Source organism: Podarcis melisellensis (genome assembly GCF_964234715.1).
Source record: "Podarcis melisellensis genome assembly, chromosome: 4".
In the NCBI taxonomy this organism is placed as follows: Eukaryota; Metazoa; Chordata; class Lepidosauria; order Squamata; family Lacertidae; genus Podarcis; species Podarcis melisellensis.
Genome location: NC_138531.1, coordinates 4,888,960 through 5,033,138, shown reverse-complemented (window position 1 = coordinate 5,033,138; position 144,179 = coordinate 4,888,960). Strand labels below are relative to the sequence as shown.

The 144,179-nt window shown below is 42.2% G+C and overlaps 4 long non-coding RNA genes across 5 annotated transcripts; 3 read left to right on the top strand and 1 right to left on the bottom strand.

Moving 5' to 3' along the window:
- Positions 1 to 24,269: 24,269 nt before the first annotated feature.
- On the top strand, positions 24,270 to 30,496 carry LOC309367763. Of its 2 annotated transcripts, none has more exons than XR_014167332.1 (4): positions 24,270 to 24,328; positions 25,723 to 25,818; positions 28,061 to 28,146; positions 29,982 to 30,496. It is a non-coding gene; the product is annotated as an uncharacterized lncRNA (long non-coding RNA). The 2 variants fall into 2 exon arrangements; XR_014167333.1 differs by lacking the exon at positions 24,270 to 24,328 and adding an exon at positions 25,260 to 25,334.
- Positions 30,497 to 43,324: 12,828 nt separating this feature from the next.
- On the top strand, positions 43,325 to 45,883 carry LOC309367705. The gene is made up of 3 exons (XR_014167297.1): positions 43,325 to 43,442; positions 44,493 to 44,633; positions 45,746 to 45,883. It is a non-coding gene; the product is annotated as an uncharacterized lncRNA (long non-coding RNA).
- Positions 45,884 to 46,041: 158 nt separating this feature from the next.
- On the top strand, positions 46,042 to 47,700 carry LOC309368906. Its single transcript, XR_014167961.1, has 3 exons — positions 46,042 to 46,531; positions 46,705 to 46,956; positions 47,427 to 47,700. It is a non-coding gene; the product is annotated as an uncharacterized lncRNA (long non-coding RNA).
- Positions 47,701 to 55,803: 8,103 nt separating this feature from the next.
- Positions 55,804 to 84,554, bottom strand: LOC309367774. The gene is made up of 4 exons (XR_014167347.1): positions 84,392 to 84,554; positions 73,596 to 73,722; positions 60,079 to 60,215; positions 55,804 to 56,806 (listed from the first exon to the last, which is right to left on the bottom strand). It is a non-coding gene; the product is annotated as an uncharacterized lncRNA (long non-coding RNA).
- Between the last annotated feature and the right edge of the window lie 59,625 nt (positions 84,555 to 144,179).

The window sequence follows — 144,179 nt, the reverse complement described above, 5'->3', positions numbered from 1 at the left end:
AGACAGCTTCATTAGGAGACCAGGAAAGTGGAAATCTGCCCAAAAACCTGCTCCGACCATAACGCTGTCAAGATGGAGATGAAACTAATATCAACTGGTTCCTTCAGATGGAGGATGAATGACACCTTATTTAGAGATGAAGAAGTTTTAAAGAAGGTCCAAAAAACCTTGAGAGACTATTTTGAGATAAATATGAACACCGATGTGGAAAAAAGAGTAATATGGGATGCCAGCAAGGCGGTTATGAGAGGGTTCTTGATACAACAGAATGCATTAAAAAAGAGAATCCAGAATGAGAAGAAGGACAAAATTTTGGAGAAAATAAAGGAAGGCGAAAAAAAATTGAGAGCAAAACCCAAGTCGCAGGAGATTTTGAGAGAAATAAAGTTATACCAAGTGCAACTTATGAAAATGATGAACCAAGAGATTGAGTGGAAAATTAAACAAATGTGCTACAACAGCGGCAAGGATACTTATTGCTAAGAACTGGAAAACCCAAGATCTACCCACACTGGAAGAATGGCAGATGCAGCTGATGGACTATATGCAATTAGCCGAGATGACGGGCAGAATCCGTGACCTGGGAGAGGAGAGGGTTGAAGAAGACTGGAAGAAATTTAAGATTTATTTACAAAAGTATTGTAATTTGGTTGAATCTTAACAAGGAAGTCAGAGTAGAAATAACTGTCTACCATTAAATTACAATTTCATATCTGAGTTTAACCTAAATATTGGATTTAAGATCATAAACAAGATGATAATTTGCTTGGAAAAATCTGTTTGTAATGATGAAAGTGGAAGCGGGAGACGTGAGGGAGTCCACAAATAGAATGAAGGGATGTTATGAAATTTATTTTGTCTGTTAAATATGCATTTGTATGAAAAAAACTTAATAAAATATTATAAAAAAAAAGAAAATTAAACAAATGAGACAAAAGACATTTGAGTCAGCTAACAAATGTGGGAAACTGTTGGCTTGGCAAATGAAAAAAAGACAAAAACTAAATACAATCACAAATTTAGAAGTGGAAGGAAGGAATATACAGAACCCAGCTGAGATCAGAAACTGTTTCCAGAGGTATTTTAAACAATTATATACACAAGGGCCACAGAGAGAAATCGACATAGACTGATTCTTGAAGGAAAATGGATTACAAAAAATCTCTCAAGAAAATAAATTAATGTTGAGTTATAAAATAACTGAACAGGAGATAGAAGGTGCCATCCAGAATATGCAATTGGGTAAATCTCCAGGACCGGATGGACTGACTTCTAGATACTACAGATCCTTAAGGGAATGGTTAGTACAACCTTTGAAAGAAGTCTGTAATGAAATAATGGAGGGGAAGATGGGACCAGAGTCATGGAAGGAAGCATATATTACACTTGTACCGAAAACAGAGACTGAAAAGACGCAGCTTAAGAACTACCGTCCCATATCTCTGCTTAATGTGGATTACAAAATTTTTGCAGATATTTTAGCTAAAAGACTAAAAAGAGTGTTAGTGGAAGAGATACATAAAGACCAAGCAGGTTTTCTCCCAGGAAGACATCTTTCTGATAATGTGAGAAACATAATTAATATCATAGAGAAATTGCAAGAGAATATAAATACTAAGGCAGTTTTGATATTTGTGGATGCGGAGAAAGCCTTTGACAACATTTCTTGGACTTTTATGAAAAAGAACTTACAGGGTATGGGGGTAGGCCAAGGTTTTGAAAATGGTATAAATGCAATATATTCAGAACAAAAGGCAAAATTAATTGTAAACAATGTGGTGACGGAAGAATTTAAAATAGAAAAAGGGACACGACAGCAGCAAGAATACTTATTGCAAAATATTGGAAGACACAAGATTTACCCACTCTGGAAGAATGGCAGATGAAGATGATGGATTACATGGAATTGGCGGAAATGACTGGCAGGATCCGAGATCAGGAAGAAGAGTCAGTGGAAGAAGACTGGAAGAAATTCCTTCCTGAAACTACCAATTGGAAACAACACCCGTGAGTAAGAATAATAAATAAAGGGAACGGGACTTTAAAATTTAAGAAGATTTGGCTGAAAACGGGAGAGGCAAAAAATAAGGAAGTCTGCCCCCCGGAGCTACATGATTGAGCAACGAAAAGAGCAAGCTGTGTTTAAAGGGGACGTTTTTAAGCTTTTTAAATTGGTTAAACTTGACATCGGAAGAGGACCTCCCCCCCCCCAACGAGCAGGAGAGGGGGGGGGAGAAATTTGACTTAATTTTATCTGCTCAAGAAAGGAGATTTAAATGGGAAACCTTCCACTGCCGATACCTCTGGCCAGGCTGCCGGGGCAATGAGCGCCTGAAGTGAGCTGTCAAACTTGACTGAGGATACAAAGTAAGATTTGTCTGATATAAAATAACGGGACTTTAGCGGATATAAACTGTAACATTTTAAACTGCAAAAAAGTAGGGTTTTTATTTGGACTTTCGCTTTTGGAACTTTGCATGGCTATTTCTCTCCCTGTTTCTTTGTTTGGATACAATGTACTCCCTCTAGAGGCTTAAAAGAGAGACTGTTGCATTGAGATATAAACAGTGGGATTTTCCAACTGCAACTGTTCCTGTGGGAACGACCTTGAGATATGAGCGGCCCACTGGATGAAATATCAACAAGATCCAAGGCAAAACAGGCTCAGGCTCAAAAGAAAAGAGGCTCCTTGACAGGAGCAACAGCAACACAGGAAAGAACAACAACGGTATCAATGGATTCCATGACACAGGCTCTACTCAGGATAAATGAATCTTTAGAATCGCTTACTAGGCAATCTACAGAGAACTCCAAGAAACTGACTGAACTGACAACAAGATTGGATTTGAACACGACAATTATATCGACTAATACAGATTCTATAAATCTTTTAATTCAGGAAAGTGCAGAGACGAGGAAAATAGCTGAAAACGCGAGGACCACGGCCGAGGAAACCAAAGGGAAATTTGTTCCTATCGCAAAGAAGGTACATGAGCATGATGAAGCCCTGGCCCTTATGGAACTCGAGAGAAAAGGCAAGAACTTGAAATTGAGACTGGTGCCTGAGGAGGAGGAGGACAAGCTTGGGGAATTTCTTACAGATAAATTCCAAGAATTTTGGAGTGAAGAGTTGGGAGAAGAGGAAGAGGAATTTACAATAACTACAGCCTTTCGGATTGGAAGAAAGCAAGGCAAGAAGCCAAGGGATTGTTTAATAACTTTTAGATCCAAGGAAGAGAGAGATAAAATATTGAACCTACATTTCCAGAGGGCATTGGTTATCAAAAATTCCCAAATACAGATCTTCAAAGATATTCCCAGATACTTTTTGGAGGTGAGAACACAATTTAAAGACCTAGTCGACATATTAAAACAAAACAACATTCAATTCAGGTGGGAATTCCCACAAGGACTGTCCTTTAACTTCAAAGGGAAGAAAACCAAAATAAAAACAATTCAAGATAAAGAACACTTTTTGGAGAGAAACTTGGAGGACTTTCAGAAAGGAACTGCAGAGGGGGGAATACTGGACATTACCAACCTATCGTTTGGATTGAACCAAGCACCGACTGACGAGGAACAAGAACTTGGAGCAGTGGGTGGGAAAAATACCCAATAACAAAAATGTCCCTGCAACTTCTGTTGGTTTAGACTGTAATGGTCTAAACCATCCCCGAAAAAGAGATCAAGTTTTTCACATATTAAAGAAAGAACAGCTAGATATAATCTGTTTGCAAGAAACCCATATTGCCAGGATACACAGGAAACTTTTGATAAATAAGAGACTAGGACTGGAATTTGTTTCCTCAGACAAAGTTAAGAAAAGAGGGGTGGTGATTTATGCCAAGGAAAAATGGGAACCAAAATTGATCTTTAAAGATGATGAAGGAAGATACCTGGCAGTAGAAACTCAAATTCAAGGAGAAAAGATCTTAATTGTTGGAGTTTATGCACCTAATGAGGGGAAGGCAGAGTTCTTCAAGAAGTTGCATGAGACTTTAATGGACTTTATGGACTTTAAAATCATAATGATGGGAGATTTCAACGGAGTTGTCTCCACAAACATGGACAAGGCACAAAGACAAGTAATATCTAAGGACGGGAGACTACCAAAGACCTTCTTTGAACTCACTGACACCATGGACTTGATTGACATTTGGAGAACTAGGAACCCTCTGGAAAGAGAGGGAACCTTCTTCTCGGAAGCAAAAATGACCTGGACTAGAATTGATCAAATTTGGATTTCTAGCAGTCTGGCACCAAGAGTGAAAAAAACAGAAATCTGCACAAAAACCTGCTCCGACCATAATGCAGTCAAGATGGAAATGAAATTAACAACGGCTGGAACCTTCAGATGGAGAATGAATGACACCCTATTTAGAGATGAAGAAATTTATCAAAAGGCCCAAAAAATATTGAAGGATTATTTTGAGATAAATTTGAGAACGGAGGTGGAAAAAAGAACAGTATGGGACGCAAGTAAGGCCGTGATGCGTGGATTCCTAATTCAGCAAAATTCTATAAAAAGGAAGAAACAAAATGAGAGGAAGGAAAATATTTTGAACCAGATAAAGGAAGGAGAAAAGAAACTGAGATCTAAACCGAAGTCTCATGAGATCTTAAGAGAAATAAAATATCATCAGACGCAATATATGGAATTGATGAATCAAGAAATAGAATGGAAGATAAAGCAAATGAGACAAAAGACATTTGAATCGGCAGATAAATGTGGGAAACTGCTGTCATGGCAACTGAAAAAGAGGCAAAAGTTAAACACTGTGACATCCCTGGAAATAGATGGGAAAATTATCAACAAACCAAATGAAATAAGTAATTGTTTTCAAAGCTTTTTCAAAAAACTTTATGCACAAGGGCCAACAAACGAACAAGAAATAGAGGAATTTGTTAAAAAATATGGACTATCAAAGATCTCAGAACAAAATAAAAGGACTTTGAATGAAAAAATTACAGAACAAGAAATAGAGGGTGCCATCCAGAATATGAAATTGGGGAAATCACCAGGACCAGATGGTTTGACTGCGAAATACTACAAAGATCTTAAAGAATGGCTAATACAGCCATTGAAGGAAGTATGCAATCAGATATTAGAGGGGGAAAAGGCTCCCGAATCGTGGAAAGAAGCATTTATCTCACTTATACCGAAGACAGAAACTGAGAAACATCAAGTTAAAAACTACCGCCCTATATCACTCTTGAATGTGGATTATAAAATTTTTGCAGACGTTTTGGCAAAAAGATTTAAGAGAGTTTTGGTGGAGGAGATTCATAAGAACCAAACAGGCTTTCTCCCAGGGAGATATATGTCAGAGAATGTGAGGAACATTATAGACATTTTGGAGATGCTAGAGGTAGACATTAATAGGAAGGCAGTTCTGATCTTTGTGGACGCGGAGAAGGCCTTTGACAACATTTCTTGGAAATTTATGAAGAAGAATCTCCATGGGATGGGGGTAGGCCAAGGGTTTGAAAACGGTATAGGTGCAATATATTCTGAACAAAGAGCGAAACTAATTGTGAACAATGTGGTAATGGATGAAATATCAATAGAGAAAGGTACACGACAGGGATGCCCTATATCCCCTTTACTGTTTATATCTGTCCTGGAGGTTTTATTAAACATGATTAGGAAGGACCAGCTGGTAAAAGGAATACAGGTCGGATCCAAACAATATAAGTTAAGGGCATTTGCAGATGACTTAGTGCTAACTCTGCAACAGCCAGAAGCTAGTACCAAAAGAGTTTTAGAATTAATGGAGATATTCGGCCAGGTCGCAGGATTTAAACTGAACAAACAGAAAACAAAGGTGCTGGAAAAAAATCTAACAAAAGAGGAGAAAGATAGGTTTCAAAGTGAAACTGGGTTGGAAATAGGAAAAAAGGTTAAGTACCTGGGGGTAAATCTGACATCAAAAAATGTGAATCTATTTAAGGATAACTATGAAAAATGCTGGACAGAAGTTAAAAAAGATCTAGACATATGGTCTAGGCTGAAACTCTCCTTGTTAGGCCGAATTGCTGTTATCAAGATGAATGTATTGCCAAGAATGTTGTTTTTATTTCAGACGTTGCAGATTCTAGACAAAATGGACTGTTTCAAGAAGTGGCAGAAAGACATATCTAAATTTGTCTGGCAGGGCAAAAAGCCCAGAATAAAATTTAAGATCTTAACTGATGCAAAAGATAGAGGGGGCTTTGCCCTGCTGGACTTAAGACTTTATTATGAATCAGCAGCCTTTTGCTGGTTGAAGCAATGGCTACTTCTTGAAGACACAGACATTCTTGATCTGGAAGGATATGACAATAGCTTTGGTTGGCATGCATATCTGTGGTATGACAAGGTAAAGATTTATAAAAGTTTTAAAAACCATATTGTCAGGAAAGCATTGTACAATGTTTGGAATAGATATAAGGATTTACTGGAAAGTAGAACCCCTAGGTGGTTGTCACCAATGGAAGCGAAAGCAGTGAAAAAAATTAACATGGACTCTAATTGGCCTAAGTATTGTGAAATTTTAGAATATGATGGCGAAAAACTGAAGCTACAAAGTTTCGAGAAGCTAAAGCATAAAGTTCGAGATTGGTTACACTACCGTCAGATAAATGAGATGTTTAAGCAGGACAGGAAACTTGGTTTTCAGAAGGAGAGGTCAAAGTTAGAAACAGAATTGTTAGAATCCAATACTAAAAATCTATCTAAAATGTATAATTTGCTGCTGAAATGGAATACACAGGATGAAACAGTGAAATCAGCTATGATTAAATGGGCACAGGATATTGGTCATGACATTATGTTTGACGACTGGGAACAGTTATGGACCACCGGTGTTAAATTTACGGCATGTAATGCCTTGAAAGAGAATATAATGAAAATGATCTATAGGTGGTACATGACCCCAGTCAAACTTGCAAAGATCTATCACCTGCCCAATAACAAATGTTGGAAATGTAACGAGGCTGAAGGTACTTTTTACCATCTTTGGTGGACCTGCCCAAAGATTAAGGCCTACTGGGAAATGATCTATAATGAAATTAAGAAAGTCCTTAAGTGGACATTTGTTAAGAAACCGGAGGCTTTTCTCTTGGGCATGGTCGGCCAATTGGTATCAAAGAAGGATAAGACATTCTTTATGTATGCAACCACAGCAGCAAGAATCTTGTTGGCAAAGTATTGGAAGATGCAAGAATTACCTACTCTGGAAGAATGGCAATCGAAGGTGATGGAATATATGGGATTGGCAGAGATGACCGGCAGAATCCGTGACCAGAGGAAAGAGACAGTGGAAGAGGACTGGGGGAAATTTAAAACATATCTAAAAAACTACTGTAAAATTGTGGACTGATAAGATGTTAAGGGGTAGGAAACAAAGAATTACAGCTGTAAATCTTAAACTTTAAGAAAACTCAAAAGGGACTTGACTAAAGACTGATCGATGAGTTGCTCAAAAAAATGGTAAAACAAGGATGTGGCGAAGGGAAGGCATGGGGAAGTCAATTTTTGTTGTTTGTTTTTAATGTTTGTGTTTGTTTTGTTTGTTCTTATTATGTGAAAAAACCAATAAAAACTTTAAAAAAAAAAAAGACTGGAAGAAATTTAAAGACTATCTATAGAGACATTGTAAAATTAATGAATCTTAGAATGATGTTGGATTGAAATTAAGTGGTTTCTAGCTGTAATGGTATAAAAGAATATGAAAAAATGATTTTCTATAAGTAAAAATTCAAGGTTATAATAATTTAAGATTAAAGATCTGGGTAGAATAAAGAGGGAAAGAAACTGCTGAGCTAATAAATTGAATTGGAATACAAAAAAGGGAGGTCCGAGGAGGTCCGAGAAACAAGTAAATGAAAAATAACGTGATGAAAAGATTGATTGTTTTTAACAATTTTTATTTTGTATTTTTTTTTCTATTTTGTAATGTAAAAATCTTAATAAAAATTTTATAAAAAAAGACAGCTTCATTAGGACCATGACATTGGGAGAGCAGAGTCTTCCCACACACCAGGGTCTAAATACCAAATCACTCTCTGCAGCACCTGCAGAGGGTGCATATTGCAAAATCAAGCCGAGTGTGGTATGTTCAACTTAGATGGGGACCAGCGTGTTGAGATTCCTTCATTGCAGGGGGTTGTACTAGATGATCCTCGGGATCCCTTCCAACTCTATTCTTCTATTATCTTATGTTTACATTTTAAAAGAGAGGTGTGTTAATTGCATTCACTGGGTTAACTTTATGTCTAGTTTGCTCCTGAGCCAAGTTGGCAAATCCCCTTCTTCCCTTTGTTTGTCCTAGTTTGTGAAGTCACTGTTTTCCTGTTCTTGCAGCCTTCCCTCTGCATTCCTCTATTGCAACCAACAACTGTAAAAGAATTTGGGACACTTAGCTGCAAGATTCGCATAAAAGTAATATGACATATAACCATATGGAAATCAGTCAAGATCCTAAAGATCTTGTGTTGTTCAGCAAGTCCATCCAATTACACCAGTCGATGTATTTGAAACTATACATGAATCTGTCATCTTTTTAGATCCAATAGTTGAAATGCTCTGGAGAACTAACATGCCTGTTAGTTCTATTTTCTTCTTCTTTGAAATCCCTTAAGGAAACAAAATAAACTCTCCTCTGACTTTTTCATTATTTCTGCCATCTGATGAAGAATTTAATACCTTGATTTTCCACCAGCATTTTATTTCTTTATCATTTCATGTTAGCTTGGCAGTAAAAACACATATATTTTATATATAGTCAGGTTAAATTGAAAAATGTAAAGTGCTAGCAGTTATGTAAATAGATGGTTTGATGATGGAGTTTGCTTTCTCGGGCCCTCAGGCCAATGCAATTCCCCCCTTCTTCTTTTTTAAAGAACACGTTAAAACTACATGCAGAGAGAATACCTATTTATGTACTTCTCTTCATGGCTCCTAGATTAGCAAAGCAAAATAACAGGCAATCAGGCTAGACAGCAGGAAACTCACACCTAAAATGCATCTTAGGATGGATAAGGCACCCTGGGAAGAAATTGCCTGTCAATAGTCAACAGCAAGGAAAGATTTATTTGTTCCCCCAAAACCAACAATGACATCAAGATAACTAATGAAAATCATAAAGGCAGGATGAGATCAGCCCAATGGGTACTACAGGCAGCTGCCAAAGGGAGAAAAACCCCAGGGGCTCCTAGCTAATTAGGAAAATTTTCAAACTAAATGCCATTTTCTTTCCTCCTGGCCCAGACTCATGGGAGAACATGGGTTGAAGTGCATGGGGATTGTGCCCTCCCAGTTTTCCCAGTTGCAGTTATCTTGCATGTCTTTGGACATATCTGATCTCCCACCAGAGGGCCATCATAACCATGAAATTATTACTTATAAAAGTAAGGAAGCCTTTATCTGCTTCTTACAATTCTCTAGCTACATAAAACACATATACAAAACATTTCAGTGACTATGAAAGAGAAGTCACTGTAATAAGATGCAGAGTAATCACATTTTTCATTTTCCTGTAGCTTTTCCACATCCCGTTTGAAAGGGAACATGGAAATGCAGAATAAAATGGTATCCTTTTGCTGTGACACACATGATGTTTAAAGGGAAAGAGACACAAGGCTGTTGCTGCTGTTTCTTTCAGTTGCCATATGCTCTCTGAGATACAAAATTTCAGCCTTTACCGTTTTCCCCCTTTCCCTCTCACTTGGGGCCCAAAGAGGCCTGGGCGTGGTGCAAAGCGCTACCTTCATCATCACATTTGTATCCCAGTCTCCCTCCATTGATGTCAAGACGTCATATGCAGCTTGTGCTCAAAAGAACACTGTGAGGGAGGTTGAGCTGAGAGATAGCAACTAGACAAAGTTTAGGCACCAGCAGATTTACAAAATCTGCACTGCCGTTCAAAGGGGAAACTGCATGCACTTCAAGCCAGGATGACAAGGAAAGAAATGTGTTAGCTTACCTAAGTAAGCCAGTGTGGCGTAATGATAAGGCGTTGGACTAGGAAACCCAGGTTCAGATCTCCACTCAGACATGAAACTTCCTTGGGTGTCCTTGGGTCAGTCACTATATGTCAGCCTAAGTTATCTCAAAGTGTGATGGTGAGGATCGGGGGAGATCCATTTGCACCACTTTGAGTTCTTGGAGGAAAGATGGGCTATGCATGAAATAAAATAAGATAAGGTCAAAGAATATCACAAAACAAAAACATGTTATTCCAGTAATCTAGGCACAGGGGAGAATAATAATTGTAATAAAGTGCAATCCTATTCTTATGTCATCATATGTATAATTAACATCATGCTGGATATTGTATATTAGCCAACACTCACTTTCCAGTTCTGCTGTTCCGTATGCCTAACTTGCCTGGAACATGGCTTAGTTCTTTACCCTGTGTAACTGGGAACATGTTATTAATAATAAACCAATTATGTCTACTTTGCAGGGGGTTAATATAGGAACTTGAAGAAGTCTGCCAACAGTCCAATGCAGAATCACTGTAAATGCACTTACACCCTCTGAATTCATCTGTCCATTGAGAGTATATTTTTATTTCCGAGTAAGCATCTGGGCTTATCGACAATTCCATCAGCTCAGCGCCCAGTGCGAAGGAACCAGTCGCACGGTCCTAAATCCACCTCTGCTCCAGTAGTCAAATATTCTCTGAATATTGGGTATCTGTATTTGATATCCATTGTAAGGTAAAGGGAAAAGGGACCCCTGACCATTAGTTCCAGTCGCAGACAACTCTGGGGTTGCGGCGCTCATCTCGCTTTATTGGCCGAGGGAGCCGGTGTACAGCTTCTGGGTCATGTGGCCAGCAGGACTAAGCCGCTTCTGGCGAATCAGAGCAGCGCACAGAAACGCCGTTTACCTTCCCGCCGGAGCAGTACCTATTTATCTACTTGCACTTTTGATGTGCTTTCGAACTGCTAGGTTGGCAGGAGCTGGGACCGAGCAACGGGAGCTCACCCCATCACGGGGATTCGAACCGCCGACCTTCTGATTGGCAAGCCCTAGGCTCTGTGGTTTAGACCACAGCACCACCCACGTCCCTCATATCCATTGTAATATGAATTAAATATTTGACATTTCATTGATAGCTGACAAGTACTTGGTGTGCCGATTTAATATTTGACATGGTTCATAACCAATGTTTTCAGAGTTTCAAAACTTTTAATACTGAAGTTTGTCTTTACTTCATAGAAATAAAGGGGTGCACAATATGCATGAGCATAGCCCGGGGAGGGGGCAAATAAACTTCAACAACTTTGTTTTCCTAAAAAAAACTTCAGCAACTTTGGCTGCCCCCCCCCAACGAAAAATCCTGGCTACACCCATGTCAATAGGTTGCTATAGTACAGTGTTGGAGCCTCACCTTCCTCAACAGTGGCCTGAGAGAAGATCCTACCCCCCCCCCCCAATATTTCTCTTGTCAGGCATTTCAGGGACAGATCAGCAGCAATGGGTAAAGGTATTGCTAATTATTCTAATCAAAGCTTCCAAAGAATCTGTTCTTCCTGGGAAATGGTCTGAAAACCAAACACACTCAATATTATTTATTTAAGCATTTTACTCCCCACTCACCCACCCTTCAGCTCAAAAGTCTCCTAGAGGAAGAAAGCAAACCTAAGCAGCAGTTCTTAAAAATTTCAAAAGTTCTGATAAAGACTAGCTGGGATGGAATCTGATGGGTCCTTTCCCAAGGTCAGCATGTATAGGTTTACATCTTAAATTATGTAGACACTTAAATTCACAAAATAATTTGCAGAAACATGCATTGAAGTTTTGTTCCCAGATGTGCTAAGTTGGGCCATCCTGCTCATTCTGCTGAATGGGACCTAGATTTCTGCCCCAAAGCCTTGTCCTGATGGTGCTGCTGGCTGCTACAGGAAACAGAAGCCCCTTTTCTACCCCCCCCCCCGCTCAATATGGTTTAGTTCACCCTACCTCGTCCTCTGGTGTCCTTACAAAAGGTTTCCAATTTCCTTGGCCAGAATCATCTTACCCATAGAGGCTAGTGGCGCAGGGCACCACGGCGCCAAGTTCTGGAGGGCGCCAGGGAAGAGGTGGAGGCTAGATGTGGCATCTCCCGGCATCAGCTCGCTGCCCTCGCCTGCCTCCGCTATGCTGCGCCAAACCAGGGGCATCCGTCTGCTGTGGCCACCGTGGCACGAAGCGGACAGCTGAGCCAGGAGGCTTCATCCAGCCTCCTCCTCTTCCCCACGAGAGGAACCACCCTCCAGCCACTGCCCGCCTCCTCCAGCCCTGCAGTGCCGGATATGCTTAAGATGGCCCTGTCCTTGGCAGTGGGAGGGGACAACTGGATCAGGTCCTGCCATGGCCCTTGCCTTCCTCTGCCTGCCTTGCTCTGGGCAGGGGGTGTTGAGAACCACCCAATATGCAGCAGGCCCTTGGTGATGCATTTCCTTATAGTGTTCCTGTTTCCTGTAGCAATTTCATTTTTTATTTTTAAACAGTAATGTCTTTTTCTGCTCTGACTCACTGCTTTTGATTTTCCCTTATTCAATTAAAATCCGAACCAAACTACAAATATGTTTTAAGTTTTGTGAAATTACGTAAAGGAAAAGATAGGTGAACTCCAGAGTAATCACGCTTACCATCAAAAACAGGATCGTTTAACTGCATTCTTAAAAATTAAAAATCTCTCCCTCAAAGACATGAGACGACAGTTTTTATTTGCTCTACATTTCTATATATGAATTCTGAAATGTTGAATGGCAGCCCTGCTTTATGTATTCAAAAACAGAATGTTCTAAGCTTTGCATAAAATTATCTCTAAACTTGACATCTTCCAACCTGAAAACAAAATATCCCAACTGAAACCACTTATAGGACCTTCCCAATTCTAAGTAGAATTTGCCATAATGAATTGCTAACAATCAGAATGAGGAAGTTAAAATGAAATTAATCTTGCAACCATACATATAGCATCGACTTATTCCCCACAAGCAGAAATGAATTAAAAATAACTCTAGCAGAAAATAAAATAATAAAAAATTGTCGGCAAGTGTTAAATGAGTTGAAGAAGAATGATGCATAACAACTTTGTAAACCTTAAAGCAATAATAGATTTCTCTCTAAAGCTGTCTAGGTTTGTCCAGGGACCTATAAAAACAAAAGATATGTGGCCACTATAAGAAGGTACAGGTGTGAAAGAACTCCCATGTTATTAGCTGCTGGTGGGAAAAAGACACAGTGTAATAAGATTGGTGCAGGATGTACGTTGTGCTGACATCCGTTCCACAGTAGGCACCAGTCACGGTTTGTCCAGGGTCAACCCTCAACAGTCCTCCAGGTCCAAAGGAGTATTGGCTCTTCATCTGTGGGAGCTGGAGATAACACAGTCGGGAGTAGGCAAAATTCCAACACCAGCAGCCAAAGCTCACGCAGCAGCCGAAATCAGGTAGTGTAACCAAGGCAACTCAAGTCTAAAAGTTACCATCATATGCACAACCTGTACTATACATACCATTTTAAACAGTCATGGCTTTCCTCAAAGACCCCTGGGAACTTTAGTTTGTTAAGGGTGCTGAGAGTTGTCAGGAGTCTATTATTATTATTATTATTATTATTACTACTACTATTATTATTATTACTATTATTATTTACCCCACCCTTTTCCCTGATGAGACTGAATGTGGGTTACAGTTAAAAATAAGAACTGCTAAAAATATCAAAAAAACAATCATAGAAAACAATTAAAACTGTATACCTGTATGAAATATATTTAAAGCCATACAAATAATTACAATAAAAACAGCATGGCACCAGCCCTTGCATTAAAAGCCAAAATCTCAAAAAAAGGAAGTTTTTGAGTTATTTTTAAGGAAATTCACAGGCATAACTCCTCTTACCCCTCCTGAATCCCTCTTTCCAGAAAACTGAGAATTATAGGTCTGTAAGGGGAAGGGTCTCCTTACAGCTCTCAGCACCCTTAACAAACTACAGTTCCCAGGAGTCTTTGGAGGAAGCCTGGCTGTTTAAAGTAGGATGATACTGTTTTAAATGCAAAGCGCAATGGGGTCTTACAGAAACAGTGTTTTGTCCCTCTCAATCCAGTATTTACAGTGAAATAAGATGGCTGCATGGAGATGGGGAGGGGGCCATAACTGAAATACACAAATTACAGCTGAATATTTCTTTTTCTCAAGTTGACCTTTATCAGCTTTGTAATTTGATTCATTTCCATTACAAATATTAACACAGAAGATCACACAATCATCTTTTTTGCAGAACATGGTTTGTGTGATTTCTGTTCACCCGATGGTAAAATATGCACCTATTAATCACTCATCATAAACTCCCCTTCCAGAAAACAATTGTTAAGCTCAAAGGAGATCAAAACAGAAAGCTCCTCATTTTCTAATGGTCTTTGTCTTGTATTTTCTTTCCAGGTTTCTTTTATCATAAGAAAATCAACACCTGGGACAAAGCATTCTGGTAAAATGACAGAGAGGGGGAGAGAATATGCCTAGGAGCGAAAACAAAACCACTTGCATAGCAAATGTGAAGTTTACAACTTGCAGGTTCAGTACTCAAACCTTGAGGCTTCTTGGCAAGGACATTGTATCTACAAGACCAGTGATTTTCAAATTGTCAACCTCCAGGAAATCTTTACTGCACGAACTTGCCTGTTGCTGAGGTATCCTCACACACCTGCCATGGATAGGGCCCAAATATCATTTCTTTAGGACCAGTGCAAGCGTGTAACCGGAGTCCTGTCCTCTGCTCCCAATGGGCCTTGTCTGGGGTTTGTTTTTGTTTTTTAATGGAGGATTGATTGGTACCTTTAGCTTCCTTAGGGAACTGTTTTATGCCATGTTTCTGCCTGTCTGATTTGTATTTCTACACAAAATGCCCTTCATACAGTGTTCCCTGTCCCTGGGGCCATTGAATGTGTCTGTGTGTGTGTGTGCCAATCAAATTCACACACACACACACTTTATAGAGACCAAAGCACAGGGCCTTGGTTCTTAAGGCATGGATGAAGTGTCTTCCTTCTATGCCCTATCCCCTGCTGGGGCAATGGCCTGAAATCTCTGAGTATTCCAGAGAATTTGGGGAAGTGTTATAGCTTGAACATTCACCATGAGACTCACTTTTGTGGTCTCTTTATTAAAAAACACCCCAGAAGACATCAAATACATCATAAGAGGAGACTGATGATAGCTGAATTTCAGGGAAGTTTAAGTTTCAGGAAACCTGTCAAGAAGCCCAAGGATTATTTAATTATTAAAATATTTTGTATACTCCTGTTATATGTGGTTACTAATGTCTGGCTCACACATGCTTATTCAGGTAAAAAAGCATTCCTTATAAGAGCATGCAGTATATTAACTTTTCTTTAAATTGTTTGTTGTGAATTAATAACTAGACTGCAGCGTCACTCATCTTCTTTCCATGCCTGGCAGTTCACCCCTTTTCTCTAAATCTGGAGGAAAGGTCCCCCAAAGCAGACAAATCTAGCCTTCCTTTGTTTTGTTACTGTTATTCTTCTAAGCCTTCATAATTTGATTGGCATACACAAACAAAGTGGTCAAAGTGGTCTGTGACTTTTTGAAAACCATCCCACAGGGATTAAAAGAAGGGTCTCCAGCTTTCATAACAATAAAAACATTTATGCTTCTGTTGATGGGCAGTAAGAACTGCTGTGATTCCCTTTTTTAGACGATGCTCTCATGGGTATCCTGGGGGGCACAAATCCAGGTTTCTTAATGCAAGGACAATGCAAGATTGCTTTCAAAGCTTTTAAACCTGTTCTACACTTCTCATATTATCTGTATTTCAGGGACATCTTAAACCCCCTTGAGACATTTTTCACTGATCATGTAGATTCTAAATAAATAGTTTCTCTCTTCCTTTGCAAAATACATATTTATCTAATACGGTCTGCCACCTGTCCATATAAATATACGTGAAGGCAGATTTTGGTGGATTGAGCATACGAGACCAACAGTGGTTCCAACAGTTAAGAAGGTGGTTTCTGCATGTGCTGTAGAGGGAAGTGAGGGGCAGATGGGCTCATCAACCTGGGAAGGTGGCCAATCCAGGAAAAGGAAAATTCTGATCCTAAGCCTCTGCTACCTTGTGGGATATCGTTGGGAGAATAAATGGCTAAGAAATAAACCCTGCTTAAATCGAGAGTGGAGTCCCTTAGAGGGTTGGATGGGGCCTTGTACTCCTCCTTCTGGCAACACCTGCCGCCCAGCTGGTGCACAAGGTATTTCTCTGATTTCTCTGATTTTCTTTGGACCACATCGGCAAGGCCGAGAGGGGACTTATCATCTGGGCAGCCCAGGACCCCCATACACACTGCCCACACTTGCGCACCATGGAAGGTCACTCTGGTGCTGCTAACACAGCAGTTTGACTTTACCCCCAGAGGCGCACTCCATTGTCTCTTGAGACAGACGGATGCCAAAACACACTCACACACATGTATAAATACACGCACACAGCCCTTCAAATAGGCAGAACAGCTATTGCCAATTTAGTGGAAGAAATGCATTTAAACAATACATTGTTGTGCTTTTAGTTAATGTCAGGGGCTCAGGAGCAGAGGCACAGGAGAGGGAGGAAATGGAGAGCGAGGGGGAGGAATCCGAGGGCAGTGTAGGGGGTGACAGTGGCCCGAGGGATTCCTGGAGTCTGTCCAGCGAATCGGAAGACTTGCAGAAGGGAGTGCCGATGGCCAGGGCAAGGGGGGTGCCAAGGGGGACACCCCAGAAGGAAGGGGCCAGCGGGGACTCCCAGAGCAGCAGTTGGAAATCAGGACCAGCTTCCCCACCAGAGCGCAGTGGGGGGGAGGAGTCCCAGGCATTGGGACCAGTGTTCCCACCACCAGCGAGCGGAGATGAGTCAGGATTGACCACGCCTCCATCGGAGAGCGGGGAAACGGTCGAGAGGAAGGTTGCCGCCTGGGTGCGCGCGCCAAGTTCAAATGTACAGGCGAGCGGCACAGCAGATAGCCCGGATAGGGAACCAGGTCCTAAAGCCCGCCGAAAGAAGGGGCAAGAATCAGGGGGGTCAGCGTCAGAAGAGTCCAGAAAGGAGGAAACCCCAGGGGGCAGAAGGACCCAGAGGAGGAAAGAGCAACGGAAGAGGTGGAGTAAGGCTAGAGTCTTAAACTGGTGTACAGGGGGCGGAGACTCAGATGGAGCTTCGCTGGTCTAGCTTCTAGACGTAGAGCTGCACGCTGCGGTTTGGAAATGGAAACTAATTGTCAATAAAGACTTTTGTACGTTACTACTGACTAGCATTGGTCCTCTGTGAGCTGGGACCTAGAGGCAGCCCTGACAGTTAGGTATGGCCTTATAGTTTTTTCTAAGTAATTTCTTGCTTCTCGAATTTCTCTGAAATCAAAATACTTTCTGTAATCAAACACTTTATGTTTATCTGCTGCATCAATCACGCAGACAACCACAGTGCACCCCACTGTGTTATATCACTAGTATAATAATACCATAAATCAGCTGGAACATCTGTCAGCAAATACCCACAAAAAATCCAGTGCAAACAGAAGGTAGGATTGAATTTTAGAATAGTTGCTTATTTTGGGCCCAATCTTTGCACAGTGGCACAACTGTCAGCAGGAACTACTGGCCAGCAATCAAGGCAAGTGGCCATGTAAGAGCATTTACTTACTGAGACTCTATACCAAGATGGAAGGAAACCAGTATGCCAGTCTACTATTTTCCAAAGAACTAGTGGTAGACTATTCATTGTTCCTCATTAACATGCTTGCCTCTGTCGTGCTGCAATGTAAGTAAACAAGGTTCCCCTTTTTCTTGGCATCCATCGGTCTCAAGAAACAGAGCACCTCTGGGAGGGTGGGGGTAGAGGTTCTGGGCTGCCCAGATGACAAGCATTCTCCTCTTGGCCTCACTGATGTGGTCCAAAGAAAAGCAGAGCAATATGTTTGGCTACAGGAGTTGCCGGAAGGAGGCGTACAAGGTGCCATCCAACCATCTTAGGACTCCACTCTGGATTTGTGTAGGGTTTATTATTCAGCCTTTTCTTCTCCTGAAGATGCCCCTCAAGGCAGTGGGTAGTGTTTCCCTACCCCTCCTTCTTCACAGATCAGATTTGGGAGCTTACAGGCACACACAGCTTGACAGTTCAGAGTATCAGGCTTTCATCAGCTGAATCAGGGGAGGGTAGCCAATTGGCCTCAAACCTTTGGTGGGTTAGGGACTTCCCTTCATGTGAAGATAGGATCTGGCAGGTTGAGCAGATGAGACCAATAGTGGGTCCTACAGTCAATAAGGCAGTTTCTGCACATGCAAACCATCTAGGAGAAGGAAATCTCGGATCCTTAACCTCTGCTGCCTAGCGGGAGGGAAGGAGTAAACCCTACACAAATCCAGAGTCCCTAAAACAGTTATACACCTCCTTCGGGCAACCACTGCAGCCAAGCTGGTGCCAAATGTATTGCTCTGGTTACCTTTGGACCACAGCAGTGAAGCCAAGAAGTGGGTCTTGTTGTCTGGGCAGGCCAGGACCTCCAGACACACTGCCTAGGCTTGCACTCTGGGGAAGTCACTTCAGTGCTGCTAATTCAGCAGTTTGAGTTCACCCCCATAGGCACACTCCATTGTCTCTCAAGACAAACGTTTACCAACTACAATGAAGAGGTGTCTGTAAATGCAGAATATAATAAAACCTGTGAGTGAGTATTACAGTCTTCTTGGAGTGGCAATTCTATATATTTAAAAAACCACCCTCAATTCTATTTGGCATATAGGAGATGGGGATGCACGAGGGAGGCTACTGTGCCCATGAGGCGTGTGTTGGTTATCTGGAGATTTGAATCATTTAATTAACATAATAATTCTCCAACTTACGCTCCTGCAGTGGATCTTCCTCCTCTTCTCCTCTGCAGTCTCCCAACTAGAGGGTCCCCCAAACCTCCACAGTAGTTTTTGAGTTCAGGTGGGGGGGCCTCAGGGAGGAGCAAAGGAAGAGGAAATCCTGTTATATGAACAGAAATCTGTTTGCGCAATGTTGGATTTCATCCAATAAAAATAAAATGTAAACATGTTTTTTTAAAAAAGAAAAGAACACCTATGTGGTTTTGATACAATGTTTAAATGTTTACTTTGATGAAGAGCAATATTTTGTTTTACAAATAATACCCCAAAACAGCTGCATTAACCAGGGATTACAACAGGAACTGGAGATTCCTCTCCCTTTATAGAAAGATTGAGAGAAGAATTTATCATTCTGTTCCCCATGCTGTTTGTACTTGTACAGTCTGTCATGGAAGGCTTGGAGAATATACTAGTCAGTAAGCTTCTTGACATTAATTTGATTGTCTCTCTTCGTTAAGAGCAAGACAGCAACAAGAAGCTCCTGACTCCACCCAGATACAACTAGGTTCAGTGCCAGGAAGTGACTAAGTTAGAATATGCACATGGAATTCTTTTGAAATAAGGATTGTGGAGAGTAAACAATCTTTTAACATCCCTGCAGCTTGGTCAAAGCACTTCAAATCTTTTATCTGGTTGTAATCCACTTTTGCATCTGAAGAGGTTGGTGTGATAACCTATTGTATACTAATAAATAATAGAAGCACATGATGTATTGAAAATTATTTGGTCTGAAAAGGTGCTGCTGGATTTATATGGAATCTATACAGCATCTGAACATATTAAAATAGTTACTGTATGTGCAATGGCCATGAATTGACTTAAATTCAAGTGCAGCAGTATAACAAGACTGCATGCCTGAAAGAAACCCTCAATTTAGTCGCATTTACATAATTATTAGGGACACGGGTGGCGCTGTGGGTTAAACTACAGAGCCTAGGACTTGCCGATCAGAAGGTCGGTGGTTCGAATCCCTGCGATGGGGTGAGCTCCCGTTGCTCGGTCCCTGCTCCTGCCAACCCAGCAGTTTGAAAGCATGTCAAAGCGCAAGTAGATAAATAGGTACTGCTCCAGCGGGAAGGTAAACGGCATTTCCGTGTGCTGCTGTGGTTTGCCAGAAGGGGCTTAGTCCTGCTGGCCACATGATCCAGAAGCTGTACGCCGGCTCCCTCGGCCAATAAAGCGAGATGAGCACCGCAACCCCAGAGTCGATCACGACTGGACCTAATGGTCAGGGGTCCCTTTTCCCTTTACATAATTATTATTGATTCAAATTGAATTTACATTTGTGTATGTAAGTAGTAATTGTAGCAAAAATGCTAAGAAGTTATAACTGGATCTCAAAAAGGAAAATTAGCAATCATTTCAACCGGCTGTGTTAGCAATATATATTACATATCGTGTACCACATAAGGAAAATTGGTTCTATTAGAATGAACTTTATTATTATTATTATTTGTTTAATTTCTATACCACCCTATACCTGAAGGTTTCAGGGCGGTTCACATAAAATAGAAACAACAGAAACTATTGCATACTGTTTTCAAAAGATAATGAATTCCCCCCCCCCAAACACCCCTAGTGAAATGTGTCAGGATTGAAAAAGGTAAACCTCAGCAATGTATAAAAGCAAAGACTTTAACTTGTTTCTCTACTTTAGTGTTTGTAGCATGGATTGTTAATTTTTAAGGTCACCATATCAGTCAAGTTTAAAAGTTTTCTTGTGGGCATGTTGTCAGATATTTGTCTGTAAAATTCCCCCCAGCATTAAATTAAATAGAGCTGCAATCCAAACTCCACTTACCTTGGAGTAAGCTCTATTGAATGCTGCTTGCCTTGTTGTTGTTGTTTAGTCGTTTAGTCGTGTCCGACTCTTCGTGACCCCATGGACCAGAGAACGCCAGGCACCTCTGTCCTCCACTGCCTCCCGCAGTTTGGTCAAACTCATGCTGGTAACCTCGAAAACACTATCCAGCCATCTCCTCCTCTGTCGCCCCCTTCTCCTTGTGCCCTCCATCTTTCCCAACATCAGGGTCTTCTCCAGGGAGTCTTCTCTTCTCATGAGGTGGCCAAAGTACTGGAGCCTCAGCTTCACAATCTGTCCTTCCAGTGAGCACTCAGGGCTGATTTCCTTCAGTATGGAGAGGTTTGATCTTCTTGCAGTCCATGGGACTCTCAAGAGTCTCCTCCAGCACCATAATTCAAAAGCATCAATTCTTCGGCGATCAGCCTTCTTTATGGTCCAGCTCTCACTTCCATACATCACTACTGGGAAAACCATAGCTTTAACTATATGAACCTTTGTTGGCAAGGTGATGTCTCTACTTCTCAATATGCTGTCTAGGCCTGTCATTGCCCTTCTCCCAAGAAGCAGGCGTCTTTTAATTTCGTGGCTGCTGTCACCATCTGCAGTGATCATTGAGCCCAAGAAGGTGAAATCTCTCACTACCTCCATTTCTTCCCCTTCTATTTGCCAGGAGGTGATGGGACCAGTGGCCATGATCTTCGTTTTTTTGATGTTGAGCTTCAGACCATATTTTGCACTCTCCTCTTTCACCCTCATTAAAAGGTTCTTTAATTCCTCCTCACTTTCTGCCATCAAGGTTGTGTCATCTGCATATCTGAGGTTGTTGATATTTCTTCCGGCAATCTTAATTCCGGCTTCAGATTCATCCAGCCCAGCCTTTCGCATGATGAATTCTGCATATAAGTTAAATAAGCAGGGAGACAAAATACAGCCTTGTCGTACTCCTTTCCCAATTTTGAACCAATCAGTTGTTCCATATCCAGTTCTAACTGTAGCTTCTTGTCCCACATAGAGATTTCTCAGGAGACAGATGAGGTGATCTGGCACTCCCATTTCTTTAAGAACTTGCCATAGGTTGCCGTGGTCGACACAGTCAAAGGCTTTTGCATAGTCAATGAAGCAGAAGTAGATGTCTTTCTGGAACTCTCTAGCTTTCTCCATAATCCAGCGCATGTTTGCAATTTGGTCTCTGGTTCCTCTGCCTCTTCTAAATCCAGCTTGCACTTCTGGGAGTTCTCGGTCCACATACTGCTTGAGCCTTCCTTGTAGAATTTTAAGCATAACCTTGCTAGCGTGTGAAATGAGTGCAATTGTGCGGTAGTTGGAGCATTCTTTGGCACTGCCCTTCTTTGGGATTGGGATGTAGACTGATCTTCTCCAATCTTCTGGCCACTGCTGAGTTTTCCAAACTTGCTGGCATATTGAGTGTAGCACCTTAACAGCATCATCTTTTAAAATTTTAAATAGTTCAGCTGGGATACCATCACTTCCACTGGCCTTGTTATTTGCAGTGCTTTCTAAGGCCCATTTGACTTCACTTTCCAGGATGTCTGGCTCAAGGTCAGCAACCACACTACCTGGGGTGTATGAGACATCCATTTCTTTCTGGTATAATTCCTCTGTGTATTCTTGCCACCTCTTCTTGATGTCTTCTGCTTCTGTTAGGTCCTTTCCACTTTTGTCCTTTATTATGGAAATCTTTGTACGAAAAGTTCCTTTCATATCTCCAATTTTCTTGAACAGATCTCTGGTTCTTCCCATTCTATTGCTTTCCTCTATTTCTTTGCATTGCTCATTTAAGAAGGCCTTCTTGTCTCTCCTTGCTATTCTTTGGAAATCTGCATTCAATTTCCTGTATCTTTCGCTATCTCCCTCGCATTTTGCTTGCCTTCTCTCCCCCGCTATTTGTAAGGCCTCGTTGGACAGCCACTTTGCTTTCTTGCATTTGCTTTTCATTGGGATGGTTTTAGTTGCTGCTTCCTGTATAATGTTGCGAGCCTCCATCCATAGTTCTTCAGGCACTCTGTCCAGCAAATCTAAATCCTTAAACCTGTTCCTCACTTCCACTGTGTATTCATAAGGGATTTGACTTAGATTGTATCTTACCGGCCCAGTGGTTTTTCCTACTTTCTTCAGTTTAAGCTTGAATTTTGCTATAAGAAGCTGATGATCTGAGCCACAGTCAGCTCCAGGTCTTGTTTTTGCTGACTGTATAGAGCTTCTCCATCTTTGGCTGCAGAGAATATAATCAATCTGATTTCGATGCTGCCCATCTGGTGATGTCCATGTGTAGAGTCGTCTCTTGTGTTGTTGGAAAAGCGTGTTTGTGATGACCAGCTTGTTCTCTTGACAGAACTCTATTAGCCTTTGCCCTGCTTCGTTTTGATCTCCAAGGCCAAACTTGCCAGTTGTTCCTTTTATCTCTTGACTCCCTACTTTGGCATTCCAATCCCCTATGATAAGAAGAACATCCTTCTTTGGTGCCACTTCTATAAGGTGTTGTAAGTCTTCATAGAATTGGTCAATTTCAGTTTCTTCAGCACCAGTAGTTGGTGCATAAACTTGGATTACTGTGATGTTAAAAGGTCTGCCTTGGATTCGTATCGAGATCATTCTATCATTTTTGAGATTGCATCCCAGTACAGCCTTCGCCACTCTTTTGTTGACTATGAGGGCCACTCCATTTCTTTTACGGGTTTCTTGCCCACAGTAGTAGATATGATGGTCATCCGAACTGAATTCACCCATTCCCGTCCATTTTAGTTCACTGATGCCCAGGATGTCAATATTTATTCTTGCCATCTCATTTTTGACCACCTCCAACTTACCCAGGTTCATGGTTCTTACATTCCAGGTTCCTATGCAATATTTTTCTTTACAGCATTGGACTTTCCTTTCGCTTCCAGGCATATCCGCAACTGAGCGTCCTTTCGGCTTTGGCCCAGCCGCTTCATCAGCTCTGGATCTACTTGTACTTGCCCTCCGCTCTTCCCCAGTAGCATGTTGGACGCCTTCCGACCTGAGGGGCTCATCTTCCAGCGTCATAACTTTTATATGCCTGTTGTCTTTGTCCATGGAGTTTTCTTGGCAGGGATACTGGAGTGGCTTGCCGGTTCCTCCTCCAGGTGGATCACGTTTGGTCAAAACTCTCCACTATGACCTGTTCATCTTGGGTGCCCTGCTCGGCATAGTTCATAGCTTCTCTGAGTTCTTCAAGCCCCTTCGCCACGGCAAGGCAGTGATCCATGAAGGGGGCTGCTTGCCTTACTTCTTAGTTAACATTGGCGCTTTTTTCCAGCCAGAGCTCACTGGAGCTCAGCTCCAGCAACTCTCAGTTGGGCACCACTTCCACCTCTTTTTCTAGAGAAATAGCAGTGGTTAACGTGGTTAGGATTGAGCTGTAATTCTTTAATGCCAATGAGATTCCTGAACTGAGCTCTCCATTCAACTGACCAACCAATGCATTCAGAATCCAGGGTTATACTGGGGACTGTGAGGAGAATCTTTGAATTTGGTTTATGTGGTAAAGAAACAGCAACAATAGTAACAGCCTTTATATAACACTTTTAGATGTAAAAACATTTCACATGCATCTTCCAACTGCAACATTTACCACAACCCTGTAAGGTAAGTTAGGACTGTTATTCCCCCATATTGCAGATTGGGGGGCTGGGGCTGCGGGTGGAGTGAGGAGAGAAACTGAGGCTGAAAGAGACAAACCTGCCTTAGCTCATTAGTCCCTTGGCCATTATAGCTCTCTCTCCTAGACATCTGTACACTAAAGCCTATATTTTCCAGACAAATTCCATTTTGATTCTGGTCAGATGGGACAAGAGCATAAGATTATTGTACTTCAAGACAGAAGCCTCTCTTTGTACTTTGGCACAAAAAAGTACAAAGTAGCTTGTCTTTGTCAATGCTAGAAATATTTTCTATGCATTTTCCCCACATCCCTCTGGCTGTGCTGCAAACCTGTATCTATTCCTCTCACAGAGCTACAATTCCCAGTTTCCTGGGACGAGGGATTGACTGTTAAACTACTCTGAGAGTTATAACACTGTGAGAATAGGGTATCCTAACAACACCCAGGCCCTTTAACAAAGTTCCCAGGAATCTTTGGTGGGAAGCTGTGACTGCTTAAAGTGGTATGACACCACTTTAAGCATATGGCACTTGTTTCTAGTTTCATCCTGAGCCGTTTCTTGGTCATGCTAAATCATGCAAAACCTGTGGCTCTCCAAATGTTCAGCTCCCATCAGCTTCAGACAACTTGACCAATGGCCACAGATGATGGGAGATGTAACCCTAACAAAACAACAACAAAACAACCTATGGAATAGATACCATCACACGGATGGACCTTATGCATGAACTGACTATAGAATGATCTGATCCACTGGGTTATGAATTACTTCTGTGGAAATTTACAATTTGATACTATGAATAGTACACCTTATTTATCTTATAACACAGCCGGTTAAATCTCATGTGTTTATTTAGGGAAATGTAACCCAGCAACAGCTGGAGAGGCACAGGCAGGGCTTTTTTTTAGCTAGAACTCTCTGGAACTCAGTTCCAGCACCTCTCAAGTGGGCACCATTGCCATGATAAGAGAACGAGGGAGGCATTCAGGGTGAGTTCCAGCGCCTCTTTTTCTAGAAAAATAGCACTGGATAGGTTCCCTTTCCCTGTGCTAAAGTGTTTGAGAACTGTAGGTAGATAGATGAGTTTGCCTTACATTGACTGGTATTGGATGGCCACATTTGTTTAGAAGTTCATATACAATAGCTGATCTGTCATACGAGTTTCACATAAAAGCTCATAAAACAGGTACATTTATGGCATGTGGAACATGATCATACAAATTATCCTTGCCTCCTTCTGATGTATATTAGGTCTGCTTAAGTCACTGTGGCCCAACTCTCATCTCACCTCCATCGAAGTACTTTGGAAAACTATGTTATGGACTAGTTGCTCTCTGTCAAAAATACCAGCATTTTCATATTGATTAATCTTTTCAGACAGTCTGGCAATCTATGTGTCACAAGCCACAAGTGTGGTCAAAGAATTTCAAGGTTGTATATATAGCCATTTTCTCTTTACAACAACCCTGAAAGGTAAGAGAGACCTCTCTTAGATATAGTGACTGGCCCAACATACATCCACTGGGCCACATGGCTGACTGTCTCAGTAATTTAAGAGACTACTTAGAAAATAGAAAAATAGAAAATGCAAAAATATTTTAATTTATTTTTTTTTAAAAAAAAAAAAGCTGGCAACATGGGTCATGAAAATCCTTGTCTAGTCTTCATGGATTTGCCCTATGCAGGGCTTATGTTAGCCAATCTTTGTGTGCCTCTCCAAAGTAGCAATGCAGTTGTACTTTCATAAATGCTGCATCAGCACAACCATTAAAATAAAAATATTAATCAATAGGCTCTTCATCTCATGAGCTATAATATACATTAATACGAGAATGGTGGTTTCCAATACTTACCTAAATGCATTGCCAGGAATTGCAGAGCCAAGGTATTGATTGATCTGTGTGACTCATGTTTTCATAATGATTTCACAATTATAGGCCTCAGGGCAAACCAGCACCGGATTAACCACTTCAGTAAGTATGCTATGGAAGAAGAGTCCCAGCTATTAAACAGGGGGCCCCACTGTTTTTTTACTAGCTTGCATTCTCATCAATGTAACGGGCTGGCTTAAAATACTCACAACTAAAGGAAATACATTGTGGACCACACAATCCAAATAGCCTACAATATGAGGATGTAATGCACAATCATTGCTCTGTGGATTCATTATTAGAGTCCAGATCACCAAACTTGGTTTGGAGGGCAGAGGCAAAGGTCAGGATTCTGGTGCTAAGGCAAACAACATGAAACATGTCCCTAAGCCAATTCCATATGTATTTTATGACATAGAAAATTATGAACAATTGGAATAAAATGACAAGTATGTTTCCAAATTTGGATGAGACTCCATTATTCAATATTTATGGGTTATTTTCAGGAGTTCTAAACTTGTTGCCAACTTAGAGAATTGACAATGCCTAGTACCTGAAGTCTTAAATTTCTGATGAAATTTCTGCAGGATTTAACTCATTTTGTATTTTAGCACCAAATCCCATAATCTCATCTAGCACATTATTAAAATAAATGTTATTTATGTAAATAATGTATATGACATGATTTTGGTGAACCCCCCCCCCTTGAATCAGGAATCTTGAATCAGGTCAAGGGCTCCTCTCTCCCCACCCTAGTTCTGGTCCAACTGGAGGGAGTTCCCATGTGGCTATACATCCAGCAGACTTTTCAGCATGGAGATAAGACTTACAGTGCTTTTCACTGTGCACCTAACATAGTAAATGTGGGATCATAGGGCCACAAGTGGAATGACTGTCTACATGGATGCAGAGAAGAGAACAAACCATATAGATCAGAAAGTTACATTTGAAACAGCCTGAAGATGTTTGTGGACCATTTCTCAACACACATGTGTGAGATGTGAATTGCTATGTATCCCAAAGGTAAGCATTATCTGGTAATTTTCCCTGCGTACATCAAAGGTCCGGTAAATGCTGCATTACCTAAGCACTATTGGTGTGACTACCCCATGCCTCATCCTGACCAATGTATGAGATGAAGATGCTTGGGAGAGACAGATGATGTAGAAAATTTGTGCAGAAGTGCTGCTGCCTCCAAGAGTAGCACAGGGACTTTCCACATGTCATACTACCCTGGTTTAGAAATCTGGTTGTAAGGAGATGTTGCAGGAGATGTGAGGTAAATCCTCTCACAACTATCTTCTCACATCATATTTCAACCTAGAAGAAAGGAAATGTTTTACTGCCCCAACATATTTTGTTTGAGTTAGAATTCTTCAGGGAAAATGTGTTACATTTTATAATAAAATCAAAACACCTTTCAGATGGCAGTGGTGGTAGGGACAATAAAGTATCACTTGGTCCTTTGAGGACACAGATTCTAGCCTGGCTCCTCATTCTGAAGAATGTGCATTTAGGAAGAAGAGTAAGTTGCTTCCAGATGCTGCTCACTACCTCCAGTGCTTCCCCACTTTCTGGCTGCTTTTCTTAGAGATGACCTTTCTGCCTGGCTGTGCCTCCACTCCAGTCTCTCAGATCTTACACAGGGCTCTGAAAGCCATATAAAGACTTACCAAATTATAGCTCATGTCGTATCTGAAACAGCTCTGAAACTCAAAGTTAACAGCTACTGAAAGCAACCTGAAGTAAACCCCAGATTCCAAAGCTCCTGCCTTAGATTCATTGCTCTGGAAGCTTCAGAGGAATGAGAGAGGTCTTTGATTTCTTTTTGCATTTTGTTAAAGATAGCTGGTGAGAGAAAGATATCGATCCTTCCATCTTGAAGATGTCCTGAGCTTATACTTGGCAACTTCAACTTCAAAACATAAAGGCAAGTTTCTTAGGCACTGCTACAGAATGGGATATTCTGGCCATTGGCACTGTTCATTCATTTGTCTTGTTCATTTCATAAAACATATACTTGCTGTTTTATAGGTGACTGCATCTCATAATTAACTTGTTTTTCTTAGCTTTCCTAGAGAAAGCTCAGGGTCTTTCCAAATATCTAAGGCAGGCTTCCTCAACCTCGGCCCTCCAGATGTTTTTGGCCTACAACTCCCATGACTCCTAGCTAGCAGGACCAGTGGTCAAGGATGATGGGAACTGTAGTCTCAAAACATCTGGAGTGCCAAGGTTGAGGAAGCCTGGTCTAAGGGTTTTGAAAATAAACATGGCACGGGGAAAACAAACCTAAGAGAGCTTCCAGCAGCCTTTTCTGCTTGAGGGTTTGATTGGTTGGAAAAGAGGCATCATAGATCTCATATATAGAATCCCTGGGACATAGGGGGAAACCAGTTTTCAATGCATCCTATGTCAATCAATTGCAGTGTTGGCCCTTTGGGTCTCAAATTTCAGCTGTGCACTGTGTGATGCCAAAATCCCCTCCCCCTGCCTCTCACCTTCCATTCTACATCAAAGTTGTGCCGCGCACACCCACAGCTCCACCCCTAAACTTGCCTCTGTCAACTGGCATGCTCAAGTGGTGGTGATCTCATGGGCTCAGCTCAAAATCTGATAATGGGAACTCTTGTGTCTGTCATCATAAGACACATCTTCCATTACTATATGTAACAATGGTGTGGTAAACTCTGGCATGCCTGTACTTCACTTGTTGTTTTCCATGGAAGGTTGCTGGTTTCCAGACATGTATAACTGGAGTGGGAGACTCTGTCAATTTTGGTTTCTCCGACTTTCTTTCTTTCTTTCTTTCTTTCTTTCTTTCTTTCTTTCTTTCTTTCTTTCTTTCTTTCTTTCTTTGCTTACTTGCTTTGGGAAAGAGGCAAGTGTGTCCTGGAAGAGATGCTGTGGGCCTGATCTCTGTGGTGGCACTGCTACAGATGCCCAGAGCTGCTGACACAGCAAGGATCAAGTGACAGCAGGGCACAGTTTTAGGGCCAATTCTGTAAGGCACACTTGCCTCGTTCCCATGCTCACACTCTCAGTGCTGCTTCCACCACTCCTACACATTGTCCCTTCTCTGTAGCCCCTCTTGGCTCCCTTTTGGTTTCCCTCTATGGCTCACCATACACCACTGCGTATGTAGATCCAGCCTGAAACTCTCTAGAATTCTAACCAAAGTTCTCTTGTGGAAGCAATGCCATCAAACAATTGTGCATGCAGAGCTGCAGCAGTAAATCAAACAGGCTCCCCCCAAAACAACAGGTATTCCTTCCAGTACCAAGATGTGCTTCAGTCAATTTAACACCCTTTATTGATTTTATCAACTTTTTCCTTTAGCAGCAGATAACAATTTTAACACCCCCCTCCCATGCAGATTAGATTTAGGAACAGAATTAATTTGATTGCACAAGGGAAAGGTGTCAATTTAGCCAGTGTGAACATGAGATTTTAAAGGTCTTTTTCTTTCTTGACTAAAGGTACAGCATTAAATTCCATCTGTAATCTGAAGACGTAACCCCCATACAAAGGGTATCCAGTGTTTTCTCTTATAAAAGGAAGCTAGACACAAGCCTAAAGTGATGAAATATTGATCTCTGGGGGTTCAACCACAGAGCCCTCCAATCACTGGATAATATGATTGAATTGAAATTGAATTTTCTCTCAGATTGAAACTGAATGGCACCTCTACCTACCCCAGAGTAGTTTGAATTAATCTCTGGGTCACCTAACATGATATCCCTTTTGTTTGTTTGTTTTTTTCCTTAGCTGTTCTGTGAACAACTAGCAACTGAGCTAGTGGCTTTGAGACATGGAGCAACACGGAAAGCAAGGAGCAATAAGCAGTATATTTAAGTAGGTGGGAAATGCTTACCTACATATGGATAAAATCAGCTCGTTTCATCACAGTTTAGATGGTCTAGGAAACATCAAATTTTCAATGGTTTTCATTGGCTTCTTTCTGGAAGGACCCCTGTGCTTTTAACACGTGCATTCTGTCTACTAAGAAAAATGTCACCTGATGGATTTCTGCCCTCCATATAGCTGCTAGAGACACAAGAATGGAGGTGCTTTGGAATTTTGTTTGGCCTGCATTTGTAAGCAAATTGGCCAGATTTAAGCTGTCCAGAGTAATATGCAGATTGGAACACAATTACCATTCAGTTTTCACACTTCTCTGAATTTTGCATCTCAAAAAAGTGTCAAAATGCATTTGAAATGCAGGTTTTAAATTACAAATTTAAAGTACAAATATGTGTTTTTTAGGGTTCAACATGTGCACAAATGCATATGCTCCCAAAATCTACCCCTCCACAGACAACCTGAAAATTGCTGAGAGTCTTAATTTTTCTGCCTCTTTTAGCAAGTGTAACGTGTTGAACCAGATGCTATATGATTCTTAATTACATTTTTGCAGACGCACTATGGACCACATGAATGGAACTTGCAGACCTCTGCTGGTCCACAAAACACAGTTTGGGAACCCCTGTGTTGGAGTAAATTGTTTAATGCAATTCATTTTTTTGATTCCATAATGATATGGAAACAGGACAGAATGGATCTGTGATTGAACAGATGTGAAAGAGGCACAGCCTGAAAATTGTCTCATCCATCTCTATTAAAGAATCGTGTCAATAAAAACTGCACCTGTGGTGCTGCCTTATTTCTTTGTGTGCCCCCCCCCCCGCAAAAACCCTCTGCTCAAAACCCACCCTTTGTGTGTGTTTATGGCTTAGTCCTCATCTTTTATTGAAAGAAATCCTTAGCACACGCAGCTGAATTTTCCTCAGATTTATCCCTGGTTTCTTTTGTCTCTCCTCTGCCTTCTCCTCTGCCCCTGTCAAAGCAAATCTTGCAATAGGGGTGTGCGCACACCCCTGACACAGATCCAGCCCTGAGCCATTTGTGGGGATGCGACTGGTGGTTGTGGAGGAGCAGCCACTCCTTTATCACAGCAGGTTGGGGGAGCGACACTTGGTGTCACTCCTGAGCCTACTCACCTCCTGCTAAAATAAGGCTCATCCACATCTTTCTTTGCCCTGCCACTTTCCCCCAGGAAAACCTGCAGCTTAGAGCTGAAGCAGAACAAACGGCAATCGAGTTTTCCTCAGATCATTGTTTGTTCCAAAAAGCAATGACAAACCTAGACAGCATCTTAAAAAGCAGAGTCATCACCTTGCCAACTAAGGTCCGTATAGTTAAAGCTATGGTTTTCCCAGTAGTGATGTATGGAAGTGAGAGCTGGACCATAAAGAAGGCTGATCACCGTAGAATTGATGCTTTTGAATTATGGTGTTGGAGGAGACTCTTGACAGTCCCATGGATTGCAAGAAGATCAAACGTATCCATTCTGAAGGAATCAGCCCTGAGTGCTCACTGGAAGGACAGATCCTGAAGCTGAGGCTCCAGTACTTTGGCCACCTCATGAGAAGAGAAGGCTCCCTGGAAAAGATCCTGATGTTGGGAACGGAGAAGGAGATGGCAGAGGATGAGATGGTTGGACAGTGTTCTCAAAGCTACCAGTATGAGTCTGACCAAACTGCGGGAGGCAGTGGAAGACAGGAATGCCTGGCGTGCTCTGGTCCATGGGGTCACGAAGAGTCAGACATGACTAAACGACTAAACAACAACAAGTCCTAAAGAGCAGGTTTTCTAGGGGAAAGTGACAGTGCAAGGGCAAAACCTCTCAGACCCATCCCTAAAAAAACATGGAACAAGCAGAGAACTGCTTGGACCCATGTTTTCTAGTAATGGAATAAGCGGAAGCATGGATGGGCTGTAAGTTTTGCGCATGGCCAGAGCTTCCTCCCCACCAGTGTCAGATTTACATATGAGCTAAACAAGCTATAGCTTAGGGCCCCACTCTCTTGGGGGACCCCCAAAAAATTAAAGGAAAAAAACCTGGATGTACATTTCCAAAATATAAGATAAAAAACCAAATAAAATTAAACCTACATACAGCAGCACCATTTAGGTCCATAAGTTACCATATAGTATATATTCAACACAAAAAAAAAACAGTGCCAATTTGTTGTTGACAAAAAAAAAACAGTGCCAATTTGTTGTTGACAAAGGACAGCTGGACATATAAAGGGCCCCATTACCTCCAGTAGCTTAGGGCCTCATTGAACTAAATCCGGCCCTGTCCCCACCCCCATCATATTAAACACATTGAACATTTTCTTGTTTCAAAAGCATGGCCAGGAGTGGGGCAGAAGAAGGAGATGCTGTGCTGCCTTCCACTTCTCCTAACCACAAGGAGCAGGAGGCTTTCAGAGCACTTACCAGGTTGCAAAACACAAGCACCCTGTATTAATCATTTCAAAGGTTTCATTGACTATTTACTACTGCGCTGCTCCATATCACTAACATATGCCTGCTGTGGCCTTAGCATGTAGAAATTTTGCAATTGATCAGCACAAAACAATCAATATTGCAAAAAATGATAGTTTATAAGGAAAAAGCAGGAATAATTATAGATAATGTCAATCATTCCAGAGCTATTTTATTCTTTAATTGTTTAGATAACAGATACCTTTTCCCCCAAGTGCAAAAAAAGACCATTGCATTTCAGGAATGTTGTCTTATTACCACATTTTTTAAGCATCTCGAATGACCTATTCAAATTGAAGGAGAAAAAAACAAAACGGCATCAGTAAGGAGACAGACATGTATCATCCCACCTCTTCAACATCCAGGGTATACTAATAAAAAGAAATTATGAAAAGGGCAATAGTAGCAGAAACCTACTTGAAAGCTGTGTCATCTGCTTGCTAGTTCAGACCAGGAGTGACTTCAAACAATCAAGGATCCCGGTGGCATTGCTGCCCTCTTTGTTTTCCCCGAGGGAATCCTTTGCCATATATTAACCAAATAGCTGAAACATTTTCCCACCACGCACAGATCTACTCCTTCAGTGACTCCTCCTCACAAGGTGAGGGTGGTCATGATTTTCTTCTTTGGTTCCTTCTTTGGTCCATTTCACGTGATGGAATGTGAGGTCTTTGTCCCTCTCAGGTATAGAAAATTAAAGTGATGGTTGTGCTAAGTCTTTGTGCTAAGACTTTATTGTTTCGCTGTATTCTACTGTCATGCTGTTTTACTGGGCAAAAGTGTAAGTGTCAGAAACTCACTAAGCAGTGGCATAAATGTCAAAGAACTACCCATAAACGACACCACTAAGTCTGACTTTTACTACAAAATACATTGTGCCCAAGAGTTAGGTAACTACGAAGCTGTAATAAAAGAACCAACTTTATGAGAAAAACATTCTACGATGTGGCCAAGGAAGATCCATCAAGGGATACCCACATGCTTATATTAATGTTCACTGTGCTCCTCACTTCCTCTCCTGACCTTCAGGTAGCAAAAAATGGGGTTTTAATATTACTCTCACTTTGCTCACACTGTGCATAATTTTCTACACCTCTATCACATCCTTCCTTATACTGTATTTGTTTCTGGGTTGTTGTTTTTTAATAAACTAAAATGTCACAAATGTTGTAGCTCCAGCCCCTTGATCATTCTGCTTTTCAATTGTTATCCCATGCTCTGCTCTGCCATGGGCATAGTCCACGAAGTTGGACTAGACTTGCTCTCCTGAGATTATTGATCCTCCTTTTTGTTCTTTTTTATATGAACATTGAATAGGGGAATCTGTAGAGGGTGGAATACTGGGAGCACCAAGAGCTAGTTTGGCCTTTGGGAAGGTCCAGGAAGGGACTGGGGAGTCATTTTAGGTGTTAACAAGTATCTCTGAACCTCTATGCCCTACACACTCTGTGCATAGAAATTAATAAAGTGACATTTTGTGGGCTCATAGCGAAAATGGAGCTAACATGGGATTCATTAAACTAGATTTAAAAATTAATTATATCAGCCTTTAAAAAGAGAATGTAAATGTAAAATTACTGTAATTTAAAGCTGTAATCTTAGGAAACCTTAGGGTTCCAATCCTAATTGCACTTGCTAAGAAGTAAGCTGCAGTGAACACATTGATACTTATTTAAAAGTGAACATGCATACGGTTGCACACACTGAACTCAGTGAAATTTGTTTCTGAGTAAACTTGTTTGGAATTAACCTATAACTGCCTATTTTTTACATGAAAGCAGAAAATAGGAAATCAGAGGTGAAAAGGGAGTTACCTATAGTACTATGAAAATATGTTGTTCCATAGCAATGTTTGGTTAATGCCAATCTCTTAAAATATCTATCAATTTTTGAAATATAAATATAAACCACCACTGGGAAGGTCCTATGGTTATATATATATATTTAAAAGTACATGGCTTTCTTTCTGGCAATGTGGTTTTAAAAACATCAATCACTAAGAAACTTGTTGAGTGAGGAGAGAAATACAATAAATCACTCACGAGCAGATATGATAAAGCTAAAATCTTTCATAGCTGCTGTTCACAGAAAACTGATGGAGAAGAAAACTGCATGACTGCTCCAGCTGTCAAAATGGTGGCTTCCGTAGGCATAGCACTCTTACACCTCTGCTTAGGGCAGGGATGGGATGAAGCGCCTCTACCCCACCAGCTGAATGTGGTCACCTGTGCCTCTCTACCCGGGCTTTGGGACTCTCCCTTGGCTCTGCTGCTCACCTTCCCTGAGCCAGTCTGTCTTTCAGTAATTGTGCCAGGCTGGAATGTGTCACTGCATTGTGATAATGTTTCTGGCTTTTCTGTATGGAGGGGTGTATGTGTGTAAATATCTGGCTTTTGCATGACAAGAACACAGTCTGCTGTTTAAAGGTAATAGTTAAATCCATTATGCCATTGACTTTTGCTTTTTCCTCCCCTCACCAGTGGGATGTGATGCCCAGAAGGTGGTCCAAGAGAATGTGGCCCTCAGGATGAAAAAGATTCTCCCCACTAGACTGTTGGAGGTATGGAGGACACTTTTAAATGAAGAGGATGGCTGGTGCCATCTTTCAAGCAGTTGGTCTGCAATTCATGCCATTATCCTTAGCTCCCCTCTCCCCCCGCAGTCCTCCAAATTTAGCAATACTCCCTACACAACCATGCATCTGGGAGTCCTTGGAGCCCTCCCACCTCTTTCATGCAGCCTTGCATGCATGTATTCCTTATCTATGCATCTCCCATACCTCCTATACCTATTCCCTCTCCACTACTGTGCTTCATACCAAAAGCTTCCATATACATTATTGGACTCAATAAATAAAAACAACATGCTAAAGAAAATCCCAAAGACTACATGGTCTTATAGTGGTCTATTGCAACAATTGGCTTATATAGTTGCTCCACACATTACCTGTTTAATTGAAACATACAGAGACCGTTAGCATGTAAACCATATGGCACCATAAAATCAGGTCCTAGCAAACCGAGGTTCCATCAAATTCAAGAGATATACACACTATGTGGATCTACGTTGTTGCATCCTCCACGTGGACCAACTGTTGGCACACAAAATATTTCCCAGCAGATTCTACATAGCTAATAGAACATGTAAACATACTGTCAAAGATGAAAAGGAAGTAAAAGAGCATGCTTTTTTTTAAAAAAATGAGAACAGTATCATAACCTGACACCCATCATACACATTTCAACATCATGACCTAGTCCTTTTTTAAAAAAGGACAAAGAGAAAACAAGACATTCACTTAAAATCCTTGAGCTACAATAATAGTCCTAAATTGTGCTTTGGGAAAGGGCACCCTCTCTGCAAGCTATTCTTTTTAATACTTCTAAGATGCCTGAGAGGTGTTCCTTGAAACAAGACTGAGATCTGGGCTGCAGGCCAAAGTGGGATTGTCCGCTGAGAAAGAGCTAGAAGCACCATACTGGGAATGAAACTTACACGGAACATCGACCATGTAGAAAAGCTTATCCGGTTCAAAACCACCCAAGTTTGCTATCACAGCAAGCTTTAGCACACGATCATGGTTTAATAATTTCATATCCATGACATAACCCTTTATTTCTTGTCACAACTGAACCTTAAATACACACACCTCCATTCACTCTCATTCTTTTCTAGTCCCTCTGTTGACTTGGTTAAGGGAAGGTTACAGTTCACGGATGTTATGCTTTCAATGTGTCAGATTCCTTTGTTTCAGGGCCCTCCCATTCTCTTGCTTGGCCCAAATTTTGATCAGCTTTTGCACCTATTCGTTCCCTCGTTTCTGAAAGCTTCTCACATTGTTCTGTGGCTGTGCCATAAGTTTCTTGTGAAAATCCAATCTTGCCAGTTGCATGGAAAATGTGAAGAGAAAGGTGGTTGTCACGGATGGAAGCGAAGGCTCAGAAAAAGCTCAATATGGAAGCCAAATGGCCGAAATATTGGGAGATTTTGGAACAAGAAGGAGATAGACTGAAATTGCAGAGCTTTGAGAAACTAAAAGACAAAGTGTGAGATCGGCTTCATTATTATCAAATAAGGGAGGCTTACAATCTGGACAAGAAAATTGGCTTCCAGGTGGAAAAATCAAAATTGGAAACAGAACTGTTAGATCCCAAAACTAAGATATTATCAAGAATGTATAACTTGCTGTTGAAATGGAATACTCAGGATGAAACGGTGAAATCTGCTATGATAAAATGGGCACAAGATGTTGGACATAATATTACGTTGGCTGACTGGGAACAGTTATGGACCACAGGTATGAAATTTACGGCATGTAATGCCTTAAGAGAGAATATTATGAAAATGATATACAGGTGGTACATGACACCAGTCAAGCTTGCAAAAATCTATCATTTGCCAGACAATAAATGTTGGAAATGTAAAGAAAATGAAGGTACATTCTTTCACCTTTGGTGGACGTGCCCAAGGATTAAGGCTTTCTGGGAGATGATCTATAATGAAATGAAAAAGGTATTTAAATATACCTTCCTGAAGAAACCAGAGGCCTTTCTCCTGGGCATGGTCAGCCAATTGGTGCCAAAGAAGGATAGAACTTTCTTTATGTATGCAACAACAGCAGCAAGAATACTCATTGCAAAGTATTGGAAGACACAAGATCTACCCACCTTGGAAGAATGGCAGATGAAGTTGATGGACTACATGGAACTGGTGGAAATGACTGGCAGAATCTGAAACCAGGGAGAAGAGTCGGTAGAAGAAGATTGGAAGAAATTTAAAGACTATTTACAGAAACACTGTAAAATTAAGGAATGTTAGAAGGTTGCTGGAATGAAGTTATGTGGTTTTAGCAATAATGTTATAAAGGGGTATGTAAAAATGGATTGTTAACAGGTGAAAATGTAAAGTTACAATATATTAAGATAAAATATAAAGATAAAAGCAAAAAGGGTAAGGACTTGCTGAAACAACTACTGAACTAGAATACAAAAAAGGGAGGTGTGAGGAGGTCATGGAAACAAGCAAATGAAAGACAAGACATGGAAAGACTGGTTTGTTTTTAATTGTTTCTTATTTTTCTGTATTTTGTACTTTTTGTTTTTTCCCCCTTTTTTCTTCTTTTCATTTTTGTAACTTCTTTGAAACTTTAATAACTATTATTTTTTTAAAAAGGAAAATGTGAAGAGAGTTTTGGTCCACTTGGCAAACTGATTTTGGAAGGCCTCATGAACAGCTTTCTTTGAATTTTTCACAGATCCACAGGCATGCTCCCACCTCCTCCCTTCCTTTCCTCACTCCCCTCCCCCCCCATGGTCACTTTTTCATTAGAGTCAGTTACATTCAGAAAAAAATGGACTAAGCACAACCCAAAAGTAAACAAAGAAGCACAAGTTTGCTGAAGAGGTTCCAGGGCAAAAATAAAAAGTGTACAAGCAGGGAACCACTGAAGAACAAAAGCCAGGTTCAGCCCTTAGTTTCCTGTGCTGAATTCCCTATTAGAGGTTCATGATTTCAAGTAATGCGGAAGACAGAGTAATACCCCTGCCAGGTATTGTGAAGAAGTGATGCCAATCAGGGCTGGTCTAAGACATTTTTCTGCCTTAGGTGCAGCAAGAAATGGTGCCCCCTTTCAAGACAAGGTGCATAGTATCCAAAGCCAGCCAAGTTAAATTGGAGCAGAAAAACTCACAGGAATAAAAATACAGCAATGATAGTCACCACACCTGATCTCATATTGGATTGTGGGAAAATACTTTGCATTCTGGGATTGAAGCCCCAGCCGCCACCTTCCCATTGGGCAAATGGGTGCCTCATACACAGTGGCTGCAAACTCTTCCACCCACTTTCCTCTTTTGAGGGGTTGCACCTACCCACTCTTCGTGTTTCATAGTGTGGCTACCTTGGTTGCCTTTTGGGCCAAGTAGGAATTTCTAGCCAGCCAGGTAACACCTGGAAGACTGGTCCTTTTAGCTGCTCCACACTTCATGGGACAGAATGATGGTTTGTTAAATAGGTTGAATGGTTTAAATGGTCACTTAGGCAGTTAGATCTTGTTATTGAGGGTTATAAGATCTGTGGCAGGATTTGGGCCGCTATTGGGGGGCACATCCACTCAGAGCTTTGCCACATCCACTTAGAGCTTTGAGGCCCTGGGAAGTAATGAAGCAGGAAAGCCTCTCTACTCACCTTCAGGGTGAAGTTGGAGTTGCGGGCAAGAGGACTTGCCTCCCCTTATCCCAGTAGAGGCAGCTCATATCCCAATAGAAACCCCACAGCTGCAGGCATTTTCCTGAAATTTGTTTATTTATCTCCTGCACTGATAGCTTTCCCTCTGCAGATTCTGTTTGTGTTTGAATTTAATAATAATGCGGCCTACAGTTCAACTGGAGTCAGAGTTTTTATTTTAGCCCTTGGCTACAAATTCAGTAATGAACACTTTCTTGCTCTTCCATGACACCCAAATTATCTGAGTGATATGGCCGCCTTATTCTGCCGGTCAGAGCTGTGGGCTAGATAAGGGGCCAATAGAGTATAAGGCAGCTGACTATGTTTACATGCTCCCACCCTGTCAAAGTCCACAAGGGGGGAATTTGGGGCTGGAAATATGTATGCAGCAACCGATCAGGTCAGGGAAACTGGATTGCTGAACAGTCAAAAAGTAAGGACTACTTACAAATTGAAAATTCTCAGACTATAACATTAGAAGACTGCCATCTGTCTTATTCTCCCTTTAAATTTCTGTTAAGCTGACCTTTTGGGATGCAATAATTAGAAATCTTCTTGTATCTCTTGTGCTTTTAGTGCTAAGCTAGTTGTAGTTTCTTAGGAAGTGCTTTCCTGAAATTATCTTTTCTCAAAGCCACAGATCAAGAAGAAAATGCTCCCAGAGGGGAAAAAACAACGAACTGTCTCCAAGATGTATTGTTCTCTTTCTATTAATGGAAATTGCACAGCCCCCTTTTCCCCACCCGCAACTCTTCCACAATTGATAGGTTATTTCAGAAAGGCTGTGGAACTGGAATAAGACAAATCAAGCAGAGCTGAACATGTCCTTTCTTTTACATGGTCAAATTTTTGCATAGTAGCAAGCACAGAAAAGAGCTTCTGATTTTAAAGGCACTCCTGAGAATTTGAGCAGAAAAAGAAATGCCATACAAGACCTGAAGGTTCAGGCATGCATTTCATGTGAAATTAAGGATAACAAAAACTGTGCACATCCATGAGCTGTTGAGCAAAAAACACTCCTCCTTTGCAAAAGCGCTGATGTCAGTACTACAATGTATGTGCCTGATATTGATATAGTCCTACATACAGAGGAGAAGAGTAATAACTTTTTAATTTCATTTTATCCCATCCTCTGAGGCATTTCAGGAAAACAAGAATAGCTGGGGTGGAGCTGTAGCCTTTCCAAAACATGTGCTAAGGCTGTATTTGTATTCCTTTTTTAAGGAATAATTGTATTTTTAAAACCAGTAAATGAAAATGGTGTATCACTTAAACTTCAATATAGGCAGCTTAAAATATTAAAGTCTTCCACAGTAAATTTCCCCTACAGAAGCATATAGTGATGCCCAAACAGAGAGGACATTTTAGACTTTGGGCTAGGATGAAGGGGGAGAAGTCATTTCAGTTTGTGGCCAAGGTTCTCAGCACATCTTGAAGGCCCACAGCTAGGTATGTTCAAGAGTATTTTAAGAGCAATTGTTATGGGTTGTTTTTGTTTGTTTTTTTGGTTTCTCAGCATAATGCATCTTAGAAATACTTATGATAACTAGTTTGGTAGAGCATGAGACTCTTAATTCCAGAGTCAAGGGTTTGAGCCCCACATTGGGTTAAAAATTCTTGCATTGCAAGGGCTTCAACTAGATGACCCTCATGGCCCCTTCCAACTCTACATTTCTACAATTCTATGAGGAATAATCACGTCACTTATAATAATAATAATAATAATAATAATTTATTATTTATACCCCGCCCATCTGGCTGGGCCTCCCCAGCCACCCTGGGCGGCTTCCATAAAAACCAAAAATACAGTAAAATCACACGTTAAAAACTTCCCTGAACAGGGCTGCCTTAAGATGTCTTCTGAATGTCAGGTAGTTGTTTATCGCTTTGACATCTGCTGGAAGGGCGTTCCACAGGGTGGGCGCCACTACCGAGAAGGCCCTCTGCCTGGTTCCCTGTAGCTTTGCTTCTCGCAATGAGGGAACCGCCAGAAGGCCCTCGGTGCTGGACCTCAGCGTCCGGGCAGAATGATGGGGGTGGAGACGCTCCTTCAGGTATACTGGACCGAGGCCATTTAGGGCTTTAAAGGTCAGCACCAACACTTTGAATTGTGCTCGGAAACATACTGGGAGCCAATGTAGGTCTTTCAAGACCGGTGTTATATGGTCTTGGCGGCCGCTCCCAGTCACCAGTCTAGCTGCCGCATTCTGGATTAGTTGTAGTTTCCGAGTCACCTTCAAAGGTAGCCCCACGTAGAGTGCATTGCAGTAGTCCAAGCGGGAGATAACCAGAGCATGCACCACTCTGGCGAGACAGTCTGCAGGCAGATAGGGTTTCAGCCTACGTACCAGATGGAGCTGGTAAACAGCTGCCCTGGACACAGATTTGACCTGTGCCTCCATGGACAGCTGTGAGTCCAAAATGACTCCCAGGCTGCGCACCTGGTCCTTCAGGGGCACAGTTACCCCATTCAGGACCAGGGAATCCTCCACACCTGCCCGCCTCCTGTCCCCCAGAAACAGTACTTCTGTCTTGTCAGGATTCAACCTCAATCTGTTAGCCGCCATCCATCCTCCAACCGCCTCCAGACACTCACACAGGACCTTCACTGCCCTCACTGGTTCTGATTTAAAAGAGAGGTAGAGCTGGTGCCCATTATTGAAGGAAATATGAGAACTTTATCAGTTGAATAACAGATGCAACTCATTGAGGAAGGCCATATTGAACAATATCTTTACCAGTCTGTACAGGAACACCACACAAGAACCAAACCAGACTAACACACCTAGCTAATGAGAGAGATTCTATGGATCCTGAATCCACCGTCATTCAATCATTCCCCACTTTGTTTCTACAGTCGTCTCCAGTTTAAGGGCCAAAGTACCAATTACAAAAGACCAAAGCTGACTCCAAACCAAATCAGTATCCTAATGAATTCAACCCAAACCTTGTAACTAAAGTCTTAACAATTGCCAAGCACTTTCTTTTTTCTTTTAGCAGTGCAGAAAATTTTGACTGCTCAAAATCAATGGCTCACCCCATACCCTCCAACGTTTCTCTGATGCAAATAGGGATGTCCCATTCCAGAATGATAATTTATCTTCTGGCAAGCTGATATTCCCATTGTTTCATGCATTTATATAGGGACAGCAATAAAGCACAAGTAATGAGCATAAAAAGCCTTATTGTTTCATTTTCTTCAACTATAAAACTGGAAGTTTTGAGGAGGTGGACATTTACTTCACAAGACATCTTGTGATGGCGATTCAACAATTGTACATTTCTCTCTTCTCTTTATCTTACACTTTCTGTGAGCATGCCATATAAAAGGTCAAAAGGGAGACATGCAGCAAAATGTCTCATTGTTCCTGCACCCTGTTGCAGTCAGTCAGCCACACCTTCCTCCAGAATCTTCCACTCCATTCCCCTTTCCAACCATTTCAATACCATACCCCCAAAGCCAGCCAGCATTTGATAGTTGCTGAGCACCAGATGATGAGCTGTTTTGGGGTTCCCTCCCCTTGGATTTTTCATACTTCTGCAGTCTTGGGGTTCCCTCAAGCCCACTGATACCTTCCTCTGGTGTGTGAACGGCAGTGCCATTTTTGCTCTATGAGCAATGATACCATTGAACACTGGAAGTAGAGGGGATAACTGATCTTTATTTGGGACAATTGCAGTTGGCTTTTGCTAGGATTCTGGTGTTCAGTTGTTTCGTGAATAAGCACATTGTGCTTCCTAGATATTGCACTTTCAATGTACTAAATTTATTTATTTAAAAAATATTTTTCATTCTTGCATTTTACAATGTTTTAACAACAAAAATCTAAACAAATTCAACCTCCATTTTCTTAAAATTCGAACCCCCCCTCCCCCTGTGGTTCCTTATTTTATGTCATATTCTTACTGCATAACCAATTCAAAATTATTTACAAATTTCTTCTTTATGTTCCCTTTTAATTATTTCTTACTGCTCGTGTTTATGTCAATCCTGCTAACATTTTCAATTATTTACAAGTTGTCTTCATATATCCAATAAATTTTCTCCATTCTGTTAAAAAAAAGTCTCTCTTCCGGTAAGTTTTGCAATTTTTTATGTTTTCTGCTTTATTTCAATGAGTTCTGCCAGTAAAAGTTTGGATATTTTTATGGGTGTGGACAATGCGGAGCCGTTTGTTCTGCTTCATATCTGCAAGACGTTGAGTGCTCGCCCAGAAAGGTTCAGACCCTCCAGTGCTAGGCTCGCGAGGCGCTTTCCTTCTCGGTGCTTAGGACTTCGGAGCAGCGCGGGAAGCGCCACTAAAGCCCCTTCAGGGCCCGCTTCCCCGCCCTCGCCGGCCTCCTGGGCCTCCTGCAGCCCGCCCAAAGGCGCGCCAATGCCGGGCGAGGCGCCGCTCCTGCACCCGGCGGCCTTTTCCGCGGGGCTTCTAGCGGCAAGCGAGTGTGCGCGCAGAAGGCGGCGCCTTGCTCCCCGGCCCCGTTTCTGGGCCGCCTCCTCGGAGCCACAGGGCGGCCTCCTGTGCCCGGACGGGATTGGGGAAGCACCTGCAGCGCTTGAAGCGTCGCAAGAAGCCTGGGCTGGGCAGCTGTGCTTCCTCTTTCCATCTCTGGGCCTATACCATTCATGCAGCCAGGACAGCATACAGAAATAGGGGTTTTCATGTTCTTTAGGTATCTTTCCACCAATTAGACTTAAAAGGAAAGCTGTTTTTTTTAAAAACAAATGTTATTTTCAACATTTCCCCCCCCCCAACTCATTATAAACCATTTCCAAGACTTTTGCTATCTTAAACAACCACTACATGTGAAAAAAGGCATCTCCCTTTTCTTTACATTTCCAGCGCATATTTGATTCCACCTTGTACATTTTAGCTAGCTTACTAGGGTTCAAATACCATCTATACATCATTTCATATGATTTTCTTTTTAACACATAACACTGTGAATTTGAAGTCCACATTCCACAATCTTTCCCATGCTGCCATTTCAATATTATGTCCTATATCCATTGCCCAATGTATCATCAATTATTTGACCTGTTAGTACCGGTAGTTTGTTTGCCATTCTAATAATACTTTATACATTTTAGACATTACTTTTTGATCATTCTTTAGCAGGTCTTTTTCGAAATGAGAGGTTTGATTTGTAAAACCATTCCTTTTATTAACTTAAATAGCTAATTAAGTTGATAATATTGTAACCAGCTTGTTACTATCGCTGTTATTTCTTCAAACCTCTAATTTAACCTCCACCTCTATTAACAAATCTCTATACTGTAGGTTAAAGCCACATTGGTCTTTTATTTCCCAGCAAGTTTTTTATATTTATCCCATTCTCATTTACTAAATTTATTTTTGCAAGTACAGCAGAAGATGTGAAAATTCAACCCAATATTGCTTTGTAAAAAGAAGCCAGAACAACAAACGCACAGAGTGACCAGAGTGAAACAGCCTGCCAAGTGAAATTTCCACACATCGGAGCTGATCTACAGTCATGTTAAATATTGTTAATGGGAGTGTGTTTTTTAAGATTGCTTATAGTGAGGAGTCACATATTTGAATGTTCCCCCATGTAAAAAAAAAAAATGTGCCCAGGAAACCAATTACCTCAGGGGAAGATATCTAGTAGCGTAGCTTTCCTTTTTATTCATCCAAAAGTTATCTTCCATCTGCAGTCTGTAACCAATACAGTTTTGAAATGAATTATTCATTTTATTTCTAGAACTTCAATGTGGTGTCAGACCCACCCACTCCACTCCCTGGTGTCCTGGCCTCAGTCCAAAGTGGGTCCCCCTGTGACTTCCTTTTCATGAAGAAAGAAGATGACAGGTGTTTAATACAGCGAGTGCATACACCATGTCTGGTTTGACCCTTCTCTCATTTCAATAATTTACTGAATTTAAAACTTATTTTAAAAATCCATCATTGCTCTAAATATTTACCGGCATTAAAATTGTATGATTTGTTTCTTAAATGAGTTTTTTAAAGCATAAACTTGGTTTGCATTAAGAATAAACCTAATTATATTCATCACAATATTCCCACTCTATAGAACTGGAGTAAGTGCAGTGGTGTTTTTTTTCAGGGGGTATTCAAGGGTACACAGTACTGACACCTCTTTTTTGTTGTTAAAAAGTGTGGCACTTACTGTGACAACTTCATGGTGAATACCAGCACCTATTTTTCTAGAGAAAAACACCGAGTTAGTGTATATGAAGATGTCCCCAATGACTCATTCATTCCCATGTTTTCCGCTTCAACAGCACTAAGATAAGAAGAGAATAAGTGGATGTATTCGTTACATTTATGGAATTTCTTTTGTCTCAGCAAGCTCCTGCAGCTTCTTAGACCTCAGTGCAAACCCTTCTGCCCTGTGGGGCTTTACAAAATGGCAGGGTGGCCCCCACATCCACAGCCTTGCCACGCAGAACATGAACAATGAGAAGTTCACTGTGCCAGCCAAAAGGTTCTCCAGCAGCTGGGCCCACCCGGGGCCTGAGGATGTTGTACAATGGCAGTTGGCTCAGCTCAGACTCCAACCCCCTGGGATCCCCTTCCCCACCTCCAAAATGACCTGTTTCAAGGCCACCTGCCAATGAATGCTTGCACGGATCCCACCCACCCCCATGTGTTTGGAAAGGGGGGGTGACACACCAATGGAGCAGTGCTTGTCCACAATAGTTCCCTTGAGTGCTGGGAAAGAGGGACAGCTCTGTCCAACCCCACACCCAAGCAAGGGAGGGTTGATGTTTTGCAATGCCAAAGCTGGCAGTACCAACTATTTATTCAGTCAATGATTTTATGATCACGATAAAAGAAACTATCAGAGTGCCAGGCATGACAGAATTGAAATCAATGGGCTTCAGTGTGATTTATTCTGATGTGAACCAGGTGCTGGATGCTGCTGTGGTTTTTGTGGTTTTTTTTTACAAAGTACTGCGTCGTCTTATTTATTTTTCTCATTTGGACTTACAGATCCCACATGCATCCCAGTCCAGTAAGGTCACTATTCTAACATGCCCCAACCCTGCTACTGAGCCAATCAAAGCAAGTTTGACTAAAAACAGCTTATGCTGCTTCAAGAAGATGTTTCTAGGCAAAGAGGATCTGAACACTGAGGTGCAGCCACTGAGAAAGTCTCCCTGGGTATTTCTCGTCTTTGCCAAATGAACCACATTTAGCAGGTCAATCCATGGGCAGATCCCTAATTCCATACTCAGACTGCCCTTGTAATAACAAGATAAATACATTAATAAATAGAAAGGCTGGAACAAGATTTTCTGTACTCTTCATTTTAGTTAATTTTTAAAAACAGAATAAATGCTGCACTTAGATGCCCTTTCTTGGGCATAAACTCAGGGGAACATACTTGTGAATAAACATGTATAAGGATTCCAGTATCTTTCAGATGATTGCTAAGTTACACAGTTAGTTGTGCAACATCCAGCATGCCATGGGCTATAAAAAATAAATGTACTATTATTGTGTGCTGCTGAAATTACTATTCTAGTGCCTGTGGTTAAAAATGATTAAACAATAATAAGCAAAATTAATTTAGATCATGATCTCAGAGTTGTGGGGATTCTTACATATGCCTTCACTCCTCCTCCTAAATTTCCTACACTTAATTGTCAGGGCAGGAAAACTTTCAAATGGTAAGCATTCTTTTTATGCAGTGTTTCGAAGCCTGATCAGCAAGTACTGTATATTTATGAAAGAGCTCCACTGATGGGCCAGATCCTGTTATCCGAAAATGGACCTGTAAGCAAGTCTCAATAACAAATTCCATCCTATTACTGGCTGCCAGCTGAGATGACAGTTAGACATACTCCGGGCAGGGGCACATTTGGGCTGGGCTTCTAACATTCATTAGTTATTTAAAACAACAGATATCTGTCTATCTTTACATTTATAGCCCTGTGTTAGAGACACAGCACAATGCCTGGCCAGGGAGCAACAGAGCAAAGGGAATCAACTGGCACATTCCAAGCCCCAGCACATCATGGAAGGCGAGAGATTGGCCTTTGGATCCAGCAAATCTAAAGCCTCTGGCACAACCCCTTCCTCTCCCCTCTCCCAAACACCCTGTTTTGAGAATTTCAACTGCATTCTACTGGTGGGATAAATGCTGACAGTAGGAGCCTCCAGCTATTCACTCCCACTATGCCCCAGCCATCAATATTGGGGTAGGACTGCAAATTAGTTTTATTTATTTATTTGGCACATATTATTGCATCTAGTGCATAATATTGCTTAGTGAATGTTGATATTTACTGGTAAAGGTTAGTTAATTCATTTTTTAAAAACTAGCATGGTACATTTTCTTTTTCTTTCACTGAAAAGGCATGAAAAGGTAGGGTGACATTTGGCAGCATACTGTGACGACACTGCATTGACTTTGAAATTTACTGGTCACTGTGTCAGAAGGTTCTACTTCCTGTTTCTTAAGCAGTCACTGATTCACAAGAGTGCCTCTCATCTTACTCTATGACTTGCTAAACTAGCTCAGGAGTCCTCGTAGAGATACATTATCAAAGCTTTTCAGAAGTCTAAATACTCAGTGTGAAATGGATAGCATTGCAAATCCTTGTTTACACTCTCAAATAACTCTAAAAGGTTAATGACAAAAGCCACGATTTCCACTTGTTTTTTCCAGAGCATGCATTAAGCTATGTGACCTGTCATCTCCAAGATCCCTCTTGATGTTCCTGTTAGAATTCCTGGCTCCGTGATTGCAGTCCTGGTGTTGTCTTTCATGTGACGGTATATGTTTTGACTCCACAGAGTGGGAAGTGACAGAGACAGGATATTTGTGTTACTGTGTTCTGCGAAGTGGAACTATTGTCCTTTGTTCTTTTTCTCTTTCCTGTCTGATGCTAGAGAGAGAGGGAGCCATGTTGCAGTGCTCTGTGTGTGTTTATATGTAAATAAAGTAGATTAGCCAAAATGCAGAGTTGCTGAGGTCTGTTACACAAACTGCGAACACTCTGCAGATCTCTAAGTGTGCCGGTGTCGGTTGGCATTGGTCACTGTGATGTTCGGGCAGAAGAAAGCTTTTGAAGCTCCCAATTGACCAGGAGGGAGAGCATGCCAGTCGGGCATGTGTCTCTACCAGGGTCCTACTCGAGTGTAGGCTGAACTCCTGACAGTTCCATGGGACCAGTAGTCCTCAGCTACGGAAGCTGGCCTTAGGGATAAGTTACATATTTTTGATAGAAAAGTAGCCGTTTCTCATTTGAGTTGGTATCCAGCAAGCCTGGTAAGTTAATGCAAAAGCTATGTACACAACAAAAATGAAGGTGATGCACATCAACTGTACTAATGTTTAAACCAAGAGGCATCCATGTCTTTCTGAAATTTGATTATTAGGTTTTACTAATCCTATACATATTTACTAAGAAGTAAATCCCATTTCAATAAAATGGAATTCCTATAGCACAGGATTCTTGGTTATTTTTATGCACAAGTTTAATATTGTTTTGTAAAACAAATGCCACAACAGCACTGCATGTTGGAGCAAATAATAATTTGTATTTATGTGCTGACATTATGCTATTTTTATTTTGCAAAGCTAACTGATTGAAAGGAAATATAAGTAGGATCTATTATACTCACAGCAGCAATATGCATGCAGCTATTTTAATTTTCTCTTTTTATATTTGTAGCATTTCTTGAAGTGAATTGTTCAAATTAAAATAATCATGTAACTCAAAGCAAGGCAATATAATCAGAGAATTAATAGCAAAATCATGAAAACAAAAATATGCAGCTTGACCTGCCTCCCATTACCTTGACAAACTATTCATTGTCTGTTGGGAAATCATGTTTGACAAGGATGAACCGGCAAAGATAAAATATTATAGAAAATATGTCTTCAGGGCTACAGTATGATGAAGCTGACCTAATATTTGACAATGATGCAAGTGGCGTCCCTGAGCTACATGGATGAACAATATGTTAATTTATGCTAAGGAATTTTTCTACATAATAATGGTCCAACAGAGGATGAGGCTGGCATGTTTAGCAAGCTGTTAAAAGAATATGCATCTCCCAAGCACATCCTGCATCTAATCTTAAATGACTGGCCTGGATATGTTTCCAAAGACAATACATACCACCTGCACTGACACTCTTTGTTCCTGCAAATATACAACCTGAGATTATATTGCCAAAATGTTAATGCATAAGAAGAAGGTATGGCTGAAGTGACCCAAGAAAGCATGGCTCAAGCAGTCTTCTCCCCACAGCCCAGAATCTATTCTAAGTGACCTTCTAGAGGGGGTCCACGGTTCACTGCTATTTTAGATGTACCCAACTGAACTTGCACTTAAAATAAATTTGAAATCTATCTATCTTCCATCGTTTCCTAGCTCACACTGTCTACCATCTAAATTTCTTCTATATTTCAAAGTCCATTTTCATGAGAGGTTTGGAGACAGCTTTGGACGGCCACTGTGTGAACAGAATGCTGGACCAGGTGGGCCATCGGCCTGATCCGGCAGGATCTCTTGGTGTTCTTGTCTTCTTCAGTGCAGAGGCACCATTTAGGCATCACTCAGGACAGCTCCTCCCGCAGGTAAAGCCTGCCGCCCAGGGCACATCACACCAACTTCTGAGTGAAAATAAACAAGGCATTATAATAAATGCTTTATTAGAAAATTAAAGATAATGAACATGATGGAGATGAAAATGTAATACAGTAAATAGCATTGTTATCAGTGAACATGACTCCAAAGTCAAATTAATGAAAAGCCAAAAGGTTAACAAGTATCCTTGAATTAAAACGACTTTTAACAAATCTGCAATCAACAAAGCTGCAAAAATGGTTACAGATAGTGAAGCAAATATAGCAAAGAATAAAAATAAAATTTAAGAATTTTTTTCCTTATCCTGCTGTTAAATAAAGTCATGCTTCTGATGTAACTCAATAGCTTCTTGACTGAGGCTGTCCTTTTGCACCTGTTTGCCTCTATTCTAGTACAGTCAGACCTCGGGTTACAGATGCTTCAGGTTCCACGTTTTCGGATTGCGCACTGCGCCAAACCCGGAAGTACCAAAATGGGTTACTTATGGGTTTCGGCACTCACGCATGCGCAAAAAGCACCGAATCGTGACCTGCATGTGTGCAGACGCGGCGTTGCGGGTTGCAAACGCTGCGGGTTGTGAACGTGCCTCCCACATGGGTCCCATTTGCAAGCCGAGCGTCCACTGTATGTTGCTTCATAAGCCCCTTGATTCCAAAGGTTTCCATTTTGTCTGGAAATGAAGGCTGGAGACAACGGAGTAGTCCCACCCACATCCTGTATTTTGTGGGATCTTCTGAAATAGTTAATGCTTAATCTTCTTCCATTCCTAATCTATTCAAAGCACCACCTTATTAACTTTTGGTGGGCTATGGAGGGTCCTGAGATATTGAATGTCCTTAAAATAAGTCTCCTTTGTTCTCTTATAATGGCAATGGTGCCTACCTGAGAGGTGCTAGAACTTAGTTGTGGTGAGTTCCGGCTGAAAAAAAGCCCTGGCGACACCTCTTATTGAATCACCATGAGTTCACTGGTTTAGAGGTGCAAGAATGGGTATACAATCTGGAGTTTAAGAGCCAGGCTGACTGAGCTTGAGCGATGTTGAGTCCTGGAAGAACTTTGGAAAATCAGGGAATCTAAGAGAGTTAGAGCTCCTGATTACAATGATTCCCCAAAAAAGTAGGGTGCTCCTGGAATGGTGATTTCGAGGTGAAGAAAATAAAGGAGTGGTCTTGTTCCTGAAGGACAAAGCAGTGGCACCTTTAGGTGGAAGGTAGACTATAGTCATGGTGAGTTCTAGAAAAATAGCACTGGGTGTTGCTGGGATAAAGTCTTGTCTGGCTGACCCTGGACTCCCAATATTGAAAGGGCTCTTCCCCTGTTTCCAGTAGAAGCAAAACAGAGCTGTGGCTGGTTGATAATATTATTATTTTTAATTTCTCTCCAAACAGAGCATACCACCTTATACTGTTTTGACAGGAAGGAAGGAAGGAAGGAAGGAAGGAAGGAAGGAAGGAAGGAAGGAAGGAAGGAAGGAAGAAAGAAAGAAAGAAAGAAAGAAAGAAAGAAAGAAAGAAAGAAAGAAAGAAAGAAAGAAAGAAAGAAAGAAAGAAAGAAAGTTTTCACCATAACTCTCTGCTTCGTTACACCCTGAGGCTGAGCAGCCTCTTTAGTATTGTTTTTCATGCACCTCCCCTCTCTGGGAAATTATTACATCATCATTTAGTCATATTTTCTCAAACATTTTCTGCAAAAGCTCTTCTTGCATCGCTGATCTCATCTACAGTACAAGACCACTCTGCTGTTCAGAAGGGTGTGTCACCTAGTGCCTGCTGGTTGCTGGAATGAGTGCTAGATCCCTTGTTCTGATCCAGCAGAGCCATACTTCTGTTACCAAGTAAAATTTCAGAATCAGGGTTAACACATATTGTGTCTTAACTCTCAAAAGGTCTTGAATTTGAGGTTTCAACTGTTCCAGTGGAAGTTGGGGAACTTACTGAATACATCCCTGATTTTGCTCAGGCCTCACATGCAACAGTCCTACACCTGATATTCAAAACAAAAAAAAATTCCTTCCAGTAGCACCTTAAAGACCAACTAAGTTAGTTCTTGGTATGAGCTTTTGTGTGCATGCACACTTCTTCAGTGTCCTTCAGTTCTCTATATTGGACAAACAGGCCAAACTTTACGCCAAAGAATAAACGGACATAAATCTGACATCAGGAATCACAAGACAGAGAAACCAGTAGGAGAACACTTCAATCTCCCAGGACATTCTATACAAGATCTCAAAGTAGCTGTTTTACTACAAAGGAATTTCAGAAATAGACTGGAAAGAGAAGCTGCTGAATTGCAACTTATTACCAAACTTAAAACCATGGAGAGACCTGGTCTGAACAAAGACATTGGATTCTTATCTCATTATACATGACAAAGCCATTTTTCACCTTCTCACCCCTTGCTTTTTCCTGTAAGACCTATTGCAGTCGGTAAGAGTCGTCAACAGGCTCATCACAGCTATCTGCCAATCACCCATTCCCACCACCCTTCCGAGTAATACCCCTCCCCACCTTCTCACTATATAGAAGGGTCTGGTGACTTCTGTTTCAGTGTATCTGAAGAAGTGTGCATGCACACGAAAGCTCATACCAAGAACTAACTTAGTTGGTCTTTAAGGTGCTACTGGAAGGAATTTTTTTTTGTTTTGACTATGGCAGACCAACACGGCTACCTATCTGTAACTACACCTAATATTGTATATGATGTCAAGTGTGGGGCAGGTAAAGATGCAGCTGGGGTGAAAGTGAGGTTTGTAGGCACTGCCAATCAGCTGATCAGTGGTGCCTGCAAAGTCCTGTGCCTTTGCAAGTGAGTGCCACCGTGATCAATGCTTACAAAGGGCAATTGGCTGAGCATTGGCACCATTTAGATAATCCCAGAAATAAACAGGCTCCTTGCATAGAACAGCACTGTTATTTCTGGTGGAATAATACCAGACCATTACAGCTGACTGAAAGGAATTGTGACAACCCCTGAACAAGTCAAGGTGGGGGTTGTTTGTTTGTTGGTTCTCAAATACCCCAAATTTATAGCTAACTTTTAAATAACTATTCTCAAAGCAGGACACATATGGTACCAAATTATGACAACAATTAAACATTACACAACAAATGTATTGACATGTCATTTACTGAAGGCTGCTGCTGGAGCTACCCAGCTCAGACTAGAAATTTGTGTGCTTGTGATAAATGTTGGCATAGCAGAGACATTCCCGTATTTTTTACCATCCCTTTCATTTCATTTCTCAGGCACCCTAAGAATCTGCCATAGTAGTCCCATGTATTGCAGAGGATGTGTTCTGGAAAGTACATTCCCTACACACACGACACTGGCCAAATTTGTTCTTCGTGTGATAAGCAGTCTTTCTTTCAGGGAAGCTTGTCTAGCATGCTTGACCTTTAACTGAGGGACTCCTGATAAGGAACTTCAGGGTTTCAAAGCAACTGCATCAACCACAGTCCATCCCAGATCCATCTTTCAAGTTCCATGGGTAAGGGAAAGGAAGTTCTCTACTTGCAATATAATTTCAACGCACATATTTAAATTGCATGGTGAAATTGTACTATGCAAACCATTAAAAATGTGTGTGTGAAATTATGGCTTGTTCTTTTCCCTCTGAATCCTTTAAAAAGGCATGTTACATAACTTAAATGAAGAAGAGATTTCTGGAATAAGCTGTAATATAAAGGACTAAAAATGGAACTTTAGCTTTGATGGCACTCTAAAAGCTCTAATGATTAAATTGTTGGCTCTTCAGGTTTAACACTAGAATGAGAAAAAATGTATATAGAAATGTATCAACGGCAGAATAATTTTACAGTTTCTTATGATTCCACTCATTCATTTACAGAATGAAAATGATGGTATGTTGTGTAAAGCAACTGCAACAGAATCTAATTTGACATTACAAGATGAAATGTACTGTTGCAAATATTATATATAATGTATTATTTGCTGAAGTTATCTTGCATGCTCTTTTAAACCAAAAAAAAGAAGAAAAAAGAAAAGAAATGTCTGGGACAAGAGCATAGGGCTGTTTAACATAGTGCGTCCGACATTATTAACACAACCTTGATTAGGATGCTGCATTCTGATCATCAACAGAAGCTGGTTCCAAATGCAAATTTAATCTCTCTTAGTATTCAACATACACTAACAATCATACCTTTGATACCACTGTGGGTTTGTGGTGCTTCCCAATCTCACATCCTAATTATCTTCTCCTAGTATTTAATAGTTTCTTCACAGAAGCCATCAGGTGCATTAGGAACTGCTTATTTATGGACAGCCAATAATGTCCTTATACACTCCTCCAAGTGAAATATCATTTTAATTAACAACTCACAAGCCGATGCAGGTGAACGATGTATAGTTAAAATATGCTTAATATTATTAATGGTAATGAACCAGGCTGGATATATTGGCAGAGGAATGAATTATTTTTGTTAGCAGGCATGTATCCATTACTTAGCCCCCTGGCATTCCAGGTTCCTTGAGGCCGTAGTCCTGTGCACACTCTGCAAATTTTCTGGAGAGAATACAGAGCACTTTCTCAAAGGGATGAAGTGTGATTCTTTTTCCCACTCTGCATCTGCCGTTTCTGTGTCCACTGGGCCTCTGCAGTACCAGGCAGCTGTGATGCAGCTGGCCTCTCACTTCAAGTCTACCCCTCATTTAAGCCTTTGGCAGCCCCCTTCTCCCCATGGCCCATGCTCTCCAGGATAATCTCAGGATATTCAGTTGCCAAGCACTTTATGTTGCTTCAATAGTGCTCATCCAGGACCACAGAGAGCAGAACACTCTGTGCAGGCACACTGTATTTATCTCAATATTTAAAAAGCAATCTTAAGGAAAACACCTTAAGATTATTACACAAGTGTATTGCACTCCCTTGCAAATGTTAAGAATGTTTTCTTCCATTATCACCTAATTGTTGGAGGGATCGCAATAAACTTGGTATGTATTATCATTTATGGTGGGAAATGTCGGTTGGTGCAAGATTTTTTGAAACTAACTTTGACTGAAATGATAAATATTACTATTGTTTGCTGTCCAAATTAAGTTATTGACCATTTTCTTCATGATACCAAGGTAAATATATTGTCAAAAGAATTGGTCTCATATATGACTGTGGCAGCATAGATAGTAATTGCAAGTCAATGCACCAGACCAAATCTACAATGGTCAAAATTCCTTCTAGTCAGCATCCCTGGGGTCTGGCACTTGCACTACCCAGAAAGGATGCCCTAATCCTTCTTGCCGCTAGTGCAAATAGTGCAAGTCAATGGAAAACAACCCAATATCTTACACTGGATGCTTAGTATTGCTAATGGCCTAATTTGAGATTTTGACAAGGACTAGAAGTTCCAGGCACCTTTTAGATGATTTGGCATTCTTTTATGACGTGTACAGAAGAACCATCATTTTCAAGATAACCTTCATCACAAGCCTGACAAATCTGGAACTTGGACTTTATTATTTTAACTCATGTGCAACTAACTACTCATTCTATGGGCCTATTTTATAGTTTTGTTTTTCAACTTTTAATTTTTGTCTGTTGTTATAAATGTTCTCTCTGTTTTATATACATTATAAAATAAAATAATAAAAATTGCAAAAATATTTTAAAAGCCACAGTAAATAGAGAAAAATATTTTTTATATATATTGTTTGTGTGTGTGTGTGTGTGTGTGTGTATCCTGTCACAAATATATTAAATGCTTGCAATCACATGCAGTGAAGCTACACAGGAAAGTCAGAATATCTCAGGATATATCTACATCACAGAATTTAAGCATCACTTTATTTCTTCAGGAAGCCCTGTAGGTGGAACAACTGGGATAATGTAATATGCTTGAATTAGTTTGGACTGGTGAAAGTTTGAGGGAGCAAACAAAAGTAGAGCTGCATAATAGTAAAATCTATTATTAGTTTTGCACACCATAATCACTGTTTACAATACAGTAGTTAAGTTGCATATTATTTCTCTCTGTAAAGTTTGCAAGTTATATTGCACATTCATATTCCATTTTGTTTTCTATATGATCAAAGTTTGCACATGCTGTTCATTATATATTTCCCTTCCTCCTGCCCCCAGATGCATTCATGTATAAATTGTTGGTGATTTCTCTTTGATATTGTTACATTCATATCTCTTATAAGTTGCAATATGCTTACTGGCCTTCTGATGTGCTGTTTAAAATGCATCCTTTCTAATGTATTTTAGCTTTTCAAGCCCTGTCCAGCTCACATCCTCTTGCCTGTTAGGGGAATTTAAGAAATTCATGTTCAGGGAGCATTTCTGAAATGAACTTTTGACATTCTCTGAGCCAAACTGGAATACAGAGCAAAATCACTTGGGGGGGGGATAGACCTAGCCTAGATCAACTAATGTACATTTATTTGGTTTTTTAAAAAATGTCTAGTAAGTAAAGCTATATTCAAATTAAGACACAAATCCACAGAAGCAATGGAGATAGTTACAGGCACATGGCAAATTTGCTTTTCAGTAGGTTTCATTTGCATCCATTATCAGCAGACATTGAGCAACCTTAATGGTGGATCTAATATACAGTATAACAAGCTGCCTTATCACTCTTCTGAAGCCTTTTCAAATTAGTAAATTGCCTGGGTCCTCACAGATACTAATTTTTCTCCTATTTAAACATTTTCTCCATAAAATGCTGTCCACAAAGTATCTGTTGCATGAATATGCTAGCAAATAATTTTCATATTTATATTATTAAAAACTCTACATCCATTAGATAAAGTGAAGCTTGCCTTGAATATTTAATTCCAAATGTACAATATGGAGTGAGAAATATGAGCAAAACTCGACAATGGCTATGTGATCAGCAGTGCCATATACTGTCTTCAGTTCCTTCTCTCATTATTACTGAAATTATTATAATTAAACGTTCTTTAAAAGAAAATCCCTGTACAGAAAAAGTAAGTTAACTAGTTTTCTAGTGTACCCATGCACAAAAGCTATTGTTTTAATTGTTGTATTTCCAACAGAAGATATGATCAAGTAGACACTTGAAAGAATAATATGCTTCTAATGTTTGCCTTCAGGCTAAAAAAAACTGTACAGAGTTATTACTGCCTTCTAAATGCAGTTATATTATTATTAATGCTTTACCTAATTTCCCATGCAGTCACCTATTCTGAAATTTTCTTCCCCCAAACAAAATCAACTATAAAGTGAAGATACAAAGTGGTATAAGTGCTATGGAGGTGGAAAATGGAATAAAAACAGTTACTAGTAGATCCTAATTACATTGCTCAAGTATAAAATACTAATAGGCATATTTTTTTAATTAGCTCAGCCAACAAGATCAAGCCAGAGACATTACAGATCAGGCAGATGTCCAACTTTGTTAGTGCTGTGGTTCATAGGCAAGTTCCATGGGACTCAGAGGAAGAGTTGATGCAATATGTTCTGTTTAGAAGCCTGGAAAATGAGAAGTAAAATTTGATTAATGTCACATATGTTTTTCAAACTGTTTACATTTGACATCAGTGGCCAGTAGGGAAAAACAATGAATTTACAGGATAGGTTGGGGATGTGTTTGGATTTATTTTTTTTAACGGAATCATATGACTGTCTCCAGTGCTGGGAGATCTCAATATATTGGATTTTGGGATGGGCTTGTGCTGGGCGCTCATTTTAGGATTCATACAGAAGGTTCTAGTATCCTGATTGCATGGAGCTCAGAAGCACAGGGAGTTCCCACAAGTAGAAGAGGCTGTCCACTTCATAGATTTGCCCTTTAACTCCTGAAGGATGACTAGAATGGTGGTGTGATACAAGCACTGACCTGACCCCGCAAAAACTCATCCCCTGATGAGGACTCAGATCTCTTAAAGTCAGGATGGGCAAGGATCTGATGAGCAGGTGGTTGGGTGCATCACTGCAAGTATCCTGCCGACAGCATTAGGCTGCATTATCACACAACACTGGGCTTGGCAGTGCGGTAGACACTTCAATTGGCACTGGCACAATTTGTTGTTGTTTAGTCGTTTAGTCATGTTTGACTCTTCATGACCCCATGGACCAGAGCACGCCAGGCACTCCTGTCTTCCACGGCCTCCCGCAGCTTGGTCATCTTGTCCTCCTTCATTCCCTTCTCCTTGTGCCCTCCATATTTCCCAACATCAGGGTCTTTTCCAGGGAGTCTTCTCTTATCATGAGGTGGCCAAAGTATTAGAGCCTCAGCTTCAGGATCTGTCCTTCCAGTGACCACTCAGGGCTGATTTCCTTAAGAATGGATAGGTTTGTTCTTCTTGCAGTGCATGGGACTCTCAAGAGTCTCCTCCACCACCATAATTCAAAAGCATCAATTCTTCGACAGTCAGCCTTCTTTGTGGTTCAGCTCTCACTTCCAAACATCACTACTGGGAAAACCATAGCTTTAACAATAAGGACCTTTGTCGGCAAGGTGATGTCTCTGCTTTTTAAGATGCTGTCTGGGTTTGTCATTGCTTTTCTCCCAAGAATCAGGCGTATTTTAATTTTGTGACTGCTGTCACCATCATGGAGCCCAAGAAAGTAAAATCTCTCACTGCCTTCATTTCTCCCCCTTCATTTCAGACCATATTTTGCGCTCTCCTCTTTCACCCTCATTAAAAGGTTCTTTAATTCCTTCTCACTTTCTGCCATCAAGGTTGTGTCATCTGCATATCTGAGGTTGTTGATATTTCTTCCGGCAATCTTAATTCCAGCTAGGGATTCATCCAGCCCAGCCTTTCGCATGATGAATTCTACATATAAGTTAAATAAGCAGGGAGACAATATACAGCCTTGTACTCCTTTCCCAATTTTGAACCAATCAGTTGTTCCATATCCAGTTCTAACTGTAGCTTCTTGTCCCACATAGAGATTTCTCAGGAGACAGATGAGGTGATCTGGCACTCCCATTTCTTTAAGAACTTACCATGGTTTGCTGTGGTCGACACAGTCAAAGGCTTTTGCGTAGTCAATGAAGCAGAAGTAGATGTCTTTCTGGAACTCTAGCTTTCTCCATTATCCAGCGCATGTTTGCAATTTGGTCTCTGGTTCCTCTGCCCCTTCAAAATCCAGCTTGCACTTGTGGGAGTTCTCGGTCCACATATTGCTTAAGCCTGCCTTGTAGAATTTTAAGCACTGCACTGACACAATGGCAGTCTCTAAATCACTGTAGAGCTCAGCAACTTTATCCTCAAAGTGTTTAGTTATTCAGTTACAGTTAGTCAATGTGTGCTCCAGAGATGTGCCTTCTTGGTCAGGATTAACCAACCTCTGGACCAAGTCTGCTGGTCTTTCCTCCAGACATAAACCCACGAGCCAATTTCAGGGGGCATGTGGGTGTGCTGGGGGGTGAGGACAGCAGGGAAAACCCCATTTTGCAAGCAGAATGACTTTTGCAGGCTTCCACTGATAGGACACATAGAGCCAGTGTGGTGGATTGGTTAGAGTGTTGGACTGAGATCTGAGAGACCAGGATTCAAATCCCACTCAGTAATGAAGCTCACTGGATGACCGTGGGCCAGTCACTATCTCTCATTCTAACCTACCTTGTATGGTTGTTGTGAGGTTAAAATGGGGACAGGGAAAACCAAACATGCCACCTTGAGATCACTGAAGGAAAGGTGGGCTATAAATGCAATAAATAGATATATAAGTTGAATCCTGCCTTTTACGTTTTCTTTTTTTAAAAAAATAAGTTGATGGTCGGCCATTGTATGTTTCAACTTCCTCAAATCCATCCCTATCTTCAACCTTACAATTGCAAAGTGCAGACTTCCTTCCACATTTCTTCTCAAGGCTGTGATGAAATATAGTGTCACCCATGCTTCCAGAACCAGCCAGTTTCCCCCTCCCCACACCACAAAGCTTGGACAGTATAACATTTCCCTTGGACTGATAAAGGCAGTGCCCTGGTGTGGACTGTGGAGCTGGAAAAGCTACCTCTGCTTTTTGGTTTTTTTCTGTTGCTTAGGCTTTCAGAACACCCAAAAGCAGTGTGAGCAAATTACTGTTCTATCACCTCTCAGCAAATGTGGGTCCAGAGTTAGTGTGCATTTTTTATTTATTTATTACTGCTTGTCATCTTCTAGCCATCTATGTTGAAAAACCACCATCTAAAAAGAATGGCTCCAAAAGAGAAGGATCAGAAATGGCACAAATATAATACATCTGCCGACACTTTCTTGCAAGGGGCGCGTCTCCTGTCTATACATGCGGGCATTTGCATTCAAAGTCACTTCCCAGCTTGTAAGGAGGTAACAAGGGAGGAGATACATAATCACCCAAATTATTTAACAGAAGGATAACATGTTGTTCATGTCCAGAAGCAGTTATTGTAATAATAACGCTCCTCCATAATTGCCTCAGTGCTTGAGTCAGAGACAATTATGTTCACTTATCTCCATTTCCCTGATGTTATTTAATTTTTCAACCATTTTCATGAATGCCTAATAATTAGTGTTACTGGGCATTTTTGTCCAGTTTTATTTTATCTTATTCTAAGCATTTTTTGTCTAGCTGCTGAGATGCAGAGTTGATGCGGCTGATGAAATGGCTTTTGTCAGTACATGCAAGCCATCATTGTTACAAAGTCCCTCCCCTCTTCTGTGACAAAAGAACATTGCATTTGAGGCTTCTCACAGGTGCACCAACAACACATCTCTCCAAAATTTCATAGGCTTTTAATTTTTGATAATACTGGTAAATGTAATTTGCACCTGGCATGCATGAATACAGGTCCGGCCTACACTCAAGAGCCCATCAGGGCTAGTTTAACTGTGTCAAGGAGCAACAGAATTCTCAGAAGCCATATGTCCTTCTCTCTGAAGTAGACCACCTAGGTTTCAGCTGTTTGCTGTAAAAAATAATAATTAAAAAAAATCAATCAATCAATCAATCAATCAATCAATCTTTATTACGGTCCAGAGACCCAACAAATTGTTACAAAGCAATGCACAATTCAGACAGCTTACCTCCAGGTTAAACAAGCATTTTGTTCAGATTTAAAGATAGGGATCATTGGTTCTTGCAACCACCGATAAAAACTTGGCCACTGCTAATGTTCTAACATTTGTCCGGTCTTCCAATAGGAACCTGATATAGTGAGCCTCTGATTTTCCCAGGAAGGGTACCAGCAAGGGTAATATCAGTTCAGCCCTGGCTTGCTCATATTTCGCACAGTGCAGCAAAATATGTTTTATGGAATCAATGTCTTGAGCACACGAGCAAAGTCTGTCCTGGTAGGGAACTCCTCTCCACCTTCATAACCCAAGTAATAAAGTTTTTTTTTGGGGGGGGGAGTGACAGGCCAATAGAGGTGGCTTTTCTCGCCATGGTTTTCTGCCATTTGCTGACAAACTCCTCATTGGTCAGGTGTTGATACAAACCCTTCCCTAGATTAAACACTGAAATCCTGAGCCAATGTTTTAGGGCAGCCCACCATGCTTTAGTTGAAATTGGGCATTCACCAGCTTCTAACAGATGTTAGAAGGGGACACAGTTGGGTACCTGCAGCAGAGATCGTAGAAATTTTGCCTGGAACAGAGGTAGCTATTCAGTCACAAACAGTAGGCATATGGCCTATAAAATGCAGGGCTTTTCAGCCTTCCTTCATGTTCCTTCACTGACTTGGTGATCTTTGCTTTATCCAGCAGGATGCATACATCACATTCATTTTAATGAGGCCATTGCAGGGTTGCTTCTCAGTGGATTTTGTGGTCATCTGAGTTGTTCCTTTCATACAAATTTGTGTGACCTCTTTAGTGCTGCTTATGGCATTTCCCTCTGTTCCACCTACTGCTTCACCAGACTGAACCAGTTCAAAAGGAGGCCACAGTATCACACCAGGATAATTCCCCAAACAATGCTCAAATAGTTATTGTATATTAAGAGGAATACAGACTGGTAATTGTGGAAATATTTATGCAGAAGTTGCTGTGCAGAGTTGGGTAGTGGGAAAGAAACTTGGGGGAAATGATTAACTAGTTTTCCCATGGAGTCAGTTTCTCTTTTTTTTTTAATAAATATTTATTCAAGATTTTCTTAATACAATAAAGAAAAAACAAACAAAATAACATAGACTTTAACAATAATCATACTTTCTTCACTTCTTTGGACTTCCTCACATCTCTTGTTCCTGCGTTCCAAATTTTCAAACTTTACTCAGCAATTTATCACCTTATTTCAATTCTTATCTTATAATTTTCCGATATTGTATCCCTAATTTTGGATAATTTAACCCAAACCTTAAAACCTTCATTTTAACATAAAATTTTTCCAAAATTTAACTTTTCTCATATTTACATTTATCTTCATCTTCCTTTTAACTAGCTTATTGGTGCCCTATTGTTAATAATAATAATAATAATAATAATAATAATAATAATAATAATAATAATAAATTTTATTTATATCCCGCCCTCCCCAGCCGAAGCCGGGCTCAGGGCGGCTAACAACACCAAAATAGTGCGACATTATAAAAGCATTATAAAAATTAATTAAAATCAAGATTGATGGCAGCCATAAAGTTTTGTAAAGGTTGCCAAAGGAGGGAGTCAGGCTGCGCCCTAACCAAAGGCCTGGCGGAACAGCTCTGTCTTGCAGGCCCTACGGAAAGATGTCAAGTCCTGCAGGGCCCTTGTCTCTTGTGACAGAGCATTCCACCAGGTTGGAGCCGCAGCCGAAAAGGCCCTGGCTCTAGTTGAGGCCAGCCTAACCTCTCTGTGGCCTGGGACCTTCAAGGTGTTTTTGTTTGAAGACCGTAAGTTCCTCTGTGGGGCATACCAGGAGAGGCGGTCCCGTAGGTACGAGGGTCCTAGGCCGTATAGGGCTTTGAAGGTTAAAACCAGCACCTTAAACCTGATCCTGTACTCCACCGGGAGCCAGTGCAGCTGGTATAGCACTGGATGAATGTGATCTCTAAGCGAAGACTCCGTAAGGAGTCTCGCTGCGGCATTCTGCACCCGCTGGAGTTTTTGGGTCAGTCTCAAGGGCAGCCCCACGTAGAGCGAGTTACAATAATCCAGTCTGGAGGTGACCGTCGCGTGGATCACAGTAGCTAGGTCAGGGCGAGAGAGGTAAGGAGCCAACTGCTTAGCTTGGCGGAGATGAAAAAATGCCGCCTTTGTAATAGCTGCAATCTGCGCCTCCATGGAGAGGGAGGTATCGAAGATTACACCCAAACTCTTAACGGACGGTGCTGGCACTAATTGCACCCCCGCAAGAGATGGGAGTTGCCCCCTCAGTCCCATATCATCCCGTCCCAGCCAGAGGACCTCTGTCTTCGAAGGATTTAACTTCAACCGGCTCCCACGTAACCATCCAGCCACAGCTTCCAAGCATCTGATCAGTGTGTCTGGGGCCGAGTCAGGATGGCCATCCATCAACAAATAGAGTTGGGTGTCATCAGCATACTGATGGCAGCCCAGCCCAAAACTCCGGACAAGCTGGGCGAGGGGGCGCATAAAGATGTTAATCTTTACATCCTTGCATCCTTAATCTTTACATCCTTACATCCAGTATCCTTGCTGCTGTTGTTGCATATTCCCATGGAGTCAGTTTCTCATTGGAAACTGCATGCTGGGCTGTGCGGCAAAAGCTGCACACAACTGCTTTGTGTGATCACAAAACTGAATTCATGTGTGCCTGCATTCAGCCTATATGCCCAACCTACCACTTTGGCCTGGCGTGACCATGGGGTCACGAAGAGTCGGACACAACTAAACGACTAAACAACAACAACAACCACTTTGGCTGAATGGTTCAGACCTCGGAAACACAGAGGCTCTAAGGGAGTGAGTGTTGTGGTAGAGATGATGGACATGGAGCTTTGTTTTGTGTGGTAGAAGACATTTGCATTCACTCCAGGCCAGATCCATGTCAGAACATAAGCACTTGGTTTGATCAGACCCAACACCCCTCTGGTTCAGCATTCTGTTTCCAATTCTGTGAGTTCCTAGCCAGAATGAAATAGGGGCATGGAGGCAGCAAAATCCCCATTTAACACAGGTAATTCACAGTACATGTTAAAGTGTCCTTGCTGGTATATCAGCTATATGTGATCCTCCAACACTGCAAAATCTGAAGATGTTTCTTCTTCAGTGAAGTGAAGTTTTTATTTATTTATTGCCATTTAATTCTACCTGTCATATTTGTATATGCAGTCCTTTCTCCAAGGCACTCAGGATAATGTACAGTGGTACCTTGAGTTACAAACGCCTCAGGTTACAAATGCTTCAGGTTACAAATTCTGCTAATCTGGAAGAGTTACCTCGAGTTGAGAACTTTGCCCTGGGATGAGAACGGAAACCGTGTGCCGGTGGCGCAGCAGCAGCAAGAGGTCCCATTAGCAAAAGTATGCCTCTAGTTAAGAACAGTTTCAGGTTAAGAACAGACCTCTGGAACGAATTAAGTTCGTAACTAGAGGTACCACTGTATATGGGATGATGACACCATCTTCTCCAGGGCCGGCCAGGACAGTTTGCCACCCTTGCTTCATGGGTGGGTTGGCCCATATCTTCACAACAACCCTGAATGGTAGGTTACACTGAAACATAATGGGGAAAAGAGCCCCGTCAGCCACGAGCATCATGATTGAACTGCAGTATGAACTTTGGCCTCCTAGGTGTAAGTGGCAATGGAGGTAGGCGAAATATGAAGAGGGCGAAAGTCTTTCATCCTAGGAATTATGGTAAAATTTGTGCATTTCCCAGTACCCTGTCAAAATCAGAGCATTAGTAGTTTCGATTCTATCACTTTAGCATTGAATCTAGCAATGCATGCCTCAATTATAATTACAGATGCAATGATTTAATTAAAAACAAAGAAAACCTTAAGAACAAGTTGTTTACAAGTTGGTTCTTTCCTATTGAGCTTCTTACATTATTTGATAGTCATGTGCTGTGCAATAGCATTGTTACTGCAGAAATGAAAAATAATGCTACCGGTTTTTGTGGGGGGTGGGGCTGGGTTCAGCCTTGTAAATTGACAATGATCTGTGTCAACTGATGTTCTGTAATTTTTCAATTAGGCTCTCCTGTGTCCTACCCTGCTTGTGGAATGATGTATGCACAATACTTTACATCGTTGTTTCATTGAAAGCTTTGACATAATTGGGATAATTTCCATTTCCCTCAATTAAATGAGGTATAATTAATTTCCCGACTGTCACCAAAACATATTTGATCTTAAGGAAAAGAACAATTAATCATTTCTAGGGAGAATAGCAGACATTTCCCATTTGGTGAAGCTTCGTAATGGCATTTCACACAGCAAACCAAAACTATGAACCTCCAAAGCTCCCCTCTTTCCTTCCTTGTCTATGACTAAGAGAGAGCACAAAACAGATAATGGAGCTGTACAAGCAAGGTACCCATTCAGGGCTGCAAAATTTTAAGTAAATATTAAGAATCAGCTTGGAGGGAGAGATGGAAACCCTGTTTTCCAAAATCCTGTCTGCATGGTACACTCAGATACTTTCTCTTCATATGCTCACAACTACATCTGTTACTGCCACTATTTCACATATTCCAGAACTGATCCCTTGTGTTGAAACAGGTTCTGTAGCTTTGCCTTCAGAGGATCTGCCTCAGATTAAGGTAGGAGCTGGGACTGGAGGTGTAAGAGGAGATGGCATATCATGGAATCACAGAATTGTAGTGTCAGAAGTGACTCCAAGGATCCTCTAGCCCAACCACCTGCACTTGTAGGTATCCCAACTAAAGCATCCATGATAGAAGGCCATCCAACCTCTGCTTAAAAACCTCCAAGGAAGCAGAGTCCACCACCTTCCAAGGAGTCCATTCCACTGTTGAATAGCTCTTACTGTCAGAAAGTTATTCCTGATGTTTATTCAGCATCTCCTTTCTTGGAATTTGAAGCCATTGGTTCAGGTCCTACCTTCCAGAGCAGGAGAAAACAAGCTTGCTCCGTCTCCAAGTGACAGTCCTTGAGTTATTTGAAGATATATCTCCTCATATACTTTCTTCTTTCCTCACATGATAGGGTCAAATGTTAATAATAATAATAATAATAATAATAATAATAATAATAATAATAATAATATTTTTTATTTGTACCCCACCCATCTCACAGGGTTGCCCCAGTCACTCAGAGTGGCTTCCAGCATATATAAAAACATAACAAAACATTAAACCTTAAAAAGCTTCTATATACAGTGCTGCCTTCATATGTTTTCTAAATGTTATATAAATACTCCTCTCCTTAACATCTGATGGGAGGGCATTCCACAGGATGGGTGCCACTACTGAGAAGGCCCTCTGCCTGGTTCCCTGTAGCTTAACTTCTTGCAGTGTGGAAACCACCAAAAGGCCCTCAGTGCTGGATCTCTGTGTCTGGGCTGAATGAGTGGGGAAGAGACGCTCCTTCAAGTATACTGGGCCAAAGCCATTTAGGCCTTTAAAGATCAGCACCAACATGTTTTTCTTGCCTAGGGAGTACACTGGAATGTTAGGATTTCATGTTGCAGAAGTAGCACTTTGGAGAAGCCCATTCATAATGCTGACTTTACTGACATCAACATGCCACATCACATGCACATCGTTGGGACGAGCATGAGCCCAGCATTGCGCATGTGACATCACACACGTGGCACATACATGGCATCCCAACTCAGTGCCTCTGTTTGCATGGGTTTTCCACACAGCAAAGTTGATATTGCCAGTCTTCATGCCATGTTTGCAGACACCTTTGTAACACAGAATAGGTCTGCCAGTGGGCCTGGTATGTGAAGCCAGCTCCCCATAAAGCACTTCTTTGGGATCCTGCCATCTTTTATTCTGTGGACATGAATGTAGTGTAGCTGGAAATGTAGGCTTGGGAGAGCGCACCCTTGTTTGGGACTGTCCTGCCACATGATGCCCAAAAGCTTCCTGACACAGCACATGTGCAATATGTTGAGGCGTCGATCTTGGTAACTGTAAGTTACCCACAACTCATTTCCATAAAGCAGCATGCTCCACATGCAAGCCTGGTAGATCTTCATCTTGGTATTGGCCATTAGCATCACATTCTCCCATCCCCTTTTGGAGGGGCGAGTCATTGACACAGCTACCTTGTGAATATGCTTGTCCAGCTCAGTGTTGATGGAGAGGTTGCTGGTTATGGTGGAACCCAGGTAGACAACATCATCTACCACCTCAAGCACATGGTCACCCATGCTACATGGAGTGCTGGCGATGTCCTGACCCACATATCATGAGTGTACAGCACATATGGTTAACTGCTTTTACACGTTCCAAGTGCAGTTCCAAGTACAAGAAAATAAAATAAAAGTGAAGCTCATATATGCCATTTTGCATGTTAAATGTTTACGTAAAAAAGGTAAAGGTAAAGGACCCTTGGATGGTTACGTCCAGTCAAAGGCAACTATGGGGAGTGGTGCTCATCTCGCTTCAGGCCGAGGGAGCCAAAGTTTGTCCACAGACAGCTTATACATACAGATATATATACAGGAGTATATAATGGGTTATATACATGCATCAGTATCTATAGAAATGTATATAATCTGTTTTCAATTACGTTAAGCTCTCTGCCTTGCTGATAACTTACAATGATGACAGGTTGTTTTAAAATATACTTTATGGGGATAGATAACAGATACAGGTTTCCTGATGCTCAATTACCTTGCACCTGTATGTGTTCTGCTTGTAAAATGCTTAAGCTTGAAATTCTAAATTGCCTTCTTTGGAAGAATTCCTGCTTTCTCTGTCCTTATTCTTATTTCCCTTTTAGGACTCCAAAGTAAACTACAGTGGTGCCTCGCAAGACAAAATTAATTCGTTCCGCAAGTCTTTTCGTCTTGCGAGTTTTTCGTCTTGCGAAGCACGGTTTCCCATAGGAATGCATTAAAAATCAATTAATGTGTTCCTATGGAAACCGCCTTCAGACCAGGTCCGGGGACAGTCTGTCCCCCGACCTCTTCTGAAGGCCGGCGGGGGGCGAAAGTCTTTGCTCCCCCCTGCCTGCCTTCCCGGGAGAGCAGAAAACGCAACGCTGCCTTCCCGCTCCCCCGGGAAGGCAGGCAGGGGGGACAAAGACTTTTGCCCCCCACCTGCCTTCGGAAGAGGTCTTCCGAAGGCGGGCGGGGGGCAAAAGTCTTTGTCCCCCCTGCCTGTCTTCCCGGGGGCTTTTAAATCGCCCCGGGACTGTCCGGGGCGATTTAAAAGCCCCCGGACGGCTATTGAAGGCAGGCGGGGGGGAGCAAAGACTTTTGCCCCCCACCTGCCTTCAGAAGAGGTCCTGGACCTCTTCCGAAGGCAGGCGGGGGGCAAAAGTCTTTGTCCCCCCTGCCTGCCTTCCGCGGAAAGCGGGAAGGGAGCGCTGTGTTTTCCGCTCTCCCGGGAAGGCAGGCAGGGGGGAGCAGGACCTCTTCTGAAGGCTGGCGGGGGGCAAAAGTCTTTGCTCCCCCCGCCTGCCTTCAAAAGCCGTCCGGGATAGCGGGAAGCGCTTCCCTGCTATCCCGGACCGCTTTTAAAATGCTGGTGGTGGGGAGCAAAACCTTTCGCCCCCGCCGGCCTTCCTGGACCTCTTCTGAAGTCCGGAGGGGGGGGGAAAGGCTTTGCTCCCCACCGCCAGCATTTAAAAGAGGTCCCCGGAGATTTCCCTATGGGCTTTCGTCTTGCGAAGCAAGCCCATAGGGAAAATCGTCTAGCAAAGCGACGCAAAAACCGAAAAACCCTTTCGTCTTGCGGGTTTTTTGTCTTGCGAGGCATTCGTCTTGCGGGGCACCACTGTATCACAATTTGGTATTTTCTCCTGCAGGACTTCACTTACCTGCCCTGAACATATTTTGTTTCAAAATATGAAACTTTGCACAAATGTGACTTTCAGAATGCTACAAGTGAAATATTCCTGAGGGAGAAGAAAATGAGTCGCTTATTCTTCAAAATACTATGTTGATTGAAATGAATTGGTTATTTCTTGGTGCAATAGTTTTCTACTTCATTGTGAGGGCATGGATAAGCCCTCCAAAAAAGGGAAAGAAAGAGGATTCATGCTGCTTCAGACAAGGCCAATGTCTTTTTGAAAGTCCAGAGAGCTTCAAAATATGCATTGCTCCCTCCCGCTGGATCCTGCATTCTCTGCCTCCTGTCTGTGATGAGGGTCATAGTGGGTCTTAAAATCTCTTCTGGGCTGATTGCCATCTTTAGAACTCACAAAATGTAGGGCATGTAGGGGGTCATAATCATACAGCTATTATAGGTGTCCTTTAACCTGCCCTGGAGCATAAAACAAAACAAAAAGAACTCAGCTGACCCCTAAAATCTGTGGTGAGTCCACCGAGAATGTGTATTATAAGATATTTATATGTACAATTATAAGATATTTATATGTACAGTAATGTGTGGGAGGCAGAGAATAGTACAGAGGATTTGGGAAAATGAGCTTGTAGCTATTTATTTTCATTATTATTGCTAAAACATTTATTCTTAGGATGTATTCCTATACACTTAGAGAATAAGTTCCATAGAACTCAGTAGGACTTACTTCTGAGTAGTAATGCATATGACTGCATTGCTGATTGATTTCAATTTGATCAATTAAAAACAACCGAGTGAATTGGAACAGTAGACTGTTTTTTATATAAAAAGACTTTATAAATCTGTACGAAAAATATTGATGGAAGGCAACATGAGACACATTACAATCCAGTCCTATGTAAGTTTATTCAGAATCCCTCTAAGTTAAATGAAACGGACTCCCAAGAACGTGCACACAGGTTCCCATTCACACAGGAGCGATTGTCTCTTCTAAGTTGCAAGAAAGGAGATTCTGACTAAACTAAAAACTTTCTGAGAGGAAGAGCTGTTCAGCAGTGGAGGTTATGGACTCTCCTTCCTTGGAGGATTTTAAGCAGAGGTTGGGTGGCCATCTGCCATGGATGCTTTAGCTGAGATTCCTGCATTGCAGGGGGTTGGGCTAGGTTGACCCTCGGGGTCCCTTCCAATTGTAAGATTCTATGATATTAAGATACACTATGAAAACTATCAGAGGTCAATTAGCAAATCTGAACAACTGTAAAATCAAGAGTGGGAAGAGAAAGGATACAACCCTGTATATGTTTTAACTTGGAGGAAGTCCCATTGAACATCATAAGAGTTACGAGTTACTTCTGAGCAAACTTGCAAAACACTCAGTGTTGGGCTGTAAGACTGCAGTCCTATGCATACTGCCTTGGAATTAAATTCTATTACAATATGTGAGCTTGGCTCTCTAGGTATATATCCATTGGCACGTTCTGTGTCTCACCTTTTGAACCAAGGAGTGTGTAAATGTTAAGTATAATTGTTTAAAATAATGGACTTATTTGAATGTACCTCTGATGTTTTTGTAGCCATTTGAAGAAGTTCCAGTTAGCAAATCTGGTTAGCAGTATTTACTAAGTTCCAGTTAGCAAATCTGATACAGTATTTACTAAACAAAGGGAAAACAATACTTTATACTCTACTCCAATTTTTTGCAGTCGACGGAGCCTCCCACATCCCTTCTGCATTGAAGGTGTACCACGCAAAAGTGGTTTCCACCCTCTGTTATGCTGCCCCGCTCTGGGCCCCAGGGTCCAATTTAACATCGCTGGGGACATTGCAGAATCAGTTTCTCCGTCGCCTCCTGAAACTCCCCATGTGTGTGAGCAACGCAGCCATACGTCTGGAGTTAAGGATTGCATCATTGGAGACTGTCATCTGGAAGCGAGTCTTTGGCTATTGGCTGTCCAGCTGGCATAGGCTTCCCGACCATTACCTCTTTCAGTGCCTCTGGCGGGATGACTTTGTTAATCCGTGGGTAGGAAAAATCCATGCCAAACTTCTGAGCATCGGAATTTCCCCAGCGGACTCCTTAAAGATGAACCTACGCTCAGCCAAAAGCCTTATCGAGCAAAGATTAGCAGACATTGAAAATCAACACAACCTCTCCAGGGGTGCGGGTGTCTGCTCCCCCAGGTATCACGGAATAACCCCACCACTTGGCCTTCCATCATACATGTCATCTCTTTCATCTGTACCACACCGACTTGCATTTATTCGTGCAAGGTTCAATGTTTTTCCATCGAACCTGCTGAGCCACAGATTTTCCAAGGGTTTGGTGTCTCCGCTATGCGAGTGCGACGGGAAAACAGTTGAATCTCTTCCACATATAATGTTCAATTGTCCCCTACATAGCATAGCCAGGACTAAATTCCTGGGTCCTGCTTTACTGCGCTTGGTTGGCAGGCCTGTTGAGTCACATGCCGCACTGCTTTTGCAGGATACAGATCCTTCTGTAACTCTGCAGGTGGCGAGATTCCTGAATGCGGTTATCTCACACACAAAAACCACCAAAAAACAACAACAACATCAAAAACTAATCGGACAGTTATGATGAGAGTGCATGACGGATCTTGTCTCCAGTTTTCCTTTTTCTGTGAACCGTCCCTTGGATCTTTCCGGGCCCCAGGCTGTTATTTGTCACTGCTCAATGACCCACCCTTGCATCGTGGTGTTCACCTTTTGTTGTTAGATATATTGGTCTTTATGCTTCTGTGCTTTTATGTTCGTACATATTTTATGGGCTAATAGCCGTATAAATAAAGAATTGAATTGGTTAGCAAAGTTTTGAACCAAAGCTTATTGGTCTGAACAATGTTTTATTCCAAAAGGAGTCAGTTTTTATGCACCCAGTTGCTTCAAGCATGACAACAGTAAACACGTCAGTGATCTGCAGACTTGGAAACTAATGGAATCTATTGATGCTAGAAATACCAGAGACATCCTCTCCACCACCACCACCACCACCCCGATTTTAAAACAAATACACAAGTGCCCCCTGCACCTGTGAATCACATGAAGGAGCACTGTGGTAAAAAGGGGCTGTGCTGCTGGTCCACCTCTAGAGATGTGTGTTGTCCTCATTCATGATGGCTACAGAATAGCCATGTACAGTATGTTTGTCCTGGAAAAAATGAAAACTTGAACCAAGGAGCCCTTTTCTGTGTGAGATGCACCTTCACAAGTGAAGACGGCTATATAAAAGAAGAAGAAGAAATGAGGAAAGGGCTGCATAGATAGGAGTCAGCTCAAGTTCCAATGGCTGGTGTTTCTGGGACCGTCAGGGCAATGGGAAACAGAGTCAGACTTCAACCCTGTGTCCTTAAGGGAACTATTTTCCAGCCACCTCTATCTAGAGATAGAGAAGAAAAGCAGTGCTGCACTTGAACACTTTTGCTGTGGAGGCGAAACCTGCCCTGCAGTGCTGACAATGGAAGCCCAGGCTGCCACTAACAGTAATCTTGGATTCACAGAGGATGCATGGAGAAACACTTTGCACCTCCCAGGAATTATTGTAACATACAGCCCTATGCACACAGGAGGGAGGGAAAGAGAGAGGGGGGGGGAGGGAGAGAGAGAGACTTTCATAATGGGCATTTTGCCAATATTCTGAAAGCCAGTAATTAATACAAATATTATTGAGGTCAGTGTGATGGGGGAATTGTTTAGGACTGTAAAAGGTAAGAGCAGCACTTTGTTCCCAGAAGCTAATTGGCAGCCAGATCGACCCTGCTTTATAAAAGAGTAAGAGGCTGTCAACTATATAACTAAAGCAACATCAGACGAGAGCACAATTTACAAAATAATTTCATTTCCCTCCTCATACACCATGTCTGCTGCAGTCTTTGAAATGAAGATCACAAGGCAATATTTGTCCAGTGATTTGTTGTATGTAAATGTGTTACATTCTTTGAATGCTATGCCAGTCTTCCCGGCTTTGATTCACTTGCTGACTTCTATGATTTGCCTGCAACCCTTTGACTTGCCTCCCCATACAACCTGGAGTAATGAGTGTATATACATTCCCCCATACTGCAGAATAAAAATACAAGATACCAATGTGCTAGGAACTAAAGCCTTTTAGTTTTATTTAACAACTGGTTTGTGACTCATGCCCCTAATTTGTTGTCAAGCTTCCCCAAACCCAGTGCTGGTTAGCTGATGCTTAGGAGAAACTGTTGTCTCCTCATGTACCACATGTGGTGGACGTGTAGGAAAATAAGAGAATTCTGGGGCCTCGTCTATGATGAGCTGAAAAAAAATCTTTGGAACAACATTTTTTAAAAAAGCCAGAAGCATTTTTGTTAAGCATTGTTGGTAAAGATATCCCGAAAAACTTAAGAGAAATATTTCTATACACTACAGCGGTGGCCCAAACACAAGCAGCAAAGAACTGCGAAGGGAAAAATGTTCTGACTATAATGGATTGGCAGAATAAGTTACAAGAAAATGTGGAAATGGTGCAATTGACCAACAGCCTAAGGGCCAGTTCAAGACAAGAATTAGCACAAAAATGGGATAAATACAAGAGATATGTACAAAAATATACCAATGGTTTTTCGTCTTTGGCAGCATTTGAATGACCTTGGATAAAGAAATATAGGAGAAATAAGATTAATGGTACAAATTGTTGTAAGAATGTATTAGAGAATATATAAAGAATAGATTAATAATGGTAGGTACATTCACTACTAGAATAAAAGCATACAATGGGAATTGACAGGAAGTCCAAAGTGTTTATGATATTTTTGTTAATAACTTTTGTTAATAATCTTTATTAATAATTGCATAAAAAGTAGCATAAACACAGCTGAAGCTTAAGGTTTATAACTATGTAAGAAAAGACAAGTATATGTTGTGTGTGTGTGTGCGTGCGCGCGTGTATATGATTGAAATCTCAATTTACAAGATGTACTATATATATGTAATGTATTGTAAGACAATTAATAAAGTTTGTTACATTGCAAAGAGAGAGAGAGAGAAACTGTTGTCTCCTCCTGCCTCCCAGGGTGACTGAACCCTAGATCAAAGCCTTCAATCAATGCAACACACTACCCTTTATTTTACATTACACACACACATTACTGGTTTGCCCCCCCCCCCAAAAAAAAACCCTGGCATCATCACCTATTCTGATTATTTCCTACATTTGTATGCCACCCTTCACCCATAGATCTCAGGGTGGTTCACAACATGAAGTTACAAGATAAAAACACAACATACATAATAAAAGTAAGAACAAGAACAAACCAAACCAATAATGCCTCCTCCCTCAACACAAACACATGGGGGTGGGACATGCAAATAGCAAATTTGGAAAGACTGTTGAGGAATCCACACTGCCAGGGACGCCCTGGCCAGGTCCCCCCTCAGCCACAGCTGGTAAGAGATCCAAATCCACTCTTTACTACCTTGATGCATTGGGTTGTCCACTGGGTTAAATTGGGGGCATAGCTGAGGATTCAGTCCGTGGGCATTAATAATAGCAGTACCAGGCATTAGGTCATCATGTTGAATTGCCGGGAGAATGGCTTCTTCCTGTAGAAAGCAAAGCAGTTGGAAAGAGTGGTTTTGGCAAATAAATATTTATCTTTTAAAAGTTATATATGAGTGTACAGTGGTACCTCGGTTTTAGAACATCTCTGTTGATGAACATTTCAGTTTTTGAATGCCATAAACCTGGAAGTGAACACTTCGGTTTTTGAACACGGGTGGCACTGTGGGTTAAACCACAGAGCCTAGGACTTGCCAATCAGAAGGTCGGCGGTTCGAATCCCCGCGACGGGGGGGAGCTCCCGTTGCTCGGTCCCTGCTCCTGCCAACCTAGCAGTTCAAAAGCACGTCAAAGTGCAAGCAGATAAATAGGTACCGCTCCAGCGGGAAGGTAAACGGTGTTTCCGCGCATTGCTCTGGTTCGCCAGAAGCGGCTTAGTCATGCTGGCCACATGACCCGGAAGCTGTACACCGGCTCCCTCGGACAGTAAAGTGAGATGAGCGCCGCAACCCCAGAGTCGGCCACAACTGGACTTAATGGTCAGGTGTCCCTTTACCTTTACCTTTAAACCTGGAAGTGAACGCTTCGGTTTTCAAACACGCCTCGGAAGTCAAATAGGGAAAGTGGCTTCCGTTGAGTGCAAGATCCTGAGGCCCAGCTGCCGGCTATTGAGTTTTCAGTTTTCGAACGTTTCAGAACTAGAATGGTCTTCCAGAACAGATTATGTTCAAAAACCGAGGTACCACTGTATAAATAAAACGTGTTCTCCTTAAAATGAGAGCATGTGTTGCGGTTGGGGAAATACAGGCCACCCTGGTTTCATTGGGCAGTTGGATGACCCAGGCAGTTAAGAGGTTAAATGGGTTACTGGGGAGTTTGGTATGTTGCCAGTTTAGGAGGTGGGGTTTGAGCCTTTAAATAAGGGTCGCCATTACTGGGGCGTCCTCTTGGCTTTGCACCGGATCAAGGAGCGGTTCACTGCTGGAGACGGTTGTATACTGCCTTGCACATTGTCCCTATTTGGGGTCACTCTTTCCCTCTTCCTTACTCCCTTATCTCCTTTAGTTTTCTCTACCCCCAATTTTCGTCTAGTTACCTACCCTGTATTTTATTCCCCTTTTGCCTGCCCTCCTTCTTTTGTTTGGCGGAGGGCGGACCCCCCCCCTGCCCCGGGAGGCTTCCCTCCCCGGCCTCCCGGCTGTAGGGAGTCCCCGTCGCCGGAGACCCCCCGGGAGCGCCAGGTCGTTAAGTTTAATTTGATTTTCGGCCGCAGCCGCGAGACGCTCGCGTTTTTTCTCCCTTCCCCCACCACTTACCTTCTCCTGCCCGGAGCGCTAGGGCTGCGGCCTCTCCGCTCAGAGCGTTTTCGGCGGCACGGGGGCCGCGGCCCCTGCGGCGTGGGCCTTTCCGTTCCGGAGGTTTCTGCAGGCTCTGGGGGGGTTGCCGCGCGCCTCTCCGGCGGCGCGCGGCCTCGGAGGCTCCCAGGCCGCGGTTTCGGCGGCGGGGCCTTTCCTCCGGCGGGCTTTGGCAGCCCCTGGGGGGGGTTGCCGCGCGCCTCTCCGGTGGCGCGCGGCCTCGGCGGCTTTTGGGCCGCGGTTTTGGCGGCGGGGCCTTCCCTCCTGCGGGCCTTGGTAGGCCCTTGGGGGTTGCCGCGCGCCTCTCCTGCGGCGCGCGGCTTCAACGGCTCCCAGGCCGCGGCTTCGCCGGCGGGGCCTTCCCGCCTCCCCGCTTCTTACCGGTGCGTTAGGTTGAATTTGGGCACTGCGGGCGCCACAAATCGGCGGATCTGTCCGTGTGACTCCCGGGGGAGCGCAGCGGTCTCAGTAGGCCTTTAGCGCGGCCTGCGATAGTCTGCGTCGGGATTTGTGCTGAGTAATAGTCGGAAGCCCTCCATTTTCCAGACCGAGCGCTGGTACATGTTGCTTGCTCCCCCTGGTGGTCATTCCTATCATTGCGCCTGGGCGGCAAGCAGAATTTTCTGGTGTAGCTGCTAGTGGGTCTTCTCCCTATTGGGCCTAGAACAGGCAATTGGGGCCTGCTTGGTCAGGGGTCTCTTGCCGGCGGCCTAAACGTGCGCAAGTTGCTTGGATTGATCATTGGTTGTTATACGGTTGCTTTAGACTCGTGCTGCGCCTGTCCTGATTGTTCGCTTATTATTTTATTTTGTTTTAATTTTGCAATTAATTATATTTTCTGCTAATTCTTTAATTTAACTTTATCTTAATTTTAATTTAACTTAATTTTGATTAATTTTATTATTTTAATTTTATTTTAATTTATTGTATGTGATTTAGTTTGGTTTCAGGCCTATTGTTTTGCTGTTATAGTGTTCATTTTACTATTCCTAAGTGTGCTAACAGGACAAAAGAGGGCCTTTTTTGGCTGTTGAGTTCCTTTTATTTGGAGCTGGTGGTATTAATTTATCTGATTTCTTTCCATTTAGCAGGCATGGCTCCTAAGAAGGCTGCTGCCCGTCCGGGCCCAACCACCGCCCCGAAGCGGCCTATTAGAGGCCCATCCCAGGCACTCCGGTCACCCACTCCGGTTCAGCCGCTGGGACGGGTTCAATCTTTGGTGGAGAGCATGGCCGGTGATCCAGCTGCTTTATCTCGCTTTGCGACTCAAATGGATGGTTTCCTTCGTCAGTGTTCCACCCAGACGTCTACATCTGGAAGGCGCCCTTCAACAGCAGTGGCGCCACCCCCGGCCTCTCCGTCTTCTAGTGAAGATGGAGGGGAGGGGTCACCATCGGGGGGTCTGCCCCTGGACCGCCAGTCAACCCAGCCTACTAACTTACCTGCAGGACGAGGCCGGTCTCGGAGGTCCACCGGTCCCTCCAGGAGGGCCTCAGGGAGACACGGCCCCTCGCCAGCCTCGGGTCGCCGACGCGCCACCCTGCAGTTGTCTCCTGAAGTACCTTCGGTTTCAGGCCCCTCACGTGTTGTCTCTCCGCAGTCTCTTGCAGTTACACCCCCGTTGAACCCTGATTCTGAGTCTTCCATGGAGGACAGTCTTCCAGTTCCTGCCAGGAAGTCCTCGGGGGGTAAGCGTCGCCGCAAGAGGTCGTCACGGAGGCGATCAAAGAGGAGGAAGGACGACTCATCTTCTTCCTATTCTGGTACGTCATCCTCCGATTCCGATGGCGAGGGCACCGCTTTGCGGCTTTACTGGGGTTTTGGCGAAGCGGCTTCGGGGCTTCCCCGGTGGGCTTGGGAGAGGAGGTCCAATACACATCGGGCAAAATATGGGGCGGTCCTGGAATGTAGGGATGGAGCTTTGGTTCCCGACGTTAAGGTCTCGACCAACTCCGCCAGGGATATTATACCAGGTTCGCATCTGTCTGCTAAATTGCGATCCAGAATCTTGGATGGTCGCTATGTCGACATTTTCCAATTGCTCCCACCTTCGGATGAGCAAGAGAAGTCAGGCTCTTCATCTAAAAAACTCCCTGGGGCCTCAAGTTCGGATAAGTCATTCGAACATTGGCTCGACTGTTTCCAGGTCTTCGCTGGCGTGGTTTCTGCTGCGTATCCTAGGAGATCTCTTCATCTGATAATCTATTTATCTATTGTTCGCTCCGCTTTCACCAAAGCTGGTGGGAAAGCAGCGATCAAATACGATGAGAATTTCAGGCGCCGCGCCGCTAAAATTCCCACCGCTCGCTGGGATCGTAAAGATCTCGATGTGTGGACTACTCATGTGGCTCCACTCATAGACAAAAAAGCTACGGAGCAGCAGAAGTCTAGGTTTCCTCCCTCGGGGGCGGGCCGCCGTTTTGTATGCTGGGATTTTAACAAGGGCTCCTGCCAGCGTGCGACGTGCAGATTTGCTCACTTGTGTGAGAAATGCAGCGGAACACATTCGGCAGACGGCCCTTTCGTGGAGCGAGAGGGGGTACTCAACAACCCCCCAAAGCTGTTCCCCTTCCCTCAACCTCAGGCACAGGAAAATAGCGTGCTGTCAGCCCTGGCTTACACCCCTGTGCATTTGTCGGCCCTCCAAGCTTGGCTGCAATCTTACCCCGATAAGGTTGCAGCGCGTTACCTAGTCGATGGTTTTTCTGTTGGTTTTAGGATTCCGGTAGCCACGCCTCCCGCGGCACGGAATCCCGTTAATCAGAAGTCAATTTTTGAGCTCCCTGCAGTAGCTCGTAGGAAGATTGCAAAAGAGGTAGCCATGCATCGTATGGCTGGTCCTTTTGACATTCCCCCATTTCCTAATTTGCATGTATCTCCGCTTGGTATAGTTCCAAAGAAGGCCCCGGGCGAATATCGCTTGATACATAATTTGTCACATCCCGTGGGTTCTTCAGTCAATGATGTTATTCCTCAGGAGCTGTGCTCCGTGAAGTACGCCTCCCTTGATCAAGCGATCAAGATGATTAGGAAATTTGGCCATGCCGCTTTATTGGCGAAATGCGACATTGAATCGGCATTTCGTTTGTTGCCAATCCACCCAGAGGATTTTTGGCTGCTAGGTTTTCAGTTTGAAGGAAAATACTATTTTGACAAAGCCATGCCTATGGGTTGCTCCATAGCGTGCGCTGCTTTTGAATCGTTTAGTACATTTTTAGAGTGGGCACTCAAGAGGAAGACTGGTTTGGGCGGAGTCACGCATTATTTGGATGATTTTTTACTGGCTTCGGCGCACGATACCGGCAATTGCTCGGTGTTGCTGCATGCCTTTGCTGAGCTCGCGCAGGAACTGGGCGTTCCGCTTGCAGCCGAAAAAACGGAGGGTCCGTTGACCCAGCTTACCTATTTGGGCATCCTGTTGGATACTGTGGCCCAAACGTCCAGCTTACCGAGGGATAAGCTGGTTGCGTTGAAAAAGATTATTGAGGAATTACTTCCTTTAAAAAAGGTGTCCCTTCGGCAACTCCAGTCGTTATTGGGTCACTTGAATTTTGCCTGTAGGGTTGTGGCACCTGGGCGCCCTTTTTGTTCACGCTTGGCTCGCCTCACCGCGGGGCTGAAGGCCCCGCATCACCGGGTTCGCCTCTCCAGTGAGGTTAAGGCTGATCTCCTGATTTGGCTTCAGTTTTTGGAAGAATTCAATGGTGTATCCTTATGGCAAGACACCTTGAATCTGCACAATGATTTTCAGGTCCACTCGGACGCTGCGGGTTCCTTGGGCTTTGGTTTGTATTGGAAAGGCAGATGGTGCGCCAAGCGTTGGCCTCCCGCCTGGCAGGGCGAAGCCATTACGCGGGATCTAACTTTTCTTGAGTTTTTTCCCATTGCAGTGGCGGTGCATTTGTGGGTCGATGATTTCAGAGATCGTCGCGTTTGCTTCTGGACTGACAACCAGGCGGTGGTGAACGTGTTGGCTAAACTGTCGTCACGCTCTCCCAGGGTGTCGGCTCTCTTGCGGTTTTTTGTATTACATTGTTTGCGTTGTAATATAGTGTTTTCTGCACGGTTTATTCCTGGGGTGTCTAACGAAATTGCTGATGCTCTGTCCCGTTTTCAGATGGAGCGGTTCAGACTTCTAGTTCCAGAGGCTCAGGAACGTCCGGAATATTTCCCGGATCATCTTTGGAACCTTGGCAGCAATTAGTTTTTCAGGGAGTAGCAGCATCTATTTCCCCTTCTACTCTCCGGTCATACACTAAAGCTTGGGATGATTTTCGCAATTTTTCCCATTTGCCGGCCAATGGGGGTAGTGGGGGTCCACCTTCCTCCTCTCAGGTGTTAAAATACTTGGTGCACTTGTTTCAGTTAGGAAGGGCGGCCAAGACACTTAGAATGCAAGCGGCTGCCATTGCATTTTTCTGTAAATCTTACTTTGATGAGGATCCTTGCGCAAAGTTTGTGGTTCGCAAGGCCCTGGAGGGTTGGAGTAGGATGTGTCCTCCCCGCCCAGCGTCTCGGTGTCCCATTTCATTCAATTTGTTAAGTAGGATGCGTAAAGCGCTACGGATTGTATGCTGGTCCAAATATGAGGCCCGCCTGTTTTCGGCGGCTTTCTCTATCGCCTTTTTTGGTGCCCTACGGGTGGGTGAGCTTGTGCTCGAGGTTCACAGGGATGGTACCTCTAGGGGTCTGCTCTTACAAGATATGCAGCTGTTACCTGACGAGCTGAGAATTACTATCAGGAACTCGAAGACGGATCAGAGGGGCAGGGGAGCTCTTATTCGTCTCCCTGCTACTAAGGAAATAGGCCCTTGCCCTGTGAGGGATGTTAGGAAGTTCATGGCGGTTCGCTCATCAGTGGATGGCCCATTGTTGATGCATGAGGATGGATTACCCTTATCTAGGCATCAGTTTGCAATGGTAATGCGGAAAGCAATCATGGCATGTGGGGAGTCGGCTACTGGTTTTGCCCCTCATTCCTTTAGGATTGGGGCGGCCACGACTGCGGCGCACTGGGGCTTGTCGGCCGACAGAATCATGGACCTGGGCCGCTGGAAATCAAATGCGTTTAGGGGTTATGTACGTTAGAATTGTTGTTCGCTGACATTTTATTTGCTTGTTTACCCAGGTTTAGCGGCCGTCCGCGTCTGGATGGTGGGACACAGTATCGTGCACTGGGCTGGCATTGAAGCTCGTAAGTCCGGATTGGGAGCGGGTCTCGGCCTTCCTCCATATGTCCACGTGTCTTGGCTGTCCAGGCGAGGGATGCGCTGGTTGGAGTTCCTGCCGCTGGTTCGGAGGCAGCTGCTTTTAGAGGGGCCGCCCACGGCTATTGTAGTGCAACTGGGCGAGAACGATCTGGTGTCCATGGACTGTCGTTCGTTACGGGTGGCAATCTTGAATGATCTGGAGGTGCTACGGGCAATGCTACCTACAGCAAAAATATTTTGGTCAAGGCTTTTGCAGCGACGTGTTTGGGGGGGCAGTCGTTGCCCAGCTGCCACCGAAAAAGCCAGGAAACGTATCAATGCTGCGGTGGCGAGAAAGATCGTGGAGCTGGGTGGTGAGGTGATTTCCCACCCCGAGATTCTTTTTCGGGCGGAATCCCTCTTTCAGAATGATGGAGTACATCTGTCAGCCTCTGGGAATGAGGTTTGGCTAGGTGCGGTGGTGGCGAAGCTGAGGTCTTGGCTGGGTTTGTGAGTGGTTTGGCGGTGAGCTTCGGGCTCTGTGGCGGTTAGGCATTGGTTAAAATTTGGTTGGTGGAGGGGTAAGTGCCTACCCCTCCAATGCTGGTGCGGAAAAGGGAATTCCGTTAAAGGAATCCAGGGGCTTGCCATTCTTTCGTCCTTGTCCCTGGAATCGGACCTGGGCCGTGCAAGCCCCAACGGAACATGAGGGTGAGAAATGATGGTTTGAGGCCCCAGCCTCATTTCCTCACCCAATATTTGTTTCCCACGCTGGCTTCCGCTGGTATCCGGAAGTCAGCTCTGTCCCTGGGCATGGACAGATAGTCATAACCAATGTCTAAACAACCACTCACAATGCTGTATTTAAATAAAGTTGTGGCCAAAATTATGCCAAAAACCTTAAACAAAATTAATGTGTGAGGTGTGCATTCTTTCTGGTGGGGGTGGCATTGTGGGACTCAACACGCAAAACGTGTTCTCCTTAAAATGAGAGCATGTGTTGCGGTTGGGGAAATACAGGCCACCCTGGTTTCATTGGGCAGTTGGATGACCCAGGCAGTTAAGAGGTTAAATGGGTTACTGGGGAGTTTGGTATGTTGCCAGTTTAGGAGGTGGGGTTTGAGCCTTTAAATAAGGGTCGCCATTACTGGGGCGTCCTCTTGGCTTTGCACCGGATCACCCGCCCACCCTCCCTTTAAGGGGGGGTTTTGTGGTTGCTCGCTTGACCTTGCTATGCCTGTCATGGGGTCGCTCGCCTTGGTGCGAGGGCCTGGTAGGAATTTACCATCTGGCGAATTGGCTGGTGCCATTTGGGTTTTGCCTACTACTTAGCAAATCGTCACAACTTGTAAGGTTGTCGGTTAGGCATTGGTTAAAATTTGGTTGGTGGAGGGGTAAGTGCCTACCCCTCCAATGCTGGTGCGGAAAAGGGAATTCCGTTAAAGGAATCCAGGGGCTTGCCATTCTTTCGTCCTTGTCCCTGGAATCGGACCTGGGCCGTGCAAGCCCCAACGGAACATGAGGGTGAGAAATGATGGTTTGAGGCCCCAGCCTCATTTCCTCACCCAATATTTGTTTCCCACGCTGGCTTCCGCTGGTATCCGGAAGTCAGCTCTGTCCCTGGGCATGGACAGATAGTCATAACCAATGTCTAAACAACCACTCACAATGCTGTATTTAAATAAAGTTGTGGCCAAAATTATGCCAAAAACCTTAAACAAAATTAATGTGTGAGGTGTGCATTCTTTCTGGTGGGGGTGGCATTGTGGGACTCAACACGCAAACACAGTTCCTTCTTGTAGTCACAAAAACCTCTAAAATTATCCAGCGCAAATTACTGAACCCGTGTGACTCATTAATTTGTGTTACGATATATAGCTTACTTTTCCAATTGAGTTTGTAGTTGAGCAGTAATAGTTGGCTTCTCCGCTGATAACTGAGCTAGACTGGTAATGAAAAAGCGATTTTTATGTGATGTATGTGTGATATAACACTGTGCCACCAGATAGGGATGTGGAATCCCATTTTTCTCTACCTGCTTTCCCTGTTTAAATTTACAGTGCTTTAAACTGAAATGCTTCTTTGATGTGTCTACATACAACACATATAAAATGCTTTTTCTTTACCAGTCTAGCTGAGTCCTAGATCCAGCCTGAATCTTAATCAACTTCTCTTTCCCTGTTAGAATTGCTTTTTTATTTTTGCTCTTATTGTGGTTTCTGGCAAGTATAGCAACAAAATACTCGTGAACTTAAGAATTTGGGGAATAAGAAGAATGCTTAGCAATTTTATAAAGTTATTTCAAGTGTTTTGTGCTTGTCTCAGTAATGTTTACAACAGCCTAGTAATCATTTTTATGCTGTGAGTGCTGGTGGATGGGCATGCTAAAACAGAATGCTGGCTTGCCTAAGACCATATGAAAAGTCACTGGGAGTTCATTTTTCAGAAATAAGTCCCTCTGATGTCAGTGGGAGTTATCAACTTTGAGTGAGTTTAGAACTTCCCCCCCTGTTGGCAGTGTTTGAACGATGGACTTCACTGCTTACATGCATAACCTACAGTAGCTCAACATTCTTTAAAATGTAATTCAATCCATCTCCAGTTCAGTAAAGAACAGTGCTCAAGATCATCATGATGATTGCAGTGAACACAATTCGTGTGGACAAATTCACACATTAATGCTGATTTGCCCTCAAGTAAGCAAGGATGGCATTTGCTACCAACTTCTAAGCCATCCAGGCAGGTTTTTTAGACATCACATTCACATTTCAAAATATAATATGAAATCCATGAAGATGCCCAGGTTAGATGCTTCTGCCTTTAGGGATAAACAAATATCAGCTGGAAGTAGTTGTAAGCAAATCTTTTAGCACTAAAAGCAGGAAAATGTAGCCTTAATACTGCATTCAGCTCCCTCTTGGGTTTATCTTCATGTTTAAAGTTGTCCTTCATTTCATCAGCACTTACAAAACATGCAGCTGCTTATGCTACTCAGGCTGCCAGGCACAACTTAGAGGAGGGCTTCACAATAAACAACTTAATGCTGATTTTTGTAAGCCACAATGAGAGGCTCTTTGGCTAAAGGGTGGAGCATAGATTCATTAAAGAAATGCATAAATAAAATGCAGGAAATGGACAGCACTGCCTCCATATTTTGGGGGGCTGGTATCCTGTGATAGAGGGAACATTTGCTGCCAGAAGACCAAGTGAGTGTGAAGTTTGTCCATTCTGTCTGTTCTCAAGCATGGGGTGTGTGGTTTTGCTTGCGTGTTTGCAGAAGAGCCATGTTGGCTGTTTGGGTTAACATACTAAAGGGGGAATCCTATGGCAAGATCTACCAGGATGAGTAGCTTAGGATGCAGCAGATCTCCAGCTCAGCTGTCTGGTACCCAGCTTAGCCACCATTAACTCCCTAACCCTGGCTCTGCCGACAATATGCCAGTGTAACTTCCTCATCCTGGCTCTGTTGGGACTCAGCTGCTGAGCTGAAGCTGTCTGAGCCAAGGCCAGCGCAAGTCTCCAGAAAGGGATGCTCCAGGAGCCATAGTGGGGGCAGGACCAGAATGGAGGCACTTAGGCTGGATCCTAAGCCAATTCAGCTTTGTCACATGACCTGGCAACCTGCCACAGAACACTATTTGAAAGGTTCATTTTCCTTCTGCCAGCCTTATGCAGAGTAGTCGCAGCTGAACAGGGTTTAGATCTGATGTAACCTTATGCAGCCTTAATTCATGCCACTTTGCTTTATGCCAGCATCGTGTGCATAGGATTGCTCCCTAAAAAGGAAAGCGTAGGCATAATCACTTAGGGTTTGAGAACTTAATTCAGCTATTTTACTATATAATAACATGTTTCAAAGGTGATTTGGGAGTGAGGAGTGGGACCAGATTTCATGAATATATGAATGTGGCATCATATATGAGCTGGAAGATATGAATTTATGCAGGATTCCTTCCATATTTATGCACCCAAAGAGGTGCAAGGATCACATGTCCATAGTTTCAATTCTTTCCAGGTCAGCATTACTGAGCTTGCAAAGCCTACCAGAGGTTTACAACCTTTTTGAGTCCACGTGTCCCTTGACCAACTACATCCTTTCTGTGGCACCCCTGTGGGGCTCAGGAGCCCAGTTAGGTCACCCCTTGCCTGCAGAGCTGGCAGCCCCTCACCTTTTTTGAACACCCTCCCTGTGGAGTGTTCCTTCAGCCTTCTCTCCCCCTTCCCTTCTCCTTGGGAGTCCTCTGGTCAGCCACTGCTGCCTGTGGGATGTGAAACACAAGAGCAGTCAAGTACAACATTCCTAGAGTGAGTATGTTTACACATGGGGAGGAATGTTTGTCCAGCCAGCAGGTAAACTTCCTGTTTTCTTCTGGGCTGGGACAGATTTCCTCTGCATGTGACTAAAGTGGGCATGGCCTCACGTGTGCACTTAACGACAAAAGCACAGGGCAGGGCAGCCATCTCTCTCTCTATGACTATTTTCGTCTAAGAGCAACATCTGCTTAGCCAAAGATGCTTCCAGCCAAGAGAGGACAAAGGGACTGTCTCTTTATGGGATAGTTTCCGGGTGTATGTTACTTTTCTAATATAAGTCTGCCTTCTAGGATCCGATTGTGAACAGAATGTGAGTGAGTAAACTTTTTTATACTTTTATAGAAGACTGTGTCGTGTCTTATCTTTTATGAGGGAATAAGGGGAAAATACCAGAACAGTTGTTATAGAGGCTTTAGCGAGACTCAGCAAACGCATCCGCTGTGAGTTTAGAAAGGGGAATGTTACTCTGCTAAATTGTGAACTTGTTTACACAAGTTGGAAAGGCTGTAATCAAACAATATTACAATCTTCTGCATCCCTGAACATCCCACACTGCCACCCCTGGTCTTTGAGGGGCCCCCCTGCCCCATAGTCAGGTGTCTCCTTGCACTGACCCACAGGGACCTGGAAAGCACATCCTGGCCAGACCCAGAGGCACCATTTGCCTGGGGAGGCTGTAGCCAGGGCAGCTGCAACTAACAGCTGTGCAAGCCTTTGGGAGGCAGAGGTGCAAGAGGGCATCAGAGGAGGGAGGGAAGTAAAGAGGGACAGAGACCAGTGTTGCCTGTGGCACCCTGACCGTCATTCAAGCCACCCCAGGGTGCCACAGCACACTGGTTGAAAACCCCTCTAACCCAAAAGTCTGTGGCTGCTACTTCCAGGCTCAATCCCTGGTCAAAATACTCATTTAACCAATTTGGAGTTTCTTGAATGGATGACCAAAGATAATCAATAGTTTAATTGGTCCATTCAATAGAACACTCCTGTTTTCCTCTCATACACTCCAACATTTCTCCGATGAAAGTAGGGACGTCCCATTCCATAACAACAATTTTACTATTTATACCCCACACATCTTACTGCATTGCCCCAACCACTCTGGGCTGCTTCCAACATATATAAAAACATAATAAAACATTAAACATATTAAAAATTAACCCTATAAAGGATTGCCTTCAGACAATCCAGCTTGGGGGGGGGCAGATAACTCCATGTCCTCCAACATTTCTGCAATGAAACTAGGGACATCCTAAGGAAAAGTGAGACATTCTGGGATCAAATCAGAAACCAGGATGGCTTCTCTAAATCAGGGACATTCCTGGAAAATAGGGACACTTGGAGGGTCTGCCCTTTCCTCAATTGTTTTAGCAGCCAAAATAAGTCAGGTTAAAATTCCCAGCAGAGTGAATAAATTACAAAAGCAGCTCAATATACATTTTTGATACCAGGGATTCCCAGAGGGGCTTACAATTGCACACAATCATAAAAACTTAATTCACTATATAGCATACAAGTTAAACAGCAATAATTATTTAAACTCAATCCTGCACAGCATTGAATTCTGCAAAAACAACAGCAACACTCGAACAAAACATTTTCCAGTTTTCATTTTCTTCCTGAACGTGCTAAGTGATGGAGCAAGTTGAACCTCCTGGCCTTTACTACTGGCTAGCTCTCTCTTCCACCATCTGACGGCTGCCACTGAGAAAAGGCCCAACTGTACAACCCCATTTCACAAGGTAAAGGGATTTCACAAGGTAAAGTCAAAGAATGTAAAGGACAACCCTGCCAGCAACTACTACCTCTCTTTTTGAGAGCGAAGCCAGGCCCAGGAGCCCCCCAAAGTGACATACCTACTTTTTTTTAGGAATACGTCAACCCAAATCAAGCTTTTTTCCAGATGTGCCTTCCTTCTTTCCATCAGTAATACCCACCTTAATGTTTATCAATATTCATTCGTTCATTCATTTGTTCATTCATTTAATTATTTCCTATCCTGCCTCCCAAAAGAGCCCAAGGCAGCAAACACGCAAGCGCAAAAACAATCAAAACATCTAAAACCAATCACAATACAGATGCAGACAAGGAAAGATCACTGTTTTAAAAGGTTTGTTGACAGAGGAAGATCTTCAGCAGGGGCCAACAAAACAACAGAGACAATGTCTGAAGGGCATTCCAAGGGAAGGTGCCACAACACTAAAGACCCTCTTCCTTCACTTTGCAGAACAGACCTCCTGAGAAGACGGTCTTGGCAGGAGGCCTCTCCTGCAGAGCATATAAAACAATATAATTAAGTGAGTATGAGTTGGTAAGGCTGAAAAAAGCACCCCCTAACTCAGATTTCTTCTTCATCCCCCTTTCAGACATTTATTGCCATTCCCAGGAGAGGTCTTGGGTGAAGCAGAGAGCTAATTATTGTGAAAGCATCTAATTTGCTTTTAACACAAAGACTCTTAGGAATAAAACTGAGAGGGGGGAATGCAGCAGCTATATTTAAAATAACACAGTTTGTACATTTTTGTTTTTGTTTTGGTCTGTGATCATGTAACTTGTAGCTAAGTGACAATTAAAGTTTTGGGCACTGCCATGCCTTAGTAGATATCAAAAAAGCAGATAAATTCAACTTTGCTAGGCACTTGACTTACCGGTACTTGCTGGGTACTTAACCTACTAAGGTATGCCATAAGGAATTGTTATTATTAAAGTTCTTGTTGCCATTTTTGCCAACGTCTTCCTAGACTCATTCTATCATTCAACTATCATTTTATCTTGCTGCTACACTGCCAAGCCTTCCTGCTTTATTAGAAACCCAATTTAGGTCTTCTGCCCAAACAAGCTTTTTTGAATCAATTCCATATTAAGCTTTTTCCCCACGGAGGGTTTAAGGTGCATCCCGATCCAAGTTCATACATCAGCAAAGAATTAGAGGCAGGATGAGAAGATAACTTAGAGAAAAAGAAGCCGGCTGTGACCTTGCATATCATATCTTCAACGTTTCTCAGTGATTTAAAATGCCATTTTGGTTAGCCATTCTTACAGAGGCTGAATGAAACCAGGACAATAAAATGTTATTTAAAGGTACTGAAATAAAAGACTTTGGAGTAGGGAGGGAGAATACTTCTATGAGGTATAATTTTTAGCCAGCAAATAAAATATATACCCTTGTTTGGATTTTGTTCTGGGAAGCAGCAAATATACATGATCTACCGAAAAACATTTTAGAAATTCAGTAAGCAAAAGCAGAGAAAATGTATTTTCAGTTTTTGTTTTCAAAATGCTTAATACTATTTCTACTTGTTAATCATAATGTGCTGCTAACTGTTAAATCTAAGCATAGCTTTTCTAACATCATGAGGAAGGTACATATACTGAGGTTATGTCCAGAATATCAGGTGAGAGAGGCACCTGTTCTGGCAGCATGCCACCTACAATTTCTTCTGAGTGCAAGTTTCATTTTTTATATTGCAATCTAATTTAGCCTTACCAGACATCCCCGTTTCCCAGGGACAATCCCTGGATTTGCGAATAAGTCCTCAGACAAATTCCATCCACGGAATGTCCCCGGATTTCATCTAATGTCCCTGGGAAACGCAGCAGCGGCAGTCTCAGCAGCCCGGAGCTGTTGGCTCTGGCTGGCTTCAGGAGCTGCTCAGAAGTCCCCATATGTTGGTGGTGCAGGGGCTCTAAGATGCAGCTTCTGGGATGCCTCCACCTTCTCTGACCCAGCAACTAAGCTGTGAAGGGAGGCTTCATGCTGCCTATCAGAGCAGCCTCCCGACTCCTACTTTCGTGTAAGCAGGAGGGGGCAGGGATCTCTCAGTTAGGCAATGGGAAGTCTCCCTTCCCAGCTGAAGGATCCCCACCCCCTCCTGCTTGCACGCAAGTAGGAATGGGTTTGGGGCTGCTCTGATGGGAAGGGAGGCATTGCGCTGCCTGAGAGATCCCTACCCCCTCTTGCTCACATGCAAGTAGGAGTTGGGATGGGGCTGCTCCAAAAGGCAATGTGAAGCCTCCCTTCCCAGCTGAGGGATCCCTGCCCCCTCCTGCTTGCACGCAAGTAGGAGTGTGATTGGGGTGCTCCAATGGGAAGGGAGGCATCATGCTGCTTGAGCCTCGCCACCGCTCTTGGCCCTCCTTCTCCGCCTTCCATGCCTGATCCGCCATGCACTGCTTCCCCACCACCAGCACCAAAGAACCAACAACTCAGGGGCTGCCCAGGCTCAGGGAGAAAGAAGATAGAAGCCTTGGAGGAAGGGGAAATGTGGCAGTTGAGGTCAAGGCGGCAGCCGCCCCTCTGCCACCCCCATCACTGCAGCATCAATGTCCAAAAGTGTATGTATGTATGTATGTATGTATGTATGTATGTATGTATGTATGTATGTATTTAAAGTGTCCCTGGATTCATTGAATAAAATCTGGTAATCTTGCTATATGAACCATCTATTCTTCATTTCCAAACCACAATTTTTTCCTGTTGGCTATTAGGAAAACAATCACAAATACAGGTAAAAGGGGAAAGAAAAATGTTTGCACTTTTTTTTTTACCCTAATATATATATATATTGTCTCCCTCCTGCTCTCTCTCACTTTTAATAAAAAACAAAGAACCAATGTATTGGGCAAATATATATGCAAGTCTGAACACATGTAAAAGGAACCATAAGAGTAGCTGACACCTATCATTAGTATTTCATGCACAAACTTGGTAAAGTACATGCAAAAACATCAGATACGCTAGTGCTGATTGAAAGAGCCTTGGCCTACAGCCAAGAGCTCCACAGCTGGGATCTGGCCTGGCTGCCACTGGTAGAGATAAGGAGTGTGGAGGAGGACAAACTACCTAGGGATACTTAGAAGTTCGTGCAAGGTGCTTTTGCAAAAGCTGTTTTACATTTCTCATATCTAAAAGGGCCTAGAAATGAAATTGCAAAATAAAATTGAGGCCAACAGTAAAAATGAGTCCTGATTATTTGTGATCCCGTGAGAAGGAAGATTTTGTTTTGTATAATCAGAAGAAGCTTCTTGTTGCTAGTGACAGGTATTCAAATTTACATCCCTTTTCTTAGAACTGGGAGCAGCTGATGCTGTTTCTATATCACCATATTGTTTCATGACACCCCCATCTGAGCAGTGTGAGATTCCAGGGGTTCTGGGCACTTACCCAGGGTTTGTGTTTCCTTTGGGAATTGAAGCACAGCAGAGACTGTGGTGTCTTTAAGATATACGGTTTATTTACACATATCTGCAGCCTGAGCCTGCAATGGAGGAGTTCACAGCATCAACACCTCAAAAGTGTCTTGTTTCTGCTATAGCCACAGCCTAGGATTCAAGCAGAAATCAGCCATGGCCCTCTCTCTCCTGCTTTTCCAGGCTGTAGCTTTTTTCTCTAGGTCACATCACAGCAAACTGTGTCCTAATACTCTGCCTTTATCTGTTGAGAGAGGGGGGCTCCATCCATTTGCCATCTAGCAGGAGCCCTTTGACCCTTTGTACACTTAAGAACCTTAAGTACATCACTCAGGAGGCCAGGCAGGCTTGATTAGCTTGCAACACGTTGGATATAGGGGTTAGAAGTGTCTGGCACATAGTTTAGAACCCCAAGCCTTTATTAAATTCTAACACTTGCTGGATCCAGAATTTAGAGGTCTGGCACCCACAAACTGGTAAAAATATGATGAACATACGCCGCTGCCCTTTACTAAGTGCATTGGTCCTTCAAGCCTAAAAGTGGCTCTTGAAGCCCAGATATTTGATATAATGTAATTGTAGATGACAGGGCTGCTCTCGGGACCACGTACCTGCAAAGCAGGTGGTCTACACTGGGGCCTAATTTGACCAGTAGAATGCTTGGTACCTGGTGGGCGGGGCTTGTGTGTTCTGCTCTGGAATCAGCCCCTCCCTTCAGGATGCTACTTTAAGTTTCCGTTAAGAGGGACCAAGGTGGAATGTTTTTAATTTTTTTTAAAACAAAAAATACATTGAATTTGGCATAGCTCACTGTCACCATCTACTGTCACATTTGTATATTGCACTATACAATACATTTAAAGTGTTTTATTTGCTGCTGTATAGCTGAGTCTCAACTTTCTCTTCTTGTTTCTTGCCTCAGACTTGCCTCATGTTGTTGTATTTAGTTTCTCTCATCATGTTGTTTTGTTACAATTTTCTTTATTATTAAAGCTTGGTTTACATTTATGCGAGCCACTTATTTGTCTCAAAGAAAAATAAACTCTGCTGAGGAAAGGTGTGGAATGTCCTAAACTGCGTCCGTGAGGGGATATTCCCTGTTTGGCAGGAGGATTGAGTTTGTCAATCACCCCCCCCCCCACACACACACACAACAGTTATAGTCCTTATAAAAAGCCACAAAGACCCTGCTGCCATTTGTATTTTCCTTGTCCTCACCATCTTCTGTTTATTACAGGGTTGGGGAATCTTTTTGCTGTTGAACAAATGTTCTGGATTAACTAATCTAGAACAAAGACTGACCTGCTTCAATTTCCAGCATAGCTACCACAATTTAGAATTCCCAAAGCCATGCAGTCCTGCTGGGTTTGATAGGATTACTCACAAATAAGTATTCAGGTTATGTGTTTATTTTTTTAGCACAACAGATCAACATGAGAACTCTTTGGGAGAGCAAGGAAAGGTAATTCCTTTCTGACCTAGGGTGCAATTCCATGCATACTGACTTGGGAGAATGGAGGTTTCAAAAGCAGTGCCCTCCATCCATTCACTTTGGGGCACTGCATGTTCCTGGTGCAAGGCCACTCATTTCTGGCTACATCTGGGTACCATTTGCCCCCCTTTGCTCAGAATACTCAGATGTGAAGCCCTGAAGGTTTAGGTTCAGACATCATTAGTCATGACAACATTATGGAGACAAATCAGAGTGAAGACAATGTTCCTGCCCTTGCCCCAAATTGAAGAAAAATAAAAAAAGAAGCATCTAGCAGCAGTCAGGAATATGCTCATCAGCTACAAACTGGTTGGCAAAGATGATTGCATTTGTATTTATTCCTTATTACCCTGCCTTCTTGTTCTTACCTCTCTGGGCTTTGTTATCTCCTTCACTGACAACATTTTGATTATAAACTGATAGTCTTCCAGTGCTCCCCCCCCCAAAAAAAAATGTTTAGGGGTACTCTCATCTTCCTACTCATATTGAAATACTGCCCCTCAAAATGAGGTCAAACGTAGATTCACAAAATGTTTAGGGGTGTGCATACCCCTGCGTCCCCCCAGAAAAGAGCACTGCAGTCTTCATTGTATAGAGCAGATGTTTTTCTTACACGTGTAATTTGCCATTGAGCTCTACATCACCATCTGGTGTCACATTTTTATAACACACTTACAACGTTGTAATTGCAGCTGTGTAGCAGAGTCCTTATTTAGCCTTGCTTTGTGGAAAGGAAAGTCATCACATGCAGAGTAACACACACCAGAAATCTAAAGTGAATAAAAAATTCATTCATTCATTCATTTACTCACAAACCAAGTTTTATACTAAAGGTTCTTAAAGATGAGCACCTGGTGATAGCAAGTCTATATGTATAGCTAAAATGTCAAGATGTCAACAGACAGGTAAGCACATTCTGAAGAAGCACAGGCAATTTGCTTCTGAAGGGCAGGAGGCTACCTGCCTTTCATGGTGCATTATTCTCAAGTATGATCAGACATAATGAACACCATGGTAAACCTCACTGTAGACTATCATTGTAAATGATCATATAAAACTAAAATACCTCTATTGTAAGAACGTATGCTGCACCAAATGCTCACTGATTTCTATATTTGCTTCAAAATGAGCATATCTGAAGTTAAGGCAATTCCCCCCACACACACACACAAAGAACCCCCCCCCCCATCTTGATTATGTTTCCTCCCTGCTCTTGAGTGCCCTTTTGTTTCCCTACTGCTGCTGCTGTTTCATACAATGCACTTCATTCTTCTTCTTCAACCATACTTTCTTCATCAGTTTTCACTATCATTTGATCTTATTGGCTCTGGCATCGCACAATTTGTATATGGATGTCTATGGCACTGTTTCAGATGTAGCATTTTGATGTAATTGGCAAAAAAACCCAAACCCACCCCACATTGTCACTAGTAGCAAGGAGGCTAAATAGGAATGAAAGTAAATAAGAATAAAAACAGGACTGAGAAAAACCTGCAGCCCCAAGATGGAAAGTGTGTCACGCTAAAAACAACATGAACAAATGAAAGAAGGAAAGTAAAATTAAATGAATTCAAAACTTAACACAAAGCTAGATCAGGAGTTTTAATTTTAAATCAAACATTCACAAAGGAAAGGAAAGGAAAGGAAATAAGCATTGTCTTTGGTTTGCCTTAGGGCCTACTATTTCCCCCACACCAGTAATGACTGTACCTTTGCCATAATTTTCCCAACATCTGCAACTTTTGTCCAATTCTGCGTACATATTTTAAAAGTTTTAAAATGTTCCATTAAAAAAATAATCCAAATTTTGTGGTTTCAAACATGAAAGCCCCTATGCCTATTTGCTTGGAAGTTGGCAGGATTTATCCACATACTGTAGTAGCAACTGTTATTTCTGAAAATGTTGATCAGTTCTGATAGGAGGGGGAAAGGTTTTAGACATTTGTTGACTTCCCCACATATTCAATGAGAAGGCACAAAGCTTTGGTTTTCCCAGTTTAGATTTCTATCCAAGGTTAATTGGGCAGCCCCCAAATGAGTCCAAGCCATTTGTTTTTTGAAGCACCAAAATGGGGTCTAAGCATCAGAGGAGGTCCATGCTTATAAGGAGACTTCTACACATATATCACAAGTTGAATTTTCCATGTACAGTGGTACCTCGGGTTACATACACTTCAGGTTACATACGCTTCAGGTTACAGACTCTGCTAACCCAGAAATAGAGCTTCAGGTTAAGCACTTTGCTTCAGGATGAGAACAGAAATCGTGCTCCGGTGGCGTGGCAGCAGCGGGAGGCCCCATTAGCTAAAGTGGTGTTTCAGGTTAAGAACAGTTTCAGGTTAAGTACGGACCTCTGGAACAAATTAAGTACTTAACCCGAGGTACCACTGTACATACACTAAGAGTTTCTTTCAATAGGATAAAGAATTTTGGGCTACATCTACCTTCTTGAGCAACTATTTATGCAAAAGAACTAGATTGTGGAAAATACAACTAATATTGTAATGATGTTTGATAAGAAAGTACTGAAGATGTTTCTGTTCCCCTACCCCTAACTATTTTTGGTGTTGTTTTTAATTGGCTTTTGCATCATTGTTTCACATATTTTTCCAAGAGGCAATTGTGTGTAGGTTGCCGACTGCACCAGTGTTCGTCACCACTGTTTTCAATCCCACCAGCTGAAGTCTCTTCAGTCTCAATGGAAATATTCATCGAAAACAATATTTCGCTTCAGACTCTTTGATGATGTCTTCAACTTCTTGGTTACAGAAATATGTTATCTATTTATAAACTGTACCCAAAAGACAATCCCTTATAAATAGAACTCTTGAAGATTAGAGAAACCAGCTCCAAATAAATCACAAGCTTTTTATCCCCCGATTGCTCTAAATTTTCTTGGATTCCTTAGAACTCCATCAAAATGCCCTCTTGTTGTGTGCTTAGCAGCATCCATTTGCTGGAAGGCTCCATCAAACAGTCTTAAGTACAATTTCTTTGTCATTTGTAGTATAAGTATGAAGTCAGCTATTGATCATTTTATAGTGCAGTCTAAAACACTGAAATCAAAGAGAAAGTTTTTATCCAGAACTGTCTGAAATTACCACTGTCTCAAGAATGGAGTTGTCTGTATAGAACCCGCTGTGGATACAGGATTCCTCCAAATCTGATGCACACTCCTAAGTTTTATATAGCCTTTCTCCCTCCCATTTCCAAAATTTGGCTGGACTACTAATGATTCTGCATCAAGCAAGCAAGTCAAATAAAATTGGCATTGCCATGAGATTAGAGAGAGTTAAGGAGGGGAATGAGAAAGTGCAAACAGAATATAAGAACCCATTTCAAGGATCAAAATTGATTTTTTATAGTTTCTCAACAAGAAGTTATTAGAGAAGGCTTCACTGCTTTTTCAAGATCTCTGTCATCAAGACTAATTGCTTTCTCATTATCATTGGAGCATAACAGAATTATAAGATAAGCAACAAATACAGAATGTTATCAAGCAACTTCCATGATCAAAGATTGAAGGAACACAACAGGAGGGGGGAAATGACTAACCATGAAGATAAAGCCATTTCAGTTATTAGAACATTCTTACTGTCATAGGACTTTTTAAAGGTTAAATAGGGAAGGAGAGACATTTCTAGAAAGCTAAATAATTATTCTTTTTTGAAGGAGATTATGGAAATTTCCCTTGCTTCATGTGTGTATTGGACACACTTGAGAATGGTTGTACCTATAGCACAGAATGAGGCCATCGTCTGAAGGTCCCTTTCACTTTAGCTAAGAGCCTCTTATTTAATCAGCAAAAAAAACCCTGCACCCTACTTTATTGGTTCATCTTTCTCAATATATCTACTCCGGTTGGCAACTGATAAAGTCATTTTCCAGCTCCACTACCAAAGATCCAGACCTGGGATGAAAAGCACCTGCTCTAACACTGACCTCTGACTAAAGGCCCTCTGTGCTCAACGGTGGCTCCTTCTTCTGCTGCAAAGGAAATGCCAGAAGATAAGAATATCAGAAGAGCCCTGGTTAGATCAAGCAAAAGGAAAAACATCTAGTTCAGCGCCCAGGTCCTGTAGTGGGCTACAACCATTTTAAGATACAACATTAAAGACAGTTGAAACAAATCAAGAGACTTAGAGTGAGTCTTAGCATGTAGATGTTAAAGACCAGGGTAAGAGGTGTGTTTTCAACATATAATGAAAACACAATAATGAAAGTGTCAGATGCACCTCTGTGGGAATGGAATTCCACAGTTTAGGGACTGCCACAGAGATTCCCATCTTCTGGGCTGCTGCTCCCTCCCCTGAACTTCAGGGAGCAGTGGATCTCCCAAAGGGGCCCCTTTTGCTGATCTTCACACCTGAGAGGATGTGCCGGAAAGGAGGCATTCTTTCAGATATTCAGATGAAGCCTGAAAGCCTCTAATTGTGACTCCCTGCAACTGGTATCCAGATGCATACGGCTTCCAACAGCCAAGGTAGAACATAGTCATAATTAGTAGTAGCTATTGAAACCTTGTCTTCCTGGAATTTTTCTAACCATCTTTTAAAGCCAAGTTGGTGAAATCGTGTGGTAGCAAATTCCATAGTTTAACAACACACTGTGAGAAGAAGTACTTTCTTTTGTCTGTCCTGAACCTTCCAGGTTCTAGAATTACAAGAAAAATGTTTCTACTTTTTCAGCACTTTCTTATATTTCTCATTACCCTGCCCCCTTCACTTGCCTTTTCTCTAAACTAAGAAGCCTCTTTATCATTTTAGTTGCCCTTTTCTTAACCTGTTCCATCTCTGCAATATCCTTTTTGAGATTAGGTGTTCAGAAATATACAACATATTCCATGTGTGGTCTCACCATAGATTTGTATAATGAAATTATGATTTAGACCATTTTATTTTCAATTATCCTTTTCATGAAATTTTCCTTTTTCACAACTGCAGCTGTGACTTGGTCAACATCTTAATCAAGCTATGAACTATGACCCCAATATTGGTCAATTACTGACAGTTCAGACCTAATTAGTATACATGTGAATTTAAGATTTTTCTGCTCAGTGTGCATCCCTTTACATACAGTATGTTTACACTGAATGGCATTTGCCATTTTGCTGCCAATTTATGCACTATTGTTCCCAGTCAGTCAACATCTCTGCTAGACACCACAAGCATACATGTGAAATTAAGGACTTTTGTCCCAATAAATATCACTTAACTTGCTAAAAGTGAATTGCAAATTGCACTTGCTATTGTATTGTCCATACATGCAGTTTAGAAAGATCCTTTTGGAACCCACCACAATCCCTTTTTGTTCTAACCATCTTGAACATTCTGGTATTGTCAGCAAATATTTCCTACCTCACTGCTCAATTCTAACACTGGATTCTTAATGAACAAGTTTTAAAGTACAGGTCCAAATACTGATTCTTGGAGAACTACAATCTCTACATTGGGAGAACTTTCCATTTAATCCTATTCTCTGCTTTCTGTTTCTCAACCAGTTACTGATTCATGAGATTCCTATTACTCAATGATTAGCTATCTGTCATGGGACTGCCATAGGAACAGGGGAGGGGCGCAGGCGAATACAGAGAGCCTCCGAGGCTGCTGAGGAGCAGCTCCTCATCCAGCGGTGAGGGAAGCCACACCTCCAGTGGAGCAGAGGGGGAAGGGGGTAGCCAGGCGAGGGGAGGGCTCCAAGATGCGACTGAGAGCACAAGCGCCTCACCTAGCCCAGCTGGCCAGGAAACGGACATGCCGTTTCCATCGCCCAGCTTGCGCAGAGGGGTGAAACGTAAGAAGGGGAGGCGGAGATTTGGGGTGTCTAAGTTCTTATGTTGGGAAAGAAACTGGAAGGGGCCACTGTGAGCACCTAGAAAGGAATGCTGTGATCACCAATAGTCAGCATGGATTTCTGAAAAATAAGTCATGTCAGACTAACCTGATCTCGTTTTTTGACAGAATTACAAGCCTGGTAGATGAAGGGAACGCGGTGGATGTAGCCTACCTTGATTTCAGCAAGGCATTTGACAAGGTGCCCCATGATATTCTTGTAAAGAAGCTGGTAAAATGCGGTCTTGACTATGCTACCACTCAGTGGATTTGTAACTGGCTGACTGACCAAACCCAATGAGTGCTCATCAATGGTTCCTCTTCATCCTGGAGAAGAGTGACTAGTGGGGTGCCACAGGGTTCTGTCTTGGGCCCGGTCTTATTCAACATCTTTATCAACGACTTGGATGATGGACTCAAGGGCATCCTGATCAAATTTGCAGATGACACCAAACTGGGAGGGGTGGCTAACACCCCAGAAGACAGGATCACACTTCAAAACGACCTTGACAGATTAGAGAACTGGGCCAAAACAAACAAGATGAATTTTAACAGGGAGAAATGTAAAGTATTGCACTTGGGCAAAAAAAATGAGAGGCACAAATACAAGATGGGTGACACCTGGCTTGAGAGCAGTACATGTGAAAAGGATCTAGGAGTCTTGGTTGACCACAAACTTGGCATGATCCAACAGTGTGACGCGGCAGCTAAAAAAGCCAATGCAATTCTGGGCTGCATCAATAGGAGTATAGCATCTAGATCAAGGGAAGTAATAGTGCCACTGTATTCTGCTCTGGTCAGACCTCACCTGGAGTACTGTGTCCAGTTCTGGGTACCACAGTTCAAGAAGGACACTGACAAACTGGAACGTGTCCAGAGGAGGGCAACCAAAATGGTCAAAGGCCTGGAAATGATGCCTTATGAGGAACGGCTAAGGGAGCTGGGCATGTTTAGCCTGGAGAAGAGGAGGAAGAACTTCCTGACAGTAAGAGCTGTTCAACAGTGGAATTTGCTGCCAAGGAGTGTGGTGGAGTCTCCTTCTTTGGAGGTCTTTAAGCAGAGGCTTCACAACCATATGTCAGGAGTGCTCTGATGGTGTTTCCTGCTTGGCAGGGGGTTGGACTCGATGGCCCTTGGGGTATCTTCCAACTCTATGATTCTATGATTCACTCCCAGAATCTGCAAGTGACTAAGACCGACATGAACTTTGGGGTTCTGCACTGTAAATAGTTTGCACCAATAAAACCTGTAAAAGACAGGTCAGAGTCCTGCCTGGTTACTCACGAGCAACCACTTCCAAACCTGACACTATCCAAAAATTCTCTAGTGCCTCTTTGTTTCTAGAAGTGGTGGTGACATTGCCATTGGATGGAAAGGAACTGCAATGGTCTCCTTCATTCCATAATGATGCAGACTTTTGCCATTACCATTGTGGCAAGGGAAGGATCAGTGTTGTATTAGGACTCTTGCTGTAGTAGAATTGTAAGGGCAGTAAAGTCCAGTCAAATTCAATTATGGGGTGTGGTAACTCTGCTTTCAGGCCAAGGGAGATATAAAATCATTTGCCCACTTTGACATCCATATTGTTCAGTATTTTACCGGCCCACAGTCTGGTTTTTTCTTACTGTCTTCAAACTGAGGGAACCTTAAAAAAAAAACATAATCTAAAGGCAAATCTGTCAGTTTGGCAGGTACATCTGAGCAAATGACTCACAATCACTTTCTTTTACAATGCAGTAATTAGGTATGTGCAATGCCACACCTGTAATAACTGACTACCTTTACTTCTTCTTTAAAGTCAGTAATACCAAAACATCCCCAGCCTCCTCACTTTTTCTTTAACAAAACAATATGCAAATACAGTCAGGTAATGTGAAGGCATTTTCTGCAAAGGGGATGATTCATACACAAAAAGAATGCCCTCATCTCAATTTACATAATGAAGGACAACAGTTGTGACAGTATCATTTCCCTTAAATAATCTTAAAGTGTTTGAGAAGACCATTTTCAACAGAAAGCAGCACTGAACACATTCAGAAGAAAGCTGTTGTTTAACATTCACTGAGGACTAACTTGCTGTGATGAGAGAACATGAGGTGCTGCTGCACATCTCTCCCTCAAGACATCCAAGGGAAAGGATGACATAATACGCACACAATTTTAATGTGGTCCATAGACCCAAAATACACAGTACATAACAGCACTTGCACTGCCCCACACCTGGCATACACATTTTGAAGGCCATTGTTGATGGCCTTCCCCTCCCCCTCATTAATGCACATATTACTGTTCACAGCAAAGAGATGATTTGTTCACCATAAGTAGTTTTGCACCCCACAGCTGAAACCTGCTCTGAGGAGGTAGTGTAATAGTAGTGTGTGAAATGTCATGTCCTGCTCTTGAAGAACAAGTCAGATGATCCATTTTCATGAGTGCAAACATAAAGAAGCCATAATGAACATGGGAGTCTTGCCTACATTTCGTCATTCAAAGAATCATAGAAGCATAAATCATAGAATTGTAGAGTTGGAAGGGACCCCAAAGGCCATCTGGTACAATGCCCTGCAATCCTAGAATCTCAGTTAAAGCATCCATGACAGAGGACCATCCAATCTCTACTTAAAACCAACATCGGAGGGAGAATGTTCACTGTCAAACAGCTCAGAAAGTTCTTCCTTATGTATCGTTCAAATCTCATTAAAGCCACTTAAAGACCACTTAAAGCCAGTGGTCCGGGTCCTACCCTCTGGAGCAGGAGAAAACAAGCTCGTTCCATCCTCCATGTGACAGCCCTTGAGATATTTGAAGGTGGCTGTCATATCTCCTCTGTGTCTTCTCCTATCCAGGATAAGCATACCCAACACCCTCCAGCATTCCTCATCAGGCTTGGTTTCCAGGCCCTTGGTCAACTTGGTTGACCTCCTCTGCACACATTCTAGGAAAGGAGATTCTGACCTTGACATACGAAAAAACTTTCTGATAGTAAGAGCTGTTTGACAGTGGAACAGTCTCCCCCAGGAGGTTATGGGCTCTCCTTCCCTGGAGGTTTTGAAGCAGAGGTTGGATGTCCATCTGTCATGCATAATCTAGCTGAGATTCCTGCATTGCAGGGGGTGGACTAGAGGACCTTGGGGTCCCTTCCAACTCTACAGTTCTATGATTTCTGTGCTGTCTCTCTGACTGAGTTGCCCCAGTGGCTCCAACAAAAAATAATTAAAATATAATACAACATCACTGCAACCCCCACCCCAAATCATATGCCGCAGAAGAAGAGAGAGGTGGGAAAGTCCCATTTAATGAATAATGAACTCTAGTGTTTGCAGAAGGAAAACCGGGGACCTAGATGATTCACAAAATGGTACAAAATGCCTGAGAAGCCTCACCACATATTGCAAAATCCTAGGAAAAATATATTGTGGTATATCAAGTATTGTAACAAGCTTAAGGGCACATATGGGGAAGTGTCTAAAGTGTACGTGGTCTTCTTGAATTTCACATATGAGAACAATCAGGGTGTTTTTAAAATACAGTTCAGCCATTAGGACACATGTCCCCTTCTTATAACAAAGTTTGGTAGTGGTTGTTCCTTAAATAAAAAACCACCTTTTGCACATTCTTTTAAGCTCAATCTATAAATAAATTACCACTTAAAAGAAAGATGATTAGTTAATAAAAATGAATAATCTGTTGGTAGCCCTAAAAAAAAAGCCTCTGCCCACACTTTTCATGAAACATTCCCCCTCTGTAGCCCACACAAACCTCCTTTGAATATTCACAGTAATGAACTAAACAATTGTTTGCTACAAACTTATTTTGGGTCTGGATCTACGACTCAACTAGACAGGTAATGAAAAAGTGATATATATGTGTTGTATATGTGATATAACATTGTGCTACCAGATGGTGATGTGGAGTCCCGTTTTTCTCTACCTGCTTTCCCTGTTTTAATTTACAACACTTTAAACTGAAATCCTTCTTTGATGTGTCCAGGGCAGGATCTAGACAGTGCATATAAATAGCTTTTTCTTTACCAGTCTAGCTGAGTCCTGGGACTCTACCAGAATTGGCTTCAGAACTGTGATTGTGATTATGATTTGCTGTTTAGTTGACCCCAGGAGTTTTCAACTGAGATTTTAATTGCAATTTAAAAGCTATTCTGCCTTTCAAATCATTCTAAAGAAGTGTGAGGAACTGTGGAATAGCCAGGCAGGTTAACAAATGCCAGCATTTGTTTTTTGAATAAGGTTTCCAATGGGGGTTTTTTAAGTAAAGAAAAGATCAGATCAGAACAGAACAGAACTCAAGACTGATATTTTAACTGGACATAACAAAATCAGCAACAGAACTAAGGTAGATTCCCCACCCCCACCCTGCTCTTAAAAGGGACTTTTATTGGTGTTGTGTGTAGATTTAAAAAAGCTATAAATGTCCCATTTGGGACTGGACAGAAGCCAGGGAACCTGCCCAGGTTTGCTCATTGCAAATGCTCACTTCTTCCCACTGTGTGCATTTTTAGCTGTAATAAATGCATGAAGAGAATGTGGAGGATGGAATATAAAATTCTGCAGGAAGTATCGTAATCAAACCTGCATACAATTAGACTGCTTATAACCTCAAGTAAAGAATTGTCACCAAAACCAGAGCCCATGCTGTGTGTGTGTGTGTGTGTGTGTGTGTGTGTGTGTGTGTAGAGACTAATGGGCAGGCTAATCAATGGTTTATTTAAAGTTTTATTCTTTTTTGAAATACAGAGTAATGAGTCATTACTCATTATTATTATTGACACCAGTCAATATCCCCAACCCACTCCTCCCTTAATGTACTCCTACCCTCAGCAATAATTTTACCTGTTTATCAGCAGCCAGCAATTATAACATGTGATTCAACCAGAAACACAAACTTACAAAACAAAACAAAAATTCAATATATAACAGACAAAAAGACAAGGAGGGGGGAGGAAGCAAAAGCAGAGTGGAATATATAGTTATTGTTTAAGCATGGGGAATATTAATTGGGCAGCATCCTATGGTGATATCATATGCTCTGACTATTTCACATAGGAGCACCAACAAGTGAAGCAGATAGCTCATATTTGTAGTCCTATACTGTACTTGCATAAGACTTCGAGACGGGGAAAGAAATCAACTCTCTTTTTTGCTGTTCTCTTCACCAGGTAGAAGTGCAGTGCATCACACTCTGCTTAACAAAGATCCACCACTCATTGTAATGCTTACGGGGCAATATTGCTCACCTGGATGGCTTCCAACTTCGGTACCTCAGATCTAGCTGTGATATAGCATTTCAGAAAAATATTAAATCCTTGGCAACAAGAGCATGTTTATTGGGGCTTGCCACCTTTGGAGGCATATAGTTTGTATCCAAGTTTCCTATATATCTGAGATGATGCTCTGTTGTTAGCTGAAATCTCAAAGGTCAACCCACCTATGGATGGATACAAAGGCACTCTACAGGCCAAGCTTAAGAACTGCATGGTTTCAATTACTGCAAATTTATTGCAGGCACAGACTTTGATGGAGGGTTATGTGCTTGAGAAGCATTATCTGTAGTCTGTACTGATAAGAAAACATGCTGTGAGGTCAGTACTATGAACTCTATCTCCCACAACAACACAGCAGTGTTGAATATATGAAATGCATCTACCAGTGTCTGATTTGATGTAAGGAACCATAAAGCAAAGGATTCTCCCGCTGACAGTGACTGTGCCCATCAGTCATAGAAATGACTCTTTCCAAGAGAGTCCCAACACAATTCTATGTTGGAGGTCTCATTGGCTACAGGTGGCAAATGAGTTGATAGGTTAGAATATAAGCAATGCTCTCCATCTGCCTCTGAGTGTTTGGGTGTGTGTGTTTACTTTCAATATTTAAATATACTACACTCGCAATAGTATAAAGCTCTGTAGTGTAGTGCCTTTGCTAAGATGGAGATTTCAACACCAAATTTGACAGCAGGAGTGGGAGGATGTGCTGCTGTTCCGGAGGGACCTTCCCAGCAACTCTCAAGGGCCCCGAGATCTCTGCGTTTTGTGCTTTGCTTTGTGTTCTTGCTTAGCACATAAGCCCCGTTTAAGATCAGGCTGGTGTTTCATTTATTGACTACCAGAGTCCAAAAAGGAACCACTTGTCTCTCACCAAGACATGATTGTTGGTCAATTTTACTTTAATCCAGTTCCTTTGTCAGATTTTGTCTATTCCATACATTCAGTTGGTAAACATCTGAGAATTTAATCATCAGAAGTTTACTTTTTTCAGCCACTAAAAAGGTACTTTATCTATTAAGCTTTTTGTGATGCAATTATTATTCATTTGGACATGGGCATGTTCCAAAACCACTTATTTTATAGATAGAAATGTGGACTTGTTTCCCCACTGCTGGTAGATTGCCTTAGAACACAGGTGGCTATTTCATGGCCAGCATACAGCCCCACAAGATTCTTTTCCCTGGGCGCCAATTCGTCTCCCCACTCCAGTTTATCTAGGTACATAGATATATACATAAATATATAGATATTTATATAGGTATATATTACTGGCTGCCCCACTGTGATACTGAAAGTTTTTGTGACCCCTCCCCCCGCCCACAACAAGTGTTCCTTTTTTTAAAAAAGAAAAAAGAAAAAAATAGTCACACACCCTTTGACCTGTGAGCCTGGAAGAAGGTTTGCTGATTCCATCTAGGCTCTGCTCACTGGATAGGTTTACAAACCACACACAGCTCCAGTGCACACTGCAAAATGCAAATCCCAGCCTGTCAGTGAGAGGAGCGAAGAAGTGAGAGATAAGATAGTGATGATAGCAAGTGTTTAGAAATTCCCACACTTACGCCTGTCCCTTGTCCCATCTTCTCTGGCCACTTTCTCCAAGCTGGAGCAAGCGTGTGAATCCAATGGGGGAGGCAGCTGGCAGAGAAGGGTTAAGCATCAGTCCCTGGAATCTCCAGGTGAGCCTGGCCATGTCCCAGGCAGACCCAATGCCAGTCAGCGTAGACAAGGTTGAGGTAGATGAATCAATGGTTTGCTCCCTGTATTCCTTTGTCTGATACCTCTTCTCTTCAAAATCATGCCCTCCTGCCACCATTTTTCAGGTATTTGGCAGTGAGCTGGATTCTCAGGCCCTGATTTGCTACTGACCTGGAGAACATGTCTCAGTTCATTCTCTAGAGGAATATGGCAGTGACCATAGAGGAGGAAGCAACCATGTAATTAATAGTAACATGTATATAAAATATTGGATATTACTCACACATTGGGAAAGCACAAACTCCTTTTCTTTCTAGCTGTAGCTAGTTTCCCTTTCTGTGTCACCCAAGGACAGATGTACATTAAAAGCTAAGAAATCTCTGGATATCCCTCACTGGGAACCTATTGTCTGTCAGTTTCATTCAGAAACAAAATTACAGCACTGTCTGAAGGATTATACATTCTGGCACTTCAGCACGCCAGGCTCTTCAGCAGAAAAGGCAGCATGCCACACACACAAAAAGGAGAAAGAAACACAATGCAATCAGATGGCTCCATCCCAAGTAGAGGAAGCCAGGAGAGGGCTTTGTTTCCTCTTTGGCACAAGTAAACAATGACTGGTTCCTATCAGTATTAAAAATTCTGCCCACACGAGATGCAGGTTGGCTTCATTTGGAACATTATTTTTTTGCAGCCATGACATTCAGATGTGCTGGACCATTTTGTCTCCCAAAATATTTTTATTTATTACTACTATCTTTATTATTTGTTACATTTATATATAAATTACAATCCATGCATCCATATTGGGGGCAGCATTCAGTTCATTATTATTTTTGAAATGAAAATATTGGTACTGGAATAGCACATGTAACAGAAGGTACATTTTACAATACAGTCCACACTAAAACCTCTCCTAGCCTTTTTTGTCATTTCCAAACCCCTCCAGATTTTGCCTTGCAAGACTTCCTTTCATGTACATACTGTATTTGCAAAATATTTTCAGGCCGGTTTTATTTTAACATTTTGATTTGGGTAGAAGTGTGTTTGTGTGTGTGTGTTGAGATTCCTGTCCTACAGTCTGTTGAAGTAAGAATAAAGTCTGAAGTTCTGTCTGATTCCTTAGTCCAAAGACAGACTTTTGGGGAAACTGCAATGATTATGGAAGCAATCCTATACACAAGAAGCTGGCATAAAAGAAAGCCAGGGTAAGTTAAGCAAAACCCCATTCAGCAGCAGACCTCCCTCTGCTGGCAGAGGGAAAAGAAGACAACAACAACAACAACAACAACAACAACAACAACAACAACAACAACTTATGTATATCCCGTCCATCTGGCTGGATTTCGCAAGCCACCCTGGGCAGCTCCCAATAGAATATTAAAAACATGCTAAAACATCAGACATTAAAAACCTCCCTAAACAGGGCTGCCTTCAGATGTCTTCTAAAAGTCAGGTAGCTATTTATTTCCTTGACATCTGAAGGAAGGGTGTTCCACAGGGACGGCACCACTACCGAGAAGGCCCTCTGCCTGGTTCCCTGTAACCTCACTTCTTGCAGGGAGGGAACCATCAGAAGACCCTTGGAGCTGGACCTCAATGTCTGGGCTGGACCTCAATTTAGTGAAGCACTCCTAAAGGAATATCCACCAAGATGAGTGGATTAGGATCCAGCAGATCTCTGGCTGAGCTGGGAAGTTCCTGGTACAGCTGGGCTACTCTGGCTTAGCACCCTCATCCTTAGATTGGCCAAGATCCAACTGACTGAACTTGAGTCTGGTAAGCCAGCATAAGCCCCCCAAAATGAATGTTACTGTGTAGCAAAATGATGCATGTCTACTACCCACTTACTCTTGGTAGCTTGTTTGCAAATATATTGTCATGAAAATATCTCATACCTCTTTTTTTAAAAAAAAAAATCCTGAGTCTTTACCCATTGTTACTTCTGAGTAATTTAAAAAGATGCACATCCAATTTTCATGTGTGCACAAAGTTCCAAATCTGTGGCAAGAACTACCTTAAAGTCATTAGAGAAACTACCTTTAGAATAAGAACTGGCAGCCCTCAACCAACACTTGCTGTATACATTTGGGTGTGGCAGAAATGCCTCCAGTTAGTTCCCATCCTCACTTCCTTATCACAGCAGTGGATAGCAAGCTTTGCTACAAGCACAAGACAAGCTAGAGGAGAGGAGAATTAATCACAAAGCATGAAGAAAAGAAAGCCTTCCTCAAAAACCAGCACACTGTGTCCTTCTTTAGGGTAAAGAGACCTTGGAGATTTATGAATGCCAAGGGATAAGGAAAGCTTTTCATGCCTAATCAAAGCCAGTGCAATTCTGATCTTTAAAAACAATCCCACCACTACTCTTTTTCTCAACAGTTAGCCAGTGCCAGCAGAAAAATATAATAATTATCACTCAGCAGGTGGTTTATATATTTGCTGCTCCCCCTCCCTCAAAATGTTGAAGCTGTTGGCTTACATCCATATCTGGAGTGCTAGTTTCACAGAAGCTAGCAGGGAAATCGGTTTGCCTCCTAATGCAGCTTAAATCAGCTTTAGGAATACTGTAATTTACTTAGTAAGAATGGCTCACTGAGTTGCTTCAGGATTGCTGGTACTTGGTAGAAATACAGAGCTACCATATGCTTCTAGGTCATCAAAGGCTAAAGAAAGACACAGCTGTCTAAGAAAAAAGAAAAGCCAGTTGTGGGGATGCCATTAGGAATCTGGGTACCACCAGCTAAAACCTAAAGACACTTGTCATGAGTTTAGTTGGCATTCCACAATGCAATAAAATTATCACCTGTCAGTGAGTGAAATTCATTTATTTAGTCCACTTGTTTTTAAACTTCTTACTTGGTGACCCATTACCAGCTCAGCTGGCCTCCAGACAAGAGGGATTTTGCAACATATGCTGCTATGGCACACAATTCACATGAGACAAAAAGTCAAAATACTTGGGCCTGCCATCACTCCACACAAACTGAAATTACAGCAGCAAAATGCTCTCAACCAAGTAGATGCATGCACTCTTCTATTAAGGAAGCAACATTTGTCTGGAGCTCTGCTCTCCTCCCAGCTAAAACACTCCCAGTATGTCAAATGAGTGACTTAAAGGATCAACCTCCATCAGTGCTTTGGCTCACATTGCAAGAACAGGATCTCCCTTGCACTGGTGGGGCCAGTGGTTGTCAACGGCTCCTGGCTGGTTGCCCAGGAAAGTATAAAGACAAGGGAAAGTTTATTACAGTCCTTTTGTGTTTCAAATTTTACAGAGAGAGGCTATAGAACCCAGCCTCTTGGATAATGGAGTTGCCTCAATTGAATCTCCACCCCACGCTTCTCTTCCACTTCCTCATTTGTCATTGTCATCATCTCCTCTACAGGTACTGCTAGGTGCCCTCTGTCTTCGAGCTCCAGGCTCTCCTACTGTTAAGGCTCGTCGGGTTCTGGGAGATGGAGGGTGTGGAATGCTTTCTAATGAGAATGTGTCAGCTGGGTGTTGTCCTGGCTCTCCCATGATTTCCCAACTTTCCCCCTCATCTGCCTCTGAGCTGTTGTAAATCTATACAGTGGTACCTTGGGTTACATACGCTTCAGGTTACAGACTCCGCTAACCCAGAAATAGTGCTTCAGGTTAAGAACTTTGCTTCAGGATAAGAACAGAAATCGGGCTCCGGCGGTGCAACGGCAGCTGGAGGCCCCATTAGCTAAAGTGGTGCTTCAGGTTAAGAACAGTTTCAGGTTAAGAACGGACCTCTGGAACAAATCAAGTACTGAGGTACCACTGTACTATCTTCCTTTACCTCCTTCCCTGGAGGGCTCTGGATGGGGAGGCAGTCTCCACCATTCCTCCTCTGCCCAGTCGCTAAAAGTGACAGACCTTGGGGTGCCCTGTGTGATGGCAAAATATGGCCCCTCTCTGCCTCTCATGCTCCGTTCCATGTAATAGTTGTGGCATCTGCTGCAGTGCCCCCAAGACTCTGCACCCAGTGCAACCGAACCAGTCGCACTCTCCGAAATCCACCTCTGGCACGGCTGTAGTACACTTACAGGTAAAAATGCTATTCTGTACTCTAAACAGTGTATTTTGTCTATTTTTGATAAAGCTAACATGGATCTTATCTTTAAACAGATAATTATGTTGGAGATAAGCAGTGTCCAGTGCACAGCGGAATGATGAGAAGTATATGCCAACATGCTCTATACTACTTTATTTACAGTTCAAAGCTGGTAAGTTACAGAAAAACATTTTCCCTCTGCCGGAGCAGAGAAAGCGTCATCTCTCCTCTAAAGCACGGAGAGAAACACAAACTGAAACTGCAAAGAACAGTGAAAAACAGGAAACCAGTGTACGTCATATCCAGTCTCCCGTTCCCGTGGGAAAACCTCCAACAGTACAGACTCTGTGGAATGTAAACAACCTGTCTCGTGACAAGCACTTCGCTGCACAGAGAAGAAAGCAGAAACCAACATCCTCCCCCTTTCTGTGAACATCTCTGGGCAGCGTGTTCGTACAATATCAGTACAAACCCAACTTCTGCACATAGGTACAGTGTTGATCCCTTGATACAATCTTGGACAATACATCAGCAGGAATTTCATTACCTGGCATATAGGACACCGTTACGAGTCCCTTCTGAATACGTTCCCTAGCATGTTGCAATTTCAATTGCAAGTGCTTCGTGCTTTGCTTACAACCTTCAGAATTCAGCAAAGCCAAACATGCTTTGTTGTCCTGGTAAACCTGGATTGGACATTTGACAGGAATTTTCATGTCTTTGCACAATTGTAACAACCATTCACAATCCCTAAGTGAATAAGACAGTGCATTCAGTTCAGCTTCACAAGTACTTAAGCTAACTGTTGTTTGCTTCTTGCACGACCAATCAAATAGACCCTGATTGTACTTATAGCAAACTCCAGACGTACTTTTCCTGTCTGTAGTGTCACTTCCAAAACTTGCATCTGCAAATATCTCAAGACCACCAGACTTCTGATTGTTAAATCTCAGTCTGTAATGCATAGTGCCTTTCAAATACCGCGCTATGCGTTTCAGAGCTTTCCAATCCTTAACAGTAGGATTGTTGACTTGTCTGCTTAGCAAATTACAGCTAACAGCAATGTCTGGTCTTGAACATCTGGCAATGAAGTTTAGCTTGCCTAGCACACTTCTGTACAGTGTAGTGTCAGAAAATGCTTCTTCAGTGTCATCTACCTGATAACCTGTTGTCATCGGTGTGTCTACAGGGTTAGCATCTATCAGGTTTAGTTTGCTTAACACATCAGCAATTTTCCGTGACTGGTGTACTAGAATGTTACCATCTTGATCTCTCTCTATTTCCAGAGATAGGTAGTTGTTTACCTCACCAAGATCTTTCATGTCAAAGTGCTCTTTCAGTTGAGCTAGGGCGTTATTGTACATTGTGACATCTTTCCAAAAGAATAAAAGATCATCAACATAAAACAAACAATACAGTTTCTTTTGCCCCTCCTCTTTGACAAATACATATGGATCAGCTTTCCCTTGCTTAAAACCTAGAGAAAACAATACTTCAGTGAGTTTTGTGTGCCAACACCGTGCACTTTGTTTGAGACCATAAAGGGACTTTTTCAGAGCACAAACAAATCCCTGTTTTACCTGTACGCCATCAGGTGGAAGCATATAAAGTGATTCACCTAGAGATCCGTACAGAAAAGCTGTATTCACATCATGGTGACTAATGTGTAGATTCTCCTCTGCAGCTAGCTTGAGCATAAGCCTAATGCTCTCATACCTCACTGTAGGTGAGTAGGTCTCGTGATAGTCTTCACCTGGTACCTGAGCAAAACCTCTGGCTACCAACCTGGCTTTGTGTCTGACTATCTTGCCATTTTGATCAGTCTTCGCTTTGAAGACCCATTTGCTTCCAAGCAATTTCATTCCTGGAACTACTGGAACAAGGTCCCATGTTTTGTTCCTTTCCAAGGAATCAAGCTCAGCCTTCATGGCATTTAACCATGGCTCAGCTTCCTTTGAATCCAAATCCTGGATTTCTTGGAAACTTGAAGGTTCAAAAACCTTCTTGGAGCTTTTTACAGCTGTTACTGCTATCTTAGCAAACTCATCAGCAAATCTCTTTGGAGGTCTGCCTTTTGTGGCTCTCTGTGACCTACGAATTAGCCTTAGGTCTTCAACACTCTCCTCTTCCTTCTTAGGAGAAAAGTGACCTATTGTGAACAATGGTTCCTCCAATTCTTGATCAGAGCTTTCAGAGGGTCGCATAGAGGCTTTCGCACTCTTGAAATCCTCTGAATCATCTGATTCAGTTTCAGACTCAGAATCAGAACCTTCATCAGTGGGTGTGGGTTGTTGTGGTTGCTTTTGACTATCCTCAGTCTCATCACTGTCATCAGGATAACATTGGAAAATTCCCACATTCTCCCCCCACTTGGCATTGTACTCAACACTTCTTGTGAGCTTAATTTCCTTAGAGTCAGTCATCATTATTCTGTAAGACCCTTTCTGATAACCTAGAAAGATACCATGCAATCCACGCTTGTCTAACTTGGAGTGTTGTGGTGAGTGAACCCACATGTCCGAACCAAAAATTTTCATGTGTTTGATGTATGGCTTCTTGCCAAACATTTTCTCATAGGGGGTACAACCAATCGCTGAAGATAACCTGCGATTATAACTGTAAGTGAAACATGAGAGAGCTTCGGCCCAATAACTCTCTGGAAGATTTGCATCATGCAGCAAGGTCTTTAACCCTTGAAGCAATGTCTGATTTGCCCGTTCCGCAAGTCCATTCTGCCATGGCGAGCGAGGACTAGACAAATCGTGTTGAATTCCTTTCTCAGCCAGAAAAGCTTCAAACTGCTGAGAAGTGAATTCTCCCCCCCGGTCAGAGAAAAGAATCCTTATCTTCTTACCATGCACATTACCCAACCAAGCACAGAATTCCTTGAACCTAGGAAAAGCCTCTGATTTCTGCTTGAGATTGTACACAAAAATATACCTGGAAAATGCATCAATGAGAACCATGAAGTACCTATTCCCACCCAAAGAGGGCGCTAGTGGTCCAACCAAATCAGCATGAACAACCTGGTATGGTTCTGTAGCTTGCCTACTAGACACCTTACCTTTCGCAGCCATTTTCACCTTGTTTGCTGCGCATGCCTTGCACTTCATGTGGTACCTGCAGGGTTTAATAGTCATACCTTCAACCAAGGCAGGCATTTTAGATACTGCCTCAAAATGCAAATGTCCAAATTTCCTGTGAAAAGCATGAATACAATCTGCATGCAAACTTTTGTTAGAACCTGCAATGCAACAAGTGTCATCCTGCATAACATCATCATAATACAAAAGAAACAAACGATCAACAAATTCAGCATACAATTGATAATCATTTTTCTTTGTGATGATGCACCTATTGTTCTTAAAGGAAACGTCAATCTTTTTCTCAATCAGCTGTCCAACGCTGAGCAGATTATGTTTCGCGTCCGGCACATAAAGCACATCCTGTATCGATAAGTCCAAACTGTGAAGAACAACAGTTCCGTAGCCTTTACTGGGAATGGTGTGGTCATCTGCCTGGTGAATCGCACCTTCCTGCGGTGTAAAAGACACGAACAGTCGCTTATCGTTGCACATGTGATGCGTTGCAGCTGAATCAACAACGAAGAAAGATCTAGACGTCTTCTGGACCTCTGCAACCTCTGCAACCTTTGTAACCTTTGGAGCGTAGCGTGAGACCATTGCCTTGTGTTGCGTTGTTCTGGACACCGGACCTTTGCCTTTGCTCTGGCCTTTTCCACGCGATGAGCTTCCGCTGCGCTGCTCTGTCTTGGCCCTGGGATATTTGCATTCCCTCTTCATATGGCCTAGACGTCCACACGAGTAGCATTTCACTGCCTTCAAAGCTTTGGCGCCATCTGGTGGTTCCACTGCACTATGGGATGACGACTGTGAAGTCTCCCCATTTCCCATGCAGCCAGCACCCCGCCGATCTGCTTCACTCTGAATCATGGCAGTATCACAAGCTACTGTGAGTTGAGCATTTGGCTGATGAGTGGTATCAAATTCCCCACTTGCCTCATCCAGCCTTCTGCAGCTAGCTATCATGACTCTGGCATTTGCCTCTTGCGTCATCTATGCTGCTTTAAATCAAGCTGCTGTATACATGCTGCGTCTGTGTACAGCTGCTTCAATCCAAAGGCAATCTCAAAACAGCCTCTGCGTGTGAGCCTGTGCCGCTCTTCTGTTTATTTGCTTTGTTTATCTGCAGCTGCTTCAAACTGCATTCCAAAAGCAAGCTCAAAAGTGAAAGTCCCCAGGTGCTTTCTCTATGCTGTGCTAAATTCTTGCTGCGTCATAGAGCTGCAGCTGCACTTTACTTTCGTTTTCCCCCAGCATAGCGTCCCTTTGAGCCATTTGCCTGTGCCGCGGCAAAACCAGCTATAAAAGTTCAAAGTCCAGCCATAAAGCCATTAATTAGAAGCTGGCAGGCTGCCCGGAGCAGTAGCACATACCTTCATCAATAATTTTGACGCGCAGAGCAGATACCGTGCGTTCCGTCTCTCTGCTGCTTTCCGATGCTTTGCCGGCACTTCGTTTCTTGCTCCTTTGTTCCTCTGCCAGGAGCCCGACTTCTGGAGTCCATCCTCAAAACACTGCATTTTTCTGGGCCCGAAACCAAATGTTGGAGATAAGCAGTGTCCAGTGCACAGCGGAATGATGAGAAGTATATGCCAACATGCTCTATACTACTTTATTTACAGTTCAAAGCTGGTAAGTTACAGAAAAACATTTTCCCTCTGCCGGAGCAGAGAAAGCGTCATCTCTCCTCTAAAGCACGGAGAGAAACACAAACTGAAACTGCAAAGAACAGTGAAAAACAGGAAACCAGTGTACGTCATATCCAGTCTCCCGTTCCCGTGGGAAAACCTCCAACAGTACAGACTCTGTGGAATGTAAACAACCTGTCTCGTGACAAGCACTTCGCTGCACAGAGAAGAAAGCAGAAACCAACAAATTATACATATTTAGGTAGCCGCTTGATTAGTAATCGCTCAATGCTGGACCGACACTTCATGCTCTACTCTAGATAACTGGCTCAAAACAGTTCTGTTCATTGCTATCAGAGTAATTAACAGGTAATATTTGAGTGGCTAGAAATGATGCTCATTGTTCAGATTTCTCCACTGTTTGGGAGTCATTTATTAAATATATTAAATCACAGTAATATGTGTAGCAAATCCATTAAAAATATTATTTTCTTTGGTAGTGTCTATAAACATGCAAGACCTTTTTTCCTGTTTCCTTCATTGTACAAGGTAAGTTCTTTTTTCATATTTCAAATTTCAGTGTCATTTGTGCCTCGCTGACTATTCAAAGGAAGTGCAATACAGCAAACATTTAAAAACTGATAAATAAGATAAAAGGCAAACAGCAGAAAAGTTATCTGACAAATATTCTATAATACCAGTAGTTCAATTCTTACAGAATGTTAAATCAATAAATAACATTGGGGGGAATACAAAGAGTTTATAATTTATCAAAAACAGGCACACAAACTTCCAGTATCCAAAATGCCAACTTTTGGGATGTACCATTAAAATGAACCAGAAGAAGACGGGATATTTGTGGCGATATGGATTTGTAACAATGTTAGTCTAAGCTGTTCTTTGTGCAGGTGCAGCTATAGAACTGGATGCTTTGGTATAAAAAGATGGCTTGTTACCAAAATGCAGTGCTTTAAATACAGTAAATGGACAAAAGTACAAAGATTCACAAAATCTTTAGGGGAAGCAGGGAGACACATACCCCTAAGCATTTTGTGAATCTTTGTACTTTTGTCTATTTACTGTATTAAATTTTCCCAGTTTGAACTATAAAATGTGATTTTCTTGAGTCAAAATGAGAGTACCCCTAAACATTTTTAAAGGAAAAAAGCACTGCCAAAATGTATTAGAAGAGCTATAAATATACAGACTGAAGTCTTTATTTCCTACCTGTTGTTGTTGTTTAGTCGTTTAGTCGTGTCCGACTCTTCGTGACCCCATGGACCAGAGAACGCCAGGCACCTCTGTCCTCCACTGCCTCCCGCAATTTCCTACCTATATAAGAGTAAATAATCAAATGAGAAGATAATCCCTTATCTGAAATCCAGTATCTGGTAACTCAGTTTCTGGAAACATTTATTTAAACTGAATTTAAATTATAGATTATTCCAGGCCAGGTGTCAGATTCAAGGGAGCCCTGGACAATGTTCTCTCTGGACTCCCCCAAACAGCACCCACCTGAGCACCTCCATGGTGAGCCAATGGTGGCTCTGGCCGTCCCCTGGGCACCTTCAATGGAGTCCAATCTTGGACTTCCCAGGTGGTGGGGAAGAGAGCAATAGGAGCAGTTGTCAGGGGTAGGTCACCACATTTCTCCTTTCAGTGCTGGGTCCCCAAAAGAAAAACCAACCAACATTTGTGCACATCCCACCTAGGCAAGCACAACCTTTCCCCCTTTCAGAGACTGAAAGGATAAGTGACAGACAGTTGCCAGATTCATTCCCACAAATGTCTCTTCCTCCTCCAGCTCTTGACACACCACCAGCACATTGAGGGTGGAGCCCAGAAGCATTTGGGAGAAATAAGATGAAAGAAGAAGACGCTTCAGTATAGAAAGGTGAAGAAGAAATCATGAATTTAGAAAGAATAAACAATACTAGCATAAGGCAGATTTCTCTGGGGTTCCCCAGAAATTTCTCCTTTTGGTCAGTGCTGGGTGTTGGTACGATGGCTGAACCTTTGCTTGACAGTTCAAGCAAAGGAGTTAGATAAAAGTTGTCAAAGATTAGTTACCTTTCAACCTCTTTAGAGGTATTGGCTATGAAGAGGCATTCCATTAGCAGGCTAGAATACATTCTCCAACCCATTCTGTGGGTTGGAGATCTTCTGTGGATCTTAAGTAGTATCACATCTTTGCAACGGTTTAATAATAGCTCTCTTTTAGGTGGGGCAAAGAGGAGTCCTGAAATAGAGGCTGCATTTAAAAGGAAATTGTTGAGGGGTTGCATTTTGTGATATATATGTTTCGAGGCAGACACCAATGGAAACATAAGTAACTGAAGTTTTCTTTCATGACTGATGACCTTACTGGAACCATTTAATGCCATCAGGGGGGAAAATAAAGCTGATTCACACCTAAGCATGCAAAAATATTCAACAGACAAAATCAAAAAATTAGAAATAAAACAGACAAGAGAATGGAAAACTGGATGAAGGTCAAAAATAGCACAGTTGAACTGAGAGGCATTAATGAGTTCAAAAGTGGAATTGGAAAATTTCCCAACAAGGCAAGCATTGAGAGGTAAGAAAAACATATGCTAATTGCAAATTTAGCAACAACAATATATAGCCTTGAATCTTCTTTTGAGTCAGTTGTCTTCTCTAAAACACATTCACAGTGCTTAGCTTCAGTTTATAGTGTTTGTAGCAGATGTGTTGATTCTGGCTGGATTCACATCAAGTTATTTTCATCCATGAAAAGCTGTTCGTATTCATGAATATCCTCAGATATCCTACAAACTCCTTCATAGTGGTTGTGAAGGCACTCCAAAGAAACTGCCATTAAAGTACTGGCATGAAGACTCGGGAAGGCACTGAGATCATAGTGCACAAATGGTGATGCTATTTTGAGGAATCTCCATTAACACATCTACAGCTGGGGGCAGTCATGACCTTTGGGATGAATTGCCAAGTTTCTAGTTCAATCGTTACTAAGATATCAAGAACCAAGAATTACCTTGAATTTTGGTTCAGACTGGACGAACAGAGACAGTATCCTGAGCGCAATGTGTTTGGCAATGTGTTGAACAGCTTGGCACCTTGTTTAGAGCATATTTTCCTTTGAAAGCTTCCTGGTGAAACATGACAGAAAGAGCTTTGTGTATAAGGCCCATGTATAATTCCCACTGCAGTGAGATCACACATCTCTTTCTGAAGAGACTCTTATGAGCACTATTCCTAGCCACAAGTCCCATGCAATAATGTGGTGATACTTTATATTGTAATGCCAGTTAGTCTGTTTTGCTCCATTAGATCCCTCAATTAGAGTTGCCAGTAAAGTTATTAGTTCCTGTTTGGGAGTAGGGGGAAGAAGAGGAAATGTTGAAGCTATCAACAGAGCACGGACAAAAAATAAGCTTCTTGGAAGAAGCAAAGGATCCGTATGTTGCTACAAAGCTTTACCTAAAGTGAAAAGTCACTGCATATTTCATAGAAGTAAAAGTGTATCAAAAAGATTAGCAAATGTTATCACATCCCAAAGTTACAATTGATCAACTTCAAAAGCTCCTGATTTCTTAACTTCTTCAATATGTTTTTGATTATAGTCAACTAATTGTAGCCCCCATAATCTGGAGGACACCACATTTATTACCCATTTTAGGTACTGCACATGGCTCAAACCTACATCAGTCTGTAAATGGTCATTTACTTGTGGCCAGTCTGTTGACTCCCTTCACTGGAAATGGCATTTTCCTTCATAAAGCAACAGCTGCAGTTAAACCAAATATGCAAGAGAGGGTCTCTCCTTGGCGAATGGAGGTAAAAAGGTAAAGGGACCCATGACAGTTAAGTTCAGTCACAAATGACTCTGGGGTTGCGGCGCTCATCTCACTTTATGAGTGATGGGAGCCAGCGTTTGTCCGCAGACAGTTTTTGCGGGTCATGTGGCCAGCATGACTAATGGAACACCATCACCAGAGCAGCGCACAGAAATGCCATTTTCCTTCCTGCCAGAGGTTTTTATCTACTTGCACTTTTTGGCATGCTTTCGAACTGCTAGGTTGGCAGGAGCTGGGACAGAGCAACAGGAGCTCACCCCATTGCGGGGATTTGAACTGCCGATCTTTTGATCAGCAAGCCCAAGGCTCAATGGTTTAGACCACAGTGCGACCCGCATCATAAAGGGGATCATAAAACCAGCTTCCTCACATGGAGCTTCTGGTTTGTCTCTTGCATGGCAAACCCTGCCAAAAGACAGGCATTTCTTTTTTGAGTAACAGGAGAACTCTCACAAGCAGCCTGCAGGTCAGCCTGCACTGGCAAACATTATGAGGTATGATTAATACCTGTGACTTGCTTTCTGTCTGCCAATTCTGTGCTGTAAACTAGTCATTATATTACTCATTCATATGTGACAATTGAGTGACATGAAATTTACTGGGAAGAGTAATTTCACATTTAAAAAACAGCAGAACAATTAGAGTCGCAACCAAGTTACTACCCTTTTCCCTCCATTCAAAACCAAGTTTAGAAAGTTTGACAGTAAAACAGGAAGAGCACATATCTTCACATGTGTAGTAACAATGGCTCAGGACAGCAATACCTCAAGGACCATCTCTTTCCATATGAACCTACCTGGACCCTGAGATCATCTTCTGAGGCCCTTCTTCATGTGCCTCTTCCTCGAGAGGTCCAGAGGATGGCAACATCTCCCATGCTGGCTCCCCATCTGTGGATTGCTCTCCCCAAGGAAGTTCACCTGGTACCTTCATTATACACCTTTAGGGGCCAGGCAAAAATGTTCCTTTTTAACCAGGCCTGTGCTTGACATACCCTTTTAAAATGTGGCTCTTTTGGGGTGGGGAATTATTGGGTTATTGGTTTTATTTTTATTTTATATACTGTGATCCTTTTCTGTGAACCATCCTGAGACATCTGGGAATAGGGCGGTATATAAATTCAACGAACAAACAAAGCAGGTGAAGATGTACAGGCCCTTCAAGACACCTTTGCTGCATTGTTTTTGGCGCCTGCTAAAAATAAATAAATCCCAGCAGTCCTAGCCAGGCATGTAGTTTTAACATGCAGCTTTAGCATGTGATTTCAGAACAGATAATTGTTTTGAAATTACTGATTTTATTCTATATTTTTAATTTTTTAATGGAACATGTTTTAAATATTTGCTTTTAATTGTATTTTAATTAGTATTTTAAATATACTTTTGTAAAGCATTTACAGGGGTTTTGTTTGAGTAAGTGGTATATACATTTTGTTAAATAAAGAGATTAGATGGAAAGATAGATGATAGATAGATAGCTATGTCCTCTTTAGCCCAGATTTCCTCTACTTCATATGATATGCACGACAGATTGAGGAGGCCCAGTGTAATGTGCATGTGTGATGTCACAAATGTGCAATGCTGGGCTCCACGCTTGGCCTCCTCCCGCTGTGCACACGACACAGTCTGCATCTGCAGCAGCAGGATGAGACACACACCTCATCAGGAGGAGGCCAATGGGGGGATGCCTTGTCCCACTGCCAACAAATAAAGAGTCCATAGAGCTGGTGCCTACGCCTTCATTCAAGTGTGGCAAGACCCATCTGGATGAGCAGCTTAGGATGCAGTGAATCTCTGTCTTAGCTGGCTGATCGCTGGCTCAGCCGGTGTTAAGTCTCTGACCCCAGCTCATCCAAAAATACACCACCATAGCTTGCTCACCCAAATGCAGCCATGGCTCAGGGGCATGGTGGGGCTGGGACCAGCGAGGATCCATTTAGGCTGGATCCTAAGCCCATTCAGCTCAGTCAGGTGACCTGGCAACCTGATGTAGAACACTGTATTAAATATTTATTTTCCCTCTGCCAGGCTTGGGCCCACTGCTAAATGCAGCTTGGATCTGGTGCAGTGTCTCACCAGCTTAGTTTACACCCACTTGGTTTACACTAGCTTCTTGTGGCTTGCACAGCTTTAGCCTTCCCAGCGTGGTGTAGTGGTTAAGAGCGATAGACTCGTAATCTGGGGAACCGGGTTCGCTTCCCGCTCCTCCACATGCAGCTGCTGGGTGACCTTGGGCCAGTCACACTTCTTTGAAGTCTCTCAGCCCCACTCACCTCACAGAGTGTTTCTTGTGGGGAGGAAGGGAAAAGGAGATTGTTAGCCGCTTTGAGACTCCTTAAGGAGAGTGAAAGGCGGGATATCAAATCCAAACTACTACTACTACTACTCTTCTTCTTCTTCTTCTTCTTCTTCTTCTTCTTCTTCTTCTTCTTCTTCCCCAGCTTGCTGCTCTTTAGATGTTGTTAGACTACAGCTGTCATCATCCCTGACCATTAGCTATGCTGCCTGGGGCTGATGGGAATAGTAGTCCAACAACATCCGGAGCACACCAAGTTGGGAAAGGCTGCACTGCTTCATTCTCTGGCAATCTCTCCTATTCAGTATGAGAGGCCCGTTTTCAAGGGCCTTCGGGGAAGTGACTGATCATACTCTCACTTTAGGCAGGAGTCTGTTCTTAGCCCAGAAGAGCACACTGCTCATTCAATTTTGCCTCTAAAGTGCTGGGAGAGAGACAGGAGAAGAGTAGATTAAGAATGTTGCTTTTATGTTATTTATCTATTTATTAAAATATTTATGCACAACAAGACACTACAGAAAAACAAAGTACCATAAAATTAAAAAATTCAGAACAAAATAGCTATTGCTAAAACATTTTGTGGGACCATCAAACATCCACTGGCTCTGCAACCTTGCAAGCTTCTGGCTGGCAAGGGTCTTGGCCCTTGGATCTGAGGTAGGACCTGATCTGAAAAAAGAAGAATCCCAACAAAGAATATCTCACCCATTTCTGAGTTGTGAATGAGCTCTTCAGAACTTAGAGTAGCTTAGTTTGAGTGACATGAGTGATAAAGTTATGCTACCTTTGTACCATTCAGAACTCTCTAAGATGTTGTTTTTCACTTGAGTGGCCTTTGGAAATATATCAGCCTAGTTCAACATTTTCAGGCGACAAATTCAGTGAAAATCATGCAAAGTTGTTGACTCAGTTGTTCACTTTTAGAGACAAAACATAATAAAACCAAGTTAAAAGTATATCTTCAGAAGGTATTAAGTAAGCATGTAAAAATAATTCTTTTGAGTCTGACATGGGTTAGTGTGGGACAAAAATGACTTACTACTCTCAGTTAAATATAGGAGTGGGATCCTAAGGAAAGAGGACTAATTGGCAACCCACAGTTTTTCACTCTCTTTAGGATTTTTGACTTTTATATAAACTACCTATCCAAGTCTGAAGAAATCAGGCACTAATGAAATGGTTCAGAAAATGTGTCTTTGGTAGGTTAAAGGAAAACATCCCTTTATGCCTGTGCAGGAGTCCTATCAAACCCAACTATATCTAGTAATTAAGTCACATCCACTTAAATTTCTGATACTACTGATTTATATCATACTACAGACTCAAATTTATATTATATTATACTACATACATAATATAATATATTATACATAATATAATATAATATAATATACATAATATAATATAATATAATATAATATAATATATTATACATAATATAATATTATATTATATTATAGATTTATATTATACTACAGACGCAGGTGGCGCTGTGGGTTAAAGCCTCAGCGCCTAGGACTTGCCGATTGAAAGGTCGGCGGTTCGAATCCCTGTGGCGGGGTGCGCTCCCGCTGCTCGGTCCCAGCGCCTGCCAACCTAGCAGTTCGAAAGCACCTCCGGGTGCAAGTAGATAAATAGGGACCGCTTACCAGCGGGAAGGTAAACGGCGTTTCCGTGTGCGGCTCTGGCTCGCCAGAGCAGCGATGTCACGCTGGCCACGTGACCCGGAAGTGTCTCCGGACAGCGCTGGCCCCTGGCCTCTTAAGTGAGATGGGCGCACAACCCCAGAGTCTGTCAAGACTGGCCCGTACGGGCAGGGGTACCTTTACCTTTACAGACTCAAATGATACAAGATAATGTTGAAGAAGTGCTCTGATATTCCCCTCCTAGTTCTTTCAGTTTTCCTCAGTAGTAGAAATGCATAATTAAATTTATTCTCTCTCACACACAATCTATAAATAGCCACTTACTATAATAGAAATGGTGTCTTCTGTGTTGCTGAAATGGCAGTCGGCAATTCACATTTGGGGTTTCTTTTTTAAAAAAATCTAGTTTAGGAATGGAAGCTTGTGGTTCGAGGACCCGACCCCCGCAAAGTAAAATGAAGACACAGGGACACGTGATATAAGGTTAATGGGCTAGAAAAGGCCACAACTTTATTGATTACAGCAATGAAAAGGTATTGGCTTAGGCATTGGATCGCGAAACAAGTGGGTTTATTCACCAGGGGTTCATCACCTGTTGATGCTAATCCAACTATAGGCTCACCCCTGATGTCACCGAGGGTCGTGCCATGGCCTCCCGCCAAGCAGGCTTCGGACGGAATACACGACCGCCAGATTCCTTTAACGGAATACCCCTAGAAATTGAAGGTATAGGCAATGGCCACACCTAGCACTTCGACACACCACAACACATTATTCCAATGCCTAACCGCCACCTGAGCATACAAATAGCCTCGTGAACAAAGCACCATCACCCTTCCATGTGATTATCTAAGATGTTCTGTCCAAGTTTCAGTTTGTGATAGTGGGTCATAAGGCCAATTTAATGGAAGAACTAGACTCAGTGAGAAATGGAGGGTTTAGATAAAGAGATGCCTTAACGGACTGTCTTAACCTGGTCTCCAAAGCATAGGAACAAGGCTGCTAGGAGTTGGATATGGGGCTCAGGGTGGCATAGGTTCACCTTCCCTCTTTTCCTACTACAGCTCAGATTATTAGCTCTATGAACAGCAAGACTACATTTTAAAACTGTTGCTTTCTCTTACATAAGGAGTTCCATATACTGAGTTCGATTACTGATCCAATTTAGCCCAGTATTGTCTCTTCTTGAGACTTACTCTGCACCCATACTATATAATACCATGAATGCAGTTTTTCAAAGTACTGTAGCAGGAAAGGGGTTCTGCTGCAAGAGACAAACACTCATGGTGTGGTTTGCAGTTAGAGAGTCATTCAAACAGAGTTCCCCACAACATGCATTCCTGCTGAAAGCAATGCAAGCAAAGCAAGTAGTTGACTCTGCACAAGTCTGGGTGTCTTAGAAAGAACCACTAGGATACTAGTGGACATAATATTGGATGTTGCCCACAGGACCAAATCATTAGTCAACCATGAAGCCTACGGGGTGATCTTGGGCCAGTCTATAACTCCATCTATCCTTACGGCATGCTTTTTGGAATGTTTCCGTTTTATCCCCACAAAAGCATTTCTGAAGTTCTTGGAGGACGAGCCACACTCGTCTCTCTCCTTCTTCCAATCTGGTTTCAGACACTAGCATGTGACAAAGATACCTCCCATCTGCTTTCTACACTGCAGAGAATAGTGTGGGGTCTACTCTTGAGGGAGCAGCAACAACACCAAACAGAGAAATAAGCCAAAGCCTCATGCAGCCAGCACTCTATATTCTGTTTTCCCTACAGCCTTTTTGAACCCCCCCCCTCCCCGGTCAGGTTTATTCATTTATTCTACTGTTTGTTAAACATATTTCAATGGTTTAAAGACAGAGTGGGGAGAGGCTCACTACTTGCTCTCCCCACTCTGTGTTTAAACCATTGCTGGTTTAAATATTTTTGCTGGTAGATGATAGATAGATGATAGATAGATAGATAGATAGATAGATAGATAGATAGATAGATAGATATAGATAGATGATAGATAGATAGATATAGATAGATAGATAGATAGATAGATAGATAGATGATAGATAGATGATGATAGATAGATATAGATAGATAGATAGATAGAGGGACCCCTGACTGTTAGGTCCAGTCATGGCCGACTCTGGGGCTGCAGTGCTCATCTCGCTTCATTAGCCAAGGAAGCCGGCGTACAGCTTCCGGGTCATGTCGCCAGCATGACTAAGCTGCTTCTGGCGAACCAGAGCAGCGCACGAAAATGCTGTTTACCTTCCCGCCGGAGCAGTACCTATTTATCTACTTGCACTTTGACGTGCTCTCGAACTGCTAGGTTGGCAGGAGAGGGACCGAGTAACGGGAGCTCACCTCATCACGGGGATTCGAACCGCCAACCTTCTGATCGGCAGTTCCTAGGCTCTGTGGTTTAACCCACAGCACCACACGTGTCATATATATATAGTCAATTAAGTGAAAATCACATTCCAATGAACACAGGTATGATGGCTCAAAAATCCTGCAGCCACCCAGTTATTTGTAGCAAAAGTTATTTCACAACTCACATATGGCTCCCAGGTATGCAACTGCTCCTTTTGAAATTTTACAAATTAAATTTTATTGTTCTTTGCTGGGGATTCCATCCTGTGTGCCCAATGTAGCAGTTCACCTGGAAGTTGGACAAATCCCAGTTATGTCCTGTATACAGATTCTGAAGATCCACTATTGGCTAAAATTGATTTTCTTCTCAGTAGGTCTGGCCCCTTTAACTCTAATAGATACACATCAAACAAAGTGGAAGTCCTCACTGCAAGAGAAACAGAGAAGCCAAGGGTTCCCACCTTAGGCTGTGATAACCTGTGGATATGAGAAAGTCAAATCCACAATTAAGCAACATATTTGGGGTGCTGAATTGCAATGCCATGTGTGTGAAATGACCAGGTACCCAGAAATCAAAGAGAATAGGTGGGGCTTTACTTCAGTGGGTATTTATCCAAGGTAGATATACTCAAATTTAGAAAATCTTTTACCCTTGCAAGATTCAGTGTCCTATCATTTCCATTACTGCAGGGCAGATTTGAAGGTAAACTATATTCAGAGCGAATACGCCCATGCAGTTTGAAGGAAGTTTAAAGTGTTCCTCATGTCCTATTATATTCTCATTACTATAGGAACATACTGTACATTCATTATTTATCACTCCAATCATGCAACGAACCCCAAGCAGATCTGATGACCACTGCTTAAAATGTCTAATAGAGGACAGGAAACCAGAGATTACCTTAAAAGTGACCAAGTTCCATGCTGTTGCTATAAAACTAAGGAGACAAGCTCTGAATGAATCTAATGCCCAATATCTTAACATGCATATTTTAAATTAGCAGTTAAGGTCTTAACCTACATATTTTAATTGTTTTATATCTGCATTATTTACCATACTCTAACTTATATAGTTTAATTTTAACCTATGCATATTTACATGTTCTCTGTAGCTGTATATGTCCGTATTTCTTTTCTGAGCCATCAAATTCTGGCTTTGAATTTGATGGCTCAGAAAAGATGCCCTCAGGAAAATTACGTCTGCACTGCTGCTCACCATTAAAAATATCCTGTACCCTCCAATAGTATGATATCTTTTGCCTAATTTATCAAGAGACATACACTAATGGCAGAAACAGATAAAGTTCACCTACTTAATGCTTGAATATTCATGTCTATTGAGAATGTGTTTGTATTTATTAACTCTACAAGCAAGAGCTGACATTAAGCGCTAAATGCCAATGATCCACAAACCTCCTAAGTGCAAGTATACTTACTTTCAGGAGACATAAACATCATGTTGTATCAAGGTTCTGTGCAGAATGTGTGTGATGCATGACATAAATGGCAAAGCTCATTTGAAAATTCACACTTTATTTTCTACCTTCACAGAAAGCATTTGTTTCCAAAGGTGGTTATGAGCAGTTTAGCTTCCCCATGAGAGGAGTTTTTTGAATTGAAGTAAGAAGTGCTGCATTACTTTCTTGAAGGGGAGGAAAAGGTTGTTGCTTGCCTTTTGAAGCATTAGACCAACTCACACACTCAACTGAGGGGGTAAATTTAGGTGGCTACCAGGCCTAGCATCACCATTCATCCTCAGGTGGTTGCCAGCACCCTGCTACTCAGCAGGGCTGCTGCTGGCACTATCGTTTCCAGGCGGCAAGGCCATTGTGCCCCTGATCCAAGCATACTGGAATGGCATGGAAAAAGACAGATATTGCCCAGGCTCCTGTGTGACTGAGGTTGGGTAACAGGTAAAATTAAAGCATGTGCTAGGTGACATAAAGCTGAGGTCATCTAAGTTTTCCTGTTCTAATGAGCATTATTATTACTGTTGGGTTGTTATTTTTACTGTTATATTTCTAGACCACCCTTGATCCCAGAAGATCCTTTGTCCATCAGCCAATCAGTCAAATATAATAATTTGCAGGTGTATATTTTTAATAACCTATTTCTACCATGATACAAAATGAGTTGCAACTTGTTTGTATCTCTTCAGTATTTGAACATTTAGCTACCTATTCTTAAAAACATCATGTCGATTCACATAGCATGGCCAGGTCATGTGCACAGACAGGACACCAAATTAAACTCTTATAAAGGTTACAGGTGACCTATTCAGTCAATAAAAACAACTCTGTTTCTGACTATTGTCATAATAAAGAAACAATCACCTGCGAACATAAAAATGGATCAGTTTGAAATTTATCAGAGAGAGAGAGAGAGAGAGAAAGAGAGCACACTTTATTGGACATCAAGTTTTAGAATTATAAGAGAAGTAAACAAACAACAACACCCCTCTCTACTCATTTTCTCCACATCATTCATAATCTTAAACACATATGTTTTTATTTTTTATTTTATTACAACGATTGAATTAGGACTGGTATCCAGTTGCAATTTTTCCAGTTCTCAACCATTTTTCCAAAGTCAGCAATGCTCCTCAAAGAGACTCTTGCAGCCCAAGCCTATGCATATTTATCTAGAAGCCAATTCTACTGAGTCCAATAGGACTTAATCCCAAGTAAGCATGTGAAAAGATTGCAGTCTTCATTTCACAATGTTGCATGTATTTGTTTTTAGAAACACATAAAAATGCCTTTAAGCATAACTCCACTTAGTCATTTATAAATGAGACAGTAATATTAACTAAGTAATACTTCATATCTCCAAGCCATTTCACTGAAAAAGGGAGCAATTCTATATTATTAAATCAAAGCTTAAATTGTGTTGGTTGGTGTGTTTTTTGGACTGTGCCATCAGAATTCAAGGAAATGACTCTTTCTCTTTTTACTACAGCAAACAGAAGAAACAAATGTTTCTGAGGGCTGCTTGCGTCTTCCATTAAAATAATTTTAGATTGACCTGACTATCAACCTCAACCCTTTGGAGATATTCAAACAACATTTGAAGGTAACAAGCAACATAGGTGCTCTGGCCCCTTAGACCAGCGCCTGACAGGTTGCCTCTTCTGCTCTTGGGCTTCTAGCAGGATAGCACACTCAGTAACTGGTTGATCTACAGGGGTTAACAAGAGTTGCATATGCTTTAATGAGACAGATTTGGATGTGGAATACTCCATTTAGCCGTATAGGTTGACATTCAAAGCAGCAGCTACACAAATCTATCTGTAGAAGTGCCACCAACAGAGGATGCTTCGCACCAAAGAAACTGCTTGCAGGGTGGAAGTATTCAGACGCGCCTTTGTTTTGATCCATCAGGTCTCTTTTGTGAACCTATAATCTAGTTCTGGGGGCGCGGGTGGTGCTGTGGGTTAAACCACAGAGCCTAGGACTTGCTGATCAGAAGGTCAACGGTTCGGATCCCCGTGACGGGGTGAGCTCCCGTTGCTTGGTCCCAGCTCCTGCCAACCTAGCAGTTCAAAAGCATGTCAAAGTGCAAGTAGATAAATAGGTACCACTCCAGCAGGAAGGTAAACGGTGTTTCTGTGTGCTGCTCTGGTTTCGCCAGAAGCGGCTTAGTCATGCTGGCCACATGATCCAGAAAAACTGTCTGCGGACAAACGCTGGCTCCCTCAGCCAGTAAAGCGAGATGAGCACCGCAACCCCAGAGTTGTTCGTGACTGGACTTAACTGTCGGGGTCCTTTATCTTTACCTTTTCAATCTAGTTCTGACACAGTGTCAGCCCCCAGTGTCAGGGATTCCACAGAATTTGTTCACTGAATGCTGGCATTGCAACATCAGAAGAGATGAGCTGCCATCTGACCCTCCCAACCCATGCATAAACCAAAGATGCTCTTGGGTTGTGGGAAATGGACTTATTTGCAGACTGCCCAGTCTCTCTTAAACCAAGCAAGTTTCCAACCCCACCATTGCTCACCCATCCAGCCCAACTGGGCTAGCAATGCAAGCACAGATGGCTTAGAGAGGAATATGGCTGAGCCATGGGAGAAGAGAGGATGTACTCTTCCTCTCACTGCCTCATCTCAAAACACCATGTTTTAGCACACTTTTATTCTGTTTATGAACCTAGAAAGCTGACTTATCTTAATTCAGACCACTGTTCTCTCTAGCCCAGTGTTCCACTGTTCTGTTAGCAGAAGGGCTTCATGGAGACAATAGTGTGCAATTCTGCCACCCAGTATTTTTTAAATTGGGAACAGCAAGAAACCTTCTGCATGAAAGCAATTGCACTCTCCGTGTTAGAGTCCAGCCTAGTATGAGTCCACCCTGATGTGAACTCATTCACACAAAATAGGAGTTTGCTCCCATATGGCATCCAGGACAACTGAGGACTCTGAAGAACTTGTTGTCTCTTGTTGTATAGGTAGGTAACCCAACCCCAAGGATACCTTCCCCACTCCCCACACCCCACCCCGGATCTCAGACTGTCATACTTCATCTTTATTCTTCCAGGCACTGGGCAAGAAGCCCACAGCCAACAGAGGAGTTCTCAAGTGGCAGCCAGAAGGCTTCATTATTAGGGGCTTAGTCAGGAAGAGTGCCCAGTGTGCATTGTAACCCCACTGATGGCAAGGAAGGGAGAGGAGCTGACAGAGAGAATATAAACTTTCCAGTTTCTCTTGGCCTTTGCTAGGATAACAGGTCCTTGCTGAGTTCTCATAGACAGCTCTGATTCACCATGCCCCAAAATATGGGGAACTGGCTTTGAGCACTACAAATGAGCTATTGGCCTCCCCAGTTCTAAAACCATCATGACTGGGGCTGGAGTTCAGATCCCATTGACACAACACAATACAGGTTTATTTACAGGTAATTTTGTCACATGTAAAGTAATTACATTGTACAGTGGTACCTAGAGTTACAGACACTTCAGGTTACAGACTCCGCTAACCCAGAAATAGTACCTCTGGTTAAGAACTTTGCTTCAGGATGAGAACAGAAATTGTGCTCCGGTGGCGCAGTGGCAGTGGGAGACCCCATTAGCTAAAGTGGTACCTCAGGTTAAGAACAGTTTCAGGTTAAGAATGGACCTCCAGAACGAATTAAGTTCTTAACCCGAGGTACCACTGTAAAAGGGTTTCACAGCTTGTTCGCAATTGGAATCCATTTGGGCCTTGTTCTTTGTCATGAAAAGTTTTTTATGAATAAAAAGAATCCAGATCACTGAGAAACTATTTCGATTTCAGTGTCTAGTCTTTTTTATGGTTGCCTGTATTATCAAGCCACAATAACTTCACTCTCACTATTCTATGAGTCTGCAATGATGCACAGTAAAGCTTTCTGATTTAATGTTAATAAGCATCAATTACTTGCATTGAAAAATATATTCTTCTGTCATTCACAGACATTCAGTTGTGAAATTCAGTTAAAAGCCTGCTCTATCTTGACAGAAATCTTGATTCCTTTTTAGTCATTCAGCACACACATAACTAAAGATACCAGCATTTATACTGTTGATGTTTTGTAGGGATAATGAATAATATTTTGCATTGAATACAATGTCCTTAAAAGGGCAGTAAAGTATTTTGAACTTAAACAGGAATAACAAAATAATTTTGCTCATTTGTAAAGGTAGTGATTTTAGGCTCAACATGTGGCACAAAAATAACAGCTCCTTAGAAGTCCTTGGAAGTACCTGTTTCTCAGATAAACCCCAAATGATCTCCATTAACTCCTCAAACATTTCCTCCCTAAGGTACAGAGAGAACTAGGGGAAAATAAATTGATTCATGTAGATTGCCAGATAACCCATTTTAAGACATGTTTTATATAGAATTAGAATGTGACATATATTGTATAGAATTAGACTTCAGAGACCTGCTAAAATATTCTTCTATTTTGACTAGCACTCGTAACCAATAAGATTGTCTTCCATGAACACGGTCTTAACAGTGAGTCCGTGACTGTGGAGGCCAATTCTGGATCCACACGACCTTCCACATTGGGGACATAGGTTTCCAGCCTTTTTTCCTGCCCTTTTTGAAAATGGGTGTAGTGATTGAAATGGCATTTAAATCTGAAAAACAGAATTGTCACCTAAACATGTGTTTGTTCTATGATACTTGAGTGTTCACATCCTTGTTCACATTACAATTCACATTTGTTCACATTACAGACAAATGGGCTCCCAATTTCCAAATGGAGTTATGGAGTTGTGGTTCCTACAGAAAAGCAGTGACTCTGGGAATGAAGCTCACACACTGTTGCAAGAATGTTACTCATATGTGTCTTTCATTTGCCAACAAACTCAGACAACTTGTTCTAAACCATTGAAGTCTACTCCTTCATTTCAAGTAGGAAGTTGACCAACGTCCAATTTACTTTAAAGGAGGTGTTTTGGCAGGTCTAGGACTGCATACGGATTATGCAAAACGCTTCTGGTGTTGTAGGACCCTGTCAGCATGTGGTAGGACTCTCAACCAATTAAAGAATTGCTAGGTGATTAATCATCTGCATTTTAAGTTATCAGTTTATTAAGTGATAAACTTAAATAAATTGGCGTGTTACCAAAACCTTAAGGTAGGTGATTTTTTGAGTTACAGAAGGACAATAACTCATACTTGAATTAACAAAAGCTACCACTTATTGTTAGGTGGAAGAAATCCCCCCCACTTCCTGCTATGAGATGCCTTGTTAGAAAGAAAGCAGGAAGAACAATTGCCACATACCATATTTCAGAAGACATATAATTAATTTCTCAAGAAGAACAATATTTCTGATTCTACATACTGAGCAGCATCTTTATCCAAACAGAATCACTGACAGCAGGGCCAGGAAAAATACATCAGACGCCAGAAAGTTATCACCAGCCAGAGTGGTGGACCAGTGGTCTGAAGCAGTATGAGATCGTCATATGTTTGTATGATATGGATCAAAATTAAGTCTTAGGTCTTTGAAGCTCAAAATTGTCAGCTATAAAACTGGAACAACCCATTCCTTTGTTTAATAAGCACATCATATCTAGACACTGGGATGGCTCTCTGCTCCTCCCTCTAACATCTACCCATCTTTCAATACAAAATAAACATTTTGTGGCTTGATTTTCACTTTTGACTTCCCTTTCATCTCAAAATATTGGCTCTTCAAATATCACGTTGTCTACTTTTGTTGACTGAGATGTTAATTGATGCAGAAAGAGGTGGAGAAGAGTCACGGCTTCTATGGGCAGGATGGGAAATAAGAGCTTTGGGAGACCCCTTACCAACACACAGTAATAAGGATGTTAAAAGAAAATGTCAAAACAGACTGCTTTGATAGGATAGAATTCTATGATTTCCTTTTCCCTGTTTCTCTTTCTCCTGCTGCCAGACTTGGATTTCTCATTCATATCTCTAACAACTGTAGCTCCTCTTTGATTTTAATGCCAGCAAATGGAAGCGCTTAATGTCTGAATGTCCCTGGCTGCCTTCTGGACTAGCTCTGAAGTATCTTGATTTGATGCTATTGATTCTCTTATGAATGATGCATTATTACATTCTGTCATGAACAGACATTCACTTCCCCCACATACACACAGTACTACTTAGAGACAGCCCAAGACATTTTGGTGCCTGAGGCAGAAAATCTAAATGGCAACCCACAACAACAGGTAAACACAATTTTATTTGGTTATATTTTTGAAGGCAAAGGGGGATAATTGCTTTTAGGATACTCTCAACTGCTGGTAAGTTTTAGGTCAGGTTTAACTTAATTTAAAATTGATTTTATTTGATTTTACACATAGGCTGTTTGCTGAATGTGCTTGGTTTTTCATATATATTCACATGTGTATTGTTTAGAATTGCTGTGTTAACCACCTTGGGAAATGTTTTTTGGGGGGGAGGTTAGGGGTGCAGTAATAAAATCAACTAGATAATTGACTATTCTTGCTGTCTTTTGATGATATCCCATAATGTACCGCTTGAAGTGGGCATGTCACAGTGCTTAACCATGGAGCTGATCCTGGTAGTGGAGGGAGATGCCATAAGAAGGTGTTGATGTGTGCAAACTGCTGCTAAAGACCAAGGCTTATTTTATGTAGTTGGCTCTTTGCATTCTCCCTCCCCTCCCCTACTCTTCACACACACCACTCAACTTGTATAGCTCTAAAGTATAAGTCAGAGGTAGAAATGCTGTGCCCCTCCAGATATTATTGGACTGCAGCTGCCATCATCTCATCTTTGGCCATGCTGGTAAGGCTGACAAGAGTTGCAATCCAACAACATCTGGAAGAGTTCCACAGCCAGGTTGCTACAACGTTGTTATTATCATCATCACCACCATCTTCAAAAGTTGCAGAATGAACCATGTAGGTGTTATTTCACACCTGCTGAGTGATCTAAACCAACAGTTAAGATGACACTCTGTGTGACTCATATTTAAAGAAGAGGGATAAACCAGCAGGAACATTTCATCAGAACTGTGAACATGCATTCTCATTAATGTTTCCAAGTAGGTATTACCAACATAAAACCCGTATCTCGTTAATTAGGACTTTTCACTGGAAACTTTAGCAGAAAGCTTGATGACTTCTACACAACTCACATTCCCTTTATCCTCTGAAAAGCTATTCAAACTTTCTAACTGTGGAACATATATACAAACCTGTGTCCAATGATTTTTGTTTCTTTTAGTTTCAGTAGAACACTGTATAACTCCATTCAGGCACTCAAAGAACATATGAGGATACCCCTACACTTTACCCTAGCTTTCAACACTTGAGGTGTCTATTTTTAATCTTTTGTTGGAAGCTGCCCAGAGTGGCTGGGGAAACCCAGCCAGATGGGTGGAGTAGAAATAATAAATTACTTTTATTATTCAATTTTAAGGGCTCGCTTTACTTTTGTGATTTTTAATATTGTATTTTAATGCTGTAACCCACCTTGGGGCATTAGGGTAAAGGGCAGGTTAATAATAATCATAATCATAATCATAATCATAATCATAATCATAATCATAATATGTGCTGGGGGTGTGGAGGCACTCTACTGGCCCTGTCCACAACATCCCATGTGCTGCGCTGATGCTTATACTACCCACAACATTCCTGCAATGAGCAGGAATACCTGAAAGGGGGAATCTAAACATGTTCTGCTGAGCACGCCTAGATTCATTCCTATAATCAGGAACTCTGGTTGTGCAGCATTCTGGAGCATGGGAACGAACTGAACACTCATTCATTTGATCTTCATACCCAGTGCAGAAAAATCAGGAGTGGAGGGCAGAGCTGATTAGGAGTCGGGCTAGCATGAGGCACCCCACACCACCCCCCGTTTGTGCTTTCATGCAGTCTTCTGAATGCCTGAATAAGGCACATTAAGTGGAACCTGTACTTAGTAGGCTGCAAGATATACACTTGTTGTATATGTTTGTATATGTTGTATACAAACATATATGTATATGTTGTATATGTTTGTATATGTTGTATATGTTGTATATGTATATGTAGATGTTTTAGTGAGTGCTTAGGTAGAAATATTGGGGTATCTATCTCTTCTTCTAATGCTTACTACTAACTGGATGATTAGGCTTGAAGGGAAGTAAATATAAATCTTAGAAAGAAAAGCTGGAAAACAAGAGAAATTGAATGTGGGTGAGCTCTTTGCAAAAGATAGATGAATGAACAGGATGATGGATGCTTTGCTGACAGGCATCTTAGGAACATCTAAGATGCCCAAGTAATTAATGAGGGGTAAAGCTGGAAGAAATAACTAATAGCTACATAGAATGGGAAGACACCATAGCAAGATGAATGACCTAAAGAGGAAATAAATAGAAATTGGAGCAGAGAAGACAAGGGATTGGATAGATAGAATGTTAGGGAGTGAGAAGGAATCCATGAAGAAGGAGGTAAAAGTGGGGAGACTAACCCCCAAACCAGACATTAACTGTCTTGAAAGACATCTCAAGGCAGCCCTGTATCAGGAAGTTTTTAATGTTTGATGTTTTTAATGTTTGATGTTTAATGTTTGATGTTTTTATGTGCTGGAAGTCGCCAGAGTAGCAGGGGAAACCCAGCCAGATGGGTGGTGTAACAACAACAACAACAACAACAACAAAACAACAACAACAACAACAACACACAGTAATAAGGGACATTCAAGTGACCCGGATCCGTTTTCATAAAGACAGGAAGTGAAACCATATGGTGAGGGAAACAGAGCTGGAGGCTTAGATCTAAGAAATGTATTGGAGAGACTCACACATTTGAACTGCCAGTCAAGTTGGAACACTGTACTGAATGGAGGCCCCTTGGGAATTTGGGACTCTGTGGGAAAGAGCAAGCAATGATGGCTTAAGAGGGAGTTGTGATTATCCGAGTATTATCAGGGCCACTGGTGGAGGAAGGTGGGTGCGGTAGGTGTGGTCCGCCCCAGGTGTCATCCCTGAGGGGGGGGTAACATTGCCGCACCGCCCCCTGGAACGCTATCCCCACCCTCGCACACAGCATGTGCGCCACTCCGGGTGCCGGAGAAGCTAGCTTCACCTCTGATCAGGGCGCTTGGAGCGTATGCACTCTGGAATGTGCAACATCAATCTGAGCTGAGCATTATTAGAATATCTGAAAATGAATGGAGAAGTAATTCAGTACTTGTTAAATAACTACAAAAATAGGGATGGGGGAAAATTAATTTCAGTTCACATTTTCATGCACATCTACCTAATTTGCACTTCCCAGAACAATACTTGCATCAAAATGCAGCTATTTTTCAAAATTTGCACTTCCTCAAATTTTGGACTGCAGTTCTCTAACCCAAAAATCTGTAGAGCAATGGATATATTAGGGAAGTGTATATATATTCATGAAAATAACATATACAAATGATTTATATTGGGGGTTAGGCTTGCAAAAATGAGCATATTATGAGAAACGTGTGCTAAAATGTTGACAATTTTTTTGTGAAGCCTTTAAAAAAATGCAAATGGATGCAGAAATGTCATGAATGACACTTAAGGTGAGAAAAGTGAAAGAAATAAGCAAGAAAGAAATAAGCAAGGACAGATTTGCCCACCTCTGGTGCAAAGTACTTTCTACTTATTCACAAGAACCGGCTAAAGTTTGGATCTAGTCACATGATTTAAAAGCAATGGAATGCAATCCTTGAAAATCATAATGTGTCATCATACTTTAGAGCTTAAAATAACCTCACCAGCTGCATGTTGATTTTAAACTTCATGAAATATCAAACAACCCCCTCCTTTATAGCAGGCACCTCAGCACACTGGGAATTATGGAGAGTGGAGGAAATCATTGCCAGCTTGATGATAGAGATGTTCTGTACTCAATATTACCAGCAGAGCATTGATCCCAGGACAGCACAAGGGGGGTGGGGGGGAATCATAACTAAACTTTACAATTCCATGGGGGCTGTAAGAGATTGATTTTCAATCACAGAACAAAGGAGTGGAAACTCTTTTCTTCTGAAACGGATCCACATGTAGGAGAGAAATGATATTATATAAAAATGGAATTTTGTCTCCTACACTTCAGTTTTAGATAACATCACACCATTCCACTTGTTGGAAAGGCGAGATACACATTTTTAACAAATGAACAAATAATCAATAGCAGCACAAAATATAGAAGCTCTTGTTAAATGCCAAAAAAGCAGCATTAAAATTCATGCTATTAAATGGTTGTTTATCCAATAAATATGCCTTGGAAAAATACTACCACTGTCCTAGCTACCCCTGCCCCCCCCCCACTGTCCCTGCCACCCAATAACCCAGAATCATCCTAATAGAGAGGCTTATAAGGACCAAAGGACTATGTAATGGCAATGTGTTAGCACTGATGACTCCAGAGATTTCAGGTGAGGAGTCAGCATGCACAACACCAGCCTGCTGTTGGTAAAGCGTAGAACTAACCGGTCCATGAACCTTCCCTTGTGGGGACAGTGCAATAGCTCAGTTGTACAACACATGCCTTGTCTGTGGAAGGCCTCTGAATATCCATTGCTGGGAGCTGCAGGTGTGCAGAGTGCTGTTTCACTCAGGTCCTGCTTTTGGGCTTCCCACAGGCCTCTGGTTGGCCACTATGGAAAGAGAAGGCTGAACCAAATGGGCCTACAGAGTGATCTAGTAGATCTCTTCTTATGTTCTCAAAATCCTGAGATAAACGCCTGTCAGTTCCAATAAAAATGGTGTCCAGTTGATATGCTATGAAAGACCTTGGCCTAATACCTTGGAAAGCCACTTCCAATTCAAGTAGGGAGCATTGGACTAGATGGACCTGTGGCCTTACTCAGGATTAAAGCAGCTTCACATCTTTCTGCTGACTATTAATCCGTTTCACTATATATTGGCTTCAGTTTAACAGGAGTCAGGTCAGATACAAATGGCTTCCCACCCCTGAGATAATGTGCCACAAAGAAGGTCTTAGCACTCAAGGTCTTAGCACTCAAAGCACCCCAAAAAATGCCACTGGCTCAGAAACACTGCCAATTTTTAGATGACCCCATATGTGAAAAGAGAAATGAGAAAGACTGATGGTCTTTTGAAGGAGAAAATGATGGATTCCCCTTCCCTTACCCTCTTCCTCCCTGTGCAGTTGGACAAGCTGCATAAATCACCCAGGAACCCAGTCAATCACTTATTCAAATGAAATAAGCAATTTGGACTAAATCCTAATGCTGATTTTATTCAGTACTTGATTAGGAAAATGTTTTGACAAGTAAGTGATTATGCTGAGCAAGCATTTCTAGATCTGGCTTACTTTTATTTCTTAAGAAAAATATCTGGCTTTAAGGGTCTCAACCCTGCAGAGCTGACTGGTTCAAAATCCTGGAGGTGTGATGGGTGGGGGACTCATGGAATCTATTGGTGAAATGTTTTCCCCGCCCCAGGAATCCTATATTTTCCCTTGGTCATTTCTATTTTTACACTCCCTGCTTTTACCCACTTCAGCCCCAATCTACTCCAACCCCCCCAAAACATTCCGTCACTGAATGTTCAGTGGCATATTTACAAGACTTGTGGACAGCGGCGTAGCACGGTCAGGTGGTACCATGTGTTGAAATTTTCTTGTCACCGCCACAAACATTGATATTATTATCATTATCATTATTATTTGCCTGCAAAAATGGTTTGACTTTATTTCTTATTCTCTTACAAAGGAATGTGGATTCTGGGTGTCTGATAACAAGTAGGTGACTGTGGAAAGAAACTTAAATCTACAGGATGGATTGTGGTTTGGCTTGTGTTATTTTATTTTTATTTATTGTTTATTTATTTAATAAAATTTATTTTAAAAAACAACCTGCAAAGTGGTTTACCGAAACAAAAAAACCACAGCAGTAACATCAAGAAAAATTAACAACCCTACTAAAATATTTAAACAGATTAAAATTACTTTAATTTCCTAAGCATCTGTGTATGCTTGCCTAAACAAGAATGCTTTTAGCAGGTGCCTGAAAAGAGTCTAGCAAAGACTGTTTTGCAAGAGGCTGGGAGTTCCAAAGTGCAGGTGCTGCCTCACCAAACAATGTAGTACAGATAGTATGTGGAATGTGTAGCAGTGCTTGAAACTACTGAAGGGGACGTTTTATTTATTGTGATTTTACCATGCTCTATATTATCTGAAAAGGAAAACATTTATTTAAAAAGCAAGACTGAACAGCAGCAATCTACTCACCTTCGAGTCTCATCATGATCAGTGGGACTTTTCCCGAGCCGACGGTGCATAAGATGGGCTGCAATCCTATGCACCCCTTGCATCCAACTTGTTACCTAAAAATCTGCACAAACCTGCACCAGACATTTGTAGAATTGGAAGGGACCCCTGAGGCTCATCTAGCAACCCCCCTGGGGCAATGCAGGCATCTCAACTAGACCATCCCTGACCGATGGCCATCCAGCCTCTCTATAAGACCTCCAAGGAAGGAGAGACCACCTCCTCCCGAGGAAGTTCTTTCCAGTGTTGAAAAGCTCAGCTCTGCCTGCCTCATGTTTTGACACTGAGGGGAGGCTTGGGAGTTGCGGTCAGGTCGCGCACCTTTGCCCCATGCTCCTGGGCTGCTTCCTGAGGGGGAGCCTCCCAAGCCTCCCCCGAGCAGTCAAAACGAAGGGGGGAGGGGGGAAGGCCGCTGGCAAAGCAGCGCAGCTCCCCCCGCCCGCCAGGAAGCAGCCTGGGAGCTGCCATTTTGTGACCCCCTCAGTAATGACACCTGGGCGGCCCACACACTCCGCACACCCCTTCCTATGCTACTGCTTGTGGATTGCTTTGTTGCAGCATCCACAAATGAGCAACTGATGGTATGTTTAAATCAAAAGACCTCTATGCTCTCCTCTAGGACCTCATGGAATAGACAGAAAGGGTTGCTTTGACAGAACCTACAGAACAGCCTTTCTCAACCTTGGGTTCCCAGATGTCTTTGGACTACAGCACCCATCATCCCTAGCTAGCGGGACCAGTATGGTAAAAAAGGTAAAGGATCCCTGGATGGTTAAGTCCAGTCAAAGGCGACTGTGGGGTTGCGGCTCTCATCTTGCTTTCAGGCCAAGGGTGTTTGTCCACAGACAACTTTCCGGGTCATGTGGCCAGCAGGACTAAACCGCTTCTGGCATAACAGGATACCGTGATGGAAACCAAAGCACATGGAAACACCATTTCCCTTCCCACCACAGTGGTACCTATTTATCTACTTGCACTGGCATGCTTTCGAACTGCCAGGTTGGCAGAAGCTGGGACAGAGCAACGGGAGCTCACCTGCTGCTATAGACAGATAAAAATCTCAAGTTCATGCACTCCATATGGTTTTGAATCACAGCTCCCTGGCCTTGGCTATGCTGGTTGGAGATTGACTACGACCACATCTAGAAGACCATGGGTCCCGTTTCCATGGGCTAAGAATAACAGAAGAGATGTTAGCATTTATACAGCAATTCACATGCATTCTCTCCTTAATTGTCACAGTGATAGCAGCTTATTTATGGCCACCTAACTGATTGTGGTAGATATGAGCTTTGACTTTTGAAATACCTGATATCATAATTCATTGCCTGAGCCACCAAGCGACTAGACATTTTATGGTGTGCTAAAGGTATACAGTCAAAAAACAAACAGAAGTAGCCTACTCCATTTCCATACAGTGGTACCTCAGGTTACAGACACTTCAGGTTACAGACTCCGCTAACCCAGAAGTAGTACCTCGAGTTAAGAACTTTACTTCAGGATGAGAACAGAAATCATGCGGCTGCAGCAGGAGGCCCCATTAGCTAAAGTGGTACCTCAGGTTAAGAACAGTTTCAGGTTAAGAAGGGACCTCCGGAACGAATTAAGTTTGTAACCAGAGGTACCACTGTATTATCAAATGTCTGTCCACTCATAGTTGCTTTTAACTAGACAGTCAATAGGACTGAGCCGTCACTCAGCAAGCTGCAGTGGATTTTGGGGTTAGATGCATCTCTGTGATCAAAACAAAACACCGATCAGATTTTTCAAAAATAAAATAAAATTGAGTGTTTCACGGCTAATGAGAGACTGCCCATTGTGGAAATCTGATTTCTTGCCTCAAGACTCTTGCAACTGCAGCTCCAAAGTCAGGGATTAATGTCAATGAAAGCCTTATTCACAAACATTTCCATATTCATGAGTCTCTGACACTTGCAGGCGATGTGCATAAGAAAAGTAAGCTCTTAGAAGGGGTCTCTCACCCTGTGCTAACATGATAAGAGTCACAAGAGAAGCCTTTTAAAATTTAACCATTTCCCAGCTGAATCATATTTGCTCTCCATTGCAGTGAGAGTAATTTTGATTTTTCATAAGAAAGTGCTAACATGTTAAAAATATCCCTATTTACTGGGGGACAGTTCCCGCTTTAAGGTGCCTGCTCCTAGGGATGGACAGACCCATTAAAGTCCAGTCCATCTCAGTTCTCAGGAGGGATGGGACTCAGTCCATCCTATTCATTTTCTGGTTTAATTTTTAATGGAAAAGCAGAAACACAAAGTGTTTCCATAGCATTAAAAAGCTGTTAAGTGGTGTAGTCAGAGATGCATCTATCTTTGCTTTGTGTACCATATCACTTGGGCCTTATTTTGCTAATTACCTTCCAGTTTTATCAGTGTACTTCTATTTTTGTTGTTGGGGTTTGGCAGGGGAGATTGTTCTGCAGTTAACATTTTCAATACAGTCTAATGACGTGTGTGTGTGTGTGTGTGTGTGTGTGTGTGTGTGTGTGTGTGCTACTTCTCTTCTGCCCATTCTTCCCAGCTGACTATCCAGATAGCAAATCCAGGTAGCAAATCCTCTTATCGTCAGAAAGTTCTTCCTGGCGTTTAGCCAGAATCTTATTTCATGTAACTTGAAGCCATTGGCTTGGGTCCTACCCTCTGGAGCAGGAGAAAACAAGCTTGCTCTATCATGTGACAGCCCATGAGATATTTGAAGATGGCTATCATATGGCCTCTCTGTCTCCTCTTTTTCATGGTAAACATACCCAACTCCCTCAACCATTCCTCATAAGGCTTGGTTTCTAGACTTGATAAACTAGGTTGCCCTCCTCTGAACATGTTTCAGCTTCTCAATGTTGTTGTTGTTGTTTAGTCGTTTAGTCATGTCCGACTCTTCGTGACCCCATGGACCAGAGCACGCCAGGCACTCCTGTCTTCCACTGCCTCCTGCAGTTTGGTCAAACTCATGTTAGTAGCTTCGAGAACACTGTCCAACCATCTTGTCCTCTGTCGTCCCCTTCTCCTTGTGCCCTCAATCTTTCCCAACATCAGGGTCTTTTCCAGGGAGTCTTCTCTTCTCATGAGGTGGCCAAAGTATTGGAGCCTCAGCTTCACGATCTGTCCTTCCAGGAAGCACTCAGGGCTGTTTTCCTTCAGAATGGAGAGGGTGGATCTTCTTGCAGTCCATGGGACTCTCAAGAGTCTCCTCCAGCACCATAATTCAAAAGCATCAATTCTTCAGCGATCAGCCTTCTTTATGGTCCAGCTCTCACTTCCATACATCACTACTAGGAAAACCATGGCTTTAACTATACGGACCTTTGTTGGCAAGGTGATGTCTCTGCTTTTTAAGATGCTGTCTAGGTTTGCCATCGCCTTTCTCCCAAGGAGCAGGCGTCTTTTAATTTTGTGATTGCTGTCACCATCTGCAGTGATCATGGAGCACAAGAAAGTAAAATCTCTCACTGCCTCCATTTCTTCCCCTTCTATTTGCCAGGAGGTGATGGGCCCAGTGGCCATGATCTTCGTTTTTTTTTATGTTGAGCTTCAGACCATATTTTGCGCTCTCCTCTTTCACCCTCATTAAAAGGTTCTTTAACTCCTCTTCACTTTCTGCCATCAAGGTTGTATCATCTGCATATCTGAGGTTGTTGATATTTCTTCCAGCAATCTTAATTCCGACTTGGGATTCATCCAGCCCAGCCTTTCGCATGATGAATTCTGCATATAAGTTAAATAAGCAGGGAGACAATATACAGCCTTGCCACACTCCTTTCCCAATTTTGAACCAATCAGTTGTTCCATATCCAGTTCTAACTGTAGCTTCTTGTCCCACATAGAGATTTCTCAGGAGACAGATGAGGTGATCAGGCACTCCAATTTCTTTAAGAACTTGCCATAGTTTGCTGTGGTCGACACAGTCAAAGGCTTTTGCATAGTCAATGAAGCAGAAGTAGATGTCTTTCTGGAACTCTCTAGCTTTCTCCATAATCCAGCGCATGTTTGCAATTTGGTCTCTGGTTCCTTTGCCCCTTCGAAATCCAGCTTGCACTTCTGGGAGTTCTCTGTCCACATACTGCTTAAGCCTTCCTTGTAGAATTTTAAGCATAACGTTGCTAGCTTGTGAAATGAGCGCAATTGTGCAGTAGTTGGAGCATTCTTTGACACTGCCCTTCTTGGGGATTGGGATGTGGACTGATCTTCTCCAATCCTCTGGCCACTGCTGAGTTTTCCAAATTTGCTGGCATATTGAGTGTAGCACCTTAACAGCATCATCTTTTAAAATTTTAAATAGTTCAGCTGAAATATCATCACTTCCACTGGCCTTGTTATTAGCAGTGCTTTCTAAGGCCCATTTGACTTCACTCTCCAGGATGTCTGGCTCAAGGTCAGCAACCACACTACCTGGGCTGTACGAGACATCCATTTCTTTCTGGTATAGTTCCTCTGTGTATTCTTGCCACCTCTTCTTGATGTCTTCTGCTTCTGTTAGGTCCTTTCCACTTTTGTCTTTTATTATGGTAATCTTTGTACGAAATGTTCCTTTCATATCTCCAATTTTCTTGAACAGATCTCTGGTTTTTCCCATTCTATTGTTTTCCTCTATTTCTTTGCATTGCTCATTTAAGAAGGCCTTCTTGTCTCTCCTTGCTATTCTTTGGAAATCTGCATTCAATTTCCTGTATCTTTCACTATCTCCCTCGCATTTTGCTTGCCTTCTCTCCCCTGCTATTTGTAAGGCCTCTTTGGACAGCCACTTTGCTTTCTTGCATTTCCTTTTTGTTGGGATGGTTTTAGTTGCTGCCTCCTGAATAATGTTGCGAGCCTCCATCCATAGTTCTTCAAGCACTCTGTCCACCAAATCTAAATCCTTAAACCTGTTCCTCACTTCCACTGTGTATTCATAAGGGATTTGACTTAGATTGTATCTTACCGGCCCAGTGGTTTTTCCTACTTTCTTCAGTTTAAGCTTGAATTTTGCTATAAGAAGCTGATGATCTGAGCCACAGTCAGCTCCAGGTCTTGTTTTTGCTGACTGTATAGAGCTTCTCCATCTTTGGCTGCAGAGAATATAATGATGTCCATGTGTAGAGTCGTCTCTTATGTTGTTGGAAAAGAGTGTTTGTGATGACCAGCTTGTTCTCTTGAGCGAACTCTATTAGCCTTTGCCCTGCTTCGTTTTGAACTCCAAGGCCAAACTTGCCAGTTGTTCCTTTTATCTCTTGACTCCCTACTTTAGCATTCCAATCCCCTATAATGAGAAGAACATCCTTCTTTGGTGTTGTAAGTCTTCATAGAATTGCTCAATTTCAGTTTCTTCAGCACCCGTGGTTGGTGCATAAACTTGGATTACTGAGATGTTAAAAGGTCTGCCTTGGATTCGTATCAAGATCATTCTATCATTTTTGAGATTGCATCCCAGTACAGCTTTCACCACTCTTTTGTTGACTATGAGAGCCACTTCATTTCTTTTACGGGATTCTTGCCCACAGTAGTAGATATGATGGTCATGCGAACTGAATTCGCCCATTCCCGTCCATTTTAGTTCACTGATGCCCAGGATGTCAATATTTATTCTTGCCATCTCATTTTTGACCACATCCAACTTACCCAGGTTCATGGTTCTTACATTCCATGTTCCTATGCAATATTTTTCTTTACAGCATTGGACTTTCCTTTCGCTTCCAGGCATATCCGCAACTGAGCGTCCTTTCGGCTTTGGCCCAGCCGCTTCATCAGCTCTGGATCTACTTGTACTTGTCCTCCGCTATTCCTCAGTAGCATGTTGGACGCCTTCCGACCTGAGGGGCTCATCTTCCAGCGTCATAACTTTTATATGCCTGTTGTCTTTGTCCATGGAGTTTTCTTGGCAGGGATACTGGAGTGGCTTGCCTGTTCCTCCTCCAGGTGGATCACGTTTGGTCAAAACTCTCCACTATGACCTGTCCATCTTGGGTGGCCCTGCACGGCATAGCTCATAGCTTCACTGAGTTATTCTTTTTTTTTTTTAAAGATATTTATTGAAGTTTTTAGAAAGAAAAGAAAATACAATGATAATAAACAATGTTGTTTTGTTTTAACAAAATTTCATAACATCCTTGAGCTTCCTCACGTCTCCCGCTCCCATTTGCATCATTAATAAATTTTTGTCAAGCAATTTATCATCTTATTTCCAAGTTTGTAATAGCTTATTTAAATACAATAAAATAATTCCCCTACAAATTTGTTTCTCTTAATCTCTCTTATCATCAAATTCTAAACTATTTTAATGATGGCCAATTATTTATAACCAAGCATCCTTCTTAACATTCCATTAAATCACAATATTTCTGTAAATAAGTCTTGAACTTCTTCCAATCTTCTTCAATCCTTTCTTCTCCCAGGTCTCGGATTCTGCCAGTCATCTCCGCCAGTTGCATATAGTCCATCAGTTGCATCTGCCATTCTTCCAGTGTGGGTAGATCTTGGGTTTTCCAGTTCTTGGCGAGTAATATCCTTGCTGCTGTTGTTGCATACAGCTTCACTGAGTTATTCAAGCCCCTTCGCCACAGCAAGGCAGTGATCCATGAAGGGGAACCATGAAGCTTCTCGAGAGCCTTCTTAAATTGTGGTTCCCAGAATTGGACACAGGATGCCAGGAGTAATCTGATTAAGGCAGAATAGAGTGGTACTATTACTTCCCTTTACCTGGACACTATACTTCTGTTGATGCAGTCTAGAATAGCATTAGCTTTTTATGCTGCTGCATCACACTGTTAACTCATGTTAAACTTGTGGTCCACTAAGCCCCCTAAGATGCTTTTCACATACACTACTAGTAAGCCAGGTTTCCCCCATCCTAAATTTGTGCAGCTGGTTATTCCTGCCTAATGTCAGAGAAGCCTGACACCTAAGTGCAGAACCTTGCATTTGTCCATACTGAAACTCATTTTGTTAGTTCTCCAATCAGTTAAGGTCATCTTGAATCCCAATTCTGTATTCTGCATGTGTCTTATTTCTTCACATCACCAGAGTACATCACCTTTTTCAAAAAAAGGAACACATTTGTCTACTGAGAACTAAGTTCTGTTGAGTTTAATAGGGCTTCATCCCAGGTAAGTGATTGCAAGCTTAGTTGAACTATTCTATTCAGTTATGCTTTTTCTGTGTTTGTCATGATTGGTTATGTTAGGACATCATCATATAGTTTGTGTATTTTAATTTCAGTACATTTTCTATTCAAGAATTTTTAAGATGCAGGTGGTGGTTTTTTTAAAGCCTTACATGTGTGTCATGATCCTCTCTAATCTCTCTTAAGTAAGCACCAACGTAAGGGAAGGATCACCCCACCCCCAAAAAACCATTCTTTAAATTACTTGCCTTATCTTAGAAACCGATGCTTGTGTATAGTAATTCCCACATTTTCTCATATCTTCAGGCACTATCATGATTCATAAGACTGCATGCATGCCCTAATTAAAAGAAACATGGTAATCACCAACCCGCAGGCACCTTCT